Source organism: Bos mutus, chromosome 5 (assembly GCF_027580195.1).
Source record: "Bos mutus isolate GX-2022 chromosome 5, NWIPB_WYAK_1.1, whole genome shotgun sequence".
Lineage (NCBI taxonomy): Eukaryota > Metazoa > Chordata > Mammalia > Artiodactyla > Bovidae > Bos > Bos mutus.
Genome location: NC_091621.1, coordinates 38,444,185 through 38,588,363, shown reverse-complemented (window position 1 = coordinate 38,588,363; position 144,179 = coordinate 38,444,185). Strand labels below are relative to the sequence as shown.

The window sequence follows — 144,179 nt, the reverse complement described above, 5'->3', positions numbered from 1 at the left end:
TTAAATTGTTATCAGTAAGAGAGGAACAATGCACTCTTGTCTGGGGAGGGGAGTGGTCTAAGTTACTTGGATGCAGAGAAGCAATCTGGATTGACAGCACAGGTGCAGAGCTTCAGATACAGAGTTTCTATTCCTCATCTATGTTAGCTTTCTTTTTACCAAGGAAATGAGACCCTGGGTCTCTTTTGCACTCTGAATATGAGGTTGACCACTTTACACTGCCTTACTTTGCTTGAAAATGAAGTGAAAGTGTTAGTCACTCAGTTGTGTCTGACTGCGATTCTAGGGACAGTAGCCTGCCAGGCTCCTCTGTCCATGGGATTCTCCAGGCAAGAATACTGGAGTGGGTTGCCATTCCCTTCTCCAGCAGATCTTCCTGACCCAGAGATTGAGCCCAGGGAGACTATAAAAACACTGATTTATTTAAATTTTATTAACCCTAGCCTTAGCCTTTACCCAGATTTCTCTCTATTCTAGTTTTACCTTTTGCTTTGGTTAGTGAGATGCTCCACAGTTTCTCTGATTTGTGATCTCTTTCATAGCAGTGGGCCAATAAACTTGATTTTGCCTAACAAAGGGTTTGTTTTCAGCAGTGTGGGGTTGATTGGGCTGATGGGGCATTCAACTCATTGTAAACATTTGACAATGGAAGATTTGTATTTTGTATAACGAAATAAATATAGGTTCTTGTCTGGCTCTGGCTTGACCCTAAATTATCTTAGTTTTCTGAAGAGGAGTTATGCCTTTCCTGGAAAAATGGAGCCAGTTGGTCTGTATAATACAAGCCCTCACTCACAAAAACAATGGGGTTTACAAATAACAATAGCTAAAATCCTAAAGCTTCAGGGCAACTTGGGTACCAGGCTGTCTCTTAAAATTCCATGGGAGCACAGCAAGGTTGCCACTGAGCCCATTTCTGTCTAACACCCTAGACCCCAACACCCTAGTTAGAGGCCAGCACGGCACTGTGTCCTGGATAGTTGACATCTCTCAACAGTATGTGTAGAATAAAAGAGAAAGGAAGAGTTGTAATGTAGTCCTTTCTCTACTTCTGATCCATCAATGTGCTTATCCCTAGAGAATAAGGAAGTGGATATATGGAGTTGCAGCAAGAAGCCTCAGAGTTAGAAACTGGGGACATACACAGAGAAAGGGGGCAGATATCAGCCATTGTCCCAACAAGAAACAGATGTGGACAAGATTAAAGGAACTAACAAGGGAAGATAAAGAATCTGGGACAAGCAATAGCACAGAGCCATTACCACTGCTTGTCTGGAAAGGCAAAGGGAGGGAAATGTAAAGCCTATTCAGAGCCAAGAAACTCCAAGTTTATCATCAGTCACTTGTCATTCCTTCCTCCCCTGCCAGCCCCAGTCCTGGGGAGCTACGAATATAGTTCCTATCTCTGCGAATTTGCCTATTCTAGGTATTTCATATAAATGGAATCCTACAATATATGATCTTTTGTGACTGGATTCTTTCACTTAACACAGTGCTTTCAAAGTCCATCCATGCTGTGGTTTACCTTCATTCATTTTGATGACTGAATAATATTCGATTGTATGGGTTATATTATATTTTGTTCATCCATTCACCAGCTGATGGACGTTTGGGTTGTTTCCAAGTTTTGGCTATTGAGAATAATGCTGCTGTAAACAAGTTTTTGTTTGTCCATATGTTTTCAGTTCTTTGGAGTATATATCTGGAAGTGGAATTGTCAGGTTATATGGCAATTTAATTTCATTTCTTTGTACTCTTTGGACTACTGGAAGTTCTTCTGAAAGTTCTCATGAGACGTCCATGGTTCTTCTAGACAATACCTGGTAGTAAAGAAATTGTGATGCTGAGAAGTTCAGAGAAATCATAGCAGACAAACGGAAAAAAAATGATGGAACTGGATGTACCATGGGAGAAGTGGTGTCCTGTTCAAAACACCACAGTGGTTCAATTCTCAGGCTAGCCCAGCTGTCTGTAGGATGTGTGGCAACAGGTTGATCTACTCTGCTAGGCCCAGGTTAACATGCTCCATCAGTCCCAGATGGTGGGTGAGTTAGTGGAGAGATTTGAACTTTTTTTCCAAAATTGATAGGCAAAATGTGTATTGGAGAGATTGAGTCTGTGAAGAGAAAAAGTATGCCTTGGCAAGCAAAGTAGAGAAAGTGAGAATAAAAGTAAGTAGGGTTGCTATGTAGAAGAATAGTACATCACTTTGGTGAACTGTAGATGTTAGAATGGTTTGGGAGAGGCGCTGGTGAGAAATGAAATCTAATGTAGTGAGTCTCAAGATATCCAAAGTGGGTGCAATAGTCTCTACATGGTCTACAATGACCAGATGTCACGGCTGCCTAGTCACTGGGTCATGTCAATGGGCGGGGGGGCATCAAAAGTGGCTTTTGAAGTTTTCCAATGTGTCCCAAAGGCTTGTTGGGGGGCAGTTTTGTGTTCAGATGTCTCTAGCCAGGAAAGACAGGCAGCTGTCCCTGGAAATGAGGCTCTTTTTGCCCTTCACTTCCACCATAGCCTTCAGGCTTACTGGGTGGGGAATTCCTTGGTGATATCAGCTGGAGAGAAGGCTGTTTGGACCCAGGAAGGAATCATCTCATTTGACTTTAAAGAGATTGCAAAGGACTGACTGTCTCCATCTTTTAATTTATTCTTGCTTTATTCTGGAGGCTATGTTCTTTAAAGAGTTAGCAGTGAACTAGCTCATTGAATTTTTTTAAATTTTATTTTATTTTTAAACTTTACATAATTGTATTAGTTTTGCCAAATATCAAAATGAATCCGCCACAGGTATACATGTGTTCCCCATCCTGAACCCTCCTCCCTCCTCCCTCCCCATACCATCCCTCTGGGTCGTCCCAGTGCACTAGCCCCAAGCATCCAGTATCGTGCATCGAACCTGGACTGGCCACTCGTTTCTTACATGATATTTTACATGTTTCAATGCCATTCTCCCAAATCTTCCCACCCTCTCCCTCTCCCACAGAGTCCAAAAGACTGTTCTATACATCAGTGTCTCTTTTGCTGTCTCGTACACAGGGTTATTGTTACCATCTTTCTAAATTCCATATATATGCGTTAGTATACTGTATTGGTGTTTTTCCTTCTGGCTTACTTCACTCTGTATAATAGGCTCCAGTTTCATCCACCTCATTAGAACTGATTCAAATGTATTCTTTTGAATGGCTGAGTAATACTCCATTGTGTATATGTACCACAGCTTTCTTATCCATTCATCTTCTGATGGACATCTAGGTTGCTTCCATGTCCTGGCTATCATAAACAGTGCTGCGATGAACATTGGGGTACACGTGTCTCTTTCCCTTCTGGTTTCCTCAGTGTGTATGCCCAGCAGTGGGATTGCTAGATCATAAGGCAGTTCTATTTCCAGTTTTTTAAGGAATCTCCACACTGTTCTCCATAGTGGCTGTACAAGTTTGCATTCCCACCAACAGTGTAAGAGGGTTCCCTTTTCTCCACACCCTCTCCAGCATTTAATATTTGTAGACTTTTGGATTGCAGCCATTCTGACTGGTGTGAAATGGTACCTGATAGTGGTTTTGATTTGCATTTCTCTGATAATGAGTGATGTTGAGCATCTTTTCATGTGTTTGTTAGCCATCTGTATGTCTTCTTTGGAGAAATGTCTATTTAGTTCTTTGGCCCATTTTTTGATTGGGTCATTTATTTTTCTGGAGTTGTAGCTCATTGAATATTATAGCTAATTTCTGATAATAACTGATAAAAATACTGGTTGGCAGGCTAAGGAGATTTGTGCTATTTTTTCTAATCTGTCTTATGGAATTAGAATTTATTTTTTCTCAATAAGTATAATTAAATGTATGATCAAAATAAGCTCTGAATCTAATCTCATGATGTAATTTTTTCTGTGTAGAAATTTTCCTATAGATAACTAAAAAATGACCCCAGCCCCTGAATATCAGTTGCCAGACTTCCCTGATGGCTTAGACGGTAAAGCATCTGCTTACAATGTGGGAGACCAGGGTTCAATCCCTGGGTTGGGAAGATCTCCTGGAGAGGGAATTGGCACCCCACTCCACTACTCTTGCCTGGAAAATCCCATAGATGGAGGAGCCTGGTAGGCTACAGTCCATGGGGTTGCAAAGAGTCGGACATGACTGAGTGACTTCACTTCTGCTTTCATACCTATGATTAAAAGCATTGCATAACTTAAACATCTGTAACATTATTTTAAACTAATTCCTTCCTTTTGCATATTGATGGCATTGTTGCTTTTAATCTTTAAAGAAGATCAAATGGAAGCGTGATCAAAAGCTCAAATTTGTTTTTAGAGTGGACTTTGTCGTTGCTTGCTAGTTTCTCAATTTCTGGAAGAATTCATTGCTTAAATGAATTGGACATAGGAAAATAAGACTCATACACACTGGAAGAGAACAGAGGTAGAATTTAGAAGGAGCTTTGCTAGAGCTTCATTAGTCATTCTCTTTAATTCTTCATGTCAAATGCGTAATACTGTTTTGGCATTACTCTTAATAATAAGAATTCTTCAATCTCTCCAGGAAGCTTTCAGTGTTCCGAAAACAAACATTGCCTCAGAAGCTTCAACTGGTGAGTGTGAATAGAGAATGCAAACATTTCCATAATCCTCCAAGAAGTTTGAGCAAATTTGCTGTTAATGTTCCCTGCTTTTCCCGGAAAACTCTTTATTTCTAAGGTGAAGATGTTTTCAGAAAAAGTTGGTTTTGTGTAAATAACCTTCAGGCTGCTTATGAAAATGCTATAACTTGTAGGGTGAAATTATGTATAGATGTGATAAAAAGAAAATTACAATAGTTCCATCAGAACCTAGTTGACAGTTCTTTTCTTTTCTAAAAAGCAGCTTTATTGAAATGTAATTCACATACTATTAAATTCATATTATAGAATTCACCCTTTGAAAGTATACAACTCTGTGACTTTTAAGTATATTCACAGAGTTAAATACACCAAATACAAATATGTATGTATTTATATAGGAATATAAATTAATTCTACTGTATGCATAAATACATTTTGCTTATCTTTTCATCAAGGGATAGACATTTAGGCTGATCAATATGTCTATTATGAATAATACTGCTGTCAACATTCCTGTACAAGTCTTTGGACACATGTTTTCAATTCCAGTCATGTTTTAAATACACATTTGTATTGGTTATTGATGTGCTTTTTCCTTCTGTGTGCTTTCTCCTGAGAGAAAGGTACTATATACTCGTTTACACTCATACTTTCTTACTTGAAGCCTAAATCAAAAAGAGAGAAAGTAAGGGAGGTAAAGGGAGAGTCACCCGGAGCCCCAAACACTCTTTTCTTGATACAAAATGAAGTGGTAAGTTCACCACAGTTATCTTCCAAGTGCGTGTTTTTCTTTTTCATGTGAAAAAAACTAAGTAGGCAGACTGAGAATACACACACACTTACACATATACATAAACCTATGAACGTATATGTGTGGTGTGTATGTAAAGGCTTCATCCAGAGGGTAAATAAAAAATAATTAAGAGAAGCTTCCCTGGTGGTCAAGTGTTAAAAATCTACCTACCAATACAGGGAACACGGGTTTGATCCCTGGTCCAGAAAGATACCGCATGCTGCAGGGCCACTAAGCCTGTGAGCTGCAACTTCTGAGCCCACGCGCCTAGAGTCTGTGCTTCACAACAAGAGAAGGCACCGCAATGAGAAGCCCATGCACCACGGCTAGAAAGTAACCTCTGCTCACTGCAACTGGAGACAGCCTCGCATGCAGCAATGAAGATCCAGCACAGCCAAAATAAATACACAAATAAACAAAATAAGTAAATAACTCACTTTTTTTAAAGGAATTAAGAAAGATGAATCTCAAATGTAAGTATTAGTGTTGTTTTGAAAAGTATCTCTTTTGAATATCTGGTCTCCAGGTCTTTTCAGTTCTGTTCAGTCACTCAGTCGTGTCTGACTCTTTGTGACCCCATGAACTGCAGCACACCAGGCTTCCCTGTCCATCACCAACTCCCAGAGCTTGCTCAAATTCATGTCCATCGAGTCAGTGATGCCATCCAACCATCTCATCTTCTGTTATGCCCTTCTCCTCCTGTCTTCAATCTTTCCCAGCATCAGGGTCTTTTCCAGTGGTTCAGTTCTTCACATCAAATTATTGGAGCTTCAGCCCCAGCATCAGTCCTTCCAACGAATATTCAGGACTAATTTCCTTTAGGATTGACTGGTTGGATCTCCTTGCAGTCCAAGGGACTCTCAAGAGTCTTCTCCAACACCACAGTTCAAAAGTATTAATTCTTCAGTGCTCAGCTTTCTTTATGGTCCAACTCTCACATCCATACATGACTACTGGAAAAACCATAGCTTTGACTTGATGGATCTTTGTCAGTATAGTCAAAGCTATGGTCTTTTAGGGAAATCCAGTTCTGCACAACTGGGTCTTGAAAGACTCATTCTAAGAAGCCATATGCTTATTCAGGCCAGGTTTGTGATTATCAGGTAAATTCAGGTAAAATAAGGTTTTTTCCCCTGTTTGACTGGTTTCTAAATTTAATGGAAAAAAATCATATATATGTATTTTACAAAATCCATTACAAATCCTCATTTTGTTCATATCATCTGATTGTCCATTAAGCAATGCTCTGCATATAATTCCCACTGCAAAGTAAACTGGCTGTGTTACATTGACATATTCATCTCAACACCAAGCAGAATGATAAAGAGTGAATGCTCTCACCTCCTGCTGGGGCTTCTCAGGATAATGTCAACAAGCACCAACTCTTATTGGTGCCAGGTACCATCATCATATCATTTCATATGCATGTAGGGTGCATAACTCCCCAAGGTCACATAGGTAGTTACTTCTGGAGCTCAGTTTCAATCCCAGGTCTTTCTGACTTTTTTGATTCCAGTCTATTACATTTTTATCCACTCCTTTATAGTGCCTTTATATGTTATAAACTTGGGTGAGGGCAAATAAATCTATAAAAACACTTATCAGAGGACCTCACCTGTTTAGAACTCAGCTGTTAGACAAACTTCTTTGACTAGAACAGAGCTAAGAGTGGGAAAGAAACTAAACGGACCAATATGTGATCAAAACAGATTTTATAAACCCCATACACTAAAATATATACACATTGCTTATAGCATAGTCCCTCAGGTTCTCTCTCCAAGACTTTTTAATTGTGTTAAAATATTCATAATGAGATATATGAAATTTACTGCCTTAACCATTTAAGTTTGGTGCTAGTTAGTACCTTCATATTTTTGTGTAACCATTACTACCATCCATCTCCAAAACTATTTTGATCTTACGAGACTGAAACACTATCCCTATTAAACCATAATTCCCCATTACCTCCATCACCCAACCTCTGGCACCCACCATTCTACTTTCTATTTCTGTGATTTGACAGCTCTAAGTGCCTCATGTAAGTGGCTGCTGCTGCTAAGTCACTTCAGTCGTGTCTGACTCTGTGCGACCCCATAGATGGCAGCTCACCAGGCTCCCCCGTCCCTGGGATTCTCCAGGCAAGAACCTTGGAGTGGGTTGCCATTTCCTTCTCCAATGCATGACAGTGAAAAGTGAAAGTGAAGTCGCTCAGTCGTGTCCGACTCTGTGCGACCCCATGGACTGCAGCCTACCGGGCTCCTCCGCCCATGGGATTTTCCAGGCAAGAGTACTGGAGTGGGGTGCCATTGCCTTCTCCACATGTAAGTGGAGTCATACATTACTTGTCTTTTCGTGACTGGCTCCATGTTGTGACATACTGGAGAATTTCCTTCCTTTCTAAGGCTAAGTAACATTCCTTTGTGTGTAGGTATCACATTCTGCCTTTCCACTCATCTGTCAAGGGGCCCCTGGTTTGCTTCCATGTTGTACTATTGTGAATACTGCTGTTATGAACATGGATGTAGAAACATCTCTCCAAGATCTTGCTTTCCATTTTGTGTATGTACCCAGAAATGGGGTTTGCTGGATCATACTCAAATTGTATTTTAATTTTTTGAGAAGCTGCCATAGTATTTTCCACATCAGCTGTATTCCTTCACATTCTCACCAACAGTGCATGAATTTTCCAATTTTTTGCTCGTTGTTTTCTGTTTTTTTTTTTTTTAATAGTAGCCATACTTTTAAAATATATGTACTGTTTATGACATAAACTTGGGCAAACTCAGGGAGATGGTGAAGGACAGGGAAACTTGGTGTGCTGCAGTCCATGGGGTCGCAAAGAGCTGGACATGACTTAGAGACGGAACAACCACAGCATCTTAATGACTGTGAGGTAATATCTCATTGTGACTTTGATTTGCATTTCCCTAGTGATTAATTATGGAGAAGGCAATGGCACCCCACTCCAGTACTCTTGCCTGGAAAATCCCATGGATGGAGGTGCCTAGTGGGCTGCAGTCCATGGGGTCGCTAAGAGTCGGACACGACTGAGCGACTTCACTTGACTTCTCACTTTCATGCATTGGAGAAGGAAATGGCAACCCACTCCAGTGTTCTTGCCTAGAGAATCCCAGGGATGGGGGAGCCTGGTGGGCTGCCATCTATGGGGTTGCACAGAGTTGGACACGACTGAAGCGACTTAGCAACTTAGCAGTGATTAATTATGTTGAGCATCTTTTCATATGCTTCTCGGCCATGTTGGAAAAATGTCTGTTCAAGTCATTTGCCCATTTTTTAATTGGATTGTTCTTTTCTTTGTGGTTACCATGGGGATTACTTTTAACATCCTAAAGTTATAACACTTTAATTTGGACATGTACCAGTTAACCATAATAACATACAAAATCTCTGCTCCGTTTTATCAGTTGTTATCATAAAATTACATTTTAATATATTGTGTGTTCAAAACATAAATTAGCCTCTTGGATTATGCAGAAAGCAAGATGTAGAGTTATAGACCAAAGCTACAACAGTAGTAGCTTTTAGACAAATAATTCTTTTTCTAAAAAAGTATGTTTCTTAACTCTTGTAGATATCAAAAAATGGAGTTGCAAACCACTTTTACAATAGTACTAGATTTTATAATTGCCCATATATTTATCTTTATTGAGCTCTTTATTTTTTTCATATGGCTTTCAGTTGCTGTTTATTGTACTTTTATTTCAACCTGCAGGACTTACTTTAGTATTTTTTGTAGGACAGGTCTAGTAATAACAAGTTCCCTCAGATTTTGTTTATCTGGAAATGATTTAATTTCCCCTTCATTTTTGACAAATAGTTCTGCCGGATGTAAGATTCTTGATTTTTTTTTCTCCTTTTAGCACTTTAAATATATCTGCCCACTGCCTCTGACCTTCAAAGTTTCTGATGAGAAAGTTGGTGATTATTTTATTGAGGATCCCTCATATGTGACAAGTCACTTCCCTCAAGCTGCTTTCAAGATTCTCTTTGTCTTTTGATAGTTTAATTAAAATGTATCTTGTGGGTCACTGAGTTTATTCTACTTGGAGCAGTTGAATTTCTTTGATGTTTGTATTCATGCCTTCAAATTTGGAAAGATTTTTACTATTATTTCTTTACATATTCTCTCTCCTCCTCCTCTTCCTCCTTCTTGACTCCCATCATGTGTATGTTGTTCTGCTCAACAATGTATTCCAAGTCCTTTAGGCTTTCTCTGCTCACTTTTCTTCGATGTTTTTCTTTCTGTTCCTCACACTTGATCATTTCCATTGTCTTATCTTCAAATTTAGTGATTCTTTCTCTGTTCAATTCTACTTTGAATCCTTTTGGGTGAATTTTAAATTTTTGTTATTGTACTTTCCAGCTTCGGAAGTCTTTTTCCTTAGTTAATTTTCATTTTTTTTATACACTTTAGTTTTACTGTTTTCTTTATTTTCTTTACATTTCTTGACCTTAGTTCTTTGAGCATCTTGAAGACATTTGTTTTAAAGACTTTGTCTAGCAGATCTGCCATAAAGTCTTTTTCAGGAACAGTTTCACTTGGCTTATTTTGTTCTTTTGAATGAGCCTGACTTTCCTATTTTTTTTGTATGCCCTGTGACTTTTGTTGGTGGTGGTGAAAACTGGACGTTTGAATCTGATAATATAGAAACTCTGGAGGTCAGATTCTTCCCCTTCCCTAGGGTTGATGGGTTTTGTTTTTGTTTTACTTAATTTTTTTTTCTGTCTTTATTTTATTATAGTGGACTATCTCTGTGCCAAGGAGTAAACTTAAGATCTTCTCAGGTCTCTCCTGAGCCTATGCCTTTCCCTGGGCATGTACAGTAACTTTCTAATCTCCCCTTTTTTTCAGTTACTTTTGAAAGTCTTAGTCTTTAATATCTGGCTCTCAGAAGGGAAGGGAAAAGAAAACTTACTGTGAAGAAAGGCATTGGCACTTAAATCCCCTGGAAGTAACTTCAGGTAGAGAAGGATCTTGCAACAAAGAGGAAAAGTGCAACAAAAGTTGCCACCCACCTCTTTGTACTTCTATGCTCAGAAGCAGTAATCAGTAATCAGAGTACAGATCTGCGTAATAGAGGATCCTTATTGCCCACTCTGACTCTTACAAGCTACATACAAGCTTCTCCTGGAATGTGTGCATGTCTGGAGAGTGGTTACTGGGTAGCTGCTTCTGTGCAGTGAGCTGAATTAGCTAAAATTAACTGCAATTTCACAGCCACACCCTCCTCCATAAGTTTCAAGCCTTCCACAAGTTCCTAAGTTCTGAGAAGGTTAATCAGACAGATTCTGCCAGTGCAATTTTTTTTTCTAGGTGGGGTGACATTTCTGGTACTTTCTACTCTGATATCTCCCCAGGACTTTTTATGGTTATTTCACTGATGATTCTGATAAGATTGGATGTCTAGTGTCCAAGACACTAGATCAGAAGCAGAAATTCAGAAAGAGGATGGCAAGCAGCTACAGGCAGGCCCACTGCCTCACATGTTATCAGAATGGTGCCCAGAGCAGTGCTGTCCCTGCCTCAGTGTCCATCGTGTTGGTCATCCCTGCCCCACCAGTGCTAATGCTCTGCTGCCCACAGACTACAGCCTGGCCCGCCCACTCTAGGACTTCTCTCGCTCTCCAGTGGGGTGGAAAAGTCCGCTTTTCCTGGCTAGTTGTTTCCGAGAAAGATTTGCCACAGCAGAGATGTTGTACCCCAGGAGATATATTTTCCCTTTTTCTTATTATCATGTTATCTTTCTAAGTGCTCAGAAGAGCACCAGTTCCTTTCAGCAGTCAGATCCTGCCTTTATCAGAATATGCATTTATTCAAAGAGAATTTTTCCTCTAAGTCTCAGTTGCCTCTTCCTGAAGTTTAGTTTTTCTTCCTTCCTTCCCTCTTTCCTTTCTCCTTTTCTTTCTTTCTTCATTGAAGGTTCTGTATTTTACCATTAAAACTTTTTACACCTGCTGACGCCCATTCATGAACTGAAGACTAATTCATTCCCATTGAGTTTCTGGACCAATGTAAGTAAGGAGACACACTTGGGCATCTGTCCTGCACATACCACTGGAGTTAAATTTCTAGAACTTTCTACCATAGTCAGAAAAGTTAGTCTGCCCAGACCATAAGAATACCTCTAGGGAGCATTGCTTCCTAATTCCACATGCCAGCCTATTGGAGGCTTTGCCCCGACTTAGCAAAAATCCTCATACATCATCATTAGCTTTTTACCAAATTAGTGAGCACACACAAACACACACATGTGTGCACATGTCTACACACAAGCTAATCCTACACACAAGGATTAATATTCAATCCTGGCAATGGTGCAGTAAAACTACTGCTTTCAAATATTGATAACGGCATTGTAAATTGGAACGTGTTTGGAAATAAATATACCGAAACGTATCCAGAACCAAGAAAATATTCATTGACATAGTAATTCTGTAAAATTGTGTATGATCTCAAGAAGAGATAATCTAAAATGTAAGAAAAGGAATGTCCAGCATTATTTATAACACTGAAAATTTTTAAGAAAATAGTCAATAATAGAGATATTATAGTATATTTATCTATGAAATCTTATATTGATATTAAAATAATTAATATAAAGTCTATATAACAACATATGATACAATAAGTACCATATACTGAATGCTTTCTATGTTCTAGGCCATAAATTTGCAATGTTGTGGATATTACTTCATAGCTGTCTCACAGTAATTCTATGAAATGGGTATTACCCACTTTGAAGTCTCTTTTGAATATTTTTATTCATTTCCCCTGACCTTTTTCAATGATCTCTTTCAGTGACTTCCCTTTTCCACTTAATAGAAGGAGAACTCCTTAAAGAATCTCCTGCCTGACTGCAGAGCATGAGATTTTTTAACCATTATCCTAAACTGACTCCTACCTAATATGGTGTTAAACAGAAAAACAAAAGGAAATCAGATTACAACTTTATTACAGCTGCTACAACTTAGGTTTTAAAGATGTTGCCTCTAGAAAAACACTTGGAAGATAAAATACATAATTAATGACAGTTGTCCTAGGGTCATGGAATTTTAGAGGGATGATACTTTTTTTCTTCAGAATTTCTGTAATGCAATTTGACTTTCTTATACTATAAGCATAAATACTTTAAAATCCCCCAAATGGAAGTAATTTGGTTCTTGAGTGATGGATCATAATTTTCTTGCTCTACAGCATTCTTTATGGTCACTGTAATGTTGTTTTCAGAATTTTAAAATATGCTAAACAATAAAAATTTCTGTCTGCTGCATTTATGAAAGTCACCATGATTAAGCATTAAAGCTGTAGAGCTTAAGGACCGAAATCATCTCAACAAATGCATCAATAGTGCTTTGTAGGTTTCATTTTTATGTACATGGACTCACTTGATCTTTCTGAGACCTGAAACATAGAACTTCAGTGTTCTGTAAGCTGTCCAGAAAGCCCTGCTCCTAGAGTATCAGGGCAGCCACAGTCCCACTGGATGCACTGACGAGTCTCCATGCCCTGGAGAAGGACCAGCAGGCACTTGACAGATGCATCACCCAGCCCCATCCAAGCACAGCTGGAAACACAGCTGCAGGCTGCAGCCGGCAGAGCCCCTGTAATCATCACTGAAAAATGCTGAAGAGGAAGGCTCTTCTGAAGGTTCTTCCTTCCTTCCACCCCCTCTTTCTGTTCCTCTTGGCTGACTTTTCCACTTCATAGGAAGAGCAGTTCTACTTCATGTCGCTAAACAATCAACAGCTGGTGATGACAAGCTCCTCACTTCTTCCCTGAACTTAAGGTGCTCCCAAACAGCCCAATAACAGGGCAACTGCAGAGATCTTGGGGACTAATACTGCCCCCGCTAGGCAAAAAATTCAGCAGAAACTACCGCTTTCCTTCAGATTTAAACACCTAACAGGAAAAACAGAAACTCTAAATGTCGCTTTTCTTTTTTTAAAGCATGGAATTTTTCTGATTATAAAATAACTACTCAGTGTAGAAAAATAAAAATGAATTTAACAAATAAAATCACCTTAAATCCTATCACCTAGAAATAACGACTGTTATGTTTTTAATAAATTCCTGGCCTTTTAAGAATATGTGATAAATAAAAACATATATTTATACACATTTTGCTTTCACCATTTGAAAGAATCATACTGAATACACTATATAGTTTCCTTCTTTATTTTCAGTTAATATTACTTGCATCTTCTTATTAATGATGTGGCAAAATATCTTTTTAATGCTTTGTACATAGTATCATAACTTTAGAAACCATTCCTTGCAGGTTTGTTGTAATATCAGCACCATCTGACTCCTCTTCCTGTATCCTTTCACTCCACTAGAATCCTCATGGGCATTTAAAATTCTCTGGCTCAGTGAGAATTAAGCACAGGAAGAGGAAAAGCAGGCCATCTGTGCAGGAAGGTAAAACCAGTGTAAATTAAATGGGGTGTGAAAAAAAGCCACTTATGCTCTTTAAATATGTGCTACTTGAGAAATGCTCACCTGTGTACAGAACTAATCACTAAACACACAGGCTTCAGGTGAATGGCTGGTTCTGAGTGTCCTTTGTTCAAAAAAGCAAAAGCAATCTTATTTTTTAAAAATAATTCTTTATGGCTTTAGAATGATCCCAGAGATTTCGCTCAAACCTTAAACATTCCAAGCATGACAAGCCAAAACCCAAACAAGCCTCCATCCCTGGCAAGAGTTCCATTTTTCTCCTAGCTTTGCTCATCAGCTCAGGGTTATTTTGGATTCTGGCTATTCATCCAGGGCTGTTTGCTCACTCACTGCCATCTCTTCCTCCCTGGTAGGTTTTTGCTCATCCCTTTGTTTTCAATATGCCCCTCCAAACCTCTCTTCTTTGTCTTTACTGGAACACATGTAGTGGAATAGCTGGTGCTGAAGAATGCTGGATTTGAAGTCACACCGTACATCTGAATTCTGTCTGTGGCAATTTATGAAAATCACTAGCCTCCCCTGTCCTTCAGTTTTCAACTGACAAATGGGGCTAACAGTACCTGTCTCAGAGGACTACAGTCAGGAGTAATCTGCTACTTTCTCTAAGGCACTTTTAGAAAAGCGCCCAGCTCACAGTGAGCATTTATTCACTCTTGCTTTTATTATTACTACTAGAAGAGCTTCCTAGATGTGTTCTCTGCTTTCAGTCTCTGAAGAGTGGTAACAGAATAACTCCAGCTACCTCTGTGCCCATTCAGTGCGTTTTTATGTGCCAACCCTGGCCTACTCACTTATCATGGCTTGCTTTATTCTTTATTACAATCTTCACACTGGAAATGACCTTCCACTTGACAAACGCAAAAACTGAGGCTCAGGAAAGTTCCCCAGTCCACCTTTTACAACTTAAGACATTATAGCATCCTTTTTATACACAGTATTTCTTTGCTAAATATCTACAAGATAGTCTCTTAACTGCCCCTACATTGCTTCTGCTTCCCAACAGGGGGCATTGGGTTAGTGGCTGGAAATGCATTCTCACTACCACCCAATGTGGCCATTACAAGTCCATCCCCTGCTCTTTCAGCTTCAGTCCTGAGGTTACTTTAGATTCTGCTCATGTCTCTGTCTTTCCCCATCACCATATTTATCCTAAGACAAAGATTTAAATCTCCTTCTTCTCCTGGAAGTACAGTGAAGTACCCTATCTCTAGTTCTTGGAGTATTTATGTCACCCATATCTTGAATTTCCCTGAATTTAACTATTGTGTTACGTTAGTCACTCAGTCGTGTCTGACTCTTTGCAGCCCTGTGGACTGTAGCCTACCAGGCTCCTCTGTCCTTAGACTTCTCCAGGCAAGAATACTGGAGTGGGTTGCCACTTCCTTCTCCAGGGGATCTTCTTGATCCAGGGATCGAACCTGGATCTTCTGCACGGCAGGCAGATTCTTGACCATCTAAGCCAGCAGGGAAGCAAATTTAACTATATCCACCTTTGAGAGGAAAATCAATGCATGCAGTCAAGGATAAATGACTAGTATGTGTTGCTGCAATTTTGGAACACAATTTTAAGATTTTTCCAGCCCCTGACAAGGAAGCATGGAGTATTTGCAGGTGACTGTGAAGGTTAATAGAGTGCCTCTGAGACTTCAGTGGGCACAGGAATCACTTGAGTATCTGGTTAAAATATATGTTCTGAGATTCTGCATTTCTCACAGGCTCCCATGTGATGGTATTGGTTCTCTGGGTGGCATTGGTATCTTGAGTAGTAAAAGTTGAGTAGATATTCTTAAGGAAAAAGTTGAACAATTAATTGAGGACCATAGAAAAATATTAACTTATAAAGAGATAGGGAAGCAAGTATAATCTACAAAAGACAAATACTGATCTAGGAAAATAAAGATCCAAAGTTTTAAGGGATTTCAGGTATAAACTGAATTGGATGCACTTTTCCTCTTTTGTATTAATTTTAGACTCTCATTCTCTGTCTTCCCCTCTTGTACCCGTATATCATGTAAGATTTATTATTCATACCCTCTCCTAATATGTTCTGGTCACCCCTGTATTCCATGTCCATCAGTACTTTAGAATCATAGTTAGAGTTCTTTAGAAGTCAGCCCGTTTTACAAGTACCTGTGTGAAGCATTTAAGAAGTTGTAATGGGTCGAAGAGAAAGAAAGATAGCAAGATTGGGGGGTCAGAATGAGAGAAATTGGAGTAGCCTAGGAGTCTAGAGTAACAACTTCTCCAAACAAAATCTGGGACACATGGTTTGACAGCAGATAGCAAAAGTAGGCACAGATCACATACTTGAAATTTCGAAATGCAGATCATATAGTCAACATCCGTATAGGGAATGATTGAGTGCTTATGCTGAGAAAGAGAAGGTAAGGCAGATTGGGGCGTCACTGGCCCCGGGGGAGGGTAGTGGCTACCTATAGCTCTTCTCGAATATCTGGAGTGCTTGTCATGTGACAGAGGAGAAGAGAGGAAGGGGCAGTGAAGGACAGAGAGAGGATAACCTGAAAATGAAATAAACAGTCGCAGGGGGCTATAAGCCCCTTATCAGGGATGTTATGGAGGAAATTCCAGCATCCCAGCTTGAAATGCTACGTTTCTATTATGCTTTCAAGATCCAGTGGGATACTCATTTAGCCACTGGAATATCCCAGGCACATCTAGTCTGTTCAGAAAACTTGTCAAGGCCCTCACCTAAACCTATGTCTCCTTCCTCTTTTTAATGTGCCCCCGTCTTCCTTCTTTTTCCCAACTAAGAATGTGAAAGTGTCTCAGGGGGGAATAGTCAAAGAACCTGACTAGGTAACTGGTAGTAACCTTTTCTAAACCAAAACTAGGACCCTTGCTTTGCCCCCTCATCTGGGAAGGGAGTAATAGAGCTGATGTTGGTTGTGTCCTGGCAATCCCTGCCCTGTAACCCAGCACCCCCAGAGGAGCAGCCCCAGAACAAAACCACATAGACCTCTGCTCCACCCGCTGTGGGCGTTTCCCGAGCCAGACAGATATTAAGGACGAAGGGGAAGGGCTGGAGGGGCAGAAGCCGTGAAGGAGGCATTGCCTTTTCCTCCTTGTAAAAAATGAAAAGGCCCCCGGGGAGGTTTCCTACCTGAAGTTATCAGCAAACACTTTAATTAGAGTTCATATTTTGTGATGGCTCATTGCTGAAATTGGCTGAAACCAGGGACTGGGCACAGGAAGAGGCCCCAGGGGAGCACTGGTGGGTGGGAATGACAGAAGGAAGGAAAGCGGGCTGATAAGGGAGGCTCGGAGGGCACTAGGGTAAGCCTCCAACCTGGGCTCACTGAACCACAGGCCGCACATTCCTGCCACCTTATCTTGCCCTTAGATTCTAGGACAAAAGTCAGGTCCTTTTCCCAGGGAAATTCAGCACAGGAATTAAATGTGCTGCTCGCTTCCCCAGAGAAGGGACTGTAGTGACATGGACTATTTGGAGCTGGTGTGTGTGTGTGTGTGCATACATTCCAGTGCGTGTGTGCGTACATTCCAGTGTGTGTGTGTGTGTCTCAAGGCTCGTGTGTCCTCAACTACTGTGCCCACAGTGGTGAGGTTTCCCAAGATGGGGTCTATGGGAGGAGAGGAGGGTTTGGGTTGGGAAAAACAGGATGAGTTCAATTTTGGACATGTTACGCCTGAATCAAGAACTTAGAGTATTTTATTTTAGAAGTATGTATACACGCACGTAGGTAGCTAACTATAAAAACATAGGTCTTCAAGATGGTCTTGTTCTAGAGGCTTTACATACATGAACTCACTATCTTGACAATATTGAAGTACGATCTGTTATGATACACACTTTGCAGGCAAGAGAACTGAGGCACAGTGCTAGTGAGTAACTCGCTCAAGGTCACACATGCAGTCGGCACAAGGCAGAGCCTGGGCTTGAACTCAGGCTGTCCAGTTTCAGAGACCATTTTTTAAACCAGCTGTTTCCCACATTAAATATAAAACAGACTTAGATAAGTGTTCAAGTAAAGCATAGAAATTCTTAATCAGAGCTAATAAGTAGAAAGCACTAAGTGTCAGACTCTAAGCCTGTATCTCAGGTAACCCACACGACAAGTCTATGAGATGGGTACTATGAATATTTGTTTTAGAAGTACAGAGACACTCAAGGTAACAGAAGTTAAGTCACATGCCCACATATGCATCTTGCATGTGGACCAGATGGAAACTTGGGTATATTTAGTAGCAAAGCCTTTGCTTGGAACCATGAACAGCATCTAACTTACTCTTTTAGGTTCCTCGATGAAGCCAACAATTAGGAATGTCCTCCTCATCTCTCATTTTCCACTCCTTTACATCACATTCTTGTTAAAAAATATTTATTTATTTGGCTGCCCCGGGTGTTAGTTGTGGCACACAGGATCTAGTTCCCTGACTAGGAATTAATCCCAGACCCCCTGTCTTGGGAGTGCAGAATATTAGCCGCTGGACCACCAGGGAAGCCCCTACATCACATCTTTTACTTTGCCTCCATTAGAAAGATGAGTCCCCTGTCCATGCCAGCAGCTTCTTTCATCTCCAAAAATCTGTGTCAAAGTATGTGCATACTCAGTCTCAGTTGCGTCCGACTCTGAGACCCCATGGACTGTAGCCTGAAAGGCTTCTCTGTCCATGGAATTTTCCAGGCAAGAATACTAGAGTTGGTTGTCATTTCCTATTCCGGGGGATCTTCCTGATCCAGGGATTTCAACCTGCATCTCCTGTGTCTCCTGCATTGGCAGACCAGTTCTTTACCACTCCACCACCTGGGAAACCTGTCAGGGCATACCTTACGTTTTTAATGTCTTTCGAATGCTAGCTTGTCAGGCAGCTTGGTAACTCAGGCAAGCTATTCAAAAAATTAATTGGATAATCATTTCTGTTACTTTGCCGCTGATAGGGAACAAAATAGCAAAACCAACATGCTAGTAATTAATAAGACTGATGAACTCAGTACATCTTATGACTAAAATTGTATATTACTCATATCTTTTTAACCCCAACAAATATTAAAGGGCCTGATAATCACTCAATAAATATTCATTAAACCACATGGATGATAAAGCTGAATGATACTAGAATGGCAGGATGACTTCTAATTGTTTTCTTCTATTCTGTCCCTTATATTTACAGCATATAACAGAAAGAAACACAGGTGCAGAAGGCCAACAGATGGGAGTTCTAATTCCAGCTCAGCGGCTGTCTATGAAATCTTGACTAAGTTACAGTACCTCTTTGCCTTTCACATATCCCTCTGAAAATTGGGCACAATAGTGTCTACCTTTGGAGTAGGAAATGGCAACCCACTCCACTATTTCTTGCCTGGAAAATTTCATGGACAGAGCAGCCTGGCAGGCTACAGTCCATGGGGTCTCAAAGACTGTAACAGAACTGAGTGACTGAGCAGTACCAGTGTCTACCTTAAAGGTTGTTGTGAAGGCAACACAGGCAACACTCAGGCAGGTGACCTAGAAGTGGGCACTGGCAGGGGTTCAGTCATTTTCCTTCTGTTTCCTCCTCTGCAATCGTCCTCAGCTGCCACCTCTGCAATGCCCCCATTCTCCCGTTCGTCTCTACCTGTCCCCCCATCCCCCAACCCCACTTCAGAAAGGCCATAAAACTGAGTGCTCTGTTAATATGGACAGATAATTATTAACATTCCCTGATCAAGAATGTACATGTAAGTTGATCTGCTCCTATTTCTCCCTGGCTTCTTTATATTTTGCTACTTCACTAAAGAAGGGAATGAGAAGCAAAGGGAATGGAAATTCTTCTGTCCTGGTTTTGCATGCCTATGAGTCAGACAAGTCACAACAATGAGAACTTTAGGACACTTTCTTATCTAGTTCTTATCCACTTATGACATGGAGTATACTAGGCTGTGTGTTTTTAAAAATACTTCTCTCAAGATTTGTTTTATACTTTCACAAATCTTACTGAGTACACACTGATAATTGACTCGCAACATGGAAATGATGAGTACTACTTTAAGTTTATGCCACAGAGCACACCACAGGACACTGTCCCTTCCCCTTTCAAGATTGCAGCTGGCAGAAACCTTCATTTATCTGCCCCCTTGTGGAAGAATCTGGCGAAAGAGAGCTGATTTGTCCGAAGTCGACACTCCTTTCCCAGGGCAGTCTGCATCCCATGACTGGTCCATATGATGGTGAAAAAAAGACAACTCTAAAGGACCACCCCAGCCTTGAGCTCCCTGCGGGGTTGGCTGGGGATTTCACTCTAACTGTGTTGTAGCCCAACTACTTCCTCCTCCCTAATCTTGCTTGTTTTCCTTCCCTTCCTCAAGTGTGGATCCCAGGAGCACCTCTGATAAACCACACACTCATTCATCTCAGTCTCACACTGTTTCCCAGGGAACCCAACCTGTGACAGAAGTCTGATTGGTTGATTTTTGAACATTCTTGGTGACTTAGACCTGCAAAATGAGAATGTCAATCAATATATTGTGGATAGCTAAAAACTGACTACATGATAAGTTCCTATATATGCTTACCTGATAGAGAAATGTAATTTACCTAAAAATGGTGTCTTAGTTGTGCATGATGTCTTAGTTAGGACAGTTCATATTTTTATTTTAAAAAGTAAGATTTGATTGGCAAAGTTCCGTTTCTATAAACTAATTTAGGAAAAGTTGCTATATTCAGGTTGTTCAGGAGTGTGGTATACTTCTCAATATACTCAGATCTTTATTTATATATTTTACACTTTAAAAAATATAGAAAGACAACATACATATTTCATGTTAAGAGAATCCTTGGGTAGTCTAGGTTTTCATTGTAAATCCTTTATGTGTGTGTTTAAGTTGAATTACAGGTGTGGCAAAAGTTGAATTGTTTTGTTTTATTGACTTAATAATCTTAAATTCATCTGGTGTAATAAACTGTAATAAATAATAACATTGAATAAAAGAGGCACCACAACTGAGTAGAGAAAGAATTTTCACAGCTGGCACTGGAATAATAGGTTAGTGATTTGGAACAAATCAGTTTAGATTCTTAAGTCTCCCTAGATGGGTTAAAGAAGTAAACAGGTGGAAAAATATCTAAGTCATAAGAACTAAAGCCATATGCTGGTGAATATTCTCTCTGTATAAGCAATTAATTTGTAAGTTTAAGGAAAAAAACTCAACAATTTATTGACATAAAAATTTCCACTTCTGAACACAAAAAAAAAGGCAGACAAAAACAGAAAAAAAATGTAGCTACAATTTATGACTTTTAAAATATAAAAAGCTAAATGGATTTCCAAACACTAAAATATTGGGAGAAAATACACATAATATACAATTCAGAGAAGAAATAAAAGGTCTAATAAGTGCATTTAAAAAGTTCAATAGAACTGGTAACAAAAGAAAAGCAAATTAAACCCAGAAACTTTTCACTTACTCAATTAATAAAAATGAGTAAAGTTGTAATTCCCAAGAATGCTGAAGAAGCAATACCATGACTACCTTCACATACTGTCAATGTTTCCTTGCATACTTTCTTTCAAGAAAGTGATTTTAAACTTGTAGCAAGTATTTTAAAGCATTGCTACATTTTAACTCTAGAATTCCTCTTCTAGAAATTTATCTATGGGAATAATCAGAGATGGGGAAAAGTACCATACACTTCTACAAAAAAGCAAAAATCTGGAAATCAATGAGAATGACTGCAAAACCATATGGTAGAATAATTTGTTATCTTAAAATTTTATGGTTTTGAAGAATTTTTAATGAGAGTAAAATGATCAAAATTTAATGTCACAAAAATACAAAACTGCACATGATTCCAATTGTACTAATGCAAAATGAACTAAATGTCAATAGTGGTTATCTAGAGTCTATCAACTTATAAATGGTTTGGATTGTCTTTTTTCCATTTGACTGCATGTTCCAACTTTTCCATGGTGAGAATAAATTTTACAGTTATATGTGTATGTGTGTATTTAAAAAGTGAATGGGAGGAAAAGAATTTGAACATATTGTTAACTATTCTTTGGCGGAACTTGACACTTAAATAGAAGACAAGGGCTATAGCCAGAGAGAAATGTAAAATCATGGGGAATTTCCTTCCAATTTCCCCCCTTCCCTAACTCCCTCATCCTCTTTTTTTCTTTATTTTAATGATAGGAGAAGTTTGAATACTTTACAGTAAGTAGAGAAGAGGATGAAAATACAGTAGTAAAAAAATAATTGCAGGAGTAAGTTTCCCAAGGAGAGTCAGATAAAGAGCACTGCCAAAGGAATTAACTTTGAACACATTCATTGAACAAGTATTGAATGAACAAATGCCAAGCAATAAGACAATTTTCTTTCATTCTGTTCCTTTTCAAAATTGAAAAGGAAAAACCAGTGCATTTCTTTTTTGATCTAAGTTACAATAATAAATATAAAGAGCTGTTGAATTCATTATAAAATTGATATTGCTAAGTGCTTTGTATCTTAACTATAGGATGATGTCTAAATATTAATTGTTATAAAAAGAGCAAGGAGGAACAACAGGACAAATTAATATATAACTGTTCTTTTAAATCACAAAATTTAATTTGACTCCATTTACAAATGTGAATTTCATATAGCAAATGTGAATTAGACATGCTGGCACATATCCAGACAAGTCTGGAAGAAAAACCACACTTGCTATTAAGGAATGGTCATTTTTAAGGGGTTGGGACTCTGAATTTTCTAGATAATTCTGATGAGCTAGAACCTTGTTAAACTAAATACATTACTTAAGTTTTTTTATTTCTTATTGAAGTATAGTTGATTTACAATGTTTCAGGTGTACAGCCAAGTTATTCAGTTTCATTTATACGTACGTGTGTGTGTGTGTGTGCACACTCAGTCATGGCTGACTCTTTGCGATCTGATGGACTGTAGCCCACCAGGCTCCTCTGTCTGTGGGATTTTCTAGGCAAGAATATTGGAGAAAGTTGCCATTTCCTTCTCCAGGGGATCTTTCCAACCCAGGGATTGAACCCACATCCCTTGTGTCTCCTGCATTGGCAGGTGAATTCTTTACCAAGGTGCCACCTGGGAAACGCTTATATATGTATTGTTTTCAGTTATTATTAAAAAATGTTTATTTATGTATTTTTGGCTGTGCTGGGTCTTTGTTGCTGCATGGGCTTTTCTCTAGTTGTGGTGAGAGGGGGCTATTTCTACTTGCAGTGCACAAGCTTCTCATTGCTGTAGATTTTCTTGCTGCAGAGCACAGGTTCTAGGGTTCATGGGCTCCAGTATTTGCTGGCACATGGGCTCAGTAGTTGAGGCTCCCAGGCTCTAGAGCACAGGCTCAATAGTTGTGGTGCATGGGCCTGTTTCCCTGCATCATTTGGGATCTTCCCAGATCAGGGATCGAACTCGTGTCTCCTGCATTGGAAGGCTGATTCCTTACCACTAAGCCACCAGAGAAGCCCAACACATTACTTCTTAAACACAGGTTGAAGTTCCTTTTTCCCTTTTAAAAGTGTCATTTGATAAGCTCTTACCCTTGATGTTTTAAAATGGTAATTCATTAGCCACAAGTTTCCAAAAATGGCTATTCATTTGCTTTGTGTATATAGGCTCTCAGGCTTTAAAAACTTAGCTAAATGTACATTTTATAAATATTTTTATATTCCTTGTCATTTTAAGGATCTGAAATTTAAATTCAATAGAAAAGAATTAGAGCTACTGAACTATAAAGATATTCTACTTATTCATTCATACATTCATTAATTGGGCAAATATTTATTGAGCTTCTATTATGTCCAAGGTGCTTGGAAACAGTTAAAAAAACATGCCATCTGTTTTTGGCATGGCACAAACATGTCTCTGTGAGGTTTCTTTTCCAGCTGTGACAGCCATTAAATAAAAGAATCAAAATTAATCAAATTTGGAACCAGACTTGTGAATTGCTGTATCACAGAGTGTTAAACTAAGATTTTAAAAATAAAATATACTCAATAGAATTTATCTTACTAAAATGTTAATATTGTAATAATAATTAGAAATACATTTTAGTAATACAAAAAATAACAAATAAGTATAAGCTCCTGCTATTTAACTTTTTTGTGAATGTTTTTATGTATATGATAAATAGGACAATAATAGGGAGGGGCGGTCCTAAGATGGCAAAGGAATAGGACGGTGAGACCACTTTCTCTCCCACAAATTCATCAAAAGAACACTTAAATGCTGAGTAAATTCCACAAAACAACTTCTGAATGCCGACAGAGGACATCAGGCACCCAGAAAAGCAGCCCATTGTCTTCGAAACAAGGTAGGGAAAAAATATAAAAGATAAAAAATAGAGACAAAAGAGGTAGGGACGGAGCTCCGTCCTGGGAAGGGAGTCTTAAAAAGAGGGAAGTTTCCAAACACCAGGAAACACTCTCACTGCCAAGTCTGTGGTGAGCCTTGGAAGCACAGAGGGCAACATAACAGGGAGGAAAAATAAATAAATAATTAAAACCCACAGATTACAAGCCCAACGGTAACTCCTCCAGCAGGGAAGCAGTGCAGATGCCTGCACCCGCCACCAGCAAGCGGGGGCTGGGCAGGGAGGCGCGGGCTGCATTGCTTAGAGTAAGGACCAGGCCTGAATGCCCCGAGGGCAATCTGAGGGAACTAACTTGGGCTAGCAAACCAGATTGCGGGATGGCTACCTCGCGCAAAGCCAGCCCTAACCTAAGACTCCGACAGGCCCGCGCACAGAACAAAGGACTGAACACAGATAGCCAGCTGCAGACCATCCCCCTCCGGTGACAGGCAGCCAGAGCCGGAAGGGGGCAATCGCAGCCCCAGAGAGATGTTATCTACCAAACTGCAAGCAGGCTTCTTTGCTAACTAAGACTTCTTGGGATTCTGGACAGTCAACATCCGCCTGAGAAGGTGCGCTGGTTGTACACCCAGAAAACCGAGTGGCAGAGATGGGGGAGGCAGTAAGTCGCAGCGACCGCGCTCGCCAAACACATCACCTGAGCTGCTCGGACCTGGGAAGGGCACAAAATGCAGGCCCAACCAAGTCTGCACCTCTGAGGACTACCCGAGCGCCTGACCTGAGAGGCTTAGACCTAGGAGGTGCATGCAGCCCAGGGCTGGCCTCAGATGGTTCCCGGTGGAGCAACCTAGAGCCTGAGCAGTGTGGGCAGGGAGGGTACACGCACCGTGAGCAGGGGCAGGCCCAGTGTGGCTGAGGCACTGCGAGCACACGCCAGTGTTATTTGTTTGCAGCGTCCCTCCCTCCCCACAGCACGACTGACCAAGTGAGCCTAAAAGTGTCCACCACCGCCCCTTTGTGTCAGGGCAGAAATCAGACACTGAAGAGACCAGCAAACAGAAGAAGCTAAAACAGAAGGAACTGCCTTGGAAGTGACAGGTGCAATAGATTAAAACCCTGTCATTAGTATCAACTACATGGGAAGGGGCCTATAGATCTTGAGAAATATAAGCCGGACCAAGGAACTATCTGAAAATGAACTGACCCCGCAATACCCACAACACCACCAGAGAAAGCCCTAGATATATTTTTACTATTTTTACGATGATTCTTTTTTTTTAATTTTTTAAAAAAAATTTTAAGTCCTCTATTACTCCTTTAAATTTCACTTTTATAACCTACTATTACTTTGCAAAAAAAAAAAAAAAAAAAAAGACCTATTTTTTAAAAGCAAACTACATATATATATATATATATTCATAATTTTTGTGACTTTGGTTTTTTTTTCTTCTTTTCTTTAATATTGTATTTTTGAAATTCCAAACTCTACTCTAGATTTTTAATCTGTGCTTTTTGGTATTTGTTATCAATTTTGTACCTTTAAGAACCCAATCTTCAGCACCCAATTTTACTTGGGAGTGAGATTACTGGCTTGACTGCTCTCTCCCCCTTTGGAATCTCCTTTTTCTCCACCAGGTTGCCTCTGTCTCCTCCCTATCCCCTCTCTTCTCTACCCAACTCTGTGAATCTCTGTGTGTTCCAGACGGTGGAGAACACTTAGGGAACTGATTACTGGCTGGGTCTGTCTCTCTCCTTTTCATTCCCCCCTTTTATCCTCCTGGCCACCTCTGTCTCCTTCCTCCCTCTTCTCTTCTCTGTATAACACCATGAATATCTCTAAGCGGTCCAGTTGTGCAGTGCACATAAGGAAGTGATTACTGGCTAGCTTGCTCTCTCCTCTATTGATTCTACCTCATCTCATTCGGGTCACCTCTAACTCCCTCCTCCCTCTTCTCTTCTCCATGTAACTCTGTGAACCTCTCTGGGTGTCTCTCACTGTGGAGAAACTTTTCATCTTTAACCTAGATATTTTATCAACGGTGCTGTATAGAAGGAGAAGTCTTGAGACTACTGTAAAAATAAGACTGAAAACCAAAAGCAGGAGGCTTAAGTCAAAACCCTGAGAACACCAGAGAACTCCTGACTCCAGGGAACATTAATTGACAGGAGCTTATCAAATGCCTCCATACCTACACTGAAACCAAGCACCACCCAGAGGCCAACAAGTTCCAGAGCAAGACATACTACTCAAATTCTCCAACAACACAGGAACACAGCCCTGAGTTCCAATATACAGGCTGCCCAAAGTTATTCCAAAACCGTTGACATCTCATAACTCATTACTGGACACTTCATTGCACTCCAGAGAGAAGAAATCCAGCTACACCCACCAGAACACCGACACAAGCTTCCCTAACCAAGAAACCTTGATAAGCCACCTGTACAACCCCACCCACAGTGAGGAAACTCCACAATGAAGAGAACTCCACAAACTTCCAGAATACAGAAAGGCCACCCCAAACTCAGCAGTATAAACAAGATGAAGAGACAGAGGAATACCCAGCAGGTAAAGGAACAGGATAAATGCCCACCAAACCAAAGAGGAAGAGATAGGGAATCTACCTGATAACGAATTCCAAATAATGATAGTGAAAATGGTCCAAAATCTTGAAAGCAAAATGGAATCACAGATAAATAGGCTAGAGACAAGGACTGAGAAGACGCAAGAAAGGTTTAACAAGGACCTAGAAGAAATAAAAAAGAGTCAATATATAATGAATAATGCAATAAATGAGATAAAAAACACTCTGGAGGCAACAAATAGTAGAATAACAGAGGCAGAAGATAGGATTAGTGAATTAGAAGATAGAATGGTAGAAATAAATGAATCAGAGAGGAAAAAAGAAAAACAAATTATAAGAAATGAGGATAATCTCAGAGGCCTCCAGGACAGTGTTAAATGCCCCAACATTCAAATCATAGGAGTCCCAGAAGAAGAAGACAAAAAGAAAGACCATGAGAAAATACTTGAGGAGACAATAGTTGAAAACTTCCGTAAAATGGGGAAGGAAATAATCACCCAAGTCCAAGAAACCCAGAGAGTCCCAAACACTCAAGGCGAAACACCCCAAGACACATATTAATCAAATTAACAAAGATCAAACACAAAGAACAAATATTAAAAGCAGCAAGGGAAAAACAACAAATAACACACAAGGGGATTCCCATAAGGAATAGCTGATCTTTCAATAGAAACTTTTCAGGCCAGAAGGGAATGGCAAGACATACTTAGAGTAATGAAAGAAAATAACCTACAGCCCAGATTACTGTACCCAGCAAGAATCTCATTCAAATATGAAGGAGAAATCAAAAGCTTTACAGACAAGCAAAAACTAAGAGAATTCAGCACCACCAAACCAGCTCTCCAACAAATGCTAAAGGAGATTCTCTAGACAGAAAACACAAAAAGGGTGTATAAACTTGAACCCAAAACAATAAAGTAAATGGCAATGGGATCATACTTATCAATAATTACCTTAAATATAAATGGGTCGAATGCCCCAACCAAAGGACAAAGACTGGCTGAATGGATACAAAAACAAGACCCCTATATATGTTGTCTTCAAGAGACCCACCTCTAAACAGGGGACACATACAGACTGAAAGTGAAGGGCTGGAAAAAGGTATTCCATGCAAATAGAGACCAAAAGAAAGCAGGAGTAGCAATGCTCATATAAGATAAAATAGACTTTAAAACAAAGGCTGTGAAAAGAGACAAAGAAGGACACTACATAATGATCAAAGGATCAATCCAAGAAGATATAACAATTATAAATATATATGCACCCAATATAGGAGCACCACAATAGCTAAGACAAATGCTAACAAGTATGAAAGGGGAAATTAACAATAACACAATAATAGTGGGAGACTTTAATATCCCACTCACACCTATGGATAGATCAACTAAACAGAAAATTAACAAGGAAACACAAACTTTAAATGATACAATTGACCAGTTAGACCTAATTGATATCTATAGGACATTTCATCCCAAAACAATGAATTTCACCTTTTTCTCAAGAGCACATGGAACCTTCTCCAGGATAGATCACATCCTGGGCCATAAATCTAGCCTTGGTAAATTAAAAAAAATTGAAATCACTCCAAGCATCCTTTCTGACCACAATGCAGTAAGATTGGATCTCAATTATAGGAGAAAAACTATTAAAAATTCCAACATATGGAGGCTGAACAACATGCTGCTGAATAACCCACAAATCACAGAAGAAATAAAAAAAGAAATCAAAATATGCATAGAAACGAATGAAAATGAAAACACAACAACCCAAAACCTGTGGGACACTGTAAAAGCAGTGCTAAGGGGAAAGTTCACAGCAATACAAGCATACCTCAAGAAACAAGAAAAAAGTCAAATAAATAACCTAACTCTACACCTAAAACAACTGGAAAAGGAAGAAATGAAGAATCCCAGGGTTAGTAGAAGGAAAGAAATCTTTAAAATTAGGGCAGAAATAAATGCAAAAGAAACAAAAGAGACCATAGCAAAAATCAACAAAGCCAAAAACTGGTTCTTTGAAAGGGTAAATAAAATTGACAAACCATTAGCCAGACTCATCAAGAAACAAAGGGAGAAAAATCAAATCAATAAAATTAGAAATGAAAATGGAGAGATCACAACAGACAACACAGAAATACAAAGGATCATAAGAGACTACTATCAGCAACTATATGCCAATAAAATGGACAACGTGGAAGAAATAGACAAATTCTTAGAAAAGTACAACTTTCCAAAACTGAACCAGGAAGAAAATCTTAACAGACCCATCACAAGCACAGAAATTGAAACTGTAATCAGAAATCTTCCAGCAAACAAAAGCCCAGGTCCAGACGGCTTCACAGCTGAATTCTACCAAAAATTTAGAGAAGAGCTAACATCCATCCTACTCAAACTCTTCCATAAAATTGCAGAGGAAGGCAAACTTCCAAACTCATTCTATGAGGCCACCATCACCTAATATCAAAACCTGACAAAGATCCCACAAAAAAAGAAAACTACAGGCCAATATCACTGATGAACATAGATGCAAAAATCCTTCACAAAATTCTAGCAATCAGAATCCAATAACACATTAAAAAGATCATACATCATGACCAAGTGGGCTTTATCACAGGGATGCAAGGATCTTCAATATCTGCAAATCAATCAATGTAATACACCACATTAACAAATTGAAAAATAAAAGCCATATGATTATCTCAATAGATGCAGAGAAAGCCTTTGACAAAATTCAACATCCATTTATGATAAAAACTCTCCAGAAAGCAGGAATAGAAGGAAAATACCTCAACATAATAAATGCTATATATGACAAACCCACAGCAAACATTATCCTCAGTGGTGAAAAATTGAAACCATTTCCCCTGAAGTCAGGAACAAGACAAGGGTGCCCACTTTCACCACTACTATTCAACATAGTTTTGGAAGTTTTGGCCACAGCAATCAGAGCAGAAGAAGAAATAAAAGGAATCCAAATTGGAAACGAAGAAGTAAAAAATCTCACTGTTTGCAGATGACATGATCCTCTACCTAGAAAACCCTAAAGACTCCACTAGAAAATTACTAGAGCTAATCAATGAATATAGTAAAGTTGCAGGATATAAAATCAACACTCAGAAATCCCTTGCATTCCTATACACTAATAATGAGAAAATAGAAAGAGAAATTAAGGAAACAATTTCATTTACCATTGCAATGAAAAGACTAAAATACTTAGGAATATATCTACCTAAAGAAACTAAAGACCTATATATAGAAAACTAAAAAACACTGGTGAAAGAAATCAAAGAGGACACTAATAGATGGAGAAATATATCGTGTTCATGGATTGGAAGAATCAATATAGTGAAAATGAGTATACTACCCAAAGCAATTTATAGATTCAATGCAATCCCTATCAAGCTACCAACAGTATTTTTCACAGAACTAGAACAAATAATTTCACAATTTGTATGGAAATACAAAAAACCCCGAATAGCCAAAGCAATCTTGAGAAAGAAGAATGGAACTGGAGGAATCAACCTGCCTGACTTCAGGCTCTACTACAAAGCCACAGTCATCAAGACAGTATGGTACTGGCACAAAGACAGAAATATAGATCAATGGAACAAAATAGAAAGCCCAGAGATAAATCCACACACCTATGGACACCTTATCTTTGACAAAGGAGGCAAGAATATACAATGGATTTAAGACAATCTCTTTAACAAGTGGTACTGGGAAAACTGGTCAACCACCTGTAAAAGAATGAAACTAGAACACTTTCTAACATCATACACAAAAATAAACTCAAAATGGATTAAAGATCTAAATGTAAGACCAGAAACTATAAAACTCCTAGAGGAGAACATAGGCAAAACACTCTCCGACATAAATCATAGCAGGATCCTCTATGACCCACCTCCCAGAATATTGGAAATAAAAGCAAAAATAAACAAATGGGACCTAATTAAACTTAAAAGCTTCTGCACAACAAAGGAAATTATAAGCAAGGTGAAAAGACAGCCTTCAGAATGGGAGAAAATAATAGTAAATGAAGCAACTGACAAACAACTAATATCAAAAATACACAAGCAACTCCTGCAGCTCAATTCCAGAAAAATAAACGACCCAATCAAAAAATGGGTCAAAGAACTAAACAGACATTTCTCCAAAGAAAACATACAGATGGCTAACAAACACATGAAAAGATGCTCAACATCACTCATGATCAGAAAAATGCAAATCAAAACCACAATGAGGTACCATTTCACGCCAGTCAGAATGGCTGCGATCCAAAAGTCTACAAGCAATAAATGCTGGAGAGGGTGTGGAGAAAATGGAACCCTCTTACATTGTTGGTGGGAATGCAAACTTGTACAGCCATTATGGAGAAAAGTGTGGAAATTCCTTAAAAAACTGGAAATAGAACTGCTTTATGACCCAGCAATCCCACTGCTGGGCATACACACTGAGGAAACCAGAATTGAAAGAGACATGTGTACCCCAATGTTCATCGCAGCACTGTTTATAATAGCCAGGACATGGAAGCAACCTAGATGCCCATCAGCAGATGAATGGATAAGAAAGCTATGGTACATATACACAATGGAGTATTACTCAGCCATTAAAAAGAATACATTTGAATCAGTTCTAATGAGGTGGATGAAACTGGAGCCAATTACACAGAGTGAAGTAAGCCAGAAAGAAAACCACCAATACAGTATACTAATGCATATATGTGGAATTTAGAAAGATGGTAACGATAACCCTGTATGCGAGACAGCAAAAGAGACACAGATGTATAGAACAGTCTTTTGGACTCTGTGGGAGAGGGAGAGGGTGAGATGATTTGGGAGAATGGCATTGAAACATGTATAATATCATATATGAAACGAATCACCAGTCCAAGTTCAATGCATGATACTGGTTGCTTGGGGCTGGTGCATTGGGATGATCCAGAGGGATGGTACGGGGAGGGAGGAGGGAGAGGGGTTCGGGATGGGGAACACGTGTATACCTGTGGCAGATTCATGTTGATGTATGGCAAAACCAATACAATATTGTAAAGTAATTAACCTCCAATTAAAATAAATAAATTTATATTAAAAAAATAGGACAATAACACAGATATATTAGTGACAAATATATTGAGGTACATATTATGTTGCAGAAGTAAAATCAAGGTGTCTTTAGCTTCAGTTCAGTTCAGTCGCTCAGTCGTGTCCAACTCTTTGCGACCCCATGAATCGCAGCACGCCAGGCCTCCCTGTCCATCACCAACTCCCGGAGTTCACTCAGACTCAAGTCCATCGAGTCAGTGATGCCATCCAGCCATCTCATTCTCTGTCGTCCCCTTCTCCTCTTGCCACCAATCCCTCCCAGCAGTAGAGTCTTTTCCAATGAGTCAACTCTTCGCATGAGGTGGCCAAAGTACTGGAGTTTCAGCTTTAGCATCATTCCTTCCAAAGAACACCCAGGGCTGATCTCCTTCAGAATGGACTGGTTGGATCTCCGTGCAGTCCCAGGGACTCTCAAGAGTCTTCTCCAACACCACAGTTCAAAAGCATCAAGTCTTTAGGTTACATTAATTAAAAAAATTTTTTTAATATATGTTTTCAGGATGACATATGTTATCAATGCCCTTTGATGAGAACTTTTCCAGAAGTGTGTTATTGGAGGCTCATGCCATCTACGGTCATAAGGAAGAAGGAAAAGGAACAAATGCCATAAGTATTTAGGAGGCGGAGTGACAGGACTGGTGATTATTCCTTTGAAAATGTTTACTGGATCATGTCCATCACTGCTCCTTACTAAAATCCTCCACATGAAGAGGATAGCATCCAAGCAAGGCTCATGTCTTCAGGGGAGCCTCCCCAGATTCCCAGCCCAGTGCGTGTCCCTCTGTTACCCCCAGAGAGTCATGCTGAGGCCTCTCCCTCACAGCACTTCTCTCTATTTACAAACTTCATTCATTGGTGAGATCATTTGCAGAATGTTGGTCCTTCCAAGCTCCATGAAAGACTAGCAGAATGCCTGGCATTTAGTAAATGTTAGTGCAAAGAATGCATCAGTTGGATCTGAAAGGTGAAGGAGACACTAAGATACCCCCCTACCTCTAGCCTGAACAGTTGTGACCATGATGGTACAGTTTCACGAGATGGGGTCTATGGGGGAAGAGGAGGGTTTGGGCTTGGGGGAAAAAGGATGAGTTCAATTTTGGACATGTTACATCTGAATTAAAAACTTGTGGAGTATTTTACTTTAGAAGCACATACATATGTGTGTGTATAGTTAACTAGAAACATATCAATAAACCTCTCAGTAAAATTATCCCATTTGTCATTATGAAATAGCATTGGATGTCTAAAATAAAACTGAATACATAGTCCTTCAAAATCAAGCACACTGAAAATTACTGGGTATTTCCTATTTTAAGAACAATTACTTAAAATAGAAATTTATTTTAGTAAAGTGTGTTACTCTACTCAAGTAATGAATAGGGCTCTTCCCCTTTTATTGCTTGCCAGAAGGAATAGAAAAAAAAGAGACAAAAAAAAACCCCCTTCCTCCCCAAAGCTAACTTCTCAGCAGAAAAGGCAAAACCTATATGGCACCCCACTCCAGTACTTTTGCCTGGAAAATCCCATGGATGGAGGAGCCTGGTAGGCTGCAGTCCATGGGGTCGCTAAGAGTCGGACACGACTGAGCGACTTTGCTTTCACTTTTCACTTTCATGCATTGGAGAAGGAAATGGCAACCCACTCCAGTGTTCTTGCCTGAGAATCCCAGGGACGGGGAGCCTGACGGCTGCCGTCTATGGGGTCACACAGAGTCAGACACGACTGAAGTGACTTAGCATAGCATATTTCTGCCCAATAAGATTTTAGCATCATATATCCTCCCTCTAACTTCCCGAGATGACCTTGCCCTTGTTCTCACCTGAACTAGCTCATGCTATGCATCTGGGGCTTGTTTCACATTTTCACGCCTTCTGATTTTGTCATTCATTTCCCCATTTTCTTATCTCTATCCTCACTTCCCTTGATACCTCTCATCACTTCCCTACTATTGCTTTCATTTCTCTGGCTCTTGGATGAAGATTCTTTCTCCATTGTATTGCTTTTGGACACCCAAACTGATAAGAAAGTAAGAATGATCATACTGGTTCAGAACTAAGGAACAGTCAGCCCTGTATTCCATTTCTAAAACTATCTCTAAGGGTTTGAGGGTTTAAAGATCTCCCTGAGTCTAGCCACCTGAATATTTAATTTGGACCTATCATTTAAATTTATGTTATCCTTACTTTGAATGAATGCTTTTCAACATGCCTTTTACCTTTACTTGCCTGATTCCAAACCCTGTGCTCTTATCATCTGTGCTATTTGTGAACATCTCTGTGTATTATTTTTAGGATGCAGATTCCCAGAAGTGACACCAATGGGATCTAAGTTCTTCCTATTTATTGCCAAATTATTTTCCAGTAACTAATATTGTTATTAAATACCTAAGATACATTATGACTTACTCGAAATGTTTACACATATTAACAAACATATTTCATATTACCATGTGAGGTAGGTGTTATTATTTCCACTTTAAAGATGAGGAAATTGAGGAACAGAGATGTTAAGCAACTCACCCACGGTCGCAGAGTTATTAGGGTGGAATCAGAATTGGAATTCAGAAAATTTCACTTCAGAGCCCACATTTTTATCACTAAATTAAATGTGATTAAATTTAATTTTATCACAAAAAAGTTATAGTAACTTATACTGGCACCATTAACAAGTGTAGATAATATTCTCAACTTTGGAACACTTCTACTTTTTGATTAGCACATTCATATGTAGAGCTTAACTTCCCTTTGTCACTTTAAAATTAAGGTTTGGAGTGGACATGGAGGACTATTTTCTAATAAATACGTTGTCTCCTTACTCCCATAGTGGGAGAACAGGATCAGAGGTGTTGGTCCGACAGCTATTTCAGTATAGAATGAGCATAATGAAGTACTCATGCCTGTAAGCTGGGGCTTTGAAAATTCATTGCCCTGTGCTTATTTCTGCAAAGCATGCAAGAAAGTAACAGATACCACTTATTGTGCACTTACTGTGTGCCAAGCATTGTGGTGAAGATTCTGGAGACACAGAGTCATTTAAACATCAGACGGGTATCATTACCTCATTCAGTAAGAAGCTAGGGAGATCCAGGCATGTTGATCTGCATAACAATGCACAAAGGTCAGGTAAACAAAACCCTGGGACTGATCACTGGCTCTGGTTCTTTAGTTTAGCTTCAGTGAATGAGACCATTTTGCCATCCAGTCACAATATGGAACAAACCCTACTGTCTGCTCCCCTAACAGATGAAAATTAAGTGACCCTACAAAGCTAACCTGGGCCAAAATCAGGAACAATAGACATTTTTAAAGAGGACTGCACTGTGATTTTATTTTAAATTCGGTTTAGATTCAGTAGAATTTGTTGACCTCCTGCCAGAGCCAGTTACAGATCTGGAGAGGTAGATTGTCTATTGAGATGCTGGAAGAGATGACAGCAGACCCTGTCAGGCCCAGACGACTGGGACTCTTTTAGGTTACAAAGTTATTCTTTGCTGTGGCTCCTTTGACTAACTCCTATTGTCAAAATACTGTCATCTATGAATGAGATCCAAAGAACATTTTACCAACAGAAGTTGGTAAAATGGGTTAATTAGGCAAAGAAATGTGATTACATCCATCAAAAGAAAAACTAGGTAATTTTAAAGACCATCTGATGTTTTAGACCATATTAGTTGGAGTAAAAGACTGATTTCAGAATAAATAACTTACTTTCTAATGAGGTAAGTTTTTTTTTTTTCCATAGATGGCCATATTACTTCTGTTATAAATTGAAGATAATCAGGACACTTATTCTGCAAAAACTGTACCTACTGATCTTTCTATTTTTCATCATTGTCAAAATTCAGACTGTCCTATAACTGATTAAAAAGAGAAAACTATACACATTCAGGAGATAGTTTTGATCCCATTTCAAAATTCACCCACAAGAAATATATATATAGATAGATCTACATACCAATGTATTTGGACAGCTTTGAAAACCCATGGGGGAAAGCACCTTTTCTTTGTAAGTGCACAGCTCTCCTACTAGGCACCCAGACGGGAAGCATGTGCAACCCAGGTGAGTACAGGGTGAAGCTGCGGTGAGGGCAGGTGTTGCTCAAGTTTAGGCTGAATCTTGTTGGGGATGTGATTAATCTTTCTTCAAAAAGCTGCCCCTCCTTCCTGGACCCTTCCAGAAAGGGCCCATGGGAGCTACTAGAAAACTCCCAGGTGACCTGAGGTGATTCAATTCTCTTTTCACACTACAGATTCCTTCTCCAGCCTCACTTTCAGATACAGAAATGTTTATTTTCTCAGTACCATAGGGCAGCCCACTGCATAACCCACTAATATGTCCTGACTACACGAGTATCATTTGGGGAATCTACTCAGTTGCAAAGGTCCACAGTAATTTTAGATACAATCAACAATGCCCTTGGGGCTCATAACTCTGTTACAAAGCAAACTGATTCCTGGGCTGCCTGGAAATAGGGCAGTGATCCCCATGTGAAGGCAGGGGGTCCTTCATCCTCTTGGTCCTCCAAAGGGGTTGTTTCAGCATCAGGGAACATCTTAGAGCCAGGCACAGTAAACTGACTTTGGAATCAGTGCTGGATATAAGACCTAGATATGCCAGTTAGAGCTGAGTGAACTTGGAATAAATTCATTAGACTCTGAATCAGGGGTTATAATGGACTGTACCTTCTAGGAATGATGTGAGGATTAAACGAGAGACCATCTATTAGGTGCTTATGTTGTTGCTTGTCTCTCGAGAGGCACACAGCAAAGAGCAGAGTCATCATCACGATACCCCCTGCTTCCATTTGAGACCACAGCAATTGGGTTTAAATGCTGAGCTACTGAAAGGACCTCTGACAGGAAGTTTCACCTACAAGTGGTGTTGGAGGAAAAGCCACACTGAAGCCACTGGGCACTCTTCCTGAATACCATCCCCATCCTCCTTCCCGGCAATCGTCTCCACAGCAGCTTCTTCACTTCAGCCTCCAAGGGGACATCTACACTGCATTTTCAGATTGCCAACTAAAATCCAGATGAGGGGTGAAGTCTTTCCACACTCAAAGCCCAAGGGTGTCTAGTTGTAAACAGTTGTAGAATCATGGTTAAGTCTGAGCATGGACTTTGAATTAGGGCCTGAACAAGAATTCAAGCCCCCTTTCACCACTTACTGTCTTAATGTGAACTTAGCCTCTTCAAACCTGTTTTCTTGTTTACACACAGGCTAATATGATATTGAGTAATTAAAAGGATAACATGTAATAATATTTACATGTAAAGTGCTTAGCACGGTAGTTGCCAAGGAGTGAAGCCCAGTTCGACTACTGAATTGAGTTTGTAAAATGCTAACTTGATTACTGTGGCCTTGTAGTATAGCCTGAAGTCAAGGAACCTGTTTCCTCCAGCTCTGCTTTTCGTTCTCAAGATTGCCTTGGCTGTTCAGGGTCTTGTGTTTCTAAACAAATTGAAAAATTTTTTGCTTTACTTCTGTGAAAAATGCCATTGGTAATTTAATAGGATTGCACTGAATCTGTAAATTGCCTTGGATAGGATAGTCATTTTCACAGTATTGATCCTTCCAAACCAAGAACATGGTATATCTCTCCATCTGTTTGTGTCCTCTTTATTTCAGTATCTGAACAGTTTTCTGAGTCGAGGTCTTTTGCCTCCTTAGGTAGGTTTGTTCCTAAGTATTTGATTCTTTTTGTTAAAATGGTGAATGGGATTGTTTTCTTAATTTCTCTTTCCAGTCTTTTGTTGCTAGTGTATAAGAATACAAGAGATTTCTGTCCATTAATGTTGTATCCTGCAACTTTACCAAATTCATTGATTGGCACCAGTAGTTATTACTCAGCCATAAAAAGTAATGAAATTGTGCCATTTGCAGAGATGTGGATGGACGTAGAGACTATCATTCAGAGTGAAGTCAAAAAGAAAAAAACAAACATTGAATATTAACACACATATCTAGAAAAATGGTACAGATGAACCTGTTTACAAAGCAGAAATACAGACACAGATGCAGAGGAGACAGAAGTATGGACAGAAAGGGGGAAAAGGGGAAGTGGGATCAATTGCGAGATTGAGACTGACATATATACACTGCTGCTGCTGCTGCTAAGTTGCTTGAGTCGTGTCTGACTCTGTGCGACCCCATAGACAGCAGCCCACCAGGCTCCCCCATCCCTGGGATTCTCCAGGCAAGAACACTGGAGTGGGTTGCCATTTCCTTCTCCAATGCATGAAAGTGAAGAGTGAAAGCCAAGTAGCTCAGTCATGTCCGACTCTTAGCGACCCCATGGACTGCAGCCTACCAGGCTCCTCCGTCCATGGGATTTTCCAGGCAAAAGTACTGGAGTGGGGTGCCGTTGCCTTCTCCACTATGTATAAAATAGATAACTAATGAGAGTCACTGGGAGAACAGGGAGGGGGAAAAAAAGGTACAATCTGTTTATAGGACATAAATTAACCTTAAAAAATGCGTTACAATATATATTAAGAGCAGACAAATACTGCTTGATTCCACTTATACAAGGTAGCTACAACAGCTGTCAGAAAGTACTTTGGGGGTGGGGTGGAAAGGGAATGGGGAATTAAGTGTTTAAGGGGAACAGAGTTTCAGTATAGGAAGCTGAAAAATTCAGAAGATGGATGATGGTGAGAGTCGAAAAACAATATGAATGTACTTAGTGTCACTGAACTATACAGTTAAATAGTTAAAATAGTATGTTTATATTATATGATTTTTACCACAATTTAAAAAAAAATTTAAATGCTACCTAACTGCAGCCTTAGGTGCACAGAAATAAGTTAAAACCCTAATCAAAAGATAAGCTTTCCATCAGACAATCAGACATGCTCTCTAAACACTGGGGAATATACCAGTGATGATAAGGTAACCAGCTGATGGAGCCATGCTCCGTCTATCATTTTGCATGTTCAGATTTCCTACCTTATTCATAAGCATTATCCCTGCCAGGCAAAGGGCACACTACTTATAATTAGCAATTTCATTCTAAATTAGCTTCCTCTAGAAAGGGAGGGGGGAGAAAAACCAACTTTTTGGCGACGTGTATAATATTATTATGATATGGGTACTACTAACTGTCTTGTTGTTGTTGTTGTTTTTACAAACTTGGGAACAAAACTAAGGACAAACGTTAAGCAGGCGAGGGAAGCAGTGTCAGAGGCAGAATTTGATCGCAGGTCTGTTTGAGCGAGGCTCCCCATCCATCATCTTCCCCTTTCTGTTTGCACTGCCTTTCAGTTTCTCCGGTTTATTCAAGAGCTGGCCTTCTGAACAGGATTCTCAGACAGCCATTACTAACCAAGACCGATTTCTGCCACTCGACGGAACAAATATTCTAGTTATGAGGCGTTTGGTTTTCCTCTCGCTTTTCCAGCAGTGACTAAAAAGCCATAGCCACTCCATCAGAGGCTATTCCGTCTGCCCTTTTGAAATGCGCCTGGTAGATTAATTTTTGAAAGATGATTCACCTTCCTTTTCCTGTTTTGATGGAACACGGAGACGCAACCATTCCTGTCAATAGAAGGCTCGAGTTTCCACCGCGCAAATTCGCGCGCCGCTGACTGTCTCATTGGCTGACGCGCAGGTGGGATTTCCTGTCGCCATTTTAAGGAAACACACTGCCCGGCAAGGAAGTGCCCAGTCAGTTCAGAGGGTCTGTGCCCGGAACAAAGAGACAGCAAAAGAAAGGGAAACGGGCCCAGCGGCCCCAGACCCCTCCATCCTGTGCCCTCGCTCCCCGCTGACCCCAGATTTCGAGCGCCCGGCTTCTTGATCCCCGACGCGCCACGCCCGGGGCTCGATCACGTGGGGTCTCCTCCCAGCCCAGAGCGCGCCCCAGCTCAGCAAAACCACCCAGTTCCCCCAACGGAGCCCCTCAGCATAGATCTCGGGGTGCGGGTTGGCCGGGACTGCGGGTGCTGTGGATCCGGAAGAGGGGAGGCACCTCCCACTGCGGGTGACGGACAAAGGCTTTCCAGAGGTGCTCGCGCTCCGGCCGATCCCGGCCTCCTCCGCGCCGTCCCTAGGGAGCCTCCACGCCGCTCCCTTGCTGCCAGCGGCTCCCACGCTGTTTGCAGGGTTGTGAGCTGACCAGCCACTCCGGCGGCCATCCTCACTCGGCGCCCTTCCCACAATGCAACTCCCCTCGCTCACGCGCCCCGGTCCGGCTCCGGCGTACCCTCAATGCACCCCCAGCTCCCCATCGCACAGTCCTCCTCGCCTCCTTCCGTGCCCTCCAAGCCACCTCCCCTCTCCATCTCCGAGGGCTCTCAGTCTCCGGCCACCGCTGCAGCTGGGCTCTGGGCTCGTCGCAGGGCACCAGGAGGGCGTGGGGCAGGTGTCCAGGCTGCGCGCACACTCCGCTCCCGGTGCCACCGCCGGCGCTCCCGGCACACAAGCGCCCCGCAACCCCTCCCTCGCTCCCTCTCTCTTTCCGATGCTCAACGTTCGCCGGCCGCGGTCGCCGCATCCTCGGCGGACGGCGACACGGAGGCAGCCAGGGGCGGCCGCCTAGGCAAGAGACACCATGTGACGGGCACCGCTCAGTGACACGCAGCTTCGGTTAAAGAGCGGACGCGCAGGAGGGGAGGCGACGGCACGCGAGACGCGGATAAATAGCCTGAACAGCTAAACCATCGCGAGCCATGGATGCGCAAGGGCGACGCGTCCCCTAGTAGGAGAATGACTGTGATTTGATTCGAGACCCTCTGCGGCCGAGCGAGCGGATGTGAGTGCGAGGCTGGCGAGCACCGTGTGGGTAAGGGTTGCTGGTGGGGGGAGCTTCTGATGCAATCGGCCCCGAAAGGAGGAGGAGAGCCAGGAGTGCGCGGGCTGGGGCGGCACGCCGCTCCGCCTGAAGGTCGCCGCCCTTCACCTTCCTCGGAAATCCGCCACGCCACGCCGAGCCTTCCCGCCCAGTCCTCGCTGACGGAGGGCACCTTTCATCCGCCAAGGCAGCCAGACCTTGACACAAAGGACATCGCAAGGCTGGGGGAAAATCCGGGAAGGGCGGATACCACTTTCCCCCCCTTTTTTTTGGCCCAAGGTAAGAGGATTTCCCTTTCCCAGGGAGAGCTGAGGGAGCAGCGGTGGGGAGGAAAGGGACGTTTTAGATGTGAGAGGAGGCGGTAACGCAGAAGTCATCCATGCGAGCGTAAAAGGAAGGAGTGCGCGGCTGAGCCGGATGCGTTCGCATTTTGCTTTTACCAAGAGAAAAGTCAGATCCACGGTTCTGCTGACCGCCTGCGGCAGTGTAAAGAGGCGCGGAGCCCCTGGTTTTAGCGTTGCGTGGGCTGCGGCTTACTTTTGGGGTCTGTTTTCTTAGTGGCAGATTGTGGTGCCAGATCTGGTTAAATCATTCGTGGGTTAGGGACCACGCGGGTCTAGAGAGCGCGCCGAGGTGAGGGCTCCACTGCATTCCCGAGGAGTGGTTGAGTGCTGGGCATTTGCGGGGAATTTCCTGTGTCTTAGGAGCCCCAAGAAAGGCATGTGATGTGCCCGGGGTTGAGTATGCGGCCGGCTGGGTCTCGAGGACTGGCCACGAAGCCCGAGTAAACAGGAACACGCTCGCCGGCCCTTCTCGAGCTCTGCCCGGCTCTCAGTAACGGAGAGGATGCGGGCTATGAGGTTGGGGGACGAGGGGTGAGGGGGATTATTAAGCGATGCTGGCAGTGACTCACTGCCCTTTCCCTCCCCGAAGAGGTTCTTTCCCAAAGGAAGGAGAGAAAGAGAGAAGTGCCGTTCTGAAAGCTAGGAACCGGTGGAGCTGGCGAACAAAAGGGCACCGATTGCGCGGGGCCCGAGCGCCGAGTGTCCTCCCCAGCACTCCCACATCTTCCCCCCACCCCCGAATCACCCTCGCGTCCCTAAATGTTACCACAATAGGCCTTTAACCTCGCCGGGCGGGTGCCCGGAGGAAAGTGCTCCTTCGCCCCGGTGCACGCCCCCACCACCGTCATTCCCCTCCCGGAGCTTCGGGGTCCTCAGCACCCACTGGTACCCCCAGGCTACAGGGCTGACTGGGCGCCACTTCCCTGTTGAAGTGCCCAGCCCTGGGTTTGGACTGAACTGTAGTTAGAAGGTACAAGTACATATGGCGGCAAAAGGAATTTCGCGGTAACCGCGTCCCGGCGTTTCGGCGGTGCCTTTCACAGGCTGTCTTCGGCTTGGGAAGGTGGTGCTGCAATTGTGAATCCTTTGTGTCTGACCTGGTTTTTCTTGCTCTGGTTCTCTGGTGAAAACCTAATTGCCACCAGTATCACATACTTTTGCGGACGAATCCCTGGTGATGTATTTCATGAGTTGAAAAAGACCCGAGAGCTAGGAAACCGTATTTATTTGCGTTTGGAAAAGGATCTGACATCTCTGCCGTGGGTTTAAGACTTTTTAATATAAGGGGAAGGAAAGAATAAATCATCGTTTGCAGACTCCAGGGCCCAACAAGACTGTAATTTGTCACCTTGATAGAAGAAACTGCGGCAACTCGTGCTTTTTCTGACGTCAGAACGACGACGGAAAATAAAACCTGAGCTAGGTGGCTGGCTGGCCTCATTGTTAAATGAATCTCTCACCGGCTGGGTATTGCTGAAATTTTTCAGACAAGTCAGGGCTCTGATGATGGTAGGATTTCAGTTTGGGCCCCAACCTCAAATTGGCTTTACTCCTCAGAGTTACTCAGTTCTCAGTAGTTCCTTAGACACCACTAAACTCACCTGGTTTGGCTTAAGGTCTTAACCTTGATGAGATGAATTCACTTTTTTCCCCCTAAACATATTCAATGAGTGTTTCCTACTGAGAGTTTATGTGGCAGTTAGCAACTACAAGATAAAAGTCCTATTTCTGTGAGCTGTCCCTCCTCCTGGGGGGAAACAGACAATAAATACACCTATAAATGAATGTTGGAGATTTGTTCTTGCAGTGAACGAATAAAACCAGGTCAATCTTGTGAGGAAGGCTGATGCCTGAGATAGATGACCTTCTAGGTGGGTCTTGTAAGAGGGTACATTTGTCCTGAGACTAAGAGACCAGACACCTGATTATTGCTAGACTGCCTTTTTCTTTCCCTGGGTGATGCATGAGCGCAAAATTAGTCTTACTTACCATTGTTTCCCTAATGCCCAGCACAGAATAACTGCTTAATAAATGCCTGTTGGATTGAGATCTTAGTCAAAACATCTTGTTCACCACTTAGTGCTACTGTTGACCATCCCTTTCTCTAGATCTCATTATTTGTTCCTCTGCTAAGTTGAAGCATCGGAGTCTCTTTCTACTCTGCTTCTTCTCTCGCCTTCTCTCCATTTTTGAGCAGTTACCAGGAACCTGCAAATGATGCATAAACCTGTTTTTTCATCTCCATTCCCACTGCCCAGGTTCAGGTCTCTATCACTTGATTTAGACAGGGCAATTTAAGGAGTTTATTGGGATTCAAAAATGGTGAAACAGACATGGAGGTGCCCTGAAGAAACCAGCACTCACGGGAGCAGATGCAAGCACGGTGAAGGGTAAAGAGTAAAGTAGCCAGCAAAGGAGGCGTAATGGGCTTCTAGTTGGTCTCCTGGGTATCAAGTTCTGCTCCCCTAATTCAGTCTCAACACTTCCATGGGATCTGCATTTTTTTAACTAATTTTTAACTAATCTTTCTTTTGAAAACCTTCAGTGGTTTTCAAAAACCACTGTTTTTCAAAATCAGTTGCCTACAATTAAAGTCTAAATTCCTTAGTCAGGCACCTGGGACCTTCCACAACCTGTTCCTCACCTCTTTCCATCACTTTCTCCCAGTTCACCCTATGTCCTCCCTGTCACTTTCTGCCTCAATATTGATGCTGATTCCAAACTGGAATGCCTGCTGAAATCCTATATATTTGTAAAAGACTTAGCCCAAATACTACTTTCTGCCTCTTCAAGTAAGTGTTCACTGATTACCTCCTAGCCTTTTCATATTGATCTTTCACATTTTGCACCATCAGTCCAGGTGATGGAAGGTGAAGTAAGGACAGATACTTTGAGTCAAATGTAAATGCCCAGTCTCAACTTATCAGCCTAGACATCTTGGGTAAGTTGTTTAGCATCTCTGAGCCTCAGTTCCCCACCCCCCACCTTTGTTAAATGATAGTGATGGTGGTGATGATAGTGGTACTTACTGAGTTATCCTGAAGGGTTAGTGAGGATAATAGATGTGAAGAGCTTGGCACACTGTTAGTACTCCATAGGTACTGAATTAAGAGAGACTTCAGGTTTCTCATCTATCAGAGGAGGTGGGGGAAGTTGATCAGGAAAGTTCCCCTTACCTCTAATGTTCAATGAATATTTAATCATTTAAAAATATTTTTCTGAAAATGTCTTAATGGAAACTACCAGAAACTTTTCAGTCCCTGGGCGAATGTGCATCTGTGAAAGGTAGTATGGAGGTGGGGGAAGCAAGTGCATAGAAGGAAGTGAAATCCAAATAGCATCATAGACTTTAGAGAAGGACATCTTAGAACACTGGCCCTAAATTGAATCTTTTTAAAAAAACTTATATCTGGAAGTTGATCACATTTTAGTCATTGGTTTTCAGCTCACCACCTGTGTGTTAGGGTTACTTACTAAGCATAAAGGAATCCAGTCATAGGAAAGCACCATGGTTTGGGTAAACTTTGCAAGCACCCAGGTTGCTGTCACGGAACTCTGCCTCAGGTAATGCTATAGTGTATCTTTGCCTGTAACTAACTGGGTCCCCTTGGGTAACTCAGCTAGCATTTTTAATGCCTCCTTTTCTCATCCGTATGATGCTAATGACAGTGTCTGAGCTGTGAAGGTACAATGAGAACAGAGCTGAGAATATGCTTGAACAAGTTCAGACTCTTGGTAATCTGCAGGTTTAGGAGATAGATCAAGATTAATGATTCTCAAAGCAGGCTTCACACCAGATTCACCAAAAGTCTCTTAAAAGCTACCAATGCCCAGACTCTGTTTCCAGAGATTCAGATTTAGTTGGCCTGGCATAGAGCTCAGACAGGGGAATTTTTTAAAAACAATACTGGGGTAATTTTTATAAGTGATTTAGATTTAAAAACAAAACAAAAACAGAAATTAAATGACGACTTCCATATATTGTTTGTTTGATAAACCTTTTGGTAATATGAAGTTATGAGCTTGATTGGCTTTTCCCCCGACTTCACGAAACCAACTGGTTGTTGACATCATGGAGTCACAGCCTCAGGTTACAGTTTATAACTTGAATTTTCCCAGGTAGAGAAGCCCGTCAGAGTGATGCAGCCAGGGCCACATAAAGATTTAATGTGTGGATCTCAGTTTCCATCTCTTAGGAGTGATGGAAGACAAAGAAGATGGGAAAAGAAGGGAGCAATGGAAAGGAAAAGGAAAGGGAGAGTTTATGGCCCGAGGTCTCGGAGGAGGGGGCTTTGAGTTGGGAGAATGTCAGGACAGAACACAGAGGAAAAGTTGGGCTTGATTTATTGAACTGGTTTTGTTATGTTGGTGACTATAGAACCAAATGAAACCTGTGGGTGTATTTTGTAGGACTTGTTCTCTTAAAATTGTTTGGAATTAGCTGTCAACATTTAAGTATCTGAATTTCACTTAAAACTTGATTTCTGGCATTTCTTGAAAAGAAATAAAAAGATTTGTCTTATTTTTACTGAAATAGATGAGACACATGTTCTCCAGTTTCTTGTATCCAATCTGCTTTGCTTATTTGTCTTACCTACTTGGGCTCCAGCTACATTTGTTTTTAGCTTTTAATATAATCTGCAGATCTTACTATTGGCAACACATTAGAATCTTCTCAAAGCATTTAAAACATCCATGCTTAGATTCCATTCTAGATGAACTGAATCAGAAACTGGTGTGTGTTAGGGGGCATGTTATCACTATTATTTTTCCAAACCTCCCAAGGTGATTTCTATGTGTAGTTAGAACTGAGGACTACTAGTGTGAGTCGGACATGACTGAAGTGACTTAGCAGTAGCAGCAGTCTGAGTCACCTATTGCAACCCACTCCAGTACTCTTGCCTGGAAAATCCCATGGACGGAGGAGCCTGGTAGGCTGCAGTCCATGGGGTCGCTAAGAGTCGAGCACTGAGCGACTTCACTTTCACTTTTCACTTTCATGCATTGGAGAAGGAAATGGCAACCCACTCCAGTATTCTTGCCTGGAGAATCCCAGGGACAGAGGAGCCTAGTGGGCTGGCGTCTATGGGGTCGCACAGAGTTGGACACGACTGAAGTGTCTTAGCAGTAGCAGCAGTCTGAGTCACCTATTCAAAAGACTTGTCTACAAGCCCATCTTATCTCTGCAAATGATTCATCAAGAAACGGTATATAGAATCATAAATTCAGAGGATTTTAGAACCAGGAGAGATCTTTGAGAGCGCATCTGTTAATCTGAACTTCAGATTCTGCCTGAGAAAAAGTCCAAAAAGAAAAAAAGCTTGTTCAAAGACTGTAAACATCATTTAGTATGAATTATGGTGTTTTATTATATTTTCTCTTTTCAAATAAAGGTATATTTTTAAATGTTTATAAGTGATCCTCTTTACATGCACTAAAAAGCCTCTTGATGAAAGTGAAAGTGGAGAGTGAAAATGTTGGCTTAAAGCTCAACATTCAGAAAATGAAGATCATGGCATCTGGTCCCATCACTTCATGGGAAATAGATGGGGAAACAGTGGAAACAGTGTCAGACTTTATTTTTTGGGGCTCCAAAATCACTGCAGGTGGTGATTGTAGCCATGAAATTAAAAGACGCTTACTCCTTGGAAGGAAAGCTATGTCCAACCTAGATAGCATATTCAAAAGCAGAGACATTACTCTGCCAACAAAGATTCGTCTAGTCAAGGCTATGGTTTTTCCAGTGGTCATGTATGGATGTGAGAGTTGGACTGTGAAGAAAGCTGAGCGCTGAAGAATCGATGCTTTTGAACTGTGGTGTTGGAGAAGACTCTTGAGAGTCCCTTGGACTGCAAGGAGATCCAACCAGTCCATTCTGAAGGAGATCAGTCCTGGGATTTCTTTGGAAAGAATAATGCTAAAGCTGAAACTCCAGTACTTTGGCCACCTCATGCGAAGAGTTGACTCATTGGAAAAGACCCTAATGCTAGGAGGGATTGGGGACAGGAGGAGAAGGGGATGACAGAGGATGAGATGGCTGGATGGCATCACTGAATCAATGGACGTGAGTCTCAGTGAACTCCGGGGCTTGGTGATGGACAGGGAGGCCTGGCGTGCTGTGATTTGTAGGGTCGCAAAGAGTTGGACACGACTGAGTGACTGAACTGAACTGAACTGAACTGAACTTACATACACCACTCTGTTGTGCTTTCAATTTGTCATGATTTCTATTTTTCCTAGAGTATTTTGTTTGGAGTTAGCTAGAACTTAAAAAAAAAAAAAAGTTGCCATTCACTGTTTTTAGTCCAGCAGTAATTCTTGATCAGAGGTATTGCTAGAGCAAAAAGTACATGTGCAGAGAAAGAGACTTTTTCAAAGGCTATAGGAATATATTTTGGGTTGTTTTTGAACTCTGTACATAATTATTTAAATCTATTAATTTTCAGTTGATGAGAAAGATTTTTACTTTTGTGTATTCACACTGCTCAAAGACACTCACTGTTTAAAGTTAAATTTTTAAATGTAATATACAATACAATCTGTCCTCCTGTATCCAGAGTTGCAGGTTAACTTCATTAACTTCTAAAGTTTATTAGTATTTTCTCTCTTTGAGAAATCAGAATAATTGCAAAACATCTCAATGGGAAGGTTAACTCCTAGACATCTTAGGCTGGGCATGTTAATAAGAACATTTGAAAAATTCAGCTAGATGAGTCAAAGATTTTAATGTAAAAAATAAAATTGTGAAAGTTATAGAATAAAACATGGGAGGGAGCTTTTGGGGAGATAGGCAGTGAAGGCTCTGGAGTAGGAAATGGGAGCCACTCCAGTATTCTTGCCTGGAAAATTCCATGGACAGAGGAGCCTGGCGGGCTACCGTCCATGGAGTCGCAGAGTTTGACGAAACTGAGCACACAGCACAGCAATGAAGGAGGCTTTTCTCACTGTAGACGCTTTCGTACTGTATGAATGGTGTACTGTGTATATGTATTACCTAGTCAAATATTTTATAATAAAATGAAATAGTTAAATACAAAAATAAAAATAAAACATCATCTAGGAACCTGAACAAAGTTCTTGTGGAGCAGGTGTCAGGATACTGTAAACAAGACAGGACCAGGGGTCCATCATTTCAAGGCAGTGAGCTGTTCCTCTCTGCCCCCCGCAGGAGTGGTCAGTCCTTACTCCCCTGTGAGCTTCCTGTAGCACAGGGCTTCTCATCCCCAGTGCTCCTGGCCTTTGGACCAGATAAAGCTTTGATGTGAATACCTGTCCTGTGTATTGTATGATGTTTAGCAGCACCTCTGACCTCTCTCTGCTAGAAGCCTACAATACCCCCTCACTTGTGACAGCCAAAAATGCCTCCAGGCATGGCCAATGTCCACTGAGGGCGGGGGCCAAAATGGTCCCTAGTTGAGAACCACTACTTTAATATAACCCTTTCTGTGGGCTTGTAGAAATCATACCAAGAATTCTTAAACATTCCAGCCATAGTGACTGTGTTGTTAATGATAGATACCTTTCATTAATAGAGTACTTTACAATTTTAAACATATTATCACATACTTTGTGCATGCTCAGATCAAAAGTAAAATACAGTGGCAGAGTTAATGAAAACTATGTGGAGCAGCTGTACATGTTGCTTCTTTTAACTTCTAATCTTTGTTTTGTTTTCCTAAGAAATTGTGTTTGTGAGAATTATGCTGTATTGTCTGCAGGCAGATGATCAGTTGAGTCATCATTATTGTTAACGTTTTTACTATCACTGTGTATTGAGCTAAGAGGTCTGTGCTCCCTGTCCTCGAGAAGTTGAGAATGTACTTAGGAAGGAGGATAACTCCATAAAGAGATCATGAAAACATATAAGACCCCTTCCTATAATCCAATGAGTATACAAAAGTGCTATGAGAAGTCATCACAGGTAAATAATCACAATTGGTCACTGGAGGAAGACCTTATAGAGAAGATTGGCTTGAAATAATCTTTTTTTTTAAAAACCACACAAGCCAGCAAGCTGGGCTTTTTGAAAGAAATGTACTTAGTGGGCACTGGCTCAATGGGAAAGGAAGTGGCTGAGAAGTATGTTCAGGGCCAAGGTGGGGGGCGGTGGGAGGAAAGCCGAAAACTGCAAAGCAGATCCATTACAGAAGTGAAAGGTTCAGAAGGAACATCCTGGGAGAGAAATTTAAAGCGTTAAGAGGGGACTTCCCTGATGATCCAGTGGCTAAGACTCCACGCTCCCAAGGAGGCCTGAATTCTATACCTGGTCAGGGGTCCCACATGCCGCAACTAAGGCCCAGCACAGCCAAATAACTAAGTAAATATTCAGGGGAAAAGAGGAGTTAAGGGCAATCTTGGCTTTGAATTTGCTGTTCCAGGGGTTCGACTAGTAGAAACACTTAGGACTGGCAAGGGGAAAAGAGGAATACGCCAAGACATGGATTTTCAGGAAGAATCTGCCTCTGTAAATGGAGTGGGCTGGGCTCAGTAGGCAGCACGGGGGGAAGCGACCAGCCAGGCTACGATTGTGGAGCCAGAAGGAACAAGAGGAAGGAAGGGATGGTATGAAGTGTTGATAGGACTCAGAGACTGATTAGATACCCGAGTTCCAAGTCTGAGTGATGAGGGGAACCAACATTATCGTGAACAGAAATAGAAAAGCTGATGTGTGAGGTCAGATGGTATGTTCAGTGGGGCACGTTGAGTTGGAGGTCACGACAAACATTCACGTGAAGAGGTCTCCCAGGCAGCTGGGATCTGAAAAGAATTTGTGAAAATTTTTCTGAGCAGGAGGAGGGAACCTGAGAGATTGTCTCTCCCCTCCAGCTTTCTCACTTTACAGATAAAGAAATACGTGGCATGTTAAGTGACGTGATCATCAGCAAGTAGGAAGTATGACAGAGATCCTGTCTCCTAATTTCTAGAGGAATTCTAGTTTTGTAAAACGAAAAGCCCTGGGGAAAAGAGATCTGAAAGGCACCCTTGTGGGATGAAGACTGACACTTCAGGCTTGAAACTTACAAAGGAAAGAGTTTGGAGTGTATGAAGGGAAGCGGGGTGGGGGTAGGGCTGCCCCCACACAGAGCACAGAGGATGGGAGGAGAACAGGAGTTGGCAGTGGAGGCTGAAAACAGTTCCTCTGAGAATGCGGATGCTTGCAGATGCAGTGAGAAGCAAGGTGGTGGGGTTCAGGAAACAGTGTCCCTCCTTCGTGGGGAGGTGAAAGGTTGAGAACTGAGAAAAGGCCACTTGCCTTGATTAGGAAGAGGCAGCAATAGTAGCTGTGACAGTCGCCCTCGCTTACCAGAACCAGGGCAGGTACGGACCCAGTTGTAGAAGCTTTATAGCGACTCTGTGAGGTAGATACTGCTTCATCTCCTTTTTACAGATGACAAAACTGAGACAAAGAGATATTAACCTACTTGCCCAGAGTCAGCACAGCTCCTGAGGGGTGGAGCCAGGATTTGCCAGTGGAACTAGGGTTCAAGGGAGTGATGAGAACAGGGGTAAGCTGTTTAGATTGTTGGCCATAGAGACAGGAGCAGGCTGATTGTTCAAAGTCACTTTGCAAATATGGAGCTGAGCGGGATTGACAGAAGTTGGGGGAGCCACCAGAGGGAGAGTGGGAGGCCAGGTCCTAGCAGAGCTGAGACCAGGAGCACTGGCTAAGTCATGAGTTTTGAGTAAGAAGAGAGAAAACACCGTCTCTTCTGAGACTGCTTACTGGATCCCAGTCTTTCATTACCCAAGGTCATTCCCCACTTCCCAAGGACCCTGGGTTTTCAAAGATTGTATCCACTCTAAGTTTTTATTTTAGTTGAAGTATAATTTATATGCAGTGCAACAGCTGGATCTTAAGCATACTGTTTAGAGAGTTTTGACTATAACTTGAATTATATTAATTCACTTCCCACTTTTGGTACTCTAAGATATATTACACTGCCAGTCAGAATCTAGGATTATCACACCAAGTTAAGGCAATCTTGCCAAAACTAAGGACTCATGACATTTTAATTAACCTGTTTAGCCTGTTTGAGGCCTTTCGAAATATAGTGAAGCAGCTCACAGATCATATTATTACCATCTGAGAGTCCGGTGAGCCAGGGACCTCCAGTATGTAAATAGACTCAGTTGGTTGTGGGAAGAGATGTCGTGGGAAGAGTTATCAGGAAGACAGAACCATAACTGGCCTTATACCTAACACATTCTCAAAACCACTGACCTAGCTGTCATAATTCATTCCCAGGAGCTGAACTAGGAGAGGTAGATCTTATTCTTAATCACCAATAATCATTCATAGCAGTTTTGAAGTTATGTGTACCTGACTGGATATTTGGCTTGCCAGGTGGTGCTAGTGGTAAAGAACCTGCCTGCCAATGCAGGAGATGTAAGACTCAGGTTTGATCCCCAAGTCAGGGAAGATCTCCTGGAGGAAGGCATGGCAACCCACTTCAGTATTCTTGCTTGGAGAATCCCATGAACAAAGGAGCCTGGCAGGCTACAGTACATAGTGTTCCAGAATCGGACATGACTGAAGTGACTTAGCACACGTGCATGACTGGCTATTTAATGTCATTTAGGGATTCTTGTTAGGAGAAGGCAATGGCAACCCACTCCAGTACTCTTGCCTGAAAAATTCCATGGACAGAGGAGCCTGGTAGGTTGCAGTCCATGGGGTCGAAAAGAGTCGGACACGACTGAGTGACTTTGCTTTCACATTTCACTTTCATGCATTGGAGAAGGAAATGGCAATCCACTCCAGTGTTCTTGCCTGGAGAATCCCAAGGACGATGGAGCCTGGTGGGCTGCGGTCTATGGGGTCACACACAGTCAGACACGACTGAAGTGACTTAGCAGCAGCAGCAGGGATTCTTGTTATGTTTTAGATGTGATTGTGATATGGTGGTATTGTTTTAAAAATGGATCTGACTTTTTAGAAATATGTATTGAAGTATTTACAGGTGATATCTGGAATGTCTTGTAAAATAATTCTAGGTAATACTGGGAGTAAAACTTCAACAAGACTGGCCTGAAATGATCATTATTGAAGTTGGTACATGGGGGTTCATTATTATGTTATGTTCACTTTTGTATATGTTTAAAAGTTCTCATAATAAAAATTTTCAGAGGTTGAAAAAAATAAAATTAAGAATATCAGTCAGGGTTTAACTGCATATAAACAGAGATCTCTTGTATGTTAAGCAAAAGGGATTGAATACAGGGAATTAAAGCCTGTAAAATTGCTAGAAAAGATGGCAGACCAGGCTTTGGGCTCAGTCTCTAGGAATAAACACAGAGTACCACCACTCAGCTCGCCTAAGGGTCTTCTCTTATGCCTTCATCAGGAAGCCAGCTTCTCATTGTTTGAACTGCATCCTCTGCGAACACATCACTGAGGCCAAATCTGATGGTCAGGAATTCACCACCACAGTTGTTGGCTGCACTGTAGCACCTGCTAAAATTGTACCAGTGAAATGGATGTTTGGTCCCCACCACTTTGCTCTCTATTGCGTGAGTGCTAAGTCGCTTCAGTTGTGTCCAATTTTTGTGACCCTATAGGCTGTAGTCCACCAGGCTCCTCTGTCCATGGGATTTCCCAAGCAAGAATACTGGAGTGGGTTGCCAATTCCTACTCCAGGGAATCTTCCTGACCTAGGGATTGAACCTGGATCTCCCACATTTACAGGCAAATTCTTTATTGTTTAAGCCACCTGGAAATCCCACCCTGCTAATCAGTAGATTGGGGGATTAGTTCAGTTCAGTTCAGTCACTCAGTCGTGTCCGACTTTTTGCAACCCCATGGACTGTAGCACGCCAGGATTTCTTGTCCATCACCAACTCCCAGAGTTCACTCAAACTCATGTTCATTGAGTCAGTGATGCCATCCAGTCATCTCATCCTCTGTCATCCCCGTCTCCTCCTGCCTTCAATCTTTCCCAGCATCAGAGTCTTTTCAAATGAGTCAGTTCTTTGCATCAGGTGGCCAGAGTATTGGAGTTTCAGCTTCAACATCTGTCCTTCCAATGAACACTCAGGACTGATCTCCTTTAGGATGGACTGGCTGGATCTCCCTGCAGTCCAAGGGACTCTCAAGAGTCTTCTCCAACACCACAGTTCAAAAGCATCAGTTCTTTGGTGCTCAGCTTTCTTTATGGTCCAACTCTCACGTCTATACATGACCACTGGAAAAACTGTAGCCTTGAATAGACGGACCTTTGTTGGCAAAGTAACGTCTCTGCTTTTTAATATGTTGTCTATTGGTCATAACTTTCTTTCCAATTTGGGGGATTAATTAACAAACTACAATTTCAGTTGCTAAGAAACTTTGTGACAGATTGGCCCAGTCAGTGTTTGTTCCCACTTCTTTCTAGTCCAGTTCTGCAAGGATGAAAAATTGAAAACTACATTTCCCACATTCATTTGCAGCTACGCTTCTAGAGAGGATTTAGATTCTACCAATTTTTCTTTCTGTTAGTGGAATCTAAGTGTATTTTTGCTTATTTATCCCCCAAAGTAATTTTGGACAATGTTTAAATTATAGTATATTCTTTGGTTTGGGTTCCTCTCTACAGTTTTTAACCAGCTTCTACCAAACCAGTATAAACTCTTCCTACTCAAGAATGTGTTCTTTGATCTCTCTGCTTCGGCTAGATTCATCTGAATGGGTGTTCTATGCACACTTGGCCACCATGTCTTTGCCTGTGCTGTTTCTAGTGCAAGGAATGCCTTCCCTGCTGCTGCTACTGCTGCTGCTAAGCCTGTGCGACCCCATAAACGGCAGCCCACCAGGCTCCTCCGTCCCTGGGATTCTCCAGGCAAGAACACTGGAGTGGGTTGCCATTTCCTTCTCCAATGCATGAAAGTGAAAAGTGAAAGTGAAGTCTCTCAGTCGTGTCTGACTCCTAGTGACCCCATGGACTGCAGCCTACCAGGCTCCTCCGTCCATGGGACTTTCCAGACAAGAGTACTGGAGTAGGGTGCCATTGCCTTCTCCGAATGCCTTCCCTACTCCAGTCTAAATCCTATTTTTAAGCATAGTTCATATCCTAACTATTTGTAAAATCTTACCTGATTTCTCCAGGCTCCAACTTCCTTCCTTCCCTCTTTCCTTCCCATGTGTACATATGTATGTCTCTGAAATCTTTCTGGACTTATCTTTGTTTTACTATACAGTTGGTCTCTATCATGCAAGTGTTTTATTGTTGTTACTTTATATGAAAAGGTCTTGCTTGTTTCAGTAGGCTGTATGTGCTTAGTCCTCATTCATGTCCAACTTTTTGTGACCCCATGGACTGCAGCCTTCTAGGCTCCTCTGTCCATGGGCATTCTCCAGGCAAGAATACTGGAGTGGGTTGCCATGCCCTTCTCCAGGGAATCTTCCTAATCCAGGGATCAAACCCAGGTCTCCCACATTGCAGGTGTATTCTTTACCATCTAAGCCACCAGGGAAGCCCAAGAATACTGGAGTGGGTAGCCTATCCCTTTTCTAGGGGATCTTCCTGACCCAGGAATCAAACCGAGATTTCCTGCATCACAGGCAGATTCTTTACCAGCTGAGCTACCAAGGAAGCCTGTAAGCAATGTTAAATTCTCTGTATAACCTCTTTTTTGATCTGTATCACCATGAAGAGTTAGAGAAGTTTGTGTTTTTTACATGGGTACTGTTAGTAAAATGTACCAATAAGCATACCAAGATAATACTGCTTCTTAAGAATATCTCTGAATTTTGTAGTGAAGGATCAGAAATGTTCTGTGCTTAGTAAACTGTCATTTGTAACCTGTTATAGACGCTGGGGGATAGTCATTGTTGTTGGGTTAACATCAAGATCTTCACATGATGATCTCATTCAATCTTGTAATTAACTGTACAGTTTGATAATTGCTTCTGTCCTTCAGTGAAACTATAATTCTTTTGTTTCTTAAACTTGACCTGCACTTCCTGTCTCTTTGTCATGGGCCATGTTCCCCTTCATTGAGAAGTCTCAGCTTAGGGCCCGTCTCCACCTATTGTCTCCCATCCCCCGGGCACTGCGACTGGCCTGCTGTAGCAGGCTGGATGTCAATTTATGGCAAGTCAAGAAGTTAAGGAGCATTTTCAGTAATGATGTAGAACTGTGTTATGGACATAACTCAGGATGGGAGACTATATCTTGTTAAGTGAAAAAATACGTCTTAAAAACTCTGTGGTATGATTTCCATTTTTGTAAATGTATACATATTTTTAAAAAATCTATACTTATTCCTTTCATTTAACAGATACTTATCAAGTGTCTACTGTGTGCCAGGCACTGTATCTGTGTGCATAGAAAAACCCCTGAAGCTGATACTCCAATATACATATACAGTGATCATCTCTGCTTGCTGAGATAACAGGTGACTTTTTTCTTTTTATTTGTTTTTTCCTTCATTTGCAAGCTTGTGTTTTCTAATTTTTCTACACTTATATTATTTGTTAATATGGAACTAACACATTTTTTAAAAAACATGTCTGTTCTTCAAACGTGTACTGTGTAGTATTACATGAAAAACAATAGACTAAAAACACTAAAATTCCAAAGTTAATAAAAGAGAGCTAAAAAGGAAGACAGAAAGGAAAAGAAAAAGGAGAAAAGAAGGGAAGAAGAAGCACGTTAAACTTTAACACTGGCCCATTTTGGGTGTTGGGTTTCTTGTACAATGTTTGTTCTAAAGATTCTGCAATGGGTATGTATTAGCTTTAGAACCAGAACTTTTTTTTTCCCCTTTTTAAATAGCCAGTTCAAATGTGACTTTTCTGTGAAACTGCCTCAGATCCCTGAATTTGACCTTTTCAAGCTTTTAAAGTCCTTTTATCACCTAGCACTCAATAAATATATGACAAATTGAATGGGTAGTATTTTCTAAGTATGGCCTTAACTTTCATAGTGATGAATGTCACTAATTTTGTTACTTTTCCGCATTTTTCCAGTTTTTGTTTTCAAGAAAAAGTTAGATTTCAGATAGGCTATTTCACAACAATAAAAATGTATTCTTTAAAAAAAAAAATAGGAGATTACAACCTAGACAAAACAGAGACTGACAAAAAGCCATGTGAGGCGAGAACAAGAAGATGCGATCTGTAAGGCAAGGAGAGAGGCCTCAGAAGAAACAAAACTTGCCAGCATCTGATTTTGCACTTCTGGAACTGTGAAAAAATGAATTTCTCTTTAAGCCAAAGGCAAAAATAAATGTATCCTATGTGATTAACTTAGTAGTGGCATTTGCCTAATACTGACATAATTTTAATGGCCAGAACTTCATCTATTCTTTCTGTTCTTTTCCTCTTTTGTCCATTGCATGTGTGTGTGTGTGTGTGTGTGTGTACATAGTATATATTTGTATACACACTTGTATATTAATATAAAAGTTTGAATACAAACAGTAGACTCAAATCTGTTGTTAGTCACCTTTTCCTCTCCTTAGAAATTTTTTGTCTAGTACCCTATTTCCTACAAGTTTATGGAGAGAAAAGGACTCCTTAGCTCAGATTGGAAATGCCATCCACTGAGTGAACTTTCTAGAAGCTCTGCAGGATCGCTTCAGTAGCCTCTGAGGGAGTCATTTAGGTGAAAGCCAGGGTGGCAAGACTCCTAGGAATGACCCAGTCTGGTCCACTTGTGTGGCTTTCTTTAGAGGGGGCCAAAAGGTGATGGGGGCTTCAGCCTTTTTAATGCACTTCAACTTTTGCAAAGAAAACACAGGCTGTAGACATTGCTGCTGTGTGAAGGCACTAAAAGCAATTAGTCATGGCCCAAGCTCCAGCACTGCCACCCTGGCTGGAAGAATCAGCTTGGAGCTGCCAGGTTGGCTTTAGATCAGGAGTTCAAGGAGCTTCGGTCTCTTGTCCCTGCTTCCTGGTTTCCAGAAGAGGCCTTGCTCTGCAGAAAGGGTGAGCCTTCTGGAACCTGAGATAGTAGACAGTATTTATCTTGTGGAAGCTTTAAAGGATCATGGAACCAGGGAAGTCTCGTTCTAAATGTGTGAATGAAAAGGAGTAACGTGTGGCCTAGCTGTTGGGAAAAGAAGAAAGAAATTATTGAAGAATTATCATTCCAGAGTACTTTCTGAGGGTCCAGAAAATATTATCATATTTTTACTATTTTAAATATTACATATTTTAAATATTACTTCCTGGGTATTGTAGGATGTTTACATTGGCACATTGGAGTTTTCACTCTTAACTAGGTTACAGTTGTGGAATTCAGGGTCAGACAAAACATCAAAACATCATCCAAGGGGGTTTACCATTGGAGGTGAAAAAAAAAATCTTAGTGACATTCTGCTTCATCCCTTGGTCCTGAGACTCACTGAGGACTCCCTTGGTCCTGAGACATCACCTCACTGAGATTATCCAAGTGAGGCTCCCATACCTTTATAGGCCTGACTTTGAAAGTTGCATTTCCCTCTTGAAAGGATTCCTGGACCCAGTACCAACATGTGCATGTGCGTGGGTGTGCGTGTGTGTAGGCTTCCCCATACCAACAATTGTCGACCCAATTCTGACATTATCTACCAGTAGCTAGAATGAGATTCTACAGGTCAAGGTCTTCATCCCATGAAACTGCCCTCCACTTCAGATGCCATCACAAGTCCGAGTTGTTACCTGTGCTGCTGACTGACTGGCCATAAATCAGAGGTTTTCATGACCTCCTCATTGGGTTCCAATAATCTTCCAGAAGAGCTCACAGAACTCATGAAAACCTGTTTACTCACTTGGTTACCCATTTATTACAAAGGATATCAAAGGATACAAGTGAAGTGAAAGTGAAGGTCACTCAGTGGTGTCTGACTCTTTGGGACCCATGGACTATACAGTCCATGGAATTCTCCAGGCCAGAATACTGGAGTGAGTAGCCTTTCCCTTCTCCAGGGGATCTTCCCAACCCAGGGATCGAACCCAGGTCTCCCACAATGCAGGCAGATTCTTTACTAGCTGAGCCACCAGGGAAGCCCAAAAAGATACAGACCAACAGCCAAATGTAGCAGTACAGTGGCGAGGTCCTCAACAAAAGAGCTTCTGTCCTTGTGAAGTGTGGGGTTCAGGATGTGGGGAGTTCTGGGTCCCTAGTACGAATACTCTCCGAATCTCCTTTATTAATTTTTTTTCGCGGCTTCATTATATAGGCATCACTGATGAACTCATAGGCCATGAGTGATTGACTGAAGTTCTCTCCTCTTCCCGGAAATCATGGATAGGACGGAAAATTCCAGTCCTCTAATCAAGTGTTTGACTCCACTGGCAACCAGCCCCCATCCTTAGGTGCTTTCCCAGAGTTGGGTCATTAACATAACAAAAGACATTTATCACTCTTACAGTGTGTGTAAGTCGCTCAGTCATGGCCAACTCTTTGCAACCGCATGGGGTTTGTAGCCCACCAGGCTCCTCTGTCCATGGAATTCTCCAGGCAAGAATACTGGAGTGAGTTGCCATTCACTTCTCCAGGAGATCTTGCCGACCCAGGGATCGAACCTGGGTCTCCCTCATTACAGGCAGATTCTTAACTATATAAGCTCTAAGGGTTTGGTGAGCTGTGAGCCAGAAGTAGGAACGAAGACCAAGTATGTATTCTTTATAACAAATCGGGGCTTCCCTGATAGCTTAGTTGGTAAAGAATCCATTTGCAATGAAGGAGACCCTGGTTTGATTCCTGGGTTGGGAAGATCCACTGAAGAAGGGATAGGCTACCCATTCTAGTATTCTTGGGCTTCCCTTATGGCTCAGCTGGTAAAGAATCTGCCTGCAATGTGGGAGACCTGAGTTCAATCCCTGGGTTGGGAAGATCCCCTGGAGAAGGGAAAGTGACAGTCATAAAATGAAAGTCACTCAGTCATGTGTGACTGTGACCCATGGACTATCGAGTCAGACATGATTGAGTGACTTTCACTTTATGATAAATCACAGTACCACACCTCTGTGGCCACCTGCTTTTTGATTTGTGATGCTGTGTGTCTAAAACTCTGTAGTGATAGTGCTCAGTTGCTAAGCCTAACTTGTGTCTGACTCTTTGCAACCCTATGAACTATAGCCTGTCAGGCTCCCCTGTCCATGGAATTGCCCAGGCAAGTATACTAGAGTGAGCTGCCATTTCCTCCTCCAGGGGATCTTCCCAACTGAGGCATGGAACTCTCATCCTCTGTGTCTTCTTCACTGGCAGGTCTTTACCACTGAGCCACCTGGGAAGCCTGAAACTCTTATATATTAATGGTGACCCCTTTGAAATTTAAATCACAATCATCCATGTAGGGGAAAATGTGAACTCGGCAAGTCTTTCATTTCTGTGAGGAAATATAGTTTCAGGTGGATTAACCTAAATCCCCAGAGTATGAGTTTTTAATTCCCTAATTCCCTGACATGGAGTGATTTCATTGAAGAGATTGATTTAATCTCTTGCAGTTGATGGATAAACTGCTAAATTTCAAAACACAGATTTGTCCTTTGCTGCTTGACCTCCAGGTTGGGTGGTTGATCCTGCATGATGCCATTTATTGAGGATTTGCATTTTTATTAAATGGGGATTGCTAAATCAGAGGTGCTTTTGTGTCCGTTCAATCTGTACCCAGCTATGTGTGTGCCCTGTGGTCTGACGCATTAAAACAACTGAATCGCTTTCCTTTTAAACTTACTGCTTCATAAAAGGGCATCTCTATTGACTAAAGATGACATGGTATTTCTATAAACGTGGACATAAAGATTATGGGACATGACTCCTTTTATAGTTAAAAGTGTAGGGAGATTTATGAAAGACATAAAATGTACAGTCTCTATAATTTGATGTACCAAGATTGCTTTAATACATTGAATAACAAAATGTAAAAGTTATCAGTAAATTGTTTGTGTGTAATAGTTTATTTTTAATCAGTGGTATTTGTATGTTTAATTATTTTTCCTTGTGTTGTATTTTAGGGGTGTCAACCTTATATTTTTGCTGCTATCCTTTTGTAAATACTCTCAGAAAAAGAGAATTTGGACCCATTTTTTGACGACAGGTAGTTTCTAAACATGATGCATTTCAAAAGTGGACTTGAGCTAACTGAGTTGCAGAACATGACAGTGCCCGAAGATGATAACATCAGCAATGATTCCAATGATTTCACTGAAGTGGAAAATGGTCAGATAAATAGGTGAGTATTTTTCCACTAACACTTTCTCTCCAATGAAAGAAAGGTCTCTAAAATATTATTCTGGTTTTTCAGTTATTCTCTTGAATTATTCATTACTAAAGTTATGCTCCATTTGAAGATGTAATTTGAATTTCATATGTGACATCTGTTGGGCATAGTCTGCAATAGCAGATGAAGCAAATAGGAAAGGAATTTATTCATCCTTTCGCATCTTTCAATTGAGTCTAATAAAAATGTATAAATACATTGGACCCCAACCAGCCCTAACTTTTCAAAAGCTTTATGCTTATGAATTAGACCAACTGTTGGAATTTAGCTGCACGCCATATCTGAATGTGTACTACAGTCATCTGGCTTCGCCCACATTTTAATCAAGAAATGGTCAAAGTCGCGCTTGCCGACGTTCACATGTTAAAACGACAAATACGTCATTATAAGCATCATTTGTAACATGGATTTTGAGTAATAATAACATAGGGCTAAATGCCTCTGTGAGAAACTAGAGAAATAGTACATGAAACAGAGAGAAATGAAGAGATACTGTGAGTGAGGGAAGGTAGGGGGCAGATAGGAAGAATGCTGGCCTGGCAGCTCTCAGCCTCAGCTGTGACCACAAGTCCTTCCAACCCTTGGGTCCTGTGTTTCTTAAGTTACAAGAATAGGACTAAACTTAAATATATATATGTATGTATATTTTAATGATTCGGGGCATTATCTGACCTGATTTTATTTTTTTTAATTTATTGAAGTGTAGTTGATTTATATATTGTGTTAGTTTCTGGTGTATGACAGAGTGATTCAGTTTTGCATGTATATACACTCTTTTTCATATTGTCTTCTAGTATGGTTTATCATAGGATAAATTGAATATATTGATATTGAGTATATTGATAATTCCCTGTGCTATCCAGTAGGACCTTGTGTTTATCCATGCTATGTATAGTAGCTTGCACTTGCTAACTTAAAACTCCCAGTCCTCCTCTCCCCCACCCCCTTCCCACTGACAGCCACAAGTCTGTTCTCTATGTCTGTGAGTCTGTTTCCATCTCATAGATAAGTTCGCTTGTGTCATATTTTTAGATTCCACACATAAGCGATATCGTATGGAATTTATCTTTCTCTGCCTGACTTACTTCACTTAGTATGATTATCTCTAGGTTCATCCACATGGCTGCCAACTTACGTAGATCCCTATCGGAAAGTTTTTCAGCTTGGGAGTTTGTGTGTGGTTTGTTTGGAGTTGAGGCCTCCTAAAAGGCTGGGAGAAAAGTGAAATATGTGGGGACTACTTATTAGAACATAGACATGCTGCACTTGGGAGGGCAGGGTCAAAAGGAAATTGGGAGGAAGGAGGATGAAAACATTTGGTCAGCTAACCAGGCATCTCTGCAGCAATCCTTTCTGATAATCTCTGCATTCTGATACAATGTGTAATTGAAAGTCAGGGGTAGGATTGGGCTGCCCTCATTTACATACACTCAGAAGTTTCAGCCCCCTCTCCTCCTTATTCTCTTCCTTAAATGTTCTCAGAGATTAAGTCTCCAACCCAAATACTTCCTCACTACCATCCAAGTATCATTTACCGTGTGGTGATATTTCTTATTGTTGGACCCAAGTTTGCTTCTTTGACCTTTCCTGTGTAATTATTAAGAATAACTGCCATTTCTTGAGTGCCAGTTGTGATTTTATATTACATATATCCTTATAACAATCCTTAAAATATCATGCAATGTATTCTTTTGCAAATAAGGAAATTTAAAAATTTAGTATACCAATAAGAACGTGGAAGCTCAGAGAAATAAATAACTTGCTCAAGGGCACATACAGGTCTGTAAGAAATCTGTGTCTTTCTACCCTCTTCTGCTACCTCTGTTTAAAATGCTCCAGCATGAATGAAAAGGATAGTTCCTACTCTCAGTTTGAACCCTGCTAAACTCTACTAGTGCTGTTTTCTGCTCTGGGTTCCTGGGGTGTTCTGTAGTCACTACTGATTTCCACTGAACAATGGATGGGACATCCATCAGCTGTTTCACAAGTGCAAATTTTGGGTTTGTAACAACTTCATTCCCAAATCAGTGTAAGCCTTGAGGACCTTAAAACTAGAGTCCTTTATAATATTCAGTTCAGGCTCTGAACTTGATCTTTAAGGGTTTTACTATGAAAAAGTATTGTTTTGGAGGCGATAACCCCTTGCAATAAGAGAAGGCACTGCTTCTCACCCCTTTGGGTGCCTGCCAAGAGAGCCCACTTGCCTACTAGGCATGGGCTGTACAGCCTCATATTTTTTGGAATTTTATTCCACTGTTGCAGATGCAGTGTGATGCATTTATTTGTCCCCTCTTTGGTTGACATGGTTTATGAATCTTGCTTCACTTCTGGCTCTAGACCAATAAAAATTAAAAATAACATATTACAGCATGAAGCCCAAAAGGTAAATAATAATCAGAAAAGAGCCCCCACCCCCATGATTTCTGCAAAGCTACACCTGAGTACCTCTGACTCTTCTGGTAGCTTTTTCACATTCGTGGGAAGAAGGTAGGCCTGATTATATGAATCTAAGAGAATCCTCTCCCAGAGCAGTGAACTTCTAGGTAACAGTGCATCTTTGTAAGGAAGCTAGAGAAAATGTTGAAAGCAAATGTTGAACCCTGATTACCTGGCGTCCAGCTGATAGCCTTGCCTGGAAACTTCTCCCCCTAGGATACTTTAAGAAGCATTTTTTAAAGTTTAGTTAAAAAACAGAGTAGAGCCCTTTGGGTATTAGGACTCCTGCCCATCTTCCAGTTCAGTTGTTTTATTTCATGCCCTAATTTTTTGGGTGGTAGTCATAGAAATCGTGCCTAACTCTCTTATGATCCCATGGACTGTAGCCTTCCAGGCTCCACTGTCCACGGAATTCTTCAGGCAAGAGTACTGGAGTGGGTAGCCATTCCTTTCTCCAGGGGATCTCCCCTACTCAGGAATGGAACCTGGGTTCTCTGCCTTACAGGAGAGTTCTTTACTGTCTGAGCCAGACAGCAGAAGCCCTGCAGTCATAGAAGCCTACCCCTGGAACAGCAAAACCTTTTGAAATGTCCACTGGGCCAGTATTGCTGACATTTTAATGTGCATTTGAAACACCTGGAGAACTTGTTAACATGCAGATTCTGACTCAGTAGCTCTGGAACTGGGCTTGAAATTCTGACTTCCTGCAAGCTCCCAGGTGATGCTGGACCTCATTTTGGGTAAGGAGCTCTAGACACTCCTCTAGATGTGATCTTCTGGAGAGGAGGAACCATCCTAACCGTCTTTATATCTCTTATACCTTGTTATCATACTATAATGGTGCCCGGTACAGGGCAAACATCTCAAAGCATTTGTTAACTGAAAGTGACAGAGACAGAGAGAGCTCTTACGTACATGGTTTGAATTTCAACTTGTATTGAACGCTGGCTCTATCCACAGGTCTTGTGTGATCTTGTGCTTTGAGCCTTAGTCCCATCTCTATAACACAAGCATGAAAATAATACCTGACCTCCTGGGATTGCTGGGGAGTATTAAACACAACGCTGCTTGTAGGTTAAGGACTCAAGCTGTACTATCAGCCAGCTTCAGTTCAAATCCTGGCTCAATGGGTTAGTTATTAGTAATCTAACTTTAGTCAAATTACTTAATTTCCCTAAAATGGAGCTAATTATTGTGAAAAGAGATGAGAAAACTCATATAAAGTACTTGGCACAGGGTCTGGCAAGATATGGGAAAGTCTCTAACAAAAGTACAGACCTCTTTCTTTGGCAAGCACATCTTTCTTCTCCACCCAAGGACTAACAAAACTGTTTTAGGTTTGGGGTGATTGTTGGTTATTGTTATCCTAAAGTTGTTGAAATATTCATAGATGATACTAACTGTGTCCAGGCAAATATTCACATATTTTCATATTTATATACTGTTCTCATCTCCATGTATAGTTATTGTTGTTATGACCCAGGAAGCTTGTAACAAAATCTGAGAGTCTCCTTAAGATTTTCCTTAATGAGAAACTCGTCACTACACACTCGAGTCAGCCTTTTTCCTCTCGGTCCCTTATCTTTCAGAGTTGATGAACTACGTTTGTATCATTGGGAGGACTCTTGAAAAGTCATCACTTCTTTTCTTCTAATGTCTTTTCTGTACCTTTGGGAAGAAGAGGCCGTAACTTTTTCTTACATTCAGTTTTAATGTTGGAAAATTCTTCCCTCGCTTTAATCGCTCCTGCTCCAACAGAAGTCTGTTTTCTCCTATTTTCAGTAGAGTTTATCCACCAAATAAGGCTTTGTTCACCTCTCAGTATTCTCTTTAAATACCTACTGTTTCTTTAATTCATTCATGTTTTCCAGTCTCTTTCATAGATGCTTTTTGCTCCTTTTCTCTTTCCTTCATATAGAATGTAGTGTTTCAGGGGAGGAGCTAGGAAAGGTTATTTAAGTTCAGCTATTCATCTCTTTTGTGTTATAAATCCTCCAGTGAAACACTATAATCTAGTAAGTAACCTGATTGGTGGAGATTAAAATAGGAAGATATTTTCCCATTGTACAACCCATCCTTAATTGGATTGTTGTTGTTGGTTTATTTTTGGTTTTAAATAACTGCTCTATATTGCTTGCCTCCTTCACATACCTCAGTATAATGCCTCCTTTTTTAAGGCTTTGTCTATTGAAGGTCAGCATGACAGCCACTGTAGATTTTTGTTTTGTTTTGTTCACAGAACAGTTGTCTACCTAAGAGTTGATCGAATTCTGCTTTATGGGTACAGACCGACCCAGCGAAAACTCTTTCTTAATAATACTCTTATCATCCTGAGACCACATGTCAAAGACATCTTCTCCAATAGCCCATTTTTAAGTCAATAAAGAGGTCTTTGCCAGAGGTCAGTGCTTTTTTAACAGGCAACTGCATTTTTAAAATGGTGAGATTACAGAAACTTGTGATAAGCTGCTGACCTAGTTACTGTAAACGGACTTTTCCATCACACAAAAAAGATTGTTTTTGTTGTATGCGTGTGTGTGTTTAAGTTTGCAGCAATATAAAGCAAAGATTGAAAAATAAAAGAGAAGAAAATGTGGAAACACCATAAAGAAAACACAGAGGCTTTCTTTGAGTACTTCATTCTTACCGAGCAAGATTTCCCTGTAGCCTAGGCCAGTCTAGTTCCTCAATGGAAGAGGAGCCTTAGGTTTATGAAGGGTTCCTCTGAGTTGCTGATGAGAAGGGCAGGTACATAGAAGGAGTGAGAACATGACGCCACCACTCTGAATGCAAGATTAGTGCTTAGTGCCACAGTTGGAGCCACAGAAAAATCGTAAATAGGTCAGAGTCAGAAGAGTCTGTTCAATCTAGAGTATCCAGCACACACACGGAGGATGAGGGTCGTGCACCAGGCAGGAAAGCACTGGCTTAGAGGAGAATGGAGGGTCTCTTGAGGGGAGAGTGCATTCCTAGTAGCACTGTTTTTCAGTCCCTGTTCTCCGAATGCCCTGGTCTTATCTCCGTCCTCACCGCCTCTTGGGAAGACCATTCGGAAGAGCAGGGGGAGCTAAGGTTGAACGAGGCCAAATCAAATTCAGCGGTACCTGGAATTTGCAGGCCAAGCAATTTGTACTGAAAACTTTTTCATTAGGAGCGCTAGTAAAGATTTTTGGGAAAACCTATTAAGCTTGGCTGCATAAAGTAGACGGAAAGAGGCAGAATCGGGAGGCACTTGAGGCACAATGTGTTTTAATAAGCTTTTTATGGTTACTCATCACAGCAGCTCTGCAAGTCCCTTGCATTATTTTCCTCCTATGGAAGCGTTGCAGCAGGGAGCCAGCAGGCATGCAGGGGTTGTCTTCCTCCCCTCCCATTGCAGCCTCTGATCCTGCGAAATGCCCCTGCATCCTGGTGCCTTGATCCATTTTTCTCTGTCAGCTTTCTTCCCCAAGTCTGGGGTGCACTGGCAGGCCAGGAGCTTAGAACTGCCATAACAGGAGGCTTATGGTGTTTGGTTTAGTTGATTTGAAAATGTTGGGGATTTTCCCCTTTATTTAAAAATAATGAAAATTCTCTTTGGAAAGCAAGTCCCTCCACAAGAAAGGCAAATGGGACTTTCTGGATAATGATTTGGCTCACTTAAGTTGGTTGTTAAAATTAATCTAATTCCATACAGTCTTTTATTTAACAGCAGCACTCAGTATGAGTCCATTTCATTTTGGCAAGTGCAGCACCCCCGTTTCCTTGGGCTGCCAGGATGAAAAGGAAGGTTGCGCTCCCTGGTCCCTCTCCAGCCAGATCTGTAAACCTCAGTTCTGTGGAAAGATTTAAAATGTTAAGGGTAAAAGAAGGGCCAGGGTTAGAGTACTGTCAGATGGGTCTCCAGAGAAGTGGCTTTCATTATGTCATTCTCTTGCTAAGACCCTGCCATGCTATTTCCCAGACCTCAGCCTTTAAGATTCCTCTGGCTAATCCCACCCAATAATGGTTTTTCCTTTTCTGGCTTCCTTATCTCATCTCCGTTTTGCATGGTCTGATGTTCCTATTCTGGTGTTTTGGTTTGTTGTCGTTCAGTCGCTATGTTGTCGTTAAGTTGTTTCCAACTCTTTGTGACCCATGGACTGCAGCACGCTAGGCTTCCCTGTCCTTTACTGTCAGAGTTGACTCAGACTCACGTCCACTGAGTCAGTGATGCCATCCAGCATTCTCATCCTCTGCCTCTCCCTTCTCCTGCCTCAATCTTTCCCAGTATCAGGGTCTTTTCCAATGGGTTGGCTCTTTGCATCAGGTAACCAAAGTGTTGGAGCTTCAGCTTCAGCATCAGTCCCTCCACTGAACTGGTTTGATCTCCTTGCTGTCCAAGGGACTCTCAAGGGTCTTCTGCAGCACCGCAACTTGAAATCATCAATTCTTCATCACTCAGCCTTCTTTATGGTCTCACATCCGTACAGGACTACAAGAAATGCTCCTCAACTGGAAAGTCACCTCCTGTGTTTCAGGAGACCAAGGTTTTCTTCACTTCCTTTTCATTTCTGACAGTCACTGGAAAGGTTCTAGGCAAATGCAGATGCTGAAGGAAATAAACCACAGATTGTGTTGCTCACACCAGGTGGTGGCCTCAGGGGAGGTTCGTAGTTCATATGTTGCCTGCCTTTGGTTTATCCAGGTGAAAAAAAGCAAACCTGAAGAATATGGATTCAAGATGAAAGAGGTAGATAAATAAAACCAACATTGATGATGTGTATCTTTCATTAAAAAATGGTTTATTGTGAAATACAGCTTCGTTCAGAAAAGCATCTGAAAATGTATAGTTCAAAAATACGTGCTTCTTTAAAATAGTCTAGTTCAAGTGTCTTTATATTTATTAGGGAAAAATTTATGAATTAGTTCTTACTAAAACCAGATAATTAAATTTCCAGAAAAGCCAAAAAGAATTCCTATTTTACTATTACATGTAGCAGTTTACTTATGGATGGACTTTTCCTTGTCAATAGAACTTCTTTTTTTAATGGGAAATTTTTTAAATTAGAAATTTAGGCCATAAAGTTCTAATGTTAATCCCAATAATATATTTACTGGTTCTTAGAGCATTCTGATTGCCTCCTTCGGTATGTTTTGTATATACTTGACTCTACTCAGCCTGTCTGAATCTTCCCCAGATTCAGAAAGTGTTCCTTTCATTTTGTGCCTGGAGCTGTATTGGTATTTTACATGTGCTCTTATTTAACTGTCCCAGTAACACTGTGAGATAATGCAATAGCATCATTCCCATTTCACAGATGAGGAAACTGGGGTCGCATACTCATGCCCTCAGAATAAGTAAGAATTGAGCCCAAGTTCTGAATCCCTTTAAGCCCTAGCTCTGCCCCTGACCATGGACCATATGCCCCTCCTCCTCTACCATAATTTCCTCATCTGAACTCCTATGGGCTAGTGTCTACATCACTTATGACACACTTCCATGCCTCCCACGTTGCCCATATATAAGCAGGTGCTAAAGTAATATTTCATGGGGAGAGAGTTATTTTCCATTTTTGCAGGGGTGAGAAGAGGGTAAACCTATGTAATAACTTTGTACTCCAAGAATGTGAGCTTATAAAGAGTCCTGTCTCCAGTATTCTTTTTAAATGCCAGCCTTATAGTATTTTTGACCTTATCTAATGTTCCATTAGAGAAAAATCTATATAAAAGTTAACTTGCATTGCATATAGTGTTTTAATTCATTGGTATTAAAATTACTCAAAATCTATAGCTCTTTTTGACATAGAGTTGTCTTTTGTTTCCTCTCAAGATGAGCATTGTTTGGTACTAAGTAGCAATACATGACCCTTGAACTTTCAGATGTTCAAGCTGGTTTTAGAAAAGGCAGAGGAACCAGAGATCAAAATGCCAACGTCCAATGGGTCATCGAAAAAGCAAGAGAGTTCCAGAAAAACATCTATTTCTGCTTTATTGACTATGCCAAAGCCTTTGACTGTGTGGATCACAATAAACTGTGGAAAATTCTGAAAGAGATGGGAATACCAGACCACCTGACCTGCCTTTTGAGAAACCTATATGCAGGTCAGGAAGCAACAGTTAAAACTGGACATGGAACAACAGACTGGTTCCATATAGGAAAAGGAGTACGTCAAGGCTGTATATTGTCACCTTGCTTATTTAACTTCTATGCAGAGTACATCATGAGAAATGCTGGACTGGAAGAAGCACAAGCTGGAATCAAGATTGCTGGAAGAAATATCAATAACCTCAGATATGCAAATGACACCACCCTTATGGCAGAAAGTGAAGAAGAACAAAAGAGCCTCTTGATGAAAGTGAAAGAGGAGAGTGAAAAAGTTGACTTAAAGCTCAACATTCAGAAAACTAAGATCATGGCATCTGGTCCCATCACTTCATGGGAAATAGATGGGGAAACAGTGGAAACAGTGGAAACAGTGTCAGACTTTATTTTTTGGGGCTCCAAAATCACTGCAGATGGTGACTGCAGTCATGAAATTAAAAGACGCTTCCTCCTTGGAAGGAAAATTATGACCAACCTAGATAGCATATTCAAAAGCAGAGCTATTACTTTGCCAACAAAGGTCCGTCTAGTCAAGGCTATGGTTTTTCCAGTGGTCATGTATGGATGTGAGAGTTGGACTGTGAAGAAGGCTGAGCACCGAAGAATCGATGCTTTTAAACTGTGGTGTTGGAGAAGACTCTTGAGAGTTCCTTGGACTGCAAGGAGATCCAACCAGTCCATCCTAAAGGAGATCAGTCCTGGGTGTTCATTGGAAGGACTGATGCTGAAGCTGAAACTCCAGTACTTTGGCCACCTCATGCGAAGAGTTGACTCATTGGAAAAGACCCTGATGCTGGGAGGGATTGGGGACAGGAGGAGAAGGGGACGACAGAGGATGAGATGGCTGGATGGCATCACCAACTTGATGGATATGCGTTTGAGTGAACTCCGGGAGTTGGTGATGGACAGGAGGCCTGGTGTGCTGCGATTCATGGGGTCGCAAAGAGTCGGACATGACTGAACAACTGAACTGAACTGAGAGTGAGGGATGTAAAAAGGAATGAGGCAAAGTGTCTGCCCTTGGAGCACTTTTAGTTTATTAGGTAAAACAAGAATATGAGCAACTAATCCTGACAAAAATTAAAAGCAGCCATGAAATTAAAAGATGCTTGCTCCTTGGAAGAAAAGCTATGACAAATCTAGACAGCGTATTAAAAAGCAGAGACATCACTTTACTGACAAAGACCATAATGTCAAAGCTATGGTTTTTCCAGTAGTCATATACGGATGTGAAAGTTGGACCATAAAGAAGGCTGAGCACTGAAGAATTGATGCTTTTGAATTGTGGTGCTGGAAAAGACTCTTGAGTGTCCCTCGGGCAGCAAAGAGATCAAGCCAGTCAATACTAAAGGAAATCAAGCCTGAATATTCATTGGAAGGACTGATGCTGAAGCTGAAGCTCCAGTACTTTGGCCACCTTATATGAAGAGCTGACTTATTGGAAAAGACTCTGATGCTGGGAAAGATTGAGTGCAGGAGGAGAAGGGAACAACAGAGGATGAAATGGTTAGATGGCATCAACAACTCAATGGGTATGAGTTTGAGCAAACTCCAGGAGATAGTGAAGAACAGGGAAGCCTAGTGTGCTGCAGTCCATGGGGTCACAAAGAATGGACACAACTTAGTGACTGAACAACAAGAACAGTCGTGACTGAAAAAAAACGAAAATAAGTCAGTGAGAGCAGCTGGGTAGGACTATAAACTCTTAGCTAACTGATTGATAACTTTTCATGCATGATGTTTTGGTAAATAATAAATCATTCAGTCATGATGTTAAGCTCCAAGTCATTATAATGAGATTAAATCATTATGCCTCTCTTTACAGCAAGTTTATTTCTGATCGTGAAAGTAGAAGAAGTCTCACCAACAGCCACTTGGAAAAAAAGAAATGTGATGACTATGTAAGTGTCATTTTAATAAAGTTTGCTTATTTTTTAAATTACAATAATTGCAACAGATGTTTTTAATTCATCCAGCATGGTACCAAAAGCATAGCTGTTTACTCACCAAGACTTTCCTTGGAGCCTGTGTATTGTCTCCTGAAACCGCTTTGAAAAAATAAGTAGACCACGAAGAAAGAATTCATTGAGTTTCATTTCCCTGTTGGTTCCTGATAGTGCTTTAAAGGCTTTGGAGTGATGATCTTTATGGAGGACTGTTTTGTTTAGTGTGACTGTGTCTCTGTTCAGATTCCAGGAACAACCTCCTTGGGGATGTCTGTTTTTAACCTAAGCAACGCCATTATGGGCAGTGGGATTTTAGGACTCGCCTTCGCCCTGGCAAACACTGGAATCCTACTTTTTCTGTGAGTGTTGACACAGCCATACTTTCCATTTAAAAACTGTATTTTCTGTATGTTTCTGTTCATACCCAGAAGACACTGGAAATACTTTTAAATGGTTCTTACTTCTTTTTATGTTTTACTAGTGTGACTATTTTATAGTGCATACTTTTGTATTGTTTGTTTGAATGGTTTTTTTCCAAGGAGCACCTAATGTTTGTACAGCTAAAAAAATAGAAAATCATTTTATTAATCAAAAATACCAAAATAAGTACTTGTGAAAAGGATAAAAGATTTGAAAATAGCACTTGTATTTTTGGACTCTTGACTTGTCACTTTAAATCTCAGCTAAATGGTGAAAATATTAAGAGGTGTTTAATCCATCCAGTCACCACTTTGGTATTTGAATTGCTGTGGGATATAAACTATATCCAAAGGTAACTGCAAATTTGTTTGTAAGAAACGTTCAAGAAGCAAAGAAGTTTTCAGTGTTTTAAAGATGAGAAAATAGGGTGTACTTTCTCCCTGAGATTCAGTGAAAAGAAAATGGGCAGTTTTCTTTCACAATAAGTTCATCTCAAACTGTTGAAGAAGACTTTCTGCAAATGTACAGAGGGCTTAATTTCAGTTGGAATGAGATGGCAGATCATTGCAGTCATCGTTCATACGAGGAAAATTCCTACCCAGTCTGATTCCCCTCTCACACCTCAAAGGAGTATCAGTGGTGCTTTGCCTGATGAGGCTGGTACAAAATGCCCTTCTCCTGGGATCTTGCCTTTTTGCCCCTGATGACACTCCCACTCTTCACTGGGTTTGCCCAGTAGTCCTCATTGTTGTATCCATCATTTCTTTGGAAGCAGTTCTGAAAAGACTACTAACCCTGCAAATTGTGTTTATTTCTTTAGAAAGACTTAGAAAACTGACAGAAGTACATTGCTACCCATCCCACACTACTCAGGCATCAGAAATTTCCATCCAGGCTGTGCTGTAGGGATTAATATTCTTACTTTTGTGTGTAAACCCATTAGAGGTGTCCTTCCTAGAATCAGAGAAACTCTGTGTAGGACAGTGAATCTAATATGTTGCCTTCCTTTTGTCAGCCTCTTCTCTTTATTGCCCAGATCGAATCTTTCTGGGTGGTCTTTCTGTGTATGTATATCCTGAGCCAAGTGCTAGGTTTTAAAATGACGGAAGTTGAACAAAATATTTCTATGGTGATATTTTTTTTGTATATGTGAAACTCTGACCCTGTGAGGATGCCATGGATGGAGTTTGAGTAGCTGTTACTTGTGATTTTCAGTGCGTTGGCATGAAACACCTGACTGCTAGTCTCTGCTTCTAAATGGTTATGTAGTCCAGCAAGTAACTTAGCTACTGTGAGCTGGAATTCCCTGTGCTTTGAAGCAAGAAAATTGCACTAGAAAAAAAATCTCACAACCCTATTTACCTCCAGAACCCTATAGTTCTGTGACAATTTTCAGTTATTCCAAAGCTGGAAGTAAGTTTGGTTCAGATGTAAGTGTTTCACATTGATTTCTTTCTTTTTAGCTATTGTAATATACAAAGTGTCAATTCTTTAAGGAGGATAATGAGAAAACTCTTGTGGCTTATACTCTATGCCAGGAACTACTCAGAGTGTTTTAAGCTGAGTCCTGACGAGTCTATGAGGCAGGTACTACTGTCCGTTCCCAGTTTCAGAGATAATGCAACTGGTGCTTGGAGAGTAGACCTTTACTCTGGAATCTCTCTTTGCCACCATCCTGGTAATTCCCTCCTCCTTTCTTCTCTGCTAGATCCTTTGTTCCCTGCATTTTCATTTCTTGCTGTTTCTGGATTTACTTCCTTTTTGCTGCTGAGAAAGGGTAAATAAAAATAAAATTTCTGAGCCCTTCATATCTGAAAAATATTTTTATTCTGCCTTCATCGTTGATTGGTAGTTTGGCTAGATATAAACTCTCTATTGGCAGTCATTTTCCTTCATAACTTGGAAGGCATTGCTTCATTCCTTCCTAGTTTTTTTTCTGTTATGAAGTCAAAATGCTTCTGATTCCGGATCTTTTATATATAGCCAGGGTTTTTGTTTTTACTTTGTCTTTCCTGGAAACTTGCCAAATCTCTTTGTTCCCAATGTTCTGAAGTTTCACAATGATGTATCTTGCTATGTATCTCTTTTCATCCATTGTCTCAGGCAACTGGTACAGCTTTTCTTTTAGAAATTTATGCTCTTCAGTTCTGGAACATCTTCTTACATTGTTGTCTTGATGAATTTCTTCCTGCTCTTTCTCTTTTTCTCTCTTTCTAAAACTGTTACCAAGATTTTAGACCTTCTGGACTAGCCCTCTAACTTTTTATTCTTTTCTTTATTTAATTTGTATACTTTTTCACTGTACTTTCTGGGATATGCCATCAAGTTTTTCTCCAACTCTTTACTGAATGTTTTATTTTTTCTTATTTTTTATTTACAGGAGGTTTTAAACATTCTTTGAATGTTCCTTTTTTTATATTATTTTATTTCTGTTTTATGATTTCATTGTTTTCCCTGAGGATTCTAGTGATCATTTTTCTCAGTTATGGAAAATTTCAAACACCAAGTTCAGTTCAGTTTAGTCGCTCAGTCATGTCCGACTCTTTGTAACCCCATGAATCGCAGCACGCCAGGCCTCCCTGTCCATCACCAACTCCCGGAGTTCACTCAGACTCACATCCATCGAGTCAGTGATGCCATCCAGCCATCTCATCCTCTGTCGTCCCCTTCTCCTCCTGCCCCTAATCCCTCCCAGCATCAGAGTCTTTTCCAATGAGTCACCTCTTCCAATGAGGTGGCCAAACTACTGGAGTTTCAGCTTTAGTATCATTCCTTCCAAAGAACACCCAGGGCTGATCTCCTTCAGAATGGACTGGTTGGATCTCCTTGCAGTCCAAGGGACTCTCAAGAGTCTGCTCCAACACCACAGTTCAAAAGCATCAATTCTTCGGTGCTCAGCCTTCTTCACAGTTCAACTCTCACATCCATACATGACCATAGGAAAAACCATAGCCTTGACTAGATGGACCTTTGTTGGCAAAGTAATGTCTCTGCTTTTCAATATGCTATCTAGGTTGGTCATAACTTTCCTTCCAAGGAGTAAGCGTCTTTTAATTTCATGGCTGCAGTCACCATCTGCAGTGATTTTGGAGCCCCCAAAAATAAAGTCTGACACTGTTTCCACTGTTACCCCATCTATTTCCCATGAAGTGATGGGACCGGATGCCATGATCTTCGTTTAGAGAATCTAAAAGCTTCCCTTCTTCCCTTTATCTCATGACCTTGCTTGTTTAGTCAGCCCCTTTCCCAGGTTGTCTTGAAGCAAATCCAAGACATCATTTCATTCAAAAATATTTCAGTGTATTTCACTAATATATAAGGGCTGTAAAACATAACCATAATATGTCATACCCCCAAAATTAACCATAGTTCCTTAATATCATCAAATATCGAAACTATATTTAAATTGCTCTGATTATCTCATTTTAAAAAAACAATTGGATTGTTCACATCAATACTCAAATAAGGTCCATACAGTATGAGTGTTTGGTATGTGGTTTAAGTCTCTGAGTCTGTAGGCCCCCCATTCTCTTGTATTCTCTTCTGTGCAATTTATTTGTTCAAGAAACTAGGCCATTTGTCCTACAGAGTTTCTATAATCTGAGTTCTGCTGATGATTGTACTCTTGTGATGCAAGTTGACTTTTCTGTTTTGGACGCTTTCATTTTAGAACCTTTCCTTAGATGTCAGGTTGTCCCTCTCTGTCTGCTGTATTCAAGAATTGCCAGGGGGTGGGGGGAGAACGAGGCTAATTGAAATCTGGTATACATGAGTGGGGCTTGTTGGAAATAGCTTAACTAAAGATGCTGTCAGTAGCCCTTTTCTTGGGGAACCAGCCATGTCAGTTTCTCCTTGGCTGTTCACATCACCCAGAGATCTTCCTGTAAGGCCTGGACGTTGCTGCCGTCTTTCTTGGGACCAAGTAGACGGAAATGGCTTGGGGGAATATCTCTGTGCATGTGCACCCAATCCTGGTTTTCATTGCAGTACCCCTCCCCGACAAGTTGTGCTGGGTCTCTCACTTGGAGACTTACAGTTTATACTCTTCAGAGAATATTTTTTTTGCCTATATGGGAGAGGAACAGTCAGCTCAATTTACAGAGTAGATACCTGGTCTGAGGAATTTGGCTATTTCTTGAAGTTTGACAGATCCTCTTTATTGAAGCTCATCGTGTTCATTGTTGCCCACTTCCAGTAATGCCCCCAGGGCCTTTTGGGAATTCTCTGGTGTAAACTGGCTTGGCTTTCTCCACTGCAAATTTAGCTTTCAGATCTGTCTGCTTTCCAGCTTCTGAAACTTTGTAATTGTCTCTTCTCTCCTATTCTTACTATCCTAGCAGTTTTGTGCCTTTAAAAAAAATCCCTTTACAGGTTTATTGAAGCAGGGGAAGCCTTAGTAAATTCCAGCATTCCATCAACCATTCCTGAAACGTGGTTGATTTTTAGTTACACTGGTTCAGGGAGAAGTCTTGTCTTATGACTCTTCAGTTTCTTATTGAGGCGAAGACTTAGATAACGGTGACTTTTATAGTTGTAGGAAGATCTCCTCTGGATAAAACCATCATAGGTTGGTTGGTTCTTTGCAAGATCCATGAATAGCCAGCACCACACACCAAATCTTCAGGGTAAAGCCCTTGAAGGTAGTTGTATAGAGACCCAAACTTACAAGTTTTTCACAGAAGGCAGAACTCTCCTACCTCAGAACAAGGGTTCACTCTGTGTTGTAAAACCAGCTGCTCCCACAGCTGCTCAAAGCCAAGAAGCAGTTGGCAGGATGAAGATAATTCATGTGGTACAGGGCCCTGTTCCAGACTCTTATTGGCCAACACCGAGAAGGAGTCCAAGCCTGCCCAGGCTTCTTTAGAAAAGCAGCTGGGAAGGCTCCTCTGTGTCTCACTGAGGCTGGGTGCCGGACTCTTCACTGGGGTCATCTGGAAACTTGCTGGGGTGCTTGCTTTTTCTTGGATGAGACTAGGGCTTATTTGGGGGACCTGACTATAATGGCTATCATTCATGTTTAAAGCACATCTGATTCAGTGAATTCTGCCCTATTATAAGAATACTGTGAGGATTTGTGTTATCCAGAGCCTTTCTGAGGCCTTATATTGGCATCTTAAGAAACAGGAAATACGGTCATGGGGACTCTCAGCTTACAGTTGTTCTGAATGTATATGTTCTTTGTTAAAAAAAATAAATAAATAATGGGGCTGTTCCCTGAAGCAGCAATTTGGGGATGTGCTGAGGCACAGCGTCAAAGTGTTAGTTGCTCAGTCGTATCCAACTTTTTGCAACTCCGTGGACTGTAGCCTCTGTCTGTGGAATTCTCCTGGCAAGAATACTGGAGTCATGGCCATTCCCTTCTCCAGGGAATCTTCCCTACTCAGGGACTGAACCCAGAACTCCTACATTGCAGGCAGAATCTTTACCATATGAGCCACCAGGGAAGCCCATCAAAGTAAGGGTGAGATGCTCCTATCTAATCGAGTTTTCCTAAGAGTGGGGTCCAAGGGAAAGGCAATGGATGCTGAAGAAATCTCTCTGCACTGTATCCTCCTCCTCTCTTGCTAATCTCTTTGCACAGCTTCCCCATAAATTCATTATAGCAAAACTAGGAATTAAAAGTAAATATTAGCATGGAAGAATGATGGCTTTTGTTTTGTTTGTTATTTCACATTCAGTTCAGTTCAGTCGCTCAGTTGTGTCCAACTCTTTGCGACCCCATGAATTGCAACACACCAGGCCTCCCTGCCCATCCCCAACTCCTCGAGTTTACTCAAACTCACATCCATCCAGTCGGTGATGCCATCCAGCCATCTCATCCTCTGTCATTTCCTCCTGCCCCCAACCTCTCCCACCATCAGAGTCTTTTCCAATGAGTCAACTCTTCCAATGAGGTGGCCAAAGTACTGGAGTTTCAGCTTTAGCATCATTCCTTCCAAAGAAATCCCAGGGCTGATCTCCTTCAGAATGGACTGGTTGGATCTCCTTGCAGTCCAAGGGACTCTCAAGAGTCTTCTCAACACCACAGTTCAAAAGCATCAATTCTTCAGTGCTCAGCTTTCTTTATAGTCCAACTCTCACATCCATACATGACCACAGGAAAAACCATAGCCTTGACTAGACGGATCTTTGTTGGCAAAGTAGTGTCTCTGCTTTTCAATGTGCTATCTAGGTTGGTCATAACTTTCCTTCCAAGGAGTAAGCACCTTTTAATTTCATGGCTGCAGTCACCATCTGCAGTGATTTTGGAGCCCCCAAAAAATGAAGTCTGACACTGTTCCACTGTTTGCCCATCTATTTCCCATGAAATGATGGGACCAGGTGCCATGATCTTTGTTTCTGAATGTTGATCTTTAAGCCAACTTTTTCACTCTTCTCCTTCACTTTCATCAAGAGGCTTTTTAGTTCCTCTTCACTTTCTGCCATAAGGCTGGTGTCATCTGCATATCTGAGGTTACTGAGATTTCTCCCAGCAATCTTGATTCCAGCTTGTGCTTCTTCCAGCCTAGCGTTTCTCATTACCATTTCCCAAAACAGGAAAGTTGCATTTTCTGAAGATTTCTATTAAAGGCCTACATTTTATAGAAAATTAATCTCTAAAGAACATGTCATCTCACTGTGCCAGGTTAATGAGAAGTTAATTACACTATATAGAAGCTGATAAAGTAATAAATGCTTTATATTTTTCCTTAACTTCTTAGCATGTATTATTATTTTAATCATGTAACCTTTAAGTTTAAAACCATGAAAAAGAAGAATGTAATTCATGATATTCCTAGGAGCTCAAAGAGATATCACAGTTTATTGTAAACACTGAGTTTGTAAACTATCTGTTCAAAATGATCGTTGTGAAATAACATTATAATCTGTGTGGAGTAATAATTTAAATTTTATTTTGGTTGATTATTACTCCTGCCTATTTTTGGTGTTTTCCATTTTCTGTCTCACTTAGGTAGTGGTGATGAGAATAAAAAGGATAATGTCTAAAAGCACACTTTGAAAAGTGACATGCAATAAAACATGTATTAATTAGTAATGACCCCATCAGGCTCCTTTAAGAAACTAATGAGTGTGTGTATAGACGAGCAGGAAAGAGAGAGAGAGGGAGATGGAGAGATAACCAGGAGTGGCTGGTACATAGTAACACTATGTACTAAGCATTTGCTAAAGTATTAACTAGGTAGCTACTAAATAGTAGGTAACATTTGTTGAACGGTAACTATATATACCATATTATCTCATCTAATCCCCACAGCAACACTATGAAGTAAATATTACCCCCATTTTAATGATGAAGTAACTGATGTTTAATAACACCTTAGAAAGTAGGGGAGCCAGAGTTGCATTCAGAATCTCTTGACTCTAGAACCTGAGTGACCTAAAACACTGTACTGCCTTTTAGTGATGCCTTCAGAAGCCAAACTTACATTATTAATGTACTTCTTGAGACAAATCTTATTCTTATCAATGGGTACTTGCAAGTTAATCCCTTATCTCTTGAAAAATCAGTAATACAAAAAATCAGTAATACAAAATACCTTGTAAAATCAGTCAGTATTCTTGAACTACTTTACTGCTGTTCCACCAAGAACCATCACCCACCTTTTTTGTAATGGAAATAGTTCAGGAATACCAAGGATACCAAATTGTGTATCAGGGGTGGTCAAGTTCCTGGTCTCAGCAAGTATAATACATGCCTCATGTGTTCAGTCACCTAGTCATATCTGACTCTTTGTGACCCTGTGGACTGTAGGCTGCTAGGCTCCTCTGTCCATGGGATTTCCCAGGCAAGAATTCTGAAATGGGTTACCATTTCCTCCTCCTGGGGATTTTCCCAGTCCTAAGCTGGGTCTCCTGTGGCTCTGTACTGGCAGGGGGATTCTTTACCACATGAGCCGCCTGGGACACCCTATACAAGCCTCAAGTATATTGTAAAACCAGTAGGCTTTGTGAACTGCTTCATATTTGTCTTTATGTGTACTTGCCTTTGCCTCATGTACTATTTAAGATTGCTCACTGCCCTTGAACCTAATTCCTTCCAGGACTTTAACTAAATTTTTTGTAATTAAGAATTGAAAACCAAGAAATAGCAAAGTCAAATAACATCAAGTTCATTATTAGGGAATTGGTTAAATAACCATAATAGTTCCATGAAATGGAATATTCAGTTCAGTTCAGTTCAGTCACTCAGTCGTGTCCGACTCTTTGCGACCCCATGAATCGCAGCACGCCAGGCCTCCCTGTCCATCACCAACTCCTGGAGTTCATCCAGACTCACGTCCATTGAGTCAGTGATGCCATCCAGCCATCTCATCCTCTGTCGTCCCCTTCTCCTCCTGCCCCCAATCCCTCCCAGAATCAGAGTCTTTTCCAATGAATCAACTCTTCGCATGAGGTGGCCAAAGTACTGGAGTTTCAGCTTTAGCATCATTCCTTCCAAAGAAATCCCAGGGCTGATCTCCTTCAGAATGGACTGGTTGGATCTCCTTGCAGTCCAAGGGACTCTCAAGAGTCTTCTCCAACACCACAGTTCAAAAGCATCAATTTTTTGGCACTCAGCCTTCTTCACAGTCCAACTCTCACATCTATACATGACCACAGGAAAAACCATAGCCTTGACTAGACAAACCTTTGTTGGCAAAGTAATGTCTCTGCTTTTGAATATGCTCTCTAGGTTGGACATAACTTTCCTTCCAAGGAGTAAGTGTCTTTTAATTTCATGGCTGCAGTCACTATCTGCAGTGATTTTGGAGCCCCCCAAAATAAAGTCTGACACTGTTTCCACTGTTTGCCCATCTATTTCCCATTAGACTACTATTTATAAGAGTGAAATAGACTTATATGTCCTGCTATGGAGAAATTTTCCAGGGATGTTATTATGTAGAAGCAAACTGAATATTGGGTGGAAGTGAGCATGGGGATAGATTGAGTATATGTACGTATATTACATAGACTTTGTGGGGAAGGTTCACAAGAAAACTGTTGACAGTGGCTACTTTGGGAGTGTGACACAGGGCCTAGGGGTGGAATGGGAGTGGAAAGTTTACACTCCTTAACGTATCTTTTTCACCATATACTTTAGGGGAAGAAATTAGTTAAGAAATTGTTTTTTAAAGAACTTAAAACTACTGCAATGAGACTTTTTCTCTTACCTTCAGAAAACTTGAGAAAAAAAAAAAATTCAGTGTGATTATTTAGACCACAAGAGCTAGAATGAGCCATCAGTACAGTGCCACCTGCTCCAATCTGCATTTTCCCTTCATCTCCCTGCAGACTGCCTCTGCATCAGCCACAGAGGCCACCGGGACTGTGCGTATCATCTCGGCCTTTCCACTACCCAGTGGGGGCCACCCCACTCCCGTACCATCCCTGTGCTTCTGAATCCTGACATTCCTCTAAGACCCAGGCCAGATGCCATCTCCAAAAAGGTTTCTCTGATCCTCCAAGATAGAGGGAAGGATCTCCCTTTCTTCTTTTTTTGGTGTAGCCTTTATAGCAAATAGCACTTCCATTATTTAGGGCTTCTCAGGTGACGCAGTGGTAAAGAGTCTGCCTGCCAGTGTCAGAGACACAAGAAATATGGGTTCAATCCCTGGATTGAGAAGATCCCCTGGAGTAGAAAATGGAAGCTCACTCCAGTATTGCCTAGAAAATGGACAGAGGAGCCTGGTGGGCTACCATCCATGGGCTCTCCCAAGAGTTGGACATGACTTAGCAACTCAGCACAGCACACATACTTCCATTATTTAGGCATATACTGTTTCCTGTTGAGCACTGATCCCTACAAGGGCAGGATTAATGTCTAATTCTTCCTTATTCTCCCCCTCACCACAAAATCCAAAACAGTGCTTGCCTATAGCTGATCTCAATAAAGTTTTCCTGAAATGAATGAATGACTATGTGAGAATTAGCTTAGTCTTACAAAGGCTTTAGGGCAAACAATGTCCCTTATAATTTTGCAAACTTATCAGAAGGAAAAAAGTCAACTATGAGATTTAGTTCACCCTCCAATTTTAAGTAGGCTGTGGAGATGTAATGAAAATTAGAGAAGGTTAGCAAGGGACTCACCACCCTTTGGTTACTTTCCTGGGAATGCCTCTTTCATTTGAAAAATCAAAATAGAGACTGTTAAGAATTACTATGAGGTTAGCACTGCATTGCTAAAAGGGCATTTATTGCTAAATTGCTGTTTGCAGAAAGGACAGTAATTTTCATTGTTAGTTTACAGCAATTACCTTCACTTTGTGGTGGATTGTTTGTTCCAATTGTAGGTAAAGTCCCTCTCTTAATATTTACCTTTGTAGATGGTTATCACTATCCTACCACCAAAAAGATGCAATACCGTATTGCCTATAATCACAGTGTTTGCAAACAAATCAGTAAATAGCCATTCAGTAAAGATAAATCTAAAAAATGAGGAATGCTATAAGCCAAGATCAGACTACCAGATGCCTTCTCTAGTGTTTTACAATTCAGCCTGCATAAGGGGTAGGCAGAAATGGAATTAGAACAACAGACTCATCAACACATTGCCCTAAATCCTGTTCATATATTACGGTTATTTGATCATTACTGTCGTGTCACAAATATGGGCTTCTTGTTCTATCAGGAGATTTGCTGTCTTAAACAACTGCCTCAGCATAGCTCTCTGGAGTCTCTCAATCTTTTTCTGCAAATTTTACCAAATTGGAGTGAGGTTGCAGTGTACCTTTGCAAATATTCTGCATGGTCTTGAACTTTCATTGCTTTATTACTTTAGATACATTCCTAAAAGTTTGAATCATACCCACCAAAGATGATAATTTTCCTCTTAGCCATAACAAAGAGGGTCTGTGTGATATTTATCAAATCATTCCTGGTAAATGTTGAGTTGTCTTCTCTAGGGGCTCTGAAGCAGGCAGTTCTTGGCCTCCTAAGGAAAGACCAAATTGGATGTTGTGATATCAAAACAGGCACAATAAAGAGGAAGTCAATAGGAAATGCTGCTCTTCTGATGATCCTAGGAGGTCCCTGGGTAGAGGCTCACTCATCTTCCATCTTGTCAGTCACTTACTTGTTTTCAAAATTCTTTGAGTTATGGTCTCCGTTCCTTGGAAATGATTTGAAGAGAAAATTGTTATCCTTCAGCTGGCAGCAAATATCATTGGCCTCAGAGTCTCTTGTTTGGGAATAATGATACTGGAAGGGGAGCAGTGGTACATTCAGGCTTGCCAGCATTTGGAATACATGTAGAAAGGACAGTAGTAGTGCCCTTGAACTCTATTGAAATTCACTGGATGAGGAAGCTTTTCAGAAATGGGGAAATAGGAAAGGGGTTAGTGTTGTGCTAAAAATGAGTGCCTATTTTGTAAACAGAAGGAGTTGGCAAGTGTAAGAGATCGGTCCCACCCACTGTTTTTAAAAATTGAGCAGTTATGCTTCGTTGATGAATCATCTGAGATGTGTCTGATAAGGGCTTCCAAGAAGTCGATGCTCTTGGCCCCAGAGGTATAGGAGTGGTGTGCGTGTGAGTGTGCACGTGTGCATAAACACGCAGTACGTACACTGAGTCTTCACTCAGGTCTTCCTATGCTGAGTTGCATCCAGGGCCCTGGTGCTACCCAAGGGCAGCAGTGTGGCCCCATTTTGGAGCCCTGTGTTTTTCTTAGTCTGCATGAAGCAGCTTAACTAAACTGTCTGAGGTTTTAACAGTACTATTCATGGCCATGATGCATAGAATGCCTTTAACGTTTACTCTTCTGGGTTACAGTAAGACAGATGTGTCACACAGTAGGTCCACACAGTCCAGAAATTTGGATTTTCCAGAGTAGCTTGAACTCACAGAGTAGCAGGCAGTTTAGTAGATTGGAAAACTGCCCTGGCGTGGGCCAGTTAGTCTGGCTTTGTTCTATGGCCCCAGGCTTCACCTTTGGTCAGGCACACTGTATCAGTGATCTACATCTGTATCAGGGTCAGCAAACTATAGTCCACAGACAAAAGCCACCTGCAGCCTCTATTTGTATGGCTTGCTAGACGAGAATGGCTTAAATTTTTTTTTAAGGGTTAAAAAATGAAGATACCTATAAAGTATGCATTGTTTCATGGAGTCTTTATAACAATTCTATTTAGCATCCCATTTTACAAATAAAGAAGCTAAGAGTTACAGAGGCTAAGTAACTTGCCCAGGATGACACCAGTTGGGAGTGGGAGAGGGGACGGGAGGGCAATGATGATGTATTCCTCTTAACTCACCTTAAGTGTATGGGTTGTTACCTTGGAAACAGAAAAAGTGTGAATTGAGCCTGTATTCCACTATTCCTACTGGAATGGAAGTCCACACAGCCCATCAAGTATAGCAGATTCCTTTACCTAATGGTTATATGGAATTCTTTTGTCACTCAGGGGTCACATCTTTAGAGTGTAATAAAGGAGGCATCATTTTGAAAGGTAAGGATATAGTTTTGAGGAGAAGGGAAGCCACAAGGAAGTGATCCTTGTGGAATGGAAGGAGGCCATTTCTCAAGTTAAAAATGGAGCGCTCACAAAACCCACAACCTTCTATCAATAACTATAGTCAAAAAACAGGAAGTGGTGGCACATGGCTTTCTTGCTGATACAACTTCCTCATTTAAACTCAGACCTCCTCCTAACTTTCTTAGCTTCTCAAAAGCATCAACTAAACTGATAAACTCTATTTCTATCTACGTAAAAACTTCTCTCTCTTTAGGATTATATTAGATATTGTTTGATTTGATCACCAGTGAAATACATTCCTTGCCTTAGACAAAACAAATGACCTAATCAACAGTGACCAGTACTTTGTTTTGTCTAAGGCAAGGAGTGTATATCACTGGTGATCAAATCAAACAATATCTAATATAATCCTAAAGAGAAAGAAGTTTTTAAAAGAGATACACAGATAGAAATAGAGTTTATCAGTTTAGTTGATGCTTTTGAGAAGCTAAGAAACTTAGGAGGAGGTCTGAGTTTAAATGAGGAAGTTGTATCCACAAGAAAGAAAGCCTGTGTCGCCACTTCGTGTTTTTTTTGCCTATAGTTGTAACCAGTCCATTCTGAAGGAGGTCAGCCCAGGATTTCTTTGGAAGGAATGATGCTGAAGCTGAAACTCCAGTACTTTGACCACGTCATGTGAAGAGTTGACTCATTGGAAAAAACTCTGATGCTGGGAGGGATTAGGGGCAGGAGGAGAAGGGGACGACAAAGGATGAGATGGCTGGATGGCATCACTGACTTGATGGACGTGAGTCTGAGTGAACTCCAGGAGTTGGTGATGGACAGGGAGGCCTGGCGTGCTGTGGTTCATGGGGTCGCAAAGAGTCGGACACGACTGAGCGACTGAACTGAACTGAATCAACAGTGAGGCTAGTTTAAGAGAATCTTTGCACCACAGAATTTAGATTTGCCTACAAGAGAAGTAATGGAATTGTACAAATAATTGATCCTCACCTGTTCCCTGTCCAGCCTTTAAAAACCATCCCTTTAATTCTCTTGTTCACTTTGTAAATATTACAAATAATCACATGCTACTAGATCCTAGTGTGCTGGTCTTCTGACCCTCAGAATGTTGAAATTTAATCAGGGTGTAGTGACTAAGAAGTCCATTTTGGGACTGAATAACTAGATGTTTCTGCTCTTTTCCATAAGTATTTCATGAGTTCCTTAAATTAAATGGGAATTATATTAATAAGCTTTGGGCTTAAACAGATACATACCTCCCAAAAAAGGGTTTGGAATAATGATGCTGGCATTTGAAAGATTCTTTATATTTTTTGTTTTAATACTACTATTGTAAAAGTAAGATAATCATTAAGGCCATTTTGAAAATGTATAAAATATTAAAAAATCACTCAAAGTCTGTTAAAACAAGCTCAATTACTAATACTTGGATATATTTTAATCTAAGTTTTTTGTCTTCTGTTAGGCTCTTGCTTTTCACACTGGTATTCTTCTGTGGACATTTGACTTTGGCAGACAGTAAAGTACGGTGGATAAAGACTCTGGAGTTCAACTGCCAGAGTTTGAGGGCTACGATGCTGGCTTTGTGACCTTGGATAAAATATTCAACCTCTCTGAACTTTAGTTTCCTTATCTGTAAAATAGGTAGTAATAGTACTATTCATAAGTAAAATACTGTTAAAAGTGTTTAGTGTGGGCCTGACAGAGTGAATATTTAAATTTATTGTTCTGTTCAGTTCAGTTGCTCAGTCGTATCCGACTCTGTGACCCCATGGACTGTAGCACACCAGGCCTCCCTGTCCATCACCAACTGCCAGAGCTTGCTCAAACTCATGTCCATTGAATTGGTGATGCCATCCAACCATCTCATCCTCTGTCATCCCCTTCTCCTCCTGCCTTTAATCTTTCCCAGCATCAGGGTCTTATTGTTAATATAAATTTATTGTTAGCAGTGATCAACAAAGTGCTTAATTATACCGAATTCTCATTGAAGTAAATGAAAGCTCTAGGAGGTGCATTTGTTATGTAAAAAATAATTTTGAATTTTTCAAAATATTTAAAATTTCCTCATGAATTAGAATAGCTTGTCCCTCTCTCCTAATTTTCAGGCGTGTGTTCTTCCATTTAAGCTCTCATCAAAAAATACTTCTTCTGTGTGCCCTTTCCTCTCCACTTAAGCCTCTCCCACTGGCATCACTACCCAGACCAGAAACTATACTGCACCACCCACTTTGCACGTACCCGCTAGACACCCTGCTCCAGACCACAGCCTCCTCTACTTCCCTCCAAGGGCTTCCCTTTGGATACTCCCAACTGTGCCTTGTATGTCTTTTAAAACCTCTGTGCTTCCTTCCCTGTCCAGCTTAGATGTCACAGCCCTTCACTTAAACTCCTCACTTCCCCACACCTGAAATTCCCTTCCTCCACTGGTGCTGTATCACAGTATCCTGGAAAAGCCCTGAACCTGAGCTCCCTGACCACACAGATGAATGACATTTCAAATTCACCTCATTGGGCTCTCCAGCCCTTCCTTCATCCCCAGCAGGCACTCTGCTCTCTTCAGCAGTATTTTAAAATATGGATGTGAGAGTTGGACTATAAAGAAAGCTGAGCACAGAAGAATTGATGCTTTTGAACTGTGGTGTTAGAGAAGACTCTTGAGAGTCCCTTGGACTGCAAGGAGATCCAACCAGTCCATCCTAAAGGAGATCAGTCCTGGGTGTTCATTGGAGGGACTGATGTTGAAGCTGAAAGTCCAATACTTTGGCCACCTGATCTGGAGAGCTGACTCATTTGAAAAGACCCTGATTGTTGGGAAAGATTGAGGCAGGAGGAGAAGGGGACGACAGAGAATGAGATGGTTGGATGGCATCACCGACACAATGGACATGAGTTTGGGTGGACTCCGGGAGTTGGTGGTGGACAGGGAGGCCTGGCATGGTGCTGTTCATGGGGTCGCAAAGAGTCGGACAGGACTGAGTGACTGAACTGAATTCACGTCATAGAGAGATTTCTTATATGAAGAGTTGAGGGTGGAGTGAAAGAGTGGGGAGAGTCAGTGGAGATGAGAGGTGAATGAGAAAATGGGGAAGGTGGAGACAGCCTGGAAATGTGGAAGAAAGGTGGGAGGTAGAAGAGAGCTTGGCAGAGGCCAGCATCACAGGGAAGGACTGGAGAAAGATGATTGGCCAGGAGACAGAGCTTTTCCTACACTTTGTTCAATTCCCTTGTCCTCGGGTTTTACATTTTCTTGCACATATTCTGCCTCAATCAGCATCTCTGTCTATGAGTCCACATAGTGAGGGGCTGCAGTTTGGGGGGACACGATGTTAGATAAAAGCAGGATGAGTAATAAAGACCACTTTCTCTCCAGCGAAGGAGTTTTCATGTGGACTATTCTAATGATGAGGATGGCAAAAGTTTTATATTTTTTAAGGAAATAATTCATTTATTCATCAAATATTTATTGGTATATTTTATGTGCCAGACACTCTCCCAGGCACTGGGGATATCAAAGGATATAGAAACAGAGATATCTGCATGATAAAATAACGTTAGCATGTCAGAGTATTTTTCAATTCAAGAAAGCTTTTGTGAGCACCAAGCCACAGAGCACTGGTGCTCTCGCTGCACCTCAGGTGCCAGCACTCTTGCACAGAGCCCCACGGCTCAGAGACACATGCAGGCAGAGCAGAGAGGCGTCCGCAGCCGCCTGAGGCCTTAACATAGGGATGCTAGTAAGATCATTCTTTCCTGAGTGACTTGGTCTGAGAGAAAAACACCAGCTTGTCATTCGGTTCTTAGGCAGGGGCTCTCCAGATCTCACAGGAAGCTGGTGTTCTTTTCTGGTGAGGAAAGAAGAGGAGCTACAGTAATGATTCAACTAGTAATTGCTTACTTTCACGGCCTCCCTTGTGGTAAGAAAGAGCTGTTCATTCCTCCCTTCTAGCTCTTCTTCCTTGACCTTGATGTTCTCCCAGCCTCTGCCTTCTCAGATGAACAGCCCCTACTAGTGTAGAATGTGGTTAGTGAATTCTTCCTCTTGGACACCCTTCCAGGAAGGTGCCCTGGCCCTGTGTTCCCAGAGGAGCACTTCGGGCCAATGCAGACACGACTCTGCGTGGCTCTGGGCCTTGGGCCGCCGGAGCTCTGCCGAGATGCCTGTGTCCACCCTTGGTTACCCCTATGTTCCCTTTTCTTCTCAAAGCAGAACTGAAAAGAGACAGGAGATTACCAGAAACCTAGCTTTTTCCTAAGAATCTGCAGAAAGGGCAATGCCCTAAGGTTGGGAGTGCAGGCGGAGGACAGGTCAGCTGAAAATAGGCCCCAGATCCACTTTCCTAGGACCAGCTCAGCTCCTTGTTTGGGCTGAAGTGACTACAAAAAGGAAGATAGTAACTGTGCTCTTAAGGTTTGGGTTGGAGGACTGGGCCTAGGAATTGACAGGCTGATAACAGGGTTTCAGCCTGTCTCAGCCAGGTGTCAGGGTCTCTCAAACAATCTCAGGCCTAGCCCTTGTCTCCAGTCACAGCACCCTGACAGCCAAGACCTTTACTTGGAAAATCCAGCTTCGCACCCCCATCCCCGATCCCCACACCCACACCCACCCCCCACAGTTAGGTGTGGACACCACTGCTCCTTGCTGAGCTGGCTTGTGGATTTGTACTTCAGAGGTACAAAAGTAGTTGATATAATAGGTCACCAGCCTGAAATGCCATCACTTGGTAAGAAATAAAACAGGCATCTCTGGACATTATTTTTTTAAAAGGTTTTATACTCTCATCCAGGTTTAGATAGAAGAGGGGGGATTATATAGTATGGTCAACCTCGGGGCCCCTTTGGAGGAAAGGACATGGCAGTTGGGGAGGGGTGTGAAGTTAAAAATAATTTAAAATATATGTATCCTAGTGAAGTAAGTCATGCCCTAATACCCTTAGGAAGTCAACCAAAGGAAACAGACAGGACTCACTTTCACACTGAGAGTCGGTCAGGGTCCCACAGGAATGGCATTGGTTCAGCTGTAAATGCTTCCCTTCAGCCCAGTCTCACCTGGACAGTGGTGGGGTCTGTGTCCCAGGTAATCACCCTGAACACCTGCAGACAGTGTGGAAGGTGATGTGGTGGCGCTGGTCCAGAGGTTGTGAGACATAAACACTGAGACGGACATGCCAGGGGACCAGAGCTCGTAGCTTTACATCCTGGCTACTCTAGGTGCAGTTCATGGACCAGCGGCATCAGCTTACCTGGGAGCTTGGGAAACATACAGAATCTGACGTCCCATCCCAGACCTGCTGACTGAGAATCTTCATTTTAACAAGAACCTAAGGAAATTCAGCGGAGAAGGCAATGGCACCCCACTCCAGTACTCTTGCCTGGAAAATCCCATGGATGGAGGAGCCTGGTAGGCTGCAGTCCATGGGGTGGCAAAGAGTTGGACACAACTGAGCGACTTCACTTTCACTTTTCGCTTTCCTGCATTGGAGAAGGAAATGGCAACCCACTCCAATATTCTTGCCTTGAGAATCCCAGGGACGGGGGAGTCTGGTGGGCTGCCGTCTATGGGGTCGCACAGAGTCGGACATGACTGAAGCGACTTAGCAGCAGCAGCAGCAGCAGCAAGGAGATTCAGATAGACTCAAAGCTTGAGAATAATTGCTTTAAACTCAGGCAAGGGAGAGGACAGGGAGAGTCATGCTGGGAGGGTCAGTAAGGGTTCTGTCTTTTTTGAGAGAAGTGGGGCCTGGATGAGTTGAAAGCCCTCACCTGTGTGGCAGCCTTGAACACCCCCATCTGAGCTATTTCTAGATCCACAGTGGTGATGGCTGCTTCATCTTCACCTCTTTCAAGGGCTCTGATGCTCGGTTGGAGGATGTCATATGATTTCTTGTTATATAGCTGGGCTGTTAAAAAGATAGTTTCATCTGCCTTAAAGTGTTGTTAGGTTGGGTTTTATTCTTTTTTCTTTTTTTTGAAGGTATAACTTATAAAATTCCTAATTCAAGTTAAAGGATGTAGGATTGGATGAATTTACTCAAATACAGTTGTGAAATCACCACTACAGCCATGGTATAGAACATTTCAATCATCTTAAGTGTTGGTTCCATTTATTGTCACAGCTTTCTATTTCATTAGCATAACATACTTTTAAAAATGAAAAATTTTAAAACATTAGCCATATAATCTTTGTATATATTATAGAAGAATAAAGAATCACAGTCCTATAAATGTTTCAAACAATGACAGATAAATGTTTTTAAAATAGACATTTAGGTGTTCATTGTTTAATGTATGAGACAAAATTTTCTTGCAGCAAATAGAGGAAAAACGTCTCTGAATATATTGCCAGAGGACTGAAAATGGACAAATGTCATCCCAGGTTTCAAAAGTGGTAAAAAGTAGAGCCCAAACATCATTCCAGTACTCTTGCCTGGAAAATCCCATGGACGGAGGAGCCTGGTGGGCTGCAGTCCATAGGGTCGCTGAGGGTTGGACACGACTGAGCGACTTCACTTTCACTTTTCACTTTCCTGCATTGGAGAAGGAGGTGGCGGCCCACTCCAGTTTTCTTGCCTGGAGAATCCCAGGGACGGGGGAGCCTGGTGGGCTGCCGTCTGTGGGATCACACAGAGTAGGACACGACTGAAGCGACTTAGCAGCAGCAGCAAACATCATTCCAGAGCAGATTACTAAATAGCTTATTTATGTGCAATTACTGCAGAAAATATTGCTCCTTGGGCCAAATAAGTATGTCCTAAATAGTCATGCTTAACTAACTTATCTTTTGAAGAATGAACTGGTAACACAGGGAATACTTCTCAGTACTCTGTAATGACTTACAAGGAAAAGAATCTTAAAGAGTGGATATATGTATATGTATAACTGATTCACTTTGCTGTACAGTGGAAATTAACACAGCATTGTAAATCAACTATACGCCAATAAAAATTTTCAGAAGAGTGAACTGGCAGGTCACAGGACTGGCTTAAACAGAGTGTACTTTGATTTTTGTAAGATATTTGGCAGAATCTCATGTGACTTAAAAATGAGATTCTAACCTTTGTAAAGTCACTTTTTCTTAGGTAAGAGTCTGCTATGTCCTGTGTTTGATATTATAAGTATAGGAAATAGGACAGGCCATGAGTGCATGCTTAGTCACTCACTCGTGTCTGACTCTTAGTGACCCCATGGATTGTGGTCTGTCGTGCTTCTCTGTCCATGGAATTATCCAGGCAAGAATACTGGAGTGGATAGCCATTCCCTTCGCCAGAGGATCTTCCCAACCCAGGGATTGAACCCATGTCTCCAGCATTGCAGGTGAATTCTTTACCATCTGAGCCACCAGGGAAGCCCTAGGACAGGCCATGGCTGTGAATTAAACCATCAAGGCCTGTCCTGCAGTCCAGGAGTGGAGACATATAGTAAAGCAATAAAACAGATTCCTCTGGCTGCTGGGTCCAAGAAAATCAAGAAAAAAGAGACATAGAGATTATCCCAGCTGCCCAGAAATTAAAGAAGATAGTGGCTTGGATTTGAGTAGTGGATGTGGAGATAGGAAAAAAAAAAAAAAAGTGTATGGATTGGGGTTATATTTTGGAGGCATAAATGATCAGACACTTGCCAATAAATTAGACATGAGGGACGAGAGAGTTAACGAGAAGTCAGAGGTGATGTCTACTTGGAGCAGTTGTCTGGACAAGGGGCCACTTTCCAGACGGTCTTGTTCCATTCAGCGTTAGACCCACACTCAGGATGAAGCTTGAGTCTTCTTGGGTGAAGACTTGGATGAAGGTAGACTCAAGATAGGAAGCTGGATGAGGTAATTGATACATAAGTAAAAAGGATCAGCAATTAAAAAAATATTGGGAGACTGGAAAGATAAAAGGTAATGAAAATAAGTGCAGACCCTTATACTTGACTTTTCAAAAAGTGCACAGGATGGAACCAGGAAGATTGGCCTAACAGCAGTTCCTACCAGAAACTCAATAAGAATGAAAAGTGTGACCCGCTCCATGAAAATGAAAACCAAAATAGGTCGCCTTAAAAGAAGCAGGGTGTACAACACAAATTAATCATCTTATTGTGCTTTGCACTTTTTGAACCAAAACTAATGTGAGACCATCATGCACACAGCCATTAAAAGGGATGGATGAACAGCTGAAAGTACTAGAGATGTTCAAGTCAACGAGCACCGTCTTAAAATGAGCATTGTAAAATGAGCACCATCAGATGGACTTTGAGGTGGAAGAGGGGATAGATTTCAAGTAGATTCAAGTCGGTCCGGAGGGTAAAATAAGGACCCAGGATGAAAATAGCAGCACTGCTTTCAGCTCAGCCTCAGTTCCACTGCACAGCACTTTCCAGAATCAGGATGGGTTGTACTTGTGTCTCCTGACAGGAGACCTGGCAGACCTACAAGCCTTTGTGTTGGCACAGAGCAGAGAGGTTTCCCATCCTGCCTGAAAAGCTGGGCAGGGTGGTCTCTCAAGGTCTCTCCCGAGTCCAGGAGTCTAGAATTCTGTTTCCTAACCAGAGTTCCAGGAAAATATCTATTTCTGCTTTATTGACTATGCCAAAGCCTTTGACTGTGTGGATCACAATAAACTGTGCAAAATTCTGAAAGAGATGGGAATACCAGACCACCTGACCTGCCTTTTGAGAAATCTGTACGCAGGTCAGGAAGCAACAGTTAGAACTGAACATGGAACAACAGACTGGTTCCAAATAGGAAAAGGAGTACGTCAAGGCTGTATATTGTCACCCTGCTTATTTAACTGCTATGCAGAGTACATCATGAGAAACGCTGGGCTGGAAGAAGCACAAGCTGGAATCAAGATTGCTGGAAGAAATATCAATAACCTCAGATATGCAGATGACACCACCCTTATGGCAGAAAGTGAAGAGGAACTCAAAAGCCTCTTAATGAAAGAGAGAGTGAAAATGTTGGCTTAAAGCTCAACATTCAGAAAACGAAGATTATAGCATCTGGTCCCATCACTTCATGGGAAATAGATGGGGAAACAGTGGAAATAGTCTCAGACTTTATTTTTCTGGGCTCCAAAATCACTGCAGATGGTGATTGCAGCCATGAAATTAAAAGATGCTTACTCCTTGAAAGAAAAGTTATGACCAACCTAGATAGCATATTGAAAAGCAGAGACATTACTTTGCCAACAAAGGTCTGTCTAGTCAAGGCTATGGTTTTTCCAGTGGTCATGTATGGATGTGAGAGTTGGACTGTAAAGAAAGCTGAGCGCCAAAGAATTGATGCTTTTGAACTGTGGTGTTGGAGAAGACTCTTGAGAGTCCCTTGGACTGCAAGGAGATCCAACCAGTCCATTCTGAAGGGGATCAGCCCTGGGATTTCTTTGGAAGGACTGATGTTAAAGCTGAAACTCCAGTACTTTGGCCACCTCATTGGAAGAGTTGACTCATTGGAAAAGACTCTGATGCTGGGAGGGATTGGGGGCAGGAGGAGAAGGGGACGACAGAGGATGAGATGGTCGGATGGCATCACTGACTCGATGGACGTGAGTCTGAGTGAACTCCGGGAGTTGGTGATGGACAGGGAGACCTGGCATGCCACGGTTCATGGGGTCGCAAAGAGTCGGACACGACTGAGCGACTTATCTGATCTGAACCAGCCTCTTGGTTCTCAGGGGACACAAAATCTAGTGGAATGTCCCTGCACCGTGTTTACAAAGTATGGCTGATGCGTGAGGGTTCTCAGAATTCCTGACCACATTCTTCACAAGACTGACCTTGCTCCACTGCTTCCCCAGGGCCTGTGTCCAGTCATGTTCTAGATCCTCTCCTCTTCAAGGCTGAACATCAGTTTGGACTATTCATACCTTGACAGCTGCCTGGTGCTGAGGTTTGCTTCCCATTGAACAGGCCTTTTTCAGTGATTGGCTTTTGCCCCAGCCATATGAAAACTTTTGGTCAGTGGTTAGCAATGTGAAAGGTTTCCCAGGAAGAGCAATGGTAAAGAATCCACCTGCCAGTGCAGGAGATGCAAAAAAACGCAGGTTCAATCCCTGGGTCGGAAAGATTTCCTGGAGTAGGAAATGGCAACCCACTCCAGTATTCTTGCCTGGAAAATTCCATGGGCAGAGGAGCCTTGTGGACTGTAGTCCACAGGGTCTCAAATAGTTGAACACTATTTGAGCGACTGAGCATGCACACACACAGCAGCACGAAAGCTTATATGACAGCCAGATGAAACTGAAGACGTGAGTCATTTCTGTTGCTCTTAGTTCAGGAATACCAGCTTATGTTTCTCCTCCAGGAAACCTAACTATATGTCCAGATGTTTACTTGGACAAATAAGGGCACAGTTATGCTCAAAATAAATGTTCAAATAAGTCATTTTTGTATCTCAAGTCATTCTTCCTGGTCTGTCTTTTAGACGTCAACTCCCACTGGAGCCTCTTAAACTATTCTGGGATCTGTGATAACTAATTAGATACCTTATCACTTCTTCTAAGAATCTAAATAGGGAGGTGAATTTTTCTAAATCTTAGTCCCGTTAGTGCTAGATTCTGTTACAGGCTAAAGCAGTCTTAGAGTTTTAATATACACAGAAGGTACCTCTTAGTGACAACTTAGAAACAGCTTTTTGCTTTATATTAGCTTTCAGTCTTGGAAGGGAAGATGTATGCATTGGAAGGGATGGAGAAAAGGGTCTTCAGGGATTGGCTGTCAGACTTACTATGGGGTCATTTGGTTGGGGGTGTGGCCTGATGGCTCTCAGACATGGGAGCAAGGGGCTTGTCATCACTGTAGGATGACCTCAGTTTGCCATTGTTAAGTGTGGGGAAGAAGATAGCTGAGTTTCCTGCTAAAATCTTCTGTGATCAACCCTTTCCTCCCACTTGGAAAAGAAAAGGAAATGATATGCATGCGTGCATGCTGAGTCACTTCAGTGGTATCTACTCTTTACGACTCTGTGGACTGTAGCCCTCTAGGCTCCTCTGTCCATGGGATTTCCCAGGCAAGAATACTACAGTGGGTTGCCATTTCCTTCTCCAGGGGATCTTCCCGACTCAGGGATCGAACCCAAGACTCTTGAATGTCCTACACTGGCAGATGGGTTCTTTACCACTGGTGCCACCAGGGGAAGCCCTGATACAAGTGCATCATCTCCAAAGAAAGTCCACCCAAAAGAAAGGCAAAGAGGCTTCTGGTACGAGAATACCACGTGGTCCTAGCTGGGGGAAAGATGTTTCCTTAGAATCTTTCTTTTGCTACTGAAGACCCAGTTCTTCCGGGCTGAGGGCCTTTGGTTAACCATTAGGTTCAGTTCAGTTCAGTCGCTCAGTCGTGTCCGACTCTTTGCGACCCCATGAATCGCAGCACACCAGGCCTCCCTGTCCATCACCAACCCCAGGAGTTCACTCAGACTCACATCCATCGAGTCAGTGATGCCATCCAACCATCTCATCCTCTGTCGTCCGCTTCTCCTCCTGCCCCTAATCCCTCCCAGAATCAGAGTCTTTTCCAATGAGTCACCTCTTCGCATGAGGTGGCCAAAGTACTGGAGTTTCAGCTTTAGCATCAGTCCTTCCAAAGAAATCCCAGGGCTGATCCCCTTCAGAATGGACTGGTTGGATCTCCTTGCAGTCCAAGGGACTCTCAAGAGTCTTCTCCAACACCACAGTTCAAAAGCATCAATTTTTTGGCACTCAGCCTTCTTCACAGTCCAACTCTCACATCCATACATGACCACAGGAAAAACCATAGCCTTGACTAGATGGACCTTTGTTGACAAAGTAATGTCTCTGCTTTTCAATATGCTATCTAGGTTGGTCATAACTTTCCTTCCAAGGAGGAAGCGTCTTTTAATTTCATGGCTGCAATCACCCTCTGCAGTGATTTTGGAGCCCAAAAAAATAAAGTCTGACACTGTTTCCACTGTTTCCCCATCTATTTCCCATGAAGCGATGGGACCAGATGGCATGATCTTTGTTTTCCGAATGTTGAGCTTTAAGCCAACTTTTTCACTCTCCACTTTTACTTTCATCAAGAGGCTTTTTAGTTCCTCTTCACTTTCTGCCATAAGGGTGGTGTCATCTGCATGTCTGAGGTTATTGATATTTCTCCCTGCAATCTTGATTCCAGCTTGTGCTTCTTCCAGTCCAACATTTCTCATGATGTACTCTGCATAGAAGTTAAATAAGCAAGGTGACAATATACAGCCTTGACGTACTCCTTTTCCTATTTGGAACCAGTCTGTTGTTCCATGTCCAGTTCTAACTGTTGCTTCCTGACCTGCATACAGATTTCTCAAAAGGCAGGTCAGGTGGTCTGGTATTCCCCTCTCTTTCAGAATTTTGCACAGTTTATTGTGATCCACACAGTCAAAGGCTTTGGCATAGACAATAAAGCAGAAATAGATTTTTTTCTGGAACTCTCTTGCTTTTTCCATGATCCAGTGGATGTTGGCAATTAGGTAGACATTAGTAATTATCCCTCCTACAAGGTATGTATTTTGAAAGGTCATACTCTTTACTCAATAGCTCGGGGCCAGTGGTAATATGCACTCTTCTCCCCAGCTCAGTCCCAAGAGAGTCAATTGAGCAGAGAACAAAGTTGCTCCAGAAGAGCACATGGCTAATCCTCAAGTTCCGCCCACTCAGCCCCCAGTTGGGAAGCCCAAGCTGTCCGTGCCACACAGAAATAAATCCCCTGTGGCCTGGCACAGGCACATGTGGAAATTGCCGTTTAGGCTTCAGTGTCACCGTGAGTGAACTCTGAGTGAAACTCAAAGCCTGCTTCCTCAACATAAATATTATCTTACAAGATGAAAGAGAAATCATTGCACAGTTGTGTCCTGTGTCTTACTCTGTGGCATATCAAGTCATGTTCCACTGCTTATCTCAGAACTGCTCCATTGCTTAATAAAAGCTTGCTCTCAGCTTTTCATGTCCCTCAACCAGAATAAGTAATAAGGGACTTACCCTCTTATTCACCCTCTTCCTCCGAGATCTGAGTCAATACATATCCAGATGCCCTTCCTTACAGTCATACATACATTCCCCTTTATTAGCTGGTCAGTTGTAACTTCACCCAAAGGGTTAGGTTTTCTGATCTTTCTCCCAGTATTTGTTTTACCTCTTCTGAGCCCTGTCACTCTCTTATGTTTCCTGGCCAGTCTCTGGCCATTCATCTTCTCTGCCCTTGACTGTCTTTGCTCCCCCATTTATCTCCCCGTGGTTGAAACATAGGCGAAACAAAATGCTGCAAGACAGGGGAAAGCTAAGAAGCTGTCTTTCTGCCTGGGGCAAGGGAAGGCCCCTGAGGAGATGGCAGTTGAGCAGGGGTTCAGCAGGCGCGTGGGATGTGGGGAGGTCTGGGAGGAGCCCCTTGCAGAGAGAACTGCACAAGGTGCCAAGCACTGCCCAACAGTCCTTGCCAGAAAAATAATTGCCTTAACTACTCAGACATGGAATCAATTGCACAAATGCCTTGTTTCCGGGACATTTTTCCCAACATCAGGAAGTGAATGGTTTCATCTAGGAGACTGGAATTTTGTTCTTATTAATAAATAAGCTTTATTTTCAATTCTTATGTCTGTTTTAACCAAATGATTCCGAACTGTGTCATCTCCCCCATCGTTTTTAACTGTGCTTTTTCTTGAGGAAGGTTCGGCAATGGGCCAGATGTACTAAAACAAAAACATGAGTTCATCATTCAACAAAGTCTTTTCATTACAGATGATTGTCAGAATTTTCCCATCCATTAAAGGAGGTTCTTTTAAGAGACACTGGGAGCAAAAAAAAAAAAAAAAGTGAATTATCTCAGTGGTTTAATTTATTTATTCAAAAATAGCCATAGAATAAATAGATGGAAAGAACCCTAGACACCATTTGCCTTTATATTATAGGCAAGGAGTCTAGGAATGAGAGACCTCAAGAAAGGTGCCCAAAGTCATGTGACTGACCTAAAGGTCGCTTCATGCCTTCCTGTCCCAGCCCCCACCGCTCCCTTCTCACACCTCCTCACTCAGATGTCACAGAACGTGTACCATAGACCACAAAAGCTTTCTTTCACAGTGTTGTTTTAAAAGTCGCCTCAATTGAAATGATTCCAGAGTGCCATTTATATTTAAGCTTAGAATTACGTAAAAGATTTGAATTCTTGGAGTTACAGTCCAATGAGCAATTCTTTACTCGGTAGAACATTTTTATTGAAGATGTTAAGGAGGGTGTGACTAGTAGGTTCCAGTATTTGGATTCTATCACTGAGTAGTGTTAACCTATTAATCAGCCTTGGCCTTTCTACATTTTAAGGTCAGAGTCTTTATAGTTATCACAAGACTTATTTTCTTTGCTTTAGGGTACTTTTGACTTCAGTAACACTGCTGTCTATATATTCAATCAACCTGCTGTTGATCTGTTCAAAGGAAACAGGTAAGCTGTTTGTAAAGCCAAAGTGATAAATTCTCACAGTGACATTTTGAACAAATGATACTCTCCCTGTTCAACAACTTGTTTATTAAAGAAAAGCAGTACTTTGACCTGTTGTCGCTGGAAGACCTATAGTGGTATTTACTTAGTAGATACAGGAACATATAAATGAGCTTGTTATGAATAGTAAGCAAATAACATTGCAATTTAAAGAGAACCCTCAAATATACTTGCTTTTCTAGTTTAAGATGACTTCATTTTAAAGACCTTGGTTTTTCCTCAAGTGTTTATAAATTCAGACCAAGGATCCCATGCTTTTATATTATAGGCTCCGAGGTTTTAAAAGTAAACAGAGCTTTCATTCTCTTTTGTGCATATTCCAAGGAGAAAATGTGACTCCCAAGCGATGTGGGCGTCAGTGCGCTGTGAAAAGACCTTAAGTTCTCTGGGCAGTGTAATACCTGACGTGTTTATTTTCTATTCCTGGGACACTGGATTATGTTTGTAATACTTTGACTTTTACGTTAGCTAAAACCACATTGGCCAACCATTACTGTATATAGATGACTCCATTTAACTGGAACATTTTGTAATAAACTGTGGATCTAACCATTGTCTAGTTTAAACATCAGTCTTATGAAAGAATAAACAGAAGTTTAATTATAGTCTAGCCCAATTTCTTTCTGTGAACCTTTTGAAAAATGTGAGCTGAACTGTTACAAAAGAAGCATAAACCCATTTTTTTAATGAATGGTTTAAACCATTTTAGTATTTGTTGAGATGAGCCAGTTGAAGACTTTAGAATTTTGCTATAGCCAAATTATTCTCTCGAAAGAATTATCTGCTGCTTTTTTTTGTGAGTGTCAAATCTCTGAAATAAAGATCAAAATTCTAATGTCGTGGTTATTACATGTTTTTATGTTATTATATTTAGAACCCACAAGGCATTGTTGGAATATTATTATTCCTTGTTAGCCTCATCAGTTCAGGTAATTCATTCAAAAGAAACCTTTCTTCCCAGCCATCAGGGTTTTTATTTTTAAAACAAATTTTTATTTTAATGATATACACCAGACCTGAGAATAAAATTAGAGTGGGACTTTCCCCCCAAGTAAAGTAGGGAAATTTTTGAGATAATTAAAATAAAAATAAGGCTTATGACCTAATCATTTACTTGTAATGTTTTGTAGCCAACCTGAAAAAAAAAATGGTGCTCATGTCTGACATTTTTAAAAGTCAACAAGTTGTTTTTGTTTTGTAATGAGAATGCCTTAATCCTTACAAAGCCAAGAAGACTATGTATATGATTTTTGATAAAGACACAGTAACTTGGGGAATATTCAAGAGAATGGTGAAATCTTGGCTATTTTTAATGTAGGGAACTCATCACTTTTTCTTTTCTCAACTATGGTTTTTTAAACAGGCTGCATGGTTTATGAAAAGCTGGGAGAACAGGTCTTTGGTACCACAGGGAAACTTGTCATCTTTGGAGCCACCTCCCTACAGAACACTGGAGGTAAAAAGATTGTTTTTTCTATACATTAAAGTTGTGAATGTTATTACTATTTTTTCTAATCTTAGTGGTTGGGTGGCCACATGAATTTTAACACAATTCAATTTTAACACAATTTAGCAATTCTCATTGCTAAAATTGTGCAATGAAAGTGAAGCAGAGACAGTAGTCACTTACAACCAGTTACACTTACAACCAGGGTACTTGGACAGTGTCTACAGCCATCTTTATGTCCTACTGAAGGTTAGTCTAGAGACAGTCTGGTCACCTTTGTATAGCTTGCAACATGAGCCTCGGTATCTCCTTTCTAAAAATGTTCTCATTTTCTTCTAGCAATGCTGAGCTACCTCTTCATAGTAAAAAATGAGCTACCTTCTGCCATAAAATTTCTAATGGGAAAAGAAGAGGAATTTTCGTAAGTTAGACTGTTGTTTAAAAGATAACTAAAATGTTTTTAATTGAAATGAGGGCTAATAACCTAAGTTTTTGTTTTATGAAGACTGCAGGAACAGAATTTTCCCTAGGCTGTTTTTTCTTGGTTTGTTGTTTCTAGGGGTTTATAAATGAAGGAAGCAAGGAGAACCGTTTGAATCTGAGCATTTAAAAGATAGATTCATCAGCCGTGCTACAGACGCTAAGTCCTGCAACTTCCCAAGAGCTTGAAATCGACATCTAGTTTCTCTGAAATAGAACAGATACGGAGTATTTCTAATGCAGAAATAGAACATGCAAAATTAAGACCCAAAATTCTTCCTTAAAGAAGAGACAGAACATTTTGGGAGCAGAATTGACATGAGCCAACCTCGTTAAAGATGTAGCCAACCTTGGAAAATGTTGCCTCTGCATTTGGCACACTGCTGTGTTTTGACTACCTCTTGTTCAACAGTTCTTGTTAGTCTTAGTTTCTCTGTCTTCTTTCAAGGGAGAATTGTAGAAACCAGAGTGCCTAGTGTTCTAGCATCAGGATTCAAGGTCAAATACAAGCGATTAGGGAGTAAGCAATGCCTACCTGTGGTGACTTATTTTTTGACGATATTCACCAAGCCAAGCAAAAAGGAACTTTCTCTTTAAATAATTGATAAGACAAGTTGTAATTTGACAAAACGTAATGTGTGCATTCAGCTTTGAAGTCATATAAATAATTCAGAGGAATGGCACACATAGCCAGTGGGGGAGAGCAGGGGGAAAGAAGTATCTCTTCCTCGGTCACATGGAGAGACAGATGATAGTAAATGATTAGTGGTTGGCTTAAAGTGTTTGGATAAAATCGAATAATAATTACCATTAAAAAAAAATTTTTTTTAATTTTTAAAAATATTGTGAAATTTTCCTTGTGAGAAAAAAAAGTCGCTTTCTAAGAAAATATGGCTATCTGCTTCAATGCCTTCCAGAGCCTGGTACGTGGATGGCCGCCTGCTGGTGGTGGTAGTTACCTTTGGCATAATTCTCCCTCTGTGTCTCTTGAAGAACTTAGGTAAGATCTTGCTTGTATCACAGTCTCTATAGCACTCAGATGAATCAGAAACCTAATAAAAACAAACAACTTTGCTCCCTACTTTGACTTGCAGGGTAAAGATTGAATAATAAATTGTAAGTATTAATGAGGCATGACTTTAATAGGGGATTAAAAACACTGGCTCATATGTGACTTTGTAAGCAGTTCCTCTTTTAAGCCATGGAAGGGTAAAGGGGGTCCTGGGGCCAGCAGCAGAAAATGCTCTGTCTAAAAGCCCAAAGTCCAAAAAATGGAATTCTCCTCATAGAAGGTCTTACACATTCTGATTGTTTAGATGGACAGAATTTCATAGCTAATACCAAGACAGAAAGTGGCTTATATTTTTACCCAGAGGAGAAGGGGACCACAGAGGACAAGATGGGTGGATGGCATCCCCAACTCAACGGACATGAGCTTGAGCAAGCTCCAGGAGATGGTGAAGGACAGGGAAGCCTGGCAGTCCATGGGGTTGCAAAGAGTCAGTCAGGACTGAGTACTGAACAGGCAAAAATTGATATTATGAATCAGTCTTAAACGATCAGAGTCTAACCAGTCTCAATGATTTGCCTCACTGAAGGGAGAGAGAGAAGTGAAAAGTGGTAGATGATCACTAAGCCATATCCACTTGGCTTTGACATTTTTGCATGTGTGCTTATATTTGGAGACAAGAATCCCTGATGTTATGAAAATTTCATGTGTGAAATAATGCAGCCAGACCTCTATCCAGTCCAATGCCACTGAAATGCATTTCCTTATAATTCTGGGCTCATTCGAGGCAGACATCTCAAGTTCTTACCACACCTCTGTAGCTGTTCTTTTAGACCTATAAGTGGATTTTTTCTTTAAAGCTACTTAATTTTCTGGTTTCTGAGTCTCTGTTTAAGCTTTTCTGTGCATACATAGCTCTTTTTCATGCTAGTGGAGAAGGACTCTTCTCCCCCAGAGGTGAGCACCGTGCAGCCCCCAGAGACCACTTAACTCTGCCTTTCTGGAGCTTATGGTGCTCAGAGATCTCCCAGGCATTCTAAGGGGAACAAGGTCGAGTGCCTTGGGTGCTCAGTTTATCCCTAGAAATCACTTCATCTCTTCTGTGCATATTCAGTATGTACACAATGGGTACATAATCAAGAACTATTGAGTGGATCAAGGAGTAAATGGATTTGGCTATAGGAATTCATTAGAATACGGCAGCAGAGACCTATAGCCAAATTTGGGAGGCTCTTTTCCCCTGGACTCTGAAAATCTGCATTCTCTAGTGGGTCAGGAAGAACTGGAATCAAAGCACATACTACTGTATTGTTTTAATTTAAAGTCACCATTTTTTGCCAAATAAGATAGCCCTATCAAATAGAAAATCTTATATTCATATTAGCATGTATGGATATTATTGGAACCCTAAACTGTGCTTGAAATAATGCATTGAAAGAGGTGATGGATAAAATAATAATTCTTTAAACTCTTTTTAGGTTATCTTGGCTATACTAGTGGATTTTCCTTGAGCTGTATGGTTTTTTTCCTAATTGTGGTAAGTGCTGGTTGAAATGGTTGGCCTGGTTTTGCCATAGTACGATGCTACGTAATAATTATGCATTATTGGGCTTTATTTGACAAAGTTTGATTGTTTCTCCTTTATTTTTTTTTAATGCCAGGTTATCTACAAGAAATTTAAAATTACCTGTTCTGTTCCAGAGCTAAATTCAACAATTCCTAATTCAACAAATCCAGACATGTGTACACCAAAATATGTTACCTTTAATTCAAAGGTAAGTTTCTTGTCCTTTAGATATAAAAATAGGGGTGTTTTTACAAAGGACATTGTGTTTCTTAAACTTGTTTTAATTAAACTGTCTTTGATGCATTGATTCTCAAAGGAACAGGGTACCACAGGTTTCAAATGACACAGTCCATTTAATGACCTTGAAGAAATATACAGATAGTATACTTCATGCTCCCCTTTACCCAGTTTAGTGTAGGACAACCTAAAGTATTCTCTGTGAAAAGCTCTTTCTGCACAATTATCTCAGCTCTGCTATTTCTTATAGTTCTTTAAAAACAAATGAATAACATCCTTAGCCCACTGTTTCTTCTTTTCTTAAAACTAATTTTTTAATAGGAGGATACTTCCTTTACAATGTTGTGTGGATTTCTGCCGTACAACTTGAATCAGTCCTGATATGTGTCTACCCCTTCCGTTTGAGCCCCCCTCCCACCCATCCCCATCCCACAGCTCACTGCTTCTGTCTCGTGCTGACAGAAAGGAACACCTCAAACTTCCCCAGCTTGCACAGTTGAAATATAGACCCCACCATAAATTGGCACTTCAGGAACATTCATACGACATATTGGGGAAGGGTAGACTATGGAGACAGTCAGGCTTGGATTTGAATTCTCAGGCAAATTGTCAACCCCATTTGTAAAATGATGACTCTATTGTGTATCTTACAGGGTTTCTTAGAATGTGCCTGATACCTTGCTTGGGCAAAATTATAGCATGAGAAATGTTACTTTTCCCTTCTTCTCTGCCAGCTTCTTTTGCATAAGAAGTTACTATATTGAATTATCTTTTTCTATTAAACTAATTTAGTTTGATCTGTCACCTGCTGTCTTTAAACCCTGAAAGGTACCCTAAAGTAGTGAAGTAGTTTTCTTTTAAGAAAGTCATTTTCTTTTTAGATCCATATTTAAGTCTGACTGATGCACCCCTTATAAAGCAGAGAGCAGTGAAACGAAGGTGCATGTTCTGGCTGTGTTGCCTTGCCTGTCTTGGAGGGAGCCAGGAGAACAGTGCTGGTCTGTCTCAGGATTGTGGGGACTCAGTGAAATAACAGAGGAAAGTGCTTGTAACCAGCTAGTGCCACATTAATACAGGTGATGCAACGCCTGGGGAACATAAAATACAGCGTAGGTGAGCCTGGCTGTAAAACCCCTCTCTGCCAAGTGCATAATATCTCAAGCTAGATAAGCTGTCTTAGAAAAGCTGCTCCTATTTTAGATACCAAAGCTCCCCTAATAACCAAATAATCCAAGGATTCTGAAGGGCTGTCAGATAAAAAGACAGCTCAGAAATACTGGAGCAATACAGTTTTTATGGTAAAAATGCCTTTCCGTAACGTTTATTTTTTCCTCCCAAATAGACCGTGTACGCTTTACCAACAATTGCGTTTGCTTTTGTCTGCCACCCGTCGGTCCTGCCAATTTACAGTGAACTTAAAGAGTAAGAGATTTAATTTTTTTTTTCAAACTGAATCATTTTACAGCCCCTCGTTAATAGGCAAGTGCTGTATCAAAATAAATGGACTCATATCATGAACTTCCATAGCCCAGCTTCAACATTTACTTTGTCATTCTTGAGCAAGACACAAACCTGCAGTATGTTTTGTCCATAAATGTATGAAAAGCATTTATTATGTGGGCTTTTTCTTATTAATTTGGTTTTTCAAATACTGTGTTACTCAAGAGAGTTCAAGTGTTTGTGTTGCTTTATATCACTTGTGATTAGTTTGCAAATGAATAATGGTAATCTTCAGATTCATCTGTGAACCACTGAATACATTGTATATGATTTGCCTTTTGGTTTAGTTGGAGGCTGGTAAAACAGGCATGAAGAAATGAATGTTAAGACCACAAACTGGACAGAAGAATATTGTTGTTCATTTTCAACTATTACAGTGATTATGGATTTGTTTTTGATTGCTCTTCTAAAGAAAATGGAAGGACTGCTTATGAATTCCCTAATGGGTTCTCTTCTTAGCCTCTCTTATTATCAGACTTTCTACATAAAAATATTTATCATGTCATAGTCTCTTTTTTGAGATAACTGGTTTACAACTTATATAGGTTTCATGTGTACAACCTGATATTTCTACTTCCATACACACTACGTCCTGCTCACAAAAATATAGTTTCCATCCGTCACCATACAGTGGATCTCCTTTACCCATTTCGTCCTCCCTCTTCCCTTTCCCTGCTGGTAACCACGACTCTATTCTCTGTAGCTACATCCTTGTAAATTTACTCCTAGATATTTTATTCTTTTTGTTGCATTTATAAGTGGATTGTTTTCTTAATTTCTCTTTCTGTTCTCTCATTGTTAGCATATAGAAACATGGCAGATTTTTGTGTGATTTTTGTACCTTGCAACTTTACTGTACTTGTTTATTATCTCTAATAGTTTTTTGGTGGAGTCTTCAGGGTTTTCAGTGTATAAAATATGTCACAGAGCAAATAGTGACGGTTTTACTTTCTTCTTTCCAATTTGGATGCTTTTTATTTTTTTTCTTCCCTAATTGCTCTGGCTAGGACTTCTGCTATTAGGCTGAATAAGAGTGGTAAGAGTGGGCATCCTTGTCCTCTTCCTCATTTTAGAGGGATAGCTTCCATTTTTCATCATTTAGAGTGATGTTTGCTGTCGGTTTGTCATTGCTGATATTTTGTTGAGGATTTTTACATCTATATTCATCAGAGATATTAGCCAGCAATTTTCCTTTTTTGTGTTTTCTTTGTCTGGTTTTGGTATCACAAAGATTTTGGCCTCATAACATGTTACGAACCATTCCCTCCTCTTCAGATTTTTGGAAGAGTTTGCAAAGGATAGGTATTAAATCTTTGAATGTTTGGTAGAATTCACCAGTGAAGTCCTCTGGTCCTAGACTTCTGTTCTTCCAGAGGTTTTTGAAGACCGCTTCAGTCTCTGTACTAGTGATGGGTCTATTCATATTTTCCGTTTCTTCATGATTCAGTCTTGAAAGGTTATATGATTCTAAGCGTTTGTCCGTTTCTTCTAGGTTGTCCAGTGTGTTGGCATATAACTTTCATAATACTCCCTTGTAGTCTCTTGTATTTCGATGGTGTCTGTTGGTACTTACTCTCTTCTGTGTCTGATTTTATTTATCAGGGCCTTCTGTCTTTTTTTCTCTGTAAGCCTAGCTAAAGGTTTGTCAATTGTGTTTGTCTTTTCAAAGAATCAGTTCTTAGTTTCATTGATCCTTTCTGTTGTCTTTTTAGTTTCTATTTTATTTATTCCACTCATTTTTATTTCCTTTCTTATACTGACTTTGGACTTTGTTCTTCTTTTTCTAGTTTCTTTAGGTGTCAGGGTAGATTGTTTGACATTTTTCTTGTTTCTTGAAATAGGCATCATGGCATAGTCTTAAGCTCAGAAAAGATATACAATATAGTTATCTATTTCCATTTTGAAAGAAAGATGATGTTACTCAGGATTGAATTCACTCATGATTGTTCCTCTTTCATTTTAAATTGATTCATGACTAAGTTTTGAAGTATTTACATCTACCTATCTTTGCATACATTAGTCCTACTTTATGATCTTATATTTAAGATATTTAAACATAAGATAATTAAAAGATATCTTTGGCATCTTTTAAACTTAATAGTTCTGCTTTTAGTTTGTAGTTGTCTTATGTGGGTACTTCTCAATTTGTCTTGTGTTCCATACTTCCTGTTATGACACAGTCAAATGTCCTGCTTCTTGGTGGCCTACTCTTGAGTACAAGTCTTGGAGATTAATTGTTTGGGCAGCTAAAGAAACTTAGAGGTTCATGCAAACTCCCAAGATAAACTTGACCTAGGAGAGAAAGAGAGAGCGTTTCATTATCCCAGCTGTGAGTTTCTAGGCACTCATTGCTGTGAAGACATACAGGCTTCCCTGAGGCTGTGTGAGTGCATGCGTGCTTAGTCGCTTCAGTCAAGTCTGACTCCTTGCATCCCCGTGGACTTCAGTCTGCAGGCTTCTCTGTCTATGGGATTTTCCAGACAAGAATACTGGAGCGGGTGGCCATGCCCTCCTCCAGGGGATCTTCCCGACCCAGGGATGGAACCAGTATCTCCTGCATTGCAGGTGAATTCTTTACCCACTGAGCCACCTGGGAAACCCTCCCTGAGGCTATTCAATGGGAAAATCAGACCTTAAATAGCAGCTTTAGTGACAGAACTCCCAGTCAAATTCTAGCTCAGTGCCTGATCTCTGGAGCCAAGGAAACAGCATTGGAACTTATTCTGCCTTTTTCCTGTGCGTCCTGAGTGTGGAGATAGTATCAAACAAATGTTAAAAAAACACTCTCTGCCCTTCAGGTGAGAACTCAATATTCTTCCAAAAGAATGAGGAAGAACATTCAAGGCATTGTTTGTTCCATGGCTCTTTCTCTCTCAATACCCAATCAGTGTAAAGAAAGTTATTGGAAACTGGCATATTTGCTGTAATTACTGGGGGTAATTATAGCAGCTCAAGTCAGCCCAAGCCTGTTAGAAAGAAAGTTAAGTTCCATTCTTCAGGGTTAATATTTGTGTTTACATTCAATAACATGGTTTTTAATTTTTCAAATTTCTTTTTCTTTGTTTTTAGTCGATCACAGAAAAAGATGCAGATGGTTTCAAATATCTCCTTTTTCGCCATGTTTGTTATGTATTTCTTGACTGCCATTTTTGGCTACTTGACATTCTATGGTAAGTACCTTCTGTCAGTACCTAAATATAGGTATTAGTAAGTAAATTAGTAAAAATCAGTATCAAAATATGTACTGATATTTCAATGTGATAACCCCCAAAAGCAACAAATCTATCCATTGATTTTACTGATCTTTTCTTCTGCTTAAAGCAAATGGCTATGGTTCCTTTACATATTCATGCTGACTATGCAGTAGAATAATTACCATAATTTTTTCTCCTAATACTGTCCTTAAAAAAAATGCATTTTATAAGCATGTCACCTTTACTAAGGAAGGTTTAGAACTGTATCAGTGAAGGCTTTCCTAATTGCTGTTGTGAACTGGGTCATTTTCCATTAATAGAAAAGAGAGACAGAGATAGATTTGGAAAGTGAGAAGGAGTAGAGTGCTACACTCATGACACTGTGCGTTAATTAATAATAAAACACCTGATTGTTCAGCAGCAGGTGGAGCTTTGCTTTAATATGAAGCAATGACAGAGTTAAATGAAATCTGAAAAAGAACAAAGTTTCATTTGTAACTTTTATTGACCCTGTATGAATAGTCTACCTTACTGCTCCTTCATCCTCTTCTATTCCAATCATCCTGCAATTTTATTTAACATCTTTCATTATCATTACAGTTTGGGAGCTGTTTTAAATTTGAATACGTAAATTTCACATTACATTCTCTATGAAATAACATTTCTTGGGGGCACTTTTTTTCATAAACACAAATGTCTCAAAATTTAAACACATTTGAGATGATTAATTCGGCCTGGAAAGGCTTCCCTGATTATACAGTTGTATTATTACCATTACCACAAGCCTCACAGCTTGTGAGACCGTAGTTCCCCCACCAGAGATTGAACCCAGCCTTTGGTAGTGAAAGCACTGACTCCTAACCACTGGACCTTCAGGGAATTCCCTAATTACCATTTTCACAAGCAATGGAGAAGAGCATTGTCTAATGAATCCATAAATACCACATTTAATTTCTGCATAAGGACGGTGTTCTCAAGTTTCCTGAAGAGTTGCAGGGCTTGGGGGTGGGTAAAGGGAGGGAAAGAGAGAGAGAGCCTAATATTAGTTGACTGGTCTCACTGTTGCCTTGTTTAAGCTATGATTTTTTTGTGGCAAATCCATTTTTTTCCCACATAGAATAGAATATCAAAACCTTTCAATACTCTTGCTGCTGCTGATGCTGCTGCTAAGTCGCTTCAGTCGTGTCCGACTCTGTGCGACCCCAGAGACGGCAGCGAGAAAAAAAGCTCAGCTACTTTTAGATGGTTATGAATTTTGAATCAAGGAAATTAGAACTAAGGAGATTTTTATTATAATCTAGGATCCTTTTTCTAAAATTGAGACCTATCTCTGGCCCAGACTGTTAAATGGAACTGGAATTCCACACCCTGAACCTTGAGATGGGAAGGGAACTATCTCTTGTCAAAGGAGTGGATTTTTGAGTTGGAGACAAAATGGCAGAGTAGAAGGACCTTGAGCTTAGCTCCTCTCCAGAGCACATCCAAATTACAACTAACTGCTGTATAGTCATTGATTAAAAAAAAACAGGAGTGGGCCTTCCTCGGTGGTCCAGTGGCTAAGACTCCATGCTCCCAATGAAGGGGGCCTGGGTTTGATCCCTGGTCTGGGAACTAAGTCCCACATGCCACAACTAAAGATTCTACACACAGCAACTAAGACCTGACATAGTCAAATAAATAAATAAAAATAAATATTTAAAAAACAGCAATTATTCTTTAAAAAAGGGCAGGAGTGAGCTTTTTCTTGCTCAGTGACTGCTTTTCTAGCTTTGCTTGTCTTTGAAGTGACACTTTCTAAAGTTCAGTGTTAAGAAAAAGTTCAAAGTGGTATATAAGCTTTATGAGGAAAATGTATCTGGAAGAGGAGAATGCGTTCCTTGCAGCAGTGAAGTTCCATGGGCACTTCTGCTTGGACGTTGAGTGATAACAGAAGTCTTTGAAAGAGGCTGGAGGTGGCCTGCAGCCCACTCAGCGAGACTGAGGCTGATGGGCATTGTTGGATGAGTGGCACCAAGTTGAAGAGAATCTAGATGAAGAAGGGCTTTGTGTTTCAGCCATATGGTATGCCTAACCTCAGCTCACTCCTAGGTTTAGTTTAGTGTAAATTACACTCTGTGTAATTTCTGGTGATTACTCTTACACTCCTTTTTGCTGCAGGTATGGACAGGTGGGGCATGTCTCACATGGGGGACTTTGCTCTCCAACTTTATAAATTGTTGAATAGACACTTCAGTTCCCAGAGCATTGCTTTCCTTGCCTTCTTTAGTTTACAGATCCTTTGTGGTTCAGGAAACCCATCACTCCATGATAATTCTTTTGTCTTGTTTTAATGCCTTTTCACATTCCGCCTCATTTTAGAAAGCGTGCAGTCCGACCTCCTCCACAAGTACCAGAGCAAGAACGACATCCTTATCCTGACGGTACGGCTGGCAGTCATCATGGCCGTCATCCTCACCGTGCCTGTGTTATTTTTCACGGTGAGTAAAAGGCCTCAGTGCAGCCTGACTAAAAGCTGAGGGCTCCTCATCTGTGCTGCCTTCAGGAGCCACTTGCAGATCAAGGCTGCTGTGGGGAATTCCTGCATCATTGAAACTGCCTCAGGGAAGGATCTCAAAGGTCTTTGGAAAGAAAGTGGTATCGGTGAGTTAGGGTAGCTTTCTGACGGATGAGTCAGTTCTGATTAGTCTATCCCTCTTCCTTACAGAGAAATGTAGGTAGACTATTTGACTCCCAGTCATCCAAGACAGGGCAATATAGAAGGACCAGAAGAGAGTGCTCAGTCACAGATTAAATAGAAACTGTCCCCCACCCCCCGCCCCCTGCAAAAGAAAACTACCTACTCATAAAGAAAAGGACTTTCCATCTTATGTCCAGCCCCCTGGTTTGTCAGACGTTTAAGCCATCTATAAACTCATGAGGTGTGGACTGACCATGTCCAAATGCCTACGCCCCAATCCGTCCATAACTGATGAGAAACACGAAAGGCATCAAGCTGGAGGCATGACAGGACCTTTTGCTTTCTTTTTCTGCAGGTTCGATCTTCTTTATTTGAACTGGCTAAGAAAACAAAGTTTAATTTATGTCGTCATGTCTTGGTGACCATCCTACTCCTGGTTATTATCAACTTGTTGGTGATCTTCATACCCTCCATGAAGGATATTTTTGGAGTCGTTGGTATGGCTTTCTGACCTGCTGCTTATTCTATGATAGCTGTTTAGAAAGTTAAACTTTCACAATGATAACCTCGATTTTTCTTATTTTCCAGGCGTTACATCTGCTAATATGCTTATTTTCATTCTTCCTTCATCTCTTTATTTAAAAATCACAAGCCAAGATGGAGACAAGGGAACTCAACAAATTTGGGTATGTCTCATGCCAGCCACTCTCATTTTTCTGGTTTGTTTTTCATTGAACTATGCCAGGTAAATAGTCCATCTCCATCATCTAGTACTTACAGTGACCTCAGAAGGAGGCAACCATACTAGTGTTTGCCCATTTGGGAGATTTAAAATGTCATATCAGGATCTTCTCCATTCCCTCAAAACATCTTCAGGTTCTGCTCCTTCTCCTTTTGTGTCAGAGTGGCCAGCCAAGAAATTAGACATTGATCATCCTGTGTCTCTCCAGGGTGATGCCTTGTCATTAGCAAGATCTGAAGTGGAAAGGGACTCAAAAATTTTCTGCAGTCCACTGTTTCTGTATAGTCCCTGGTCCTGTAACTCCATCCTTCAGCCCAGGGAACCTGCAGTGCCTTAATTGAAACAGCTGAGTTAGCATTGAGTCTTTTTATAATTTGACAGAAATGCTTTGGAGCAACAGACCTGGATTCAGAAACTACCTTTCTATATTGGAATTCTTGTTTCCAGGTCTGGTGAAGTTCAAGGGCATCTTGAAGGTGGTGCACTTGGAGACAGTGAGGGAAGCAGGGGTGAAGTGGCTGCTACATGAGTACCTTCTGGAGCACCATTATGTTTGGCCTCGGAGAAGGCTTCTCAGCCGCCCTCCCAGATAGTGTGAGCACTCCAATCACAAACGTTACCTGAGTCAGCAGACCCCAGTGAGGGGTGTAGGCACGGGGGAACATCCCTGTGTATTTAGAGGAAGCATCGTTGATGCCACCGGAGCATCTGCTTCCCCAAAAGGACTATCTCTAAAGCCGTAAATCTCAAATCCTTCTAAATCTGACCAGTGGGGGCTTCATGAGGATAGAGAGGAAGGAGCCGTCTTCTGGTCCTGAACTTTTGTTTTTTGGGGAGGTTTTTGACTAAATTTTGGCAGTTAGCTTAAGATTCAATCTGACAGTGGTGGAGACCTACTGATCACCAATCTCTGGGCCTCTCCAACCTTGCTCCTGTTATAAAACCACTGGGAGGATCTACCAAATAGCATTAAACAAGAGATCCAGTCTATGTAGGGGCTCACTGGGAGTTACACCAGACCGCTGATGGTGAGCCTGGATGCAACCCTCTCAACCCTACTCTCCACCCCCTCCCCTTCCCATAACTCTGTCTCCTCCTCCAGACTCCAGTCTAGCCCGCCCTGGCTGTCTTGACACTTCATCCTTCTCCATGAATTTCAGCTCTCATTGGAAACTCTGAACACCAAACAATTTAAAAGCTTGTGTTCTCCAGATTTTAGATTTAGTAATCTGCCCCCTGGGCCTTCATCAACCCTTGAAAGCACTTAATTTTGTATACTCATTTCCTGTCTCACTTGATCAAATCTACTCTGCTTTTAGATATCCTTTTAACACTTTTTCAAACAGAAATGTTTACCTGCCAGTGATAAACTAGGCTGGCTGATGACATGACCTGTATGTTGTCGAAGGATGATCTTTTTCCTTCGTTCCATGAAGTCAAAGAGCAGAATACAGAGGATGGTTGTGCACAGCTAGTTTTTCTTAGTTGCCCATCCTTGGAGAATCAGGTACACACAACTTTAGAAAGAATCTCACAGTTCAGTAATAGATGTAACCAACCAAATAAAATATGAGGGGACATGAAAAGAGAGGGAAATCATTTTTGTTTTTCCCGGGTATACATGGGAAATGTTTGCTTCCCTGAAAATAACCCTTGCCTTTCTGTTACTCCAGGCTGCCCTTTTCTTGGGTCTGGGAGTGTTGTTTTCCCTGGTAAGCATTCCCTTGGTCATCTACGACTGGGCCTACTCATCAAGTGGTGACGAAGGCCACTGAGACCAGCTGAGAAAAGCAGTCAAGTTATCACGCATCAGCAACCCTTCATCACTTCCTCTGCAAGTTTACAGAAGCAAACAGAAATTTACAAGATACACAATGAAATAATACTTTGGTAGCAAAACAAGAGACCTGTTTCTATCATGGTTCATCCTTCTCCAGGATTGGGGATCAATTTTAAGATTGTCGATTTTTTTGGTTCCAAATTTCATGCAATCATATTTTCCAGTACTTTTCACAGTTGATTGTTTTTCACTCTACTAACTCTATTTTTTTGTGATTTCATCATCTTAGAACTCTGAAGACGTGATCATCCATCATGTTTATTTATTGTACATCCAGATTCTGAAATAATTTTCCTACTGATGTTCAGCTTATATCTGTATCTTTTTAGCAGAGAAAAGAATCTTGAATTGTATATATTTATTTTGCTTTACAGAAAAAAATGGTTTCGTAAATAATTTGCCTATTTTGGTTAAAATAGCACATAGGGATAATCAGATGAGAGTCACAGGGCACATACCCTTGTTGGATCAGAGAATGCCCAATATTTGAGGCAGTTCTGATCACCTGGCAGGCGAGCTTCAGCAGCTCATGGCCTCGCTGGCATTCCATCCACTCTGTGCAGAGACCTTCTCTGGTGAGTGTTCTCAGCTCAGAAAGGGGTGGGAATGATTCTTACCTTGGTAAATATACTGAACTACACATCTGGGTTATCTAGCAAATGAAGTTTTGTTTCCCTCTTTGTGTCAAAGTTACTCTATATAATCTGAGTCAGCCTTTGTTGGGGAAGACCCACGACACCTTTATAACAAATTGAGAAACAAAAGTCCTACAAAAAGATTGTCCAAAATGTATGAGGAAATATTTTTCAGATGCAGATAACCTTCAGCCCAACATCTGTATTGTTGAAGGGGGAAAAACATTGTCTTAAATTATAAACCCAGCAGCTTCTACTCATGTCCATCAGCTTTTTGCACAGAAAATCATGTGTATCTAACCAAGGATGATCTAGGGAAAGTAAGTCCTGTTTTATATTAGGTACTTTAGGGGGGTCTTTAAAAAATTTGTTTTATATCTATGAAAGTGAAAGTGTTAGTTGCTCAATTGTGTCCACCTCTTTGCAACCTCATGAACTGTAGCCTGCCAGGCTCCTTTGTTCATGGACTTCTCCAGGCAAGAAGACTGGAGTGGGTAGCCATTCCCTTCTCTAGGGGATCTTCCCGACCCAGGGATCGAACTGGTGTCTCCTGCATTGCAGGCAGATTCCTTACTGTCTGAGCCACCAAGGGAACCCAATCTGCCTGCAGTGCAGAAGACCCTGGTTCCATCTCTGGGTTGGGACGATCCCCTGGAGAAGGGAATGGCTACCCACTCCAGTATTCTTGCCTGGAGAAGTCCATGGACAGAGGAGTCGGGTGGACTATAGTCCATGAGGTTGCAAAGAGGTGAACACAACTGAGTGACTAACACTTTGTATCTATAAATTTAGGTTATTGCAAATACAAGATTTTTGTACCTTAAATAAGCCTCATTCCTATTTCTTCTCTACTAGCCATCCATCCAGTCTTGAAAAAAGAGCCTTCAGAGATGATTTTGAGGACAGCGTGTGATGAAAGCACTGTGTACCTTTCTCCCCCAAGATGGGGACTTTGGTGGCAGTGCTATCCCTCTCCTCATCCCTGGTCAAGGGTGGGCTGTCATTGCCCACTGATGTGACCCACATAGGGGACAGAGTTGCTGACACTCTTACCCCAGCCCCTCTCCTAAAAGCCAGTGAAGGAAATTCCCGAGAGACTGTAAAAGCAGAGAAGTATGGGGCACGGTAGCTTGAAAAGGCACTGGGGACAGGATAGAAACCCAGTACCACGTTCCCCCTGTGCTGGGCTATCGCCTGTGCGTGGATTGTCTGTATCACACAATGAGAAGCATGTGACCCTGTGAGCTAGTCTCTTGAAACAGGGCTTGTGTTATATCTACATCCTGGTTGAATTCAACAAACACATCAATTCACTGAACAGATTTCTTATCCAGAGATAAGTAGCCTCTAACCATAGGCTCTTGGCAGAGTTTTGAGGCACTTAACTCTGGGCTCTGTTCCTCCCGCACTGAGATCCCTGGAGCCTCCATATTTACCAGGAGTAACACGGAACTGCCCCCTCCCCTTTACAGACTAATATCCCATACAGAAAGCAAGCATCAGGATCATTCCTGACCCTCTTGGGGGAAAAGGAAAGATTATTTTCTGCCTGTCTTAGTAGTATCATCATAGGTTCTAATGTCATGCTCCAGAATTACATCCACAGAGATTAGAGTTCAGGTATTTAGAAATGAGTACCTACCTATGTATAAATTCCTAACCCAGTGAAACCCACAGCCATTTCTGTCCTTCTCAGCAGTCTTCCATAGATAAGCAGAAGAGAAACTCAACCAAACAAGATGCCTGGCCCTTGGAGCTTGTCCGGGGACACCCAATCATGTAATAGCTAGATAGTGGATGACCCTCCATTAAAAAAATACAAATTTCATTTGCAAGCTATATTAGGCTACTTCCCATTTTCTTCATTAACTTATAAAAATTCACTTTCTGCCCATACAGTTTAGAAGATTATCATTAGCTCTTGGGATGTATAGTGATATTTTTGGATCTTTGGAATTTATGTGTCAGAACAGGGGATTTTTTAAATTATTTAAAATATGCTTATTTAGAGGAGGCTTGGGATGTGTAATGATATTTTTGGATGTCTGGATTTTATGTGTCAGAATGGGATTTTTTTTTATTACTTAAAATATGCTTAGAGGAGGCACTTGTTGATGTCTGCACTACTACAGGGTTTTAAAACCTTTGTACGTTTATTTAAGTTTATTGTTGACTGAATATAATAGACCCTACTGTAATTTGTCAGTGATTAATTTCATCATTTGCAGTCCATGGGGTCGCTAAGAGTCGGATATGACTGAGCGACTTCACTTTCACTTTTCACTTTCCTGCATTGGAGAAGGAAGTGGCAACCCACTCCAGTGTTCTTGCCTGGAGAATCCCAGAGACGGGGGAGCCTGGTGGGCTGCCGTCTCTGGGATCGCACAGAGTCGGACACGACTGAAGCGACTTAGCAGCAGCAGCAGCAGCTGTAAAGTGTACTGTTCTTATTCTTCTTGTTCAGAGTAGTGAACCCGTAGCCAAAAATACATGTACCACAGATGTTAGGTAGAATTTAAATCACACAGTCAAGTGCTGTACAAGTTTTTCTGCTATGTGAGTAGACTAACGAATTTGATACCTTAAGCCTTTGGGAGCAGCACGCTTTCCTTGGGTAGATGGGATCTCAGCACCAGTGAACAGTGCTAGGTTCATGCTTTGGGGCATGAACTGTTCTCTAGTTGTAAGAACATAGCACACTGCAAATCCCTAATTTCCTTCATGTTACTTACTGGAAGTGAGGACAGCAGCATATGTACAGGAAAGAAATTTAGTCTTGTTCATCATAGGCAGTCCCCAATTTATAAGCTAGTGCAGAACCCCAACTTATAGGCAGAGCATAGTGCAGAACTGTCGGTTGGTTGTTTGCAACCTGGAATGTATTTTCCTTCAGAAACCAAGTTATACATAATGGTTAGGCCCCCAGACCAACTAGAAAAGATGATCTAAACTCATAGTTCAGCTGAAATAGGGTACTATATTAACAAGATTGCTAAAGAATCTAAGCAATGAATATGATTTTGTTTCTAGCAGATGTTTGCTCAGAGTTGCCGAGAATCCATCCCTCATGTTGTTAGTGGAATCTGGATCAACCACTCCAATCTCACACTGCCTGCTGGGTGGTGGCACCAGAGTAGCCACCAATTAGAAGTGCCCAGAGTGGCCTACAGCTGGGTCCCCAGCAAAGGAAGGGGACCAGGTCCAGGGCAACCAGAGACCTCATAGGAGGAAGAGGGTTAAGAAGGATGAGGGGTCCTCTGATGGGCCATACATCACCAGGGACATTCTCCGCTGCTACCCCTTCTTTTCTCTGGAGGCTCAGGCCTGGCCTGCCTGCTTCTGTTTGTAGGACCTTTTGCTCCTGGAGTTTATCTCCTTCTCTCCCACTACCATAAATGATGTCACTGTGCAGCTTCTCCTGCATGCCAGTCGCTGAAGCCAGCACACAGCACTTTTAATGGATTTAGTGCTAGGAAACCATAGTTTAACTGCCCAATAGTCAAAGAGGGGTAAAAACCTCTCTACCCACTTTTCCTCTTATATTTGCAGACTCTGTTGAGAAAGACATACATGGGTGATGGCCATGGAGTTTGGGGTGGACTAATGGCTGTGATAAGGTGTCATGGTATTTCAGAGGACACCTCAGACAGTCACCCCAGAATTAGCTTCTTTCTAGAGTTGGATTCAAGCCTCCAAGTCAGTGTTCCTCAAAGTGGGGATCCCCAGATCAGCAGCATCAGCATCACCTGGGAACTCGATGGGGTGCATGTACTCAGGCCTCAGCCCAGACCAAATAAGATCAGAAACTTTGGGGGTGGAGGTCCAGCAAACTGTATTTTATAATCACTCCCAGTGATCTTGGCACAGGTCAAGTTAGAGACCCACATTGAGCCAATTCATCTCACCTTTTTCTCCCCAGTAGTCCTATCTGTCATTCTCAGACAGTGGTTCCTGGGACTTGAGGGATAAGAGTGGGAACCAGGACTTAGGGAGGGGAGAAATGCAGCCCCCTTCCTACTGGAAATGCTGGTACAGGTGCATCATTGCAAATAAGGCTGCCTGCACGTGGCCTGAGACACAGTAAGGTTAGAGTTTTGGCAGCTGTGAAGAAATGAAAATGAGGTGTTTCGTTTTTTTTTTTTTAAAGCAATTAAAATATCTACCTTTTGTTAGAGGAAATACTGAATTTAGGTCAGAAGTTTCTCTAGAATGTTTGGGTTCGTCATGTGATGATCAATCCTATCCTCCCTTTAAAGGGAGTTCTCTGCTGAGAGAGGCTACAGAAAAGCCTTTGAAAAGGTTAGTGCTCCACTCTTTCAGCAGATCAGAGTGCTGGATGGCACATCTTGTTGGGTTGGGGGTGGGGAGGAGATCGGTGAAATGATCAGGTATTTGATTTTATGCCTTTAGTGCAAAAGCCATCAGTTTCCCTCTGTTTTTCAATGTAAGTTGGCTTGAGGCTTAGGATGTAAACCTTAAGAATATAATTCCTGCATTCTAGTTCATGGTAAACTTCTATCCACTTTCAAATTAAAGACTGAGATTTTATCATTTGAGGATGTTAATGTTTTCCTTAGAAATGGCAAATCTGAGAATCTTTTAGCAACACCATTCCTGTAAAATACAGTGAATTATTTATAATGATCTAAGGTTTTCAGATACAAATTTGGGGACGGGGTGGCTAACAACTGAAAGATACCACTAAATCTTAAAGGAAAAGTTATTGAAAAGCATGTAAAATTCACAGGGCTCAGACCTCCTTCTTTAGAGTTTTCTGTAAGGAAGGACTGTGAAGCTGGGCCTATATGCATACAGGCTTGAATTCGTGTTTTTTAAAGGAAGAATCTATGCAGTTGAGGCTTATTGTAGGAAATACTTCATTTGTATGTAAATACATTGTAAATAAATAGGAGGCTGTATATTTTTGAAGTTGTTGATCCACATTGAAATAGAAGTTGCTAGTATCTGCATATCAAGAATAAATGTCTTCATTGATACTAGTGGTTTTGTTTGGGAATTAGAAAAATTTACATTCTCTCCCAGGTAACATAGTTCTCTTAATGTAAACTTGGAACCTACAAATCTTACTTGTTTAGAGAGAGAAATGTCTGAGAAATAGTTAACGTTGATTTCTTATACTGGTATTAAGATTAATTATTTCAAAGCTAGTCCTCTGAGCTACAAATAAAAAGGAACATTTTAGACCCAAATTATTGCCGTATAGAAATAGAATACCCAAAATAACAAGTTGTTTCTTTGCAATACTGTTTCACTGTTAACACTGATACTACTACACAGTATTTATGAAAACAGATGTTGGGGAGGAGGAATTTTTTTTTTTTTTCCAAAATTGAATTTCTGTTTCCCAAACTTTGGTCCCTTTGAAAGGGAAAGAGCTGAATATTAGACCTGAATATTAACTGTGAGCACAAATTTGAAAGAAAGAAGAAAAGAACTATTATTTATCAAGCTTTTGAAAGTCTTGCATGTTTGCCTTTCAGTGTCCACGCCAACATAGGATGTCTTAAGTAATTTTTTTTTTCCCAAAAGACTTGAGTCTTGATCGCTGGTATGTAATCTACTCTCTAGAGTTCAGTGTATTCTAGACTTCATCTACCTGTAGCACACCACTGGTGTACTAATGTAAAACCTTGTCAGTGAGTTTCAGATGGATGATTTAAGTGAGTCACATGTCACAAAACTTTGTAATTCATGGTTGATTAAACACAGTTTTGTTTTTTCCCCCCAGGATGTGGTGTAAATAAAGACATGTAAGAAGTTCTATTGTATAACTTCTCTGTTAACATAGTTTTTAAACATTAAAATGTGGAATAAAGCATTTATGAATTTTTGTGTTCATTCTTCTAAGGTACAATACTGAGGTGGCTCAATGGCTAAGAATCTGCCTGCAATGCGGGAGACACGGGTTCGATCCCTAGGTTGGGAAGATCCCCTGGAGGAGGAAATGGTAATCCCCTCCAGTATTCTTGCCTGGATAATCCCATGGACAGAGGAGCCTGATGGGGAGCCATGGGGTTGCAAAGAGTTGGACCTGAGTGACTGAACACGCACACACACACACTAACTAAAAGGGCCTGGGGGTAATTGGGTTCTTGCTACACTCACTAGTTGGGATTGTTGGAGACAGATTGGCCACACTTGTCAGTGTTTTGGGACACTGAGAGTTCATGGAACCTTATATTCAAGTGTCCAAACTTTAAAAAATGCTTCCAGTTCTACTAGTAAGCAGAAATGCATGTTTGTTTATGGCTTTAAAAATAATCTTGTTCCTGTGACAATGTTATTCCAACCAACTGAGTTATTTACAGAAAATTGAGCATGTAATAGTTCTTCATTACTGATCGGGACATAGACTTGGATTACTGTGATATTGAATGGTTTGCCTTGGAAATGAACAGAGATCGTTCTGTTGTTTTTGAGATTGCACCCAACAACTGCATTTCGGACTCTTTTGTTGACTATGAGGGCTACTCCATTTCTTCTAAGGGATTCTTGCCCACAGTAGTAGATATAATGGTCATATGAGTTAAATTCACCCATTCCAGTCCATTTTAGTTCACTGATTCCTAAAATGTTGATGTTCACTCTTGCTATCTCCTGTTTGACCACTTCCAATTTATCTTGATTCATGGATCTAACATTCCAGGTTTCTATGCAGTGTTGTTCTTTACAGCATCCACTTTGCTTCCATCACCAGTCACATCCACATCTGGGCATTGTTTTTGCTTTGGCTCCATCTCTTTATTCTTTCTGGACTTAGTTCTCCACTAGCATATTGGACACCTACCAACCTGGGGAGTTCAACTTTCAGTGTCATAATTTTTGCATTTTTCATACAGTTCATGGGGTTCTCCAGGCAAGAATACTAAAGTGGTTTGCCATTCCCTTCTCCAGTAGACCACGTTTGGTCAAAAAACTAAGATCCTGGCATCCAGTCCCATCACTTCATGGCAAATAGATGGGGAAACAATGGAAACAGCGAGAGACTTTATTTTCAGTTTCAGTTCAGTTGAGTCGCTCAGTTGTGTCCGACTCTTTGTGACCCCATGAACCACAGCAGCCAGGCCTCCCTGTCCATCACCAACTCCCAGAGTCCACCCAAACCCATGTCCATTGAGTCAGTGATACTATCCAACCATCTCATCCTCTGATGTCCCCTTCTCCTCCTGCCCTCAATTTTTCCCAGCATCAGTCTTTTCAAATGAGTCAGCTCTTTGCATCAGGTGGCCAAAGTATTGGAGTTCCAGCTTCAACATCAGTCCTTCCAACAAACACCCAGGACTGATCTCCTTTGTCCAAGGGACTCTCAAGATTCTTCTCCAGTACCACAGTTCAAAAGCATCAATTCTTCTGTGCTCAGCTTTCTTCACAGTCCAACTCTCACATCCATACATTACCACTGGAAAAACCATAGCCTTGACTAGACAGACCTTTGTTGGCAAAGTAATGTCTCTGCTTTTTAATATGCTGTCTAGGTTGGTCATAGCTTTCCTTCCAAGGAGCACACGTCTTTTAATTTCATGGCTGCAGTCACCATCTGCAGTGATTTTGGAGCCCGAAAAAATAAAGTCAGCCACCGTTTCCACTGTTTCCCCATCTATTTGCCATGAAGTGATGGGACCAGATGCCATGATTTTAGTTTTCTGAATGTTGAGTTTTAAGCCAACTTTTTCACTCTCCTCTTTCACTTTCATCAAGAGGCTCTTTAGTTCTTCTTCACTTTCTGCCATAAGGGTGGTGTCATCTGCATATCTGAGGTTATTGATATTTCTCCCGGCAATCTTGATTCCAGCTTGTGTTTCTTCCAGCCCAGCGTTTCTCAGGATGTACTCTGCATAGAAGTTAAATAAGCAGAGTGACAATACACAGCCTTGACATACTCCTTTTCCTATTTGGAACCAGTCTGTTGTTCCATGTCCAGTTCTAACTGTTGCTTCCTGACTTTGCACACAGGTTTCTCAAGAGGCAGATCAGGTGGTCTGGTATTCCCATCTCTTTCAGAATTTTCCACAGTTTATTGTGATCCACACAGTCAAAGGCTTTGGCATAGTCAATAAAGCAGAAATAGATGTTTTTCTGGAACTCTCTTGCTTTTTTGATGACCCATTGGACGTTGGCAATTTGATCTCTGGTTCCTCTGCCTTTTCTAAAACCAGCTTGAACATCTAGAAGTTCACAGTTCACGTATTGCTGAAGCCTGGCTTGGAGAATTTTGAGCATTACTTTACTAGCGTGTGAGATGAGTGCAATTGTGTGGTAGTTTGACTATTTTGGGGGGCTCCAAAATCACTGCAGATGGTGACTGCAGCCATGAGATTGAAAGATGCTTGCTCCTTGGAAGAAAGCTATGACCAATCTAGACAGCATATTAAAAAGCAGAAACATTACTTTGCCAACAAAGGTCTGTCTAATCAAGGCTATGGTTTTTCCAGTGGTCATGTATGGATGTGAGAGTTGGACTATTAAGAAAGCTGAATACCAAAGAATTTATGCTTTTGAACTGTGGTGTTGAAGAAGACTCTTGAGAGTCCCTTGGATTGCAAGGAGATCAAATCAGTCAATCCTCAAGGAAATCAGTGCTGAATACTCATTGGAAGGACTTGATGCTAAAGCTGAAACTCCAATATTTGGTCATCTGATGAGAAGAAATGGCTCATTGGAAAAGACCCTGATGCTGGGAAAGATTGAAGGCAGGAGGAGAAGGGGACAACAGAGGATGAGATTTTAGATAGCATCACCGACTGGATGGACATGAGTTTGGGCAAACTCCAGGAGTTGGTGATGGACAGGGAGGCCTGGCGTGCTACAGTCCATAGGGTCACGTGACTGAGTGATGGAACTGAACTGAACAGTTCTTTGTGTACCAGTAAGAACTGGCGCCCCCAAACCTCAGTTCACTGCATTGTTCTAAGATTATTTGTAAAAGCTAAAACTCAGTGATTAAAGACAAATGAGAATTCTAAAAAAAAGAAAAATTCTTCCAATAGGAATCTCTCTGATCTGAAGCATATTACAATTCTCCAATCCTTAATAATCAGAGTAGGTTGAACATAATATTTTCTTCTTAAACTCAAGATCATCTTTATGAGTATCAGTTTCTGTGCCATCTTGTTTGAGGGACTCTAGTCTTTCTCTGCCCACATTGTAACCACTCATAAAATAGGAAATCCTATCAATACTTCCATTTTTCCAGGAACTATTGAAGGGAAAGCTCCTATAGCCTGATTTTTCCCTTGTCCATAATTGGCTCCTCCCCATGATTTTAGGAAAGTTTATCCAACCAAGATGGCAAGATGGCCATAGTCTGATGTCTGCATTTATCTGTGGACAGGGTTAGTGCAGGAACAACCTGCACCTCAAGGTATGACTGGGTGTGAGGCTGCTCTTGACCCTCACTGGGCTGCCCTGGAGATAGCTTATTCTGCAGGGCCACCTTCTTGCCCATGTGGATCTCAAGGTGGAAATTTGGAGCCAGGAGTCCAAGCTGTGGACTCCAACCTAGCTTCATTAGCAAGAAGGCTGATACTTTTATCCTTATGTGCCTCCTGTTTCTGTTTCTTAATCAAAACCCCAGGGATAAAGGGTGTGAGTCATTTCACTTTCAAACTCAAGCAGTTGTAAAAGTGTGTTAGAATTGAGCAGGTTTTGTTATGAATCAAAAGGTCTGGTCCTATTGTACTTTTAATGGCTCTGACTGCTTCCACTACCATTCCATGCTAATGTGTATTCTGCCCTATTTTACATATAATTGTTTGGATTTGGGGAGAATAACCCATAATGAAATAAACTATGGACTTCCAAAATGGAATAAACTATGGACTTACTGATTACCTTGCAACTCAGAAGACCTGCTTGCTTACCTTCTAGATTTATAATTACATTCTGTCTCATTAGCATTGTCTGAGAAGGAGTTGATGAGACCCAAATAACTGAGCCATTTTTTGTATACCAGTGTTTTATCATTCATTATTTCTAATTTTAGACTAATCCAAATTGGCAGGACAATCTGTTCTTCAGTAGTTAGTGCAACATTAAAATAACCTGCCAAATTATCAAAATGCATTATAAAGCAATGGCATTTAAAACGGACTTATGATGTGGAAATAAATAGATCATAATAGAGAACACAAATAACATCAGAAAAGTAGCCTTTCCAAATTAATGGGGAAAATAAGGGATACTCAATAAATGGTGAAAAAAATGACTTAGTTTTATGAAGATAATAAAGCTATATCCTTATATTGCCCCTTATATCTTAAAAAAATGCTCATCTAAAGACTTTAAAACACACAGGTAAATATGTCTTTTTTTTTTTTTTTTTACAAATGTAGTGCTATGATTCTCATATAAACTAGTCAAGTGTCAAAATGTTTATCTAGCTCATTATTAATAAAGGAACAAATAAGATGTTTTAAAATGGTTCCAGGGAGAATTCAAAGAAAAGACACATACATGAGCAACCAGAGATGCTGAAATGAATTTGCTAAAAGATGCAAAACTGGCTCTTTCCCAGGGAGAAATCAATTACATCTCCATCGGACAGAATTCATTTGCTTCTTTGGGCAATAATCATTTTGGTTTCTATCAGCTTTCTACAATTTACAGCATTATGAAACAACTCAAAGACAAAAAAATGAGCAAAATTCATTTGGAATCAGAACTCAGAAGGGACATCTAGTATTACACAGAAAACCTACTAATTTTTTCTACTCCTTTTTAAAACTTCAAATTCTTTCCAATTTTATTAATATCTTTCCCTTTTTTGACCATAAAAGTCTCTAAGATTATTTTTGGTCATTAAAAAAAGATGGCCTCATTCAGTGTGACCTGATAATTCACATAGGTGCAGTGTCAGTTAACCAAGTAGGCTTTCTTGGGGCCTCCCTGGTGGTTCAGTGATAAAGAACATGCCTGCCAATGCAGGAGACTCGGGTTCGATCCCTGGGTCTGAAAGACTCCCCTGGAGGATAAAAATGGCAACCCACTCCAGTATTCTTGCCTCTGAAATCCTATGGACAGAGGAGCCTGTTGGGCTACAGTCCATGGGGTCACAAAAGAGTGGCACATGACTCAGCTACTAAACAACAACAGGCCTTTCTTGGGTTTGTGTTGTACAACCACTGGAGCTCTCAAGTGCACTTTTAAAAGTCTCTATTATTTGCCAGCTCAAGTCTAGGAAGGGCTTCCCTGGTGGCTCTCCTGCAATGCGGGAGACCTGGCTTTGATTCCTGGGTTGGGAAGACCCCCTGGAAAAGGGAATGGCTACCCCCTTCAGTATACTTGCCTGGAGAACTCCATGGACAGAGGAGCCTGGAGGGCTGCAATCCATGGGATCACAAAGAGTTGGACACAACTGAGTGACTTTCACTTTCAAGGCTAGGAAATCAAGCCCAAGAAATTCCACCATACTTTGCCCATGTTGCCTATAAATCTGAATGAATTCCTCTCTATGTGAGTTCCCAAATTTGCTAAGGAGCCTGGTCTTCTAGAAAGTGCCCTTTCTCACAATCTATAAGGATGCTACAAGAACTGGCTTTCCTGGGATGGCTTTGCTGGCACTGGCTTCATAAGTAAAATCAACCTGTGTTCACTAGAGATATTCAATTAAATGAACATCCTTCACAAATACAACATTCCCAGAAATTGATATACAATTTTTTTCAATTATATACTAGTAGAAAGGAAGCTATGCAAATAACTATACATTGCTATGAAGGAGAAAAGAACTTGGAGCTTCTTAATTTATTGATGGTGGGAAAATCAATGAGTTTAACTTCATTTTACAAAAGCAGAGTCTAGTGAATCAATGTAGATTAAAGATAGCTTAAAAAGAAATAGAAATGGCTTCCTTGTTTATCTGGAAAAGAGTATTAAAACAGTCTCAACAGAACCACAGAAAACTTTCCCTCATTAACGCCTTCCATCCTGTGGAATTCTGCTCTGCTGGATCTTGGTTTAAGGTTCTGCTGACATAAACTTACCTGCTTCTGGACTAAAAGGAGTCATGGAAAGTCAGACTCACTTCACAGGTACAGCTTGAAAGTTATCTAAGTAACATCAGCCCAGAAACATGACCCAAAAGTCTATGCTATGAAGTATCAGTAGTTTAATATACTTGGCAAGTCCTTTTCCAATGGGCCTTTTCCAATGACGCAATGGGCCTCTGTGTCTTTGCTTTGTTGTTGCTGTTCAGCCTCCAAGTCGTGTCTGACTCTGCAACCCCATAAACTGCAGCACTCCAGGCTCACCTGTCCTTCACTATCTCCTGGAGTTTGCTCAAAGTCATGTCCATTGAGTCAGTGATGCTATCTAACCATATTATCCTCTGTCGCCTCCTTCTCATTTTGCCCTCAATATTTCCCAGCATTAGAGTCTGTTCAATGAGTTGGCTCTTTGCATCAGGTGGCCAAAGTATTGGAGCTTCAGCATCAGTCCTTTCGATGAATATTCAGGTTGATTTCCTTTAGGATTGACCAGTGTGATCTCCTTGCAGTCCAAGGGACTCTCAAGAGTCTTGTCTAGCACCACAGTTCAAAAGCATCAATTCTTTAGTGCTCAGATTTGTTTATGGTCCAACTCTCACATCCATACATGACTACTGGAAAAACCACTTTGACTATGCAGACCTTTGTCAGCAAAGTGATGTCTCTGCTTTTTAATATACTGTTTAGGTTTGTCAAAGCTTTCCTTTCAAGGAGCAAGTGTCTTTTAATTTCATGGCTGCAGTCACCATCTGCACTGATTTTGTAGCCCAATAAAATATAACCTATCACTATTTCCACTTTTTCTCCTTCCATTTGCCAAGAAGTGATTGGACTAGATGCCATGATCTTTGTTTTTTGAACATTGAGCTTTAAGCCAGCTTTTTCACTCTCCTCTTTCACCCTCATCAAGAGGCTCTTTACCAATAGCTGATTCATGTTGATGTTTGGCAGAACCAGCACAACATTATAAAGCAATTATCCTTCAATTGAAAAAATAAATAAATTTTAAACATAAATAAATAAATTTAAAGGTTAAAAATTCTCTTTAGTTCCTCTTCACTTTCTGCCATTAGAGTGGTATCATTTGCATATTTGAGGTTGTCGATATTTCTCCCAGCAATCTTGATTCCCACTTGTGATTCATCCAGCCCTGCATTTTGCATGATGTTCTCTACAGGGTGACAATACACAGCCTTGACAAACTCCTTTCCCAACTTTGAAACAGTCTGTTGTTTCATGTTCAGTTCTAACTGTTGCTTCTTGACCTGCATACAGGTTTCTCAGGAGACAGGTAAGGTGGTCTGGTATTCCCATCTGTTTAAGGATTTTCCAGTTTGTTTTGTGATTAACACAGTCAAAGGCTTTAGCATAGTCAAGCCTAGTCAATGAAGCAGAAGTAGATGTTTTTCTGGAATTTCCTTGCTTTCTCTATGATCCAGTGAATGCTGGAAATTTGATCTCTGATTCCTCTGCTTTTTCTAAGCCCATTTGTGTATCTGGAAGCTCTGAGTTCATGTACTGCTGAAACCTAGCTAAGAAGGATTTTGAGCATAACCTTGCTAGCATGAAAAGTGAGCACAATTGTATGGTAGCTTGAACATTCTTTGGTATTGCCCTTCTTTGGGATTGGCATGAAAGCTGACGTTTTCCAGTCCTATGGCCATTGCTGAGTTTTCCAACTTTGCTGATATATTGCCTGCCATACTTGGATTTTAAAACTTCAGCTGGAATCCCATCACCTCCACTAGCTTTTTTTTTTTTTTGTAGAAATGCTTCCTAAGGCTTACTTGAACTCACACTCCGAGATGCCTGGCTCTAGGTGAGTGAGTATACTATAGTGAATATTCTGGTCTTTAAGACCTTTTTGTGTAGTTCTTCCATGTTTTCTTGCCACTTCTTATTAATCTCTTCTGCTTCTGTTAGGTCCTTACTGTTTCTGTCCTTTATCATGCCCATCCTTGCATGAAATGTTCCCTTGATATCTCAATGTTCTTGAAGATATCTCTAGTTTTTCCCAGTCTATGGTTTTCCTCTATTTCTTTGCATTATTCATTTAAGAAGGCCTTCTATCTCTCCTTGCTATTCTCTGGAACTCTGCATTCAGTTTGGTATGTCTTTCCCTTTCTCCCTTGCCTTTTGCTTCTCTTCTTTCCTCAGATATTTATAAAGCCTCCTTGAACAACCACTTTGCTTCTTGCATTTCTTTTTCTTGGGTGTGGTTTTGGTCACTGCCTCCTGTACAGTGTTATGAGCCTCCATTCATGGTTCTTCAGCCACTCTGTGTACTGAGTCTAATCCCTTTAATCTATCTGTCACTTCCACTGTATAATCATACGGGATTTTATTTAGGTCATACATGAATGGCCTAGTGGTTTTCACTATTTTCTTCAATGTCTGCTAAAGATCCAGACTTTGACCTGCAGCTTATAGCAGGACCTCAGACAACTTTCAAGAATCATAGAACCTGTTGAATAACGAGACTGAAAAGCTGTGGTTAATTTCCTAGGTAACTAATGGTTTCCACTCTATCTTAATTATTCTTCCAGAAAACCTTAAAGAGCCATGTAGTATTCCACTGAAAGGATACCCAGTAATCTTTTTTGCCTATTCCAAAGCCTTTCAGAGTTTTCCTATCACTATCTATATATCTGTGGGACTTCCCTATAGTTCAGATAGTAAAGAATCTGCCTGCAATGCAGGAGACCCGGGTTCAATCCCTGGGTCAGTAACATCCCCTGGAGAAGGAAATGGCCACCCACTCCAGTATTCTTGCCTGGAGAATTCCATGGACAGAGTAGCCTGGTGGGTACAGTCCATGGGGTCACAAAGAGTTGGACATGACTAAACAATACACAGATATCCGTATCTTATATATACATTATCTTGGAGAGGGAAGGCCTTTCTGCATACAAAATGCAGAGGTCACAAAGAAAGTAATTGAGCTATAAATATTTTTAAACTCTCTATGACTTACAAAGTAACAAAGTGCAGAAAAAAAAATTTCAAATAGATGAAACTAACATTTGCTACACCCCAGTTGCGACTACTATGACCTGACTCTCAAATTTGAGGTGGAAATTATTCAAAGTATTCCCTTAATCATATTACCAGGATGCTCCATGCTTCCTTCTTGATCGTCCCCATTCCAAATTGTCCAAGAACTCTTGAGGCATTTAGCTCCAGAAGTGCCTGCTTCCAAACTCCAGGCAAAAGCGAACTTCCAAGTGAATTGAATCAGTTCACAGCAGGCTTTCATCCCACTGCCGTGCAGTTTCTGTTGCTGCCATACAGTGTTACTGTTGAACACGCACTGCAGTTTGTTAATTTGCCTCTGCTGTTAACCATGGTGCACTGGCTGGTCCACAACTCATCCAGGGTTGAAGCCACAGAGAAAGGATGACTAGTGCAGGCAGTGCTGTGGTGACTGCCGCCTTGGGAGCCCAAGCAAAGAAGAGCAGTTTGCCAAAGCTTGTTCCCAACTCATGCCCTCCAGGCTGTCTGACTTAGGCAGGACTCCAGTTACAGCTGCACATGGTATCAACTCTTTCCCTTCCCCCTCCACCCCGCTGGGTATTTAAACCTGATACTGATGCCAGATCTCCATTCTGTATGTCCCTCTTGGTGAGTTGCCCTTTAGGGAATCTATGCTACTGCTAAGTCGCTTCAGTTGTGTCCGACTCAGTGTGAGCCCATAGACAGCAGCCCACCGGGCTCCCCCGTCCCTGGGATTCTCCAGGCAAGAACACTGGAGTGGGTTGCCATTTCCTTCTCCAATGTATGAAAGTGAAAAGTGAAAGGGAAGTCGCTCAGTCATGTCCGACTCTTAGCGACCCCATGGACTGCAGCCTACCAGGCTCCTCCGTCCATGGGATTTGCCAGGCAAGAGTACTGGAGTGGGGTGCCATCACCTTCTCCGAGGGAATCTATGAGAGAGGTTCTAAAAGTAGTAAAATTCAAAAGAGAAGGTACTGGTAGCAGAATTAATCCTATCTTTGTGATGTCTTTGCAAATTTGCCTGACTTTCCAACTGTCATTGTTTCAATACCTCGAGGGATGTTTGGCTTCAAACGGTCACACTAAACCACAAAAATATTTCTGGTTACAGTTCTCCCTTGAGGGGATGCCTGTATGTTTGGCTCCTATTTAGAACTTTAAGAGAGGCCATTCCATTGACTTTTTCTTGTTTGAAAGTTGCTAAACTATATTCACAAAGAAACAGTTTAAAGTTCTGCCTACCCAGTCCTTGGCTACATAGCAGAGAGCTAATCTCCTTAATGAATCAAAAGCTTTTAAAAATCAGTAAGAAAAAAATTTAAATCCCTCTGAAAAATGGGCTACAAAAATGTAAAAAGGAGCTACCAGAAAAAGAAATAAACATTTGAAATGGTACCCAATCTAATAATCCAACTCATAGGTAAAAATGTTTTAATTGGAGGCTAATTACTTTACAATATTGTATTGATTTTGCCATACATCATCATGAATCCGCCACAATAAATGTAGTTTAGAACATTTATATAACTTTAAAATTTTTACTTTCATCCTGGCAAAGATTAAAGCAGTTGCTAATGTAATTCTGGTAAGGATGTAAGAAACAGCCATTCTGATATGCAACTGATGACAGTATAAACTGTTGCAAACTTTTTAGAGATAAATTTGGCAATATCTATTAATACTCTTAACTTTTGCCCATCAATTCCACATCTGTGAATTTTTCTAACTCACAAGAAGGTACAAAAATAAATGTGTAATATACTATCAGATCCTCATCGATTCATCTCAATTCATATTCCTGTCTCTCTTTTTTCACTGCTTCTGCTTCCCTTAGGCTGTTTCTTTGTCTCTTTATACTATACTCTTGAACAGTCCTTATGTTACCACTTCTCCACAAGTAAACCCAGCCCCACCTCCCTATTTTTCATATTCAGGCTCCCAGTTAGCCTAGCTCCACATCCCAGATAGAAATTAGAAACATTTTCTCATCTTATGCATCAGAAAATTTTAATTGGAAGATTCTTGTTCAACCACAGCTTGATTTTTCATAGCTAGTTCCAAAACAGGATGGGTAGCTTTTATATATTTTGTGAATTTGTTGTTGGTGTTGTTTAGTTGCTAAGTCTTGTCAGAGTCTTTTGCAGCACCATGGACTGTAGCCTGCCAGGCTTCTCTGTCCATGGGATTTCCCAGGCAACAGTGGGTTGCCATTTCCTTCTCTAGAGGATTTATGCTAGAGTCTGTCTTCAGGCCAATTTAATCATAAAATCTATAGTGGTATAACCAGAGATATTTTCAAAATTATCCAAAACTTAAAAATAAGACAAAGAAAAGAAAGACATAATATCGAACTGGGACATTATTTATCAGTGCCACCCACAGATTATTTAATCATCTATAGGAATGTGTACTCCTGACTATGTGTGTTAGTCGGTCAGTCGTGTCCAGCTGTTTTTGTGACCCCATGAACTGTAGCCTGTCAAGCTCCTCTGTCCATAGAATTGTCCAGGCCAGATTGCTGGAGTACGTAGCCATTCCCTTCTCCAGGAGATCTTCCCAACCCAAGGATCAAACCTGGGTCTCCTGCATTACAGGCAGTTTCTTTACCATCTGAGCCACTAGGGAAATCCACTACTGACTATATAGGCCCAGATTTTGTGGTAGTCCATAGCTTATAATATTACAACATACATAATTACATTTGTAATATTTAAATGTAATGTGTAATTATATATTTACATATGTAATTTGTAATGTGTAATTGCATATTTATATATGAAATGCATAATTTTTATATATAATGTGTAAATACTGGAAATCGTAATTTTAAATATCACATGTTAAGTGTTAATTTATAAATTTTTCTCTGAGAAGCAAATTACTTCTACCCAGTCAAAATAAAACTTCAAAAGCTTTGTATTTAGTTTAGCTATCTTATTCTATCATTCTTTTCTGTTATTATTGTTCAGTCCCAAATTGTGTCCAACTATTTGCGACCCCATGAACTGTAGCATGCCAGGCTTCTCTGTCTTTCACTATCTCCCTGAGTTTGCTCAGATTCATATCCATTGAGTCAGTGATGCCATTCACCCATTTCATCCTACATCACCCCCTTCTCCTCTTGTCCTCAATCTTTCTTCAGATCAGGGTCCCTTTCAATGAGTCAGCTCTTTGCATCAAGTGGTCAAAGTATTGGAGCTTCAGCTTCAGCCTCAGTCCTTCCAATGAATATTGGGGTTGATTTCCTTTAGGATTGACTGGTTGGAGCTCCTTGCTGTCCAAGGGACTCTGAAGAGTCTTCTCCTGCATCACAGCTTGAAAGCATCAATTCTTCAGCGATCTGCCTTCTTTATAGTCCAACTCTCACATCCATACAGGACTACGGGAAAAACCATTGCTTTGACTGTATCAAACGTTGTCAGTAAAGTGATATCTCTGATTTTTAATACACTATCTAGGTTTGTCATAGATTTTCTTCCAAGGAGCAAGTGTCTTTTAATTTTGTGGCTGCAGTCACCATCTGAATTGTTTCTACATTTTCCCCATCTATTTGCCATAAAGTGATAGGACCAGATGCCATGATCTTAGGTTTTTGAATGTTGAGTTTTAATTCAGCTTTTTCACTCTCCTCTTTCACCTTCATCAAGAGACTCTTTAGTTCCTCTTCCCTTTCTGCCACTTAAGTGGCATATATATCATCTGCATATATGTGGTTGTTGGTATTTCTTCTGGCAATCTTGATACCAGCTTGTAATTCATCCAGCCTGGCATTTCATATGATGTACTCTGCATATAAGTTAAATAAGCAGAGTGACAACACACAGCCTTGATGTACTCCTTTCCCAATTTTGAACCAGTCTGTTATTCCATGTCCAGTTCTAACTGTTGCTTCTTGTCCTGCATACAGGTTTCTCAGAAGGCAGGTGAGAGGCAGGCAGGTGAGAGTCCCAGCTCTTCAAGAAGTTTCCACAGTTTATTGTGATCCACACAGTCAATAGCTTTAGCATGGTCAATGAAGCAGAGTAGATTTTTTTTTTTTTAATTCCCTTGCTTTTTCTATGATCCAGCATATGTTGGCAATTTGACCTCTGGTTCCTCTGTCTTTTTTAAATCCAGCTTGTACATCTGGAATTTCTCAGTTCATATACTGCTGAAGCCTAGCTTGAAGGATTTTGAGCATAATCTTGCTGGTATGTGAAATGAGTGCAATTGTACAGTAATTTGAACATTCTTTGGCATTGCCTTTCTTTGGGATTTGGAATGAAAACTGACCTTTTCCAGTCCTATAGCCACTGCTGAGTTTTTCAAATTTGCTGGCATAATGAGTGAAGCACTTTAACAGTATCATCTTTTAGGATTTGAAATAGCTCAGCTGGAATTCCATCACCTCCATTAATTTTGTTCATAGTATGCTACCGAAGGCCCACTTGACTTCACGCTCCAGGATGTCTGGCTCTAGGTGAGTGACCACATCTTCACGGTTATCTGGGTCATGAAGATCTTTTCTGTACAGTTCTTCTGTGTATTCTTGCCACCTTTTCATTCTTTTTAAAATGCTGATAAACAACCAGTCCCTAAAAATGCCTTTCAAGCTGGTTTTACTATCTTACTTCAGATTGGCTGTGTATTACCTTGAGCTTATTACTTCTATTAAGAAAATTCTAAGATGTGAAATTCCTACCACTGTTATGATATTTTATGTTACCATATTCACTGTCCCCTCAAGCATAGATAATTTTTTTATCTTTGATTATCAACTTCTTGTTCATAATATGAACACTCTGGACACAAAATAATTTTTGATACTTTTTTTGTGGGCAAAATTTTTGGTACTTTTTTATGGACAAATATTGAAAGTCCAATTTTTAAACATATTACACACATCAAACAAAACACATCTGAGAGCGAGATAGGTCTCTGACCACTAGCTGGTGCCTATTTCCTTCTTAGGCTTTGGAAACAAACTAGGTCTATATGACTATCTCAGCACTTGGAAACTGGGTGTCAGAGGAAGTAGTATGTACTGTCCCTGCCTGTTGAGAAGATGGCTCTTCTCAGTAGTTGAGAAGCAGTCTTTTCAGCTCAGGGAAGCAGCTTACTTTTCACTTTTCACACATGAAAGTTTACATCTGAGGTATACGTGTGTTTTCCTGTAGAAAAGCATGAAGGTTTGGAAGAGTGGAAAGGAACGTGTGAAATCTAGTTTTCATTCAAAGCTTCCAAAGATCCCTTTGGCACACAATGTCTTTATTCCTGTATCTTTTCTCTTAGAGACTTGCCAGTGGAGCCCTCTGTGTGGCCCACATGCCTGAGGAGGCAGAATCTCCCCATTTTCCACAGCATATGAGCTACCACAGCTTGGTAACCTTGTGGAATCAGATGCCTGATGTGGATGCCTGCTGTCTGCATAGCTCCTCTGGGGGCCAGGGCAGTTTTCCTTCAGAAATCCACGACCAATTCTGCCCAATTCCTTGCCTGGCTCCTTCCCTTCCCAGTCCTACTCCCTGACCCTCCTGAGGGTTCTTCTTAGGAATACTTCTTAATAAAGCATTCTTACACAAATTCTGCTTAGAATTTGCTTCTAGGGAACCCGACCTAAGACACTAAGTTTGCCTCAGCTTCCCAGGTGGCACTAGTGGTAAAGAACTCTCCTGCCAATGCAGGAGCCATAAGAGATGTGGGTTTGATCCCTGGGTTGGGAAGATCCCACGGAGGAGGGCATGGCAACCCATTCCAATATTCTTGCCTAGAGAATCCTATGGACAGAGGAGCCTGCAGGCTACTGTCCACTGGGTCGCAGAGTCGGACGTGACTGAAGTGACTTAACACACACACACACTTTATAAAATAAATGATCTGAGCTTTTTGAGCTTTCTAACAAATCAAAATCCTGGGGATTTTGTGTTTTTTTGGGTTTTGAGTGGGGGGGAGTAGTGCAGTCCTTGGGACCTTCTTCCCCTTATTCAAAGTCAAAAAACAACAATCCTTCTGGAATGAAATATCCTTATCAATTTTCCAGAGTTTCTTTTCTCTGAACAAGATAACCACAAAACAAACGACAGAGAACAGCACGTTTTCTAACAAAGGGCCCACACAGATGACAACACGATTTCCAAGTACCCCCAGCAAGCCCACTCAGGCCCCTCTCAGAATCCCCTGGAAACCCTCCTAGGCCACATCCTCTTTTCACATAAGGCCCTTGTGGGAGACACTGCAGTGTTTGCATGTGTTATGTGGAGTGATTGGCAAATACTGTACTGCCTTCAAACTGAAATGGCCAACTAAATATCCTTCAGATCATAAGTTAATGAATGACCTATCACAGTTCAGTTCAGTAGCTCAGTCTTGTCTGACTTTTTGCAACCCCATGGACTGCAGCATGCCAGGCTTCCCTGTCCATCACCAGCTACTGGAGCTTGCTTAAACTCATGTCCATAGAGTTGGTGATGCCATCCAACCATCTCATCCTCTGTCATCCTCTCCTCCTGCCTTCAATCTTTCCCAGCATCAGGGTCTTTTCCAGTGAGTCAGTTCTTCGCATCAGGTGGCCAAAGTATTGAAGTTGCAGCTGTCACATCAGTGTTTAAAATCCTCCAGTGGCTTCCTGTATTACTCACAGAAAAAGCTGAAGTCCTTCTCTACATGGGGTGTTTCCATGGTATTTCAAAATTTTATCTATCCACCCCAATCTGGCCTCCCTGTTCCTTGAACATACCAAGCATGCTCTAACCTCAGGGCCTTTGCACTTGTTATCCTTTCTCTTGATGAAAGTGAAAGAGGAGAGTGAAAAAGCTGGCTTAAAACAACATACAAAAAACTAAGATCATGGCATCCAGTCCCATCACTTCATGACAAATAGATGGGGAAACAATGGAAACAGTGAGAGACTTTATTTTCTTGGGCTCTAAAATCACTGCAGATGGTGACTACAGCCATGAAATTAAAAGACTCTTGCTCCTTGGAAGAAAAGCTATGACCAACCTAGACAACCTACTAAAAAGCAGAGACATTACTTTGCCAACAAAGGTCCGTTTAGTCAAAGATGGTTTTCCCAGCAGTCATGTATGGATGTGAGAATTGGACCATAAAGAAAGCTGAGCACCCAAGAATTAATGCTTTTGAACTGTGGTGTTGGAGAAGACTCTCGAGAGTCCCTTCGACACAAGGAGATCAAAGCAGTGCATCCTAAAGGAGATCAGTCCTGGGTGTTCATTGGAATGACTGATGCTGAAGCTGAAACTCCAATGTGTTGTCCACCTGATGCAAAGAACTAACTCACTGGAAAAGACCCTGATGCTGAAAATGATTGAAGGCAGGAGGAGAAGGGGACAACAGAGGATGAGATGGCTGGATGGCATCACCGACTGGATGGACATGAGTTTGAGCAAGCTCCGGGAGTGGGTGATGGACAGGGAGGCCTGGTGTGCTGCAGTCCATGGGGTCACAAAGAATCAGACACGACTGAGTGACTGAACATAACCGAACTGAACTGATTCTTTCTCTTGTTATCCTTTTCTCATAGTTATCCGCATGGCAGTTAACCTCTTTGCTTTCAGATTTCTTTCTCTAAGACCCTCTCTGACCATTCAATTTAAAAAATAGCAACTCATCTAAGACTCATACCTCACTCTATATTGTTGTTCAGTCACTAAGTCGCATCTGACTCTTTGCAACCCCATGAACTGCAGCATACCAGGCTTCCCTGTCTTTCACTGTCTCTCAGAGTTTGTTCAAATTCATGTCCATTGTGTCAGTGATGCTGTCTAACCATCTCATCTTCTGCCTCCCTCTTCACCTTTTGCCTTCAGTCTTTCCCAGCATCATGGTCTTTTCCAATGAGTTAGCTCTTCACATGATGTGGCCAAAGTATTGGAGGTTTGACTTCACCAATAGACTTCCAGTGACTATTCAAGATTGATTTCCTTTAGGATTGACTGGTTTAAGCTCTTTGCAGTCCAAGGGACTCTCAAGAGTCTTCTCCAGCACCATAATTCAAAAGCAGCAATTCTTCAGCACTCAGCCTTCTTTATGGTCCAACTCTCACATCTGTACATGACTACTGGAAAAACCATAGCTTTGACTATACAGACCTCTGTCAGCAAAGTGATGTCTCTGCTTTTTAATATGCTGTCTATGTTTTTCATAGCTTTTCTTCCAAGGAGCAAACGTCTTTCAATTTCATGGCTACAGTCACCATCCACAGTGATTTTGAAGCCCAAGAAATGAAAATCTGTCTCTGCTTCTATTTTTTCCCCTTCTATTTGCCATGAAGTGATGGGACCAGACACCCTGATCTTAGTTTTTTGAATGTTGAGTTTTAAGTCAGCTTTTTCACTCTCCTCTTTCACCCTCATCAAGAGGCTAATTCCTCTTCATTTTCTGCAGAGGAAATACCTTAAAGTGGTATCATCTGCATATCTGAGGTTGTTGATATTTCTCCCTGAAATCTTGATTCCAGCCTGTGATTCATTCAGCCAGGCATTTCATGTGATGTACTCTGCATATAAGTTTAACAAACAGGGCTGTAACAATATACAGCCTTTCATACTCCTTTCCCAGTTTTGAAGCAATTCATCGTTCCATGTCTAGTTCTAACTTGATTCTTGACCTGCATACATGTTTCTCAGGTGACAGGTAAGGTGGTCTGGTATTCCCATCTCATTAAGAACTTTCCACAGTTCATTGTGATCTGCACAATCAAAGGCTTTCGTGTAGTTAATGAAGCAGAAGTAGATATTTTTCTGGAATTCCCTTGCTTTCTCTATGATCCAAAGAATGTTGGCAATTTGATCTGTGGTTCCTCTGCCTTTTCAAAACCCAAGTTTGTAATCTGGAAGTTCTCAGTTCATATACTACTGAAGGATTTTGAGCGTGATCTTACTACCATGCAAAATGAGTACAGTTATATGGTAGTTTGAACATTCTTTGGCATTGCCCTACATCACTTATCTTATTTTCTTTTTGTTGCTAGAATTCTTATCTCCATCTGAAATGCTTTATTTTGTTCATTTATTTAAAATATGTCTGTCCCTATCTGAACTGTAACTCATAGAGGGCAGTGCGAGTATACTCAGTTGCTCAGTCATGTCCAACTCTATGAGACCCAATGGACTATAGCCCACCAGGCTCCTCTGTCCATGGGATTTTCCATGCAAGAATACTGGAACCGGTTGCCATTTCCTCCTCCATGGCATAGAAGCAGGGTTATGTCTATTTCATTCATTGCTATAATCCCAGCAACTGGAACAGGGTTCAGTTCAGTTCAGTTGTTCAGCCGTGTCCGACTCTTTGCGACCCCATGAATTGCAGCACGCCAGGCCTCCCTGTCCAACAGGGTAGGTGTTCAATAAATATTTGTTGAGTAAATTAAGGTGTTTACATTAAGTCATTTTCCTCCTTAAAGTGTGATAATCAGATTCAGCATTCAATATTATGCTTCCAGATTTGTTTTTCTCCCCCTTTACAAAATTTTTAAGTTTAATTTAAAATATGTTTATAGGTATTTTAAAAATTATAAGCATCTCCTTGCAACAAGGCAAACTTTGTACAGATGCATTAAGAAGTAATTAATAATCTCTTATAATCTGTTTTCTGAGGCAGTAGTAATTAATACCTTTTTCCTTACACTCATACAGATCTCAAATAGATGTGGGGCTGAATTTGTTTTTAGACCACTAGACTAGTAATAAACATGAGAAATAAAAATTTAAGTATGGTGGTTACACACATAGATTCCAAATATATGTATTGGCTCTGAAAGCTCAGACATGTTACTTAATATTTTGATGCTTGGTTTTGCCTTTGTGGTAGTAATAACAGAACCATTCCATAGGCTTGCTGGGGAATTCAATGACTTCATTAAAACAACAACCAAAACTTAGAATAGTATATATTGTACTGTAAGTACAAAGTACATGATCTAATTTTTTTCCCCCACTTAACAGTAGAGCTTGGATATCCCTTTAACAAAGTACCTATAGATTTAACTCATTCTGTGAATAGTTTCAAGCATTTCCCGGTATGGAAAAGCCAGAGAAATAATTTTTTTTCAGTCTTTCCCCTAATGATGGACATACAGATTTTTACAGTTTTTACCAGTATATTACAAGACTACAGTAAATATGTAAGACTGCAGGTCCTTGAAAATTGATGTATTATTTCTTTAGGATAAAAATTTCAAAGGTGAGATTGCTGGGCTAAAAGGTCTATGCTTATTTATTTTTAATAGAAATTGAAAAATTACTCTCTAAATTGTTATAATAATCCACTTCCTCACAAATAATATATATCTGCCCCTTTTCTGCATCTTCACTAGAACTGGATACTGGGACACTTTTTGAAATATATATATTTAGTTCACTGGGCTGGGTCTTCACTGCAGCATGCTGGCTCTTAGGTAGTTCCCTAACCAGGGATCTAGTTCCCTGACCGGGGATCAAACCTGGGTCCTCTGCATTGGGAACTCAGAGGTGTAGCCACTGGACCCAGGGGAGTCTGACACTGGGACACTTATGAAGTTTTGCCAAGTTGTAACCAATAAATAGGATCTTGTTTTCATTTTAAATTTCTAAACTGTTCATCAGATTGATTATTTTTTCATATATTAGCAGTTCTCATTTCCTTTTTAATGAAATGCCTATTCATATTTTTTATTAATTGTCCACTAAGATTTTAAAAATTGATTCCTATAAAAAGGGACAAAGGAACACTTTATTACACGCATTGTAAAATATTTACTTTTTCCCAGTCTGCTGTGTTTGTTTTTGGACTTTGTGATATATTGAATCCTTTTATTTTCTGCTTTCATATAATCAAATATAGCGATTTTTACTAGATGGCTTTAGGTTTTTCTGTATTTCTAGACTTTATAAAGAAATTCTTTCTTAGTACCAAGTAATAAAAATATCTTCTTAAAATTTCATCTAATGTGTTTGTTATTATTTTGTTTAGAATATTTAAGGTCTTCAACCCATATGAAATAAATTTGTGTGTGTGAGAGGTGGAGATATAACTTTCCGTATAGGTTAATGGTTTGGTAAGTCAGTACCACTTATCATATAAACCACTCTGTCCACTTTTTGTTAAGTTTTCAAGTATATTTTGATCTGTTTCTGGGCTTTCTATTCTTCCCATCAATTCTTCTAGTCCAATGCTGCTGCTGCTGCTAAGTCGCTTCACTTGGTCCGACTCTGTGCGACCCCATAGACGGCAGCCCACCAGGCTCCCCCATCCCTGGAATTCTCCAGGCAAGGACACTGGAGTGGGTTGCCATTTCCTTCTCCGATGCATGAACGTGAAAAGTGAAAGTGAAGTCGCTCAGTCGTGTCCGACTCTTCTCGACCCCATGGACTGCAGCCCACCAGGCTGCTCCTCCTCCATCCATGGGATTTTCCAGGCAAGAGTACTGGAGTGGGGTGCCATTGCCTTCTCTGCTAGTCCAATGCTAAAGCCATCTAATTTACAATTGTTTTCTCTAATTTACCATCTTAACCATTTTTTAATTTTTTAAATATTTTTATTTATTTTGCTGCATCTAGTCTTAGTTGCATCTTAGTCTTAGTTGGGATCTTTAGTTGTGGCATGCAGGCATGAGGACTCTTAGTTGCAGCATGTGGGATCTACTTTCCCAACCAGGGATCAAAGCTGGGCCCCCTGTACTGGGAGGATTGAGTCTTAGCCACTAGACCACCAGGGAAGTCCCAGTTGTTTTATTTTTTATTTTAAAAACATTTTGAATTTACTTATGACATTTTTCCTTTTTTAGCTTTATTGAACTATAATTGACAAATAAAATGTAATATATCTAAAGTGTAACATCATGAGTAAACATATATGTACATTGCAAAAATTCTTCTCATTTAGTAAATTAACACTCTCATCACCTCAAATATTTATCCTTTTGTGTGTGTGAGAGAGAAAACGGATAAGTTCTACTCTCTTGGTGAATTTCAATTACACAACACAGTGCTATCAACTATAGTTACAGTCATTTCATGCTTCAATAATTGGGAAGGCAAGCCCCTCTTAATCCTTCTTTTAAAAAAGTATTGGTTACTTTTAGATATTTAATCTTGCCTCTTGATTCTAAAATAAATTTTCCTAGATTTTTTAAAGCCTTTTGGAATTCATGATGGAACGGCAGTACACTAATCTTATTTATTAGAGTATTAAGAATAGACTTTAAAATGTTGAGTCTTCAGTTCAGTCACTCAGTCGTGTCTGACTCTGCAATCCTATGGACTGCAGCACACCAGACTTCTCTGTCCATCACCAACTCCTTTCTCAAACTCATCCATTGAGTTGGTGATGCCATCCAACCATCTCATCCTCTGTCATCCCCTTCTCTTCCTGCTTTCAATCTTTCCCAGCATCAGGGTCTTTTCCAATGAGTCAGCTCTTCGAATCAGGTGGCCAAAGTATTGAAGCTTCAGCTTCAGCATCAGTTCTTCCAACGAATGTTCAGGACTGAGTAGGATTTACTAGTTTGATCTGCTTGCAGTCCAAGGAACTCTCAAGAGTCTTCTCAACACCACAGTTCAAAAACATCAATTCTTGGGCTCTCCGCTTTCTTTACATCCAACTCTCACATCCATACATACTGGAAAACTGTAGCTTTGACTAGATGGACCTTTGTAGGCAAAGTAATGTCTCTGCTTTTTAACATGCTGTCTAGGTTTGTCACAGTTTTTCTAAAAAGGAGCGAGCATCTTTTAATTTCATGGCTGCAGTCACCATCTGCAGTGATTTTGGAGCCCAAGAATTCTTCCCATCAAAAACAAAAATATCTCTCAATTTATGAAGATCTTATTGTATATCTTTCAGGAAGATTTTACAATCTGCTTCATATAGGTTCTCTGCTGCTGCTGCTGCTGCTAAGTCGCTTCAGTCGATCTGACTCTCTGCGACCCCATAAATGGCAGCCTACCAGGCTCCCCTGTCCCTGGGATTCTCCAGGCAAGAACACTGGAGTGGGTTGCTATTTTCTTCTCCAATGCATGAAAGTGAAAATTGAAAGTGAAGTCGCTCAGTCGTGTCTTTTGGTTGGAGTATTTAATCTGTTTACATTTAAAGTAATTATTGATATACGTGTTCCTATTGCCATTGTCTTAATTGTTTGGGGTTGATTTTGTAGATGTTTTTTCTTCTCTTGTGTTTCTTGACTATATAAGTCTGTTAAACATTTGTTGTAAATCTAGTTTGGTGGTACTGAATTCTCTAAACTTTTGCTTGTCTGAAAAGTTTTTTATTTCTCTATCAATTTTGAATGAGAACCTTGCCTGGTACAGTAGTCTTGGTTGTAGATTTTTTTCCCTTTCAGTATTTTAAATATATCCTGCCATTCCCTTTTGGCCTGCAGAGTTTCTGCTGAAAGATCAACTGTTAAGCGTATGGGGTTTCCTTTGTATGTTACTTGTTGCTTCGCCCTTGCTGATTTTAATATTCTTTATTTGTGTTTAGTCTTTGTTAGTTTGATTAGTATGTGTCTTGGCATGTTTCTCCTTGGGTGTATCTTATATGGGACTCTTTGTGCCTCTTGGATTTGATTAACTATTTCCTTTTCCATGTTGGGGACATTTTCAACTATAATCTCTTCAAAAATTTTCTCATACCTTTTCTTTTTCTCTTCTTCTGGGACCCCTATAATTCAAATGTTGGTACATTTGATATTGTCCCAGAGGTCTCTGAGACTATCCTCAGTTCTTTTCATTCTTTTTACTTTATTCTGCTCTTCAGAAGTTATTTCCACCATTTAATCTTCCAGCTCACTGATTCATTCTTCTGCTTCAGATATTTTGCTATTGATACCTTCTAGAGTATTTTTAATTTCAGTAATTGTTTTGTTTGTCTCTGTATGTTTATTCTTTCATTCTTTTAGGCCTTTGTTAATTGATTTTTGCATTTTCTCCATTTTGTTTTCAAGGTTTTTGATCATCTTTACTATCATTATTCTGAATTCTTTTTCAGACAGTTTGCCTATTTCCTTTTCCTTTATTTGGACTTCTGTGTTTCTAGTTTGTTCCTTCATTTGTGTAGTATTTCTCTGCTTTTTCATTATTTTTTTTTTTAACTTATTGTGTTTGAGGTATTTCCCCAGGTTTCAAGGTTGAATTCTTTCTTCCTTTTGGTTTCTGCCCTCCTAAGGTTGGTCCAGTGGTTTGTGTAAACTTCATATAGGGCGAGATTTGTCCTGAGTTTTTGCTTGTTTGTTTGTTTTCCCTCTGATGGGCAAGGCTGAGTGAGGTGGTTATCCTGTCTGATGATGACTGGGTTTGTCTTTTTGTTTTGTTTGTTGTTTAGATGAGGCATCCTGCACAGGGTGCTACTGGTGGTTTGGTGATGCCAGTCCTGCATTCAAGTGGTTTCCTTTGTGTGAGTTCTCACTATTTGATACTCCCTAGGGTTAGTTCTCTGGTAGTCTAGGGTCTTGGAGTCAGTGCTCCCACTCCAAAGGCTCAGGGCTTGATCTCTGGTCAGGAACAAACATTCCACAAGTGGTTTGTTATGGCATTAAGTGAGATTAAAACAAATGTCCAAAAACAAGAAACCAAAGATGAACCCCAGAAAAATGGCAGTTACAAAATCAGGTAAATGACAATTAAAATAATGGAATATACACGTATACATATACACCCATGAGCAAAGTCAAAACAATCCAACAAAAACAAAGTACAGGATATTGACCTGGCAAACAAAGGAAATAAAAAATTTTATTTACCAGTTAAGAACAAAACTAATTTAAGCACAAACTGGAAAACAAAACTAAAGCAAGATGCCAAGTGGGGAATAAAGCAATGAAAACAAAACTATGACAGCAATGAAAAATGTGACTGAGAAAAAATAAAAGCAAAGCTCAAAAGCTTAATTAGACTTCATAGTGCCAATAAAATCAACAACTACACCAGAGGGGGGAAAAAAGGAAACAAAAGGGAAAAAAAATCCAAAAGAATCTACAGAACAAGTCAAAACATAAGAATAATAAATGTTTTTCTTGAATCACTGCTGTCAGAGTCCTTTCCCTCGCTGGGAGTCACAGTCCACCTCACCTCCCTAGGATGCCCTCCAAAGCTTTGCTGATCTCTGGACCTGCTGTGTGGGCAGCTCAGATTCTAATTTGGTCCTACTCCTGTGTGTTCTTGCCTCCAATGTCCACAGCTATCAGAACTACTGCATCTTTTGTGGGAGTTCTCAATGACCTTTATATATTCCATATATGCCTAGTTGATTGTGTGGACTGTGTGATTTTAATCTGTAGCTTGTACAGCTGGTGGGAAGGTTTTGGGTCTTCTTCCTTAGCCACACTGTCCCTCGGTTTCAACTGTGGTTTTATTTCTACCTCTGCATGTGGGTCGTCCATTGGGGTTTGCTCCTGAGGCTGCCCTGGAGGACTTGGGTTTGCCCCTGTGAGGGCCAGCTATGGAGGTGGTACAGTTGCTTGGGTTGCAGGGCTTCTGGCAGCACCAGGTACTCTGGGGAGTGGCGGCTAGGGCAGCAGGAACTATAGTGCTCTAGTAGAGTATGTCAACCAGTATTGGCCAATATGCTCCACTATTCTTGCCTGGAGAACCCCCCACCCCCACCCCCACCCCAACAGAGAAGCCTGGCAGGCCACAGTCTACAGGGCTGCAAAGAGTTGGACACTACCCAAGCGACCCTGTGCATACAGACGCTTGATATTTTTTGCCTGTGGCAGCTCTGCCCTAGTGAGAATTGAGCGTGAGGGTGGTGCAGCTGCTTGGCTTGCAGAGACCCTCGCCAAGAGTGCAGGGACACGGAGTGCCTTCACCACAGGACTTAAGGCATCATCAGTCTTTTGTCGAGCCTCTTATAGCTGGCCATCAGAAGGCCTATTTGGCCAGTCTTTCTCCATAGCTCCACATTTCAGGCACTAAGATGGCTCCCTT

General features: G+C 41.0%; 1 protein-coding gene across 2 annotated transcripts; it reads left to right on the top strand.

The window, feature by feature from the left end:
* The first annotated feature begins 40,517 nt into the window (after window positions 1-40,517).
* SLC38A1 (solute carrier family 38 member 1) lies at window positions 40,518-119,117 on the top strand. Of its 2 annotated transcripts, XR_011464221.1 has the most exons (18): window positions 40,518-40,910; window positions 55,232-55,348; window positions 59,898-60,115; window positions 70,489-70,564; window positions 70,853-70,968; window positions 97,820-97,893; window positions 99,314-99,406; window positions 99,737-99,818; window positions 100,795-100,877; window positions 102,365-102,423; window positions 102,548-102,661; window positions 104,033-104,112; window positions 107,260-107,360; window positions 109,743-109,861; window positions 110,417-110,558; window positions 110,650-110,747; window positions 112,477-113,676; window positions 114,016-119,117. XR_011464221.1 is itself a non-coding variant. In XM_070370667.1 (17 exons), exons 3-17 carry the CDS (start codon window positions 59,994-59,996, stop codon window positions 112,576-112,578), a joined length of 1,461 nt encoding a protein of 486 aa, XP_070226768.1. In that variant the 5' UTR covers window positions 40,518-40,910; window positions 55,232-55,348; window positions 59,898-59,993; the 3' UTR covers window positions 112,579-119,117. The 2 variants fall into 2 exon arrangements, 1 of the variants encoding a protein (XP_070226768.1); XM_070370667.1 differs by having other exon boundaries at window positions 112,477-119,117.
* Window positions 119,118-144,179: the final 25,062 nt, after the last annotated feature.

Coding starts and splice junctions, on each gene's coding strand:
- SLC38A1 (XM_070370667.1), top strand. CDS start 59,994: ATGATGCATTTCAAAAGTGGACTTGAGCTAACTGAGTTGCAGAACATG. Junction 102,662..104,032: donor ATGTTACCTTTAATTCAAAG/GTAAGTTTCTTG, acceptor CCTCCCAAATAG/ACCGTGTACGCTTTACCAAC. Junction 109,862..110,416: donor TGCCTGTGTTATTTTTCACG/GTGAGTAAAAGG, acceptor CTTTTTCTGCAG/GTTCGATCTTCTTTATTTGA.